This window comes from Pipistrellus kuhlii, unplaced genomic scaffold (assembly GCF_014108245.1).
Source record: "Pipistrellus kuhlii isolate mPipKuh1 unplaced genomic scaffold, mPipKuh1.p scaffold_m20_p_87, whole genome shotgun sequence".
Lineage (NCBI taxonomy): Eukaryota > Metazoa > Chordata > Mammalia > Chiroptera > Vespertilionidae > Pipistrellus > Pipistrellus kuhlii.
The window spans coordinates 789,199-921,817 of NW_023425592.1; the positions used below are offsets into that span (position 1 = coordinate 789,199).

The following is a 132,619-nucleotide window of genomic DNA, read 5'->3' on the forward strand; positions in this document are numbered from 1 at the left end:
GGCCAGTGGGGGAGGGCGGGCTCTGGCCTGTGGGGCCCCTGGGGAGCCCTTGGGCTGCCATGGGCTCGCCCTGGAGCCTCGTCACCCTTCGCGGCTGTCTGAGCCTCCTTCTTTTTCTATAATTGGGGTGACATGGCCCTGGGCAATGGCCTGCAGGGCCTGTGCTGATGGAGGTGGCCCTCAGGTCCGGCTGCACATCACAGAGGTCTCCCATGAAGACTTTCGGGGCTCCCTTCAAATGGCCAGGCGGCTGCTGAGGCTCGGCAGGCGCAGTCTGTGATGGATCGAGTGGTCACATGCCGACGAGTCCAGCGGAAAAGGGTGGTTTCCCAGGAGCAGCGGCCACACTGTTTGGAGATACACCAGGCAGTCTGCTTCCTCTCAGGCCGGAGCCTGGTGGCCAGCGGAGTCTCAGGTGCTGTTGTCCTCAGGGGCTGGTGACCACGTGGTGACAGCTGGGGAAGCTCTGGGCGCACAGCACCCCTCCCCGGCCAGCTCTGTGCCCTCGCCTGGCAGCCGCCTCCCCAGGCCCTGTCCCAGCCGGAGCTCCGTGTTCTGTCAGCCTGTCTCTCCTTCCAGACCCAGGACCCCATGTGTGGGGCTGGCTGGATGTCTTTCAGGCCTCTTGTTGGACACGCGGTTGCCTTGCTCCGTGTGTGTGTGTGTGTGTGTGGGGGGGGTCCGGCCAGGGAGGAGGGGCATGCAGGGTTCTGAGCCCCAGCAGCATACTGGCGCTCCCAATGAGCAGTGTCCCATGTCCATGCCCAATGTAGCCCCATCACCTGTACCAACCTAACCAGCAAAGTGATGTATCCGCCCCATCCATTCACTCACCCACCATCTTCCACACCCACCACTCACCCACTCACCCACCCGCCAGCCAGCCACCTTCCACACACACACTCATGGATGGCAGAGGTGGGCATGGAAAGTCAGGGCTGACAGGCTCATTGCAGTTTCATCCAGCAGGTTCAGGCCTCTGGGGTGTCTGTATGTGTGTGTGTGAATGTGAGTGTGTGTGCATGTGAGTGTGTGTGTGAATGTGAGTGTGCGAATGTGTGTGCAGGTGTGCATGTGAATGTGCAAGTGTGTGAGTGCGTGCGAGTGTATATGAATGTTTGTGTGTGTGAGTGTGTGCAAGTGTGAATGTACGTATGAATGTGCATGAGTGCAAGTGTGTGCAAGTATGTGAATGTGCATGTATAGGTGCGAATGTGTGAGTGTGTGTATGAGTGTGTGTGAGTTTATGTGAGTGTGTGTGAGTATGTGTGTGTGTGAGAATGTGTGTGAGTGTGTGAGTGTGTGTGTGTGTGAGAGTGTGTGTGAGTGATTGTGTGTATGAGTGTATGTGTGTGAGTGTGAGTGTGTGTGTGTGAGTGTGTATGTGAGTGTGTGTGAGTGTGAGTGTGTGTGTGAGTGTGTGTGTGTGAGTGTGTGAATGTGTGTGAGTGTGTGAGTGTGTGTGAGTGTGTGTGTGTGAGTGTGTGTGTGTGTTTGTGAGTGTGTGTGTGTGAGTGTGTGTGGGTGTGTGTGTGTGAGTGTGTGTGTGTGAGTGTGTGTGTGTGTGTGTGTTTGTGAGTGTGTGTGTGTATGTGTGTGTGAGTGTGTGTTTGTGAGTGTGTGTGAGTGTGTGTGTGTTTGTGAGTGTGTGTGTATGTGTGTGTGAGTGTGTGTGAGTGTGTGTGTGTGTGAGTGTGTGTGTGTATGTGTGTGTGAGTGTGTGTTTGTGAGAGTGTGTGTGTGTGAGTGTGTGTGTGTTTGTGAGTGTGTGTGTATGTGCCTGTATGAGAGAGTGTGTGTGTGAGTGTGTGTGTTTGTGTGAGGGTGGGAGGGTTGCACAGGGTTTGGAAGTTTCCCAGCTGCTCTAACCTGTGAAGGCGGTGGGTGCAGGGAAAGGTGAGGCCCGTGGCCCTGGGCAGAGCTGCTAGTCCTGGCCGGGCCCAGGCTCCTGGCCCGTGACAGCCCTCGGCTGCCCAGGCGGAGGCGTGGAGTCCCTGCCGGAGCCTTCCCCAGGGAGCCCCCGGCAGGAAGCACTGGCTGTGGTGCAGGGCCTGCTCTGTCCGGGAGCTGTGGCCGTGGCACTCTGAGCACAGGCTGGTCTGGAGCCACAGCTGGCCTTGCAGGGCGCTGCACAGTGCCAGGCATGGGTGACGCCTCTCCCTCCGCCTCAGGCCGGCCGCTGGCTCCCTGGCTCCCTCAGGAGGCTATTGTGCTTGCTGCGCCCAGGTCTGCCCCCACCAGGCGGCTCCCCGTCTTCCCTCCCTCTCCGCCGCTCCACTCCTCTGTCCATCTGTCTGTCTGAGCCTGCTTGGCTTCTTCCTCCCTCTCTGCCTTGCTCTCCTTTGTCCCCACCTGTCTCCTTCCTCTGCCCGTGTCCATCTCTGCCCCTTCCCTCTGCTGCCTGTCCTGCAGGTCTTTTTCTCTGTCTGTCCTCCCTGCGACCAGGGGGCTGCTCTGTCCCGGCACCCACCCCCTCAGAAGGTCCCACACGCACTTCGAAGTCTCAGTGGGGCTTCCCGGTCAGGTCTACTCTCTCTGGTGGGGGCAGGGCCACCTGACACGGCACTCAGCTTCCTGGCCCCCGCCCGGGGCAGCCTGCCCTCAGCTGGCAGTGAGAAGCCAGCCGCACGGAGGGCCCGCGCCTCGGTGGCGAGGGGACATGGAGCTGTGAAAGGTGATGTCCCAAGGGCTCCCTTGGTTGGTGGCCGAGCGCAGTGCTGTCCTTCTGGACCCGGGGGGAGGGGCCATCGCCACAGCCTCTGAGAGGGCTGGAGTGGCCTCTGCCCTTGACAGCTCAGCTGGAACGGAGCCCTACAGACAGGCAGCCCTCCCCGGGGCCTGTGTCCAGAGGCAAATGCTCCCGAGGCTCCAGGGCAGCGCTGGGGGTCCCCGTGTGGATTGCAGGTTCTGACTCAGTGCCGCCTCAGGAGCGGGGTGTGCGCTGGCGGAGCTGGGGCCCTGCAGCCCTCAGAGGGTAGCTGACTTTGTTTCACTTGACTCTGAACTTGTCATCTGATGGATTGGGAGGTCATTTTGTTTTATTAAAGGAAACAGCACAAGCATTTTGTAGATTCCCCATTGTTACTTTAAATAATGAATCTTAATTAACTCCATCCAAAGGAACTCATTTTCCCCAAGGTCAGGGAGTGGGGTGAGGTGGAGGGATCAAATTGCTAACTGCAGGGACCTGGTGTCTGTTCCAGGAGGGCTTCCTGGGTCCCTGAGGCTGGGCAGTCAGGGGTGTGTGATGGGGGCTGGCATCAGCCAGTCAGTGCCGCCGGCCTGGGACCCACTGGGAGGAGGAGGCAGCGAGGCCAGAGGGGCGGGGTGGCTCTCCCGGCTCCCGGGTCAGCTCTGTCCTCTTAGCAGGTGGTTGCAGATAAGAGACAATGACCGCCTGGAGGGGATCTCCACCTGCCCCTCTCCCTGGTCCTCACTAACCTCACAATCAGAGGACTCACCTTTCATTTCCAGCCTGACCTCGGCCCTGCGCCTCAGCCTGGAGCCCACGTGGATCCCCACACACCTGCTTCCTCCCCATTAGTGAGCGGCACTGCCCCACCAATGGCTCAGGCTCAGCCTGGACCCTGAGCAGCCCCCTACGGTGTGTACCCCACACCCAGACCATCAGCAGCCTGTGCCCCACTGATAGGCAGGGGCGTAGCCAGACGGAGGGGGGGAGGGAGTCTCTCAGAGGTGAGGCTTGAGTTGTCTCAGTGTGAGCAAAAGCCAGGCTTCGAGCGGGGAGTGTCAGCCGAGTCTGGGATTGGCCAAATTTTGTTTGCAGGCAGTGAGGATGGGGCCTGGGGATGGGGCAGGAGGGCCAGTCCTAGAAAGACCACCTGCCCCTCCCTACACTGGTCTGGGCTGCGCTGCCAGAGGCCAAACTCAAGTTTCTCCCTCCTAACCCTCCGTCCCTGAGAGGGGGTCTGGTCCTCCCTTTACCTCCCCTCACCCCACCAGGGCTCCCTAGCTCAGTGGTGGGGAGCCCATTGTTCCAGGGCCCCAGGGCCTGCCCCCCCAGGCAGCCAGTGATGATGCTGGGGACAGGCCAGGACTCCCCAGACCTCATCCTCCCCCCATCCCACTGGTCACCCACCTAGTTTCTGTCCTGACTTGGTGGGGGGTGAAGTAGGTAGAGAGGGAAGGTGGGGGGAATAAGGTGAGAGGGAAAGGAAGGGGAGAAGAGGAGGGGGGGAGGGGAGGAGGCGCTCAGGAAAGGAAGGGGTGGGGGGTAGGGAGAAGTGTCCTTCGGAAGCGCCTTGTGAGGGGCCGTTCCTCTTCTCCACCTGCAGGCGGGGCTCTTTGTCCGGCTGGGCCCATTGTGTGGGGAAGGGAGCCTCATTGGCAAGCGTTAATTTGTGATTGTCTGCTCTTCGCTCTGATTGGCTGGGTGAGAAGGGGCTCTCCAGGGCCCTAGGACACAGAAGTTTGTGCAGCAACTTTTCCCAGCATGCAGTGACCGCGCGTCCAGCTTCGGGCGGATGTTTACCTGCTCAGCCAGGATGACACTCTGCGGGACCTTTCTGGGTGCGTACCTCCCGGCCTGCTCACAGGTCTCTGCAGACGCCAAAGGGTCCCCGTCAGCGCCCAGCCTTCTCTCTGTGACAGACAGGCTCCTCCTGAGAGAGGCCGGCCCAGGGCTCCAGCCTGCCCCTCCCTGGGCCGCTGAGAGCCTGCAGCACCTGTCCTTGGGCTGGCCTGGCATTGAAGGTGGGGGGCAGCGAGGGAGGGTGTGGGTGCAGCTGGCGGCCAGGCTCTGAGAGGAGGCGAGGTGGGGAGCAGTGTGTGTGCAGAGAGGCTCATCGGGAACGGAGGGCTGTGTCTGGGCAGTTCCTCCATGTGCGCCGTTAACCCTGTGTTGGAGCAGGAGTTAGTGTGTGAGCCCTCCGAATCCCCCCAGCGTGTGTCTGTGTGCGTACGTGTCTCACAGTGTCAGAGGGCGGGTGTTTGATGTCTCAGCGTGAAACAGTCTCACAATCTGGCCCAGAGTGTGTGGGAGTGCGCGAGACGCAGAGTTCGCCGGTGCTGGTGAGTGGCTCTGGGTTTTGTTTGCTCCATCTGCCAGCGCCTGCCTGGGGCCGCACCCCCTCGCCCTCAGCTGTTCATATACAATATTAATGCCGACCACCTCGGCTCCACACACAAGGGCCCTAATTGTCGTCTGCAGCTTTAAGGCAGGCGCCCATCTGCAGGGACGCTTTCAGAAAACACACACAAGAGAGCCTCCCCAGCTGGCCACGGAAAAGGTGGTGCCAATCACAGATGCAGGAAGTTCAGACCAGAATTACTTGAAAGAGTTTTTATGAAGCAAAATAATGAACAGATACTTGGACTATCTGTGCAGATTTGCACAAGGAATCACACGCATTTTACACCATCGTTCGGACAAGCGATCACCACGCCTCCCGGAGGCTTCACCAGGTTTGGTTTTGCAAAGCTCCCTGTCCCAGTGGGGCTTGGAGACCCTTCAGCCAAACAGAGGCCGTTTCCCCCTCTCTGCCTCAACAGCCACAGCGACTTCCCTGGAAAGCGTGAAGGAACCAGTCTGCTCCACGCTTCACCTGTGGGAAAGGAAGGATCTCATCCCTAAAGCGTCCTGGTGTTCGTCACCCGGAAGCAAGGTGTTGGCTGCACCCTGGGCTGTCATCCACGCGGCTGGCGCCTGGGTGTGGAGGCTCCGGGATCCTCCCCAGCCCAGCCGAGGCTGAGGGGAGAACAAAGGCCGCGGGGCGACGGCGCTGTCCAAAGTGCTGATCAGACCGAGGCCCGTGGCCGCCCCACCCTTCAGGCCAAGGGAAGCCGCCAAACCTTAGAAGCTGGCCACACAGCCCTTCCCCGCGCCTCTCCTGGGACCTCCCCTGTTCTCCGGAGGAGTCTGCCCAAGAGTCTGAACCTGTGCTCATTAAACCCGCTTCTTCTGAATCAGCCCCAGGGCTTCTCTCGGTTCCGGAACTGGCAGCAAGCACATTGGAAGGCCGGTTCCTAACAGAGCTGCACAGCTGGGGACGGGGGCGGGGTGAGTCAGTGGGGACGCGTGAAATGCTGAGCCTGAGGTTTGTGTGATGGAAGTCCTGTTGCCTGAAGAAGTAACTGCCTCACCAGGTCTTTTGTTGTACAACTCCATCCCTCCCCGTCGCTACCTGTTCGTCGCTGTTCCAAATCGTGACTGTTACAGATCTGAACTAGTGCTTTCCCGAGACAGCGGACATTGTTGGGGAATCGGCTGACTCAGCCCCTCCCGCCCTCCCAGGATATCTCCCCCGCAAACAATGGCGCGCAGGGCTGCTGGAGCCTGCAGCCTGCTGATAAGAGTTTAATAGGATTGCTGAATGCCGAAGGCTCGATGCAAAGTATCCCAGCACACACAGCGTGTCCAGAGGAGACAGGAAGTGGTTTTTCAGGAGAGTGTCCTTCTAGGCTAATGGACATGAGTTTCCGGAAGAATGAAAACAGTGGTAGGTGGTCACTGTGGGAGCCTCAGACTTCCCTGGTTGGATAGTTAATGTTTCACCCTCAGCTTGACCAGGGAAAGCGCGCCTTTATTGCCTTTTGCTCAATCTGAAAGATTGCCTCTGTATAGTGTGCCTCTCATGTGATGAGGATGACGTGTGTTTAAGAACCGAACTTACCGACTTGCCTCCTTTTAGGACGATGCTTGTTGGCTTCCCTGTAGACAGGACACTGCCTGTTAAAAATAGTTGCTTGTGGGAGAGTTTCAGCTGATTGTCAACACATGCTTTCCTAAAGAATGTGAAAGTTTAGTTCTGTCTCATTCGTTCTTTTGAAGACCTGAGACCTCTGATGCTAGTTAGGTTGGGGGTCGTGTGTTCTTGGATAGCTTACCAGGAAATGCTGTTTGCTGCCGAGAAGCCTCTGCGCTCTGCGGCAGGATTCTGACATTCGCCGGACAGTTCCTAATAGTCTAACTGTGAGAACGGACAGTCGTTGGCCTGATTTATCATAAGAAAAGGGAATCTGAGTAGTTAGCAAGCATACCTTGGCTCCCGGGTACCCCGAGGAAATAAAAAAGCCCCAAGATGACAGATGAGAAAGCAGACAATCGGGCTGACTAAGGAGTGGGTGGGCGCTTCTATTGTGTGTGCTATGGATTTTCCTCCTCCTCAGATTCATTGGGTAGCTCCGCGCAGGCAGTTTTAAAAAGACTCAAAAAGATGGAGCAGAGAACTTGCAGGGATGCGATAAACTTACTGCCTTGGTGCTCCGGAGGCATGCATCCTCTCTTGGAGAGGGTTTCATTATTTTAAAATAATTATTTAAAAAAGGGAATGTGCAATAAAAGAAAAGTATCTTTTCTTGACTGATTATTTATGTGTATGAGTGTATTTTTTGGTCTGTGGCCACAGGTATTGTTTAAGCACTTTAAATATACACACACACATCCTTTTAAGTCACTGGTACTTGAATATGCAGACGAACCCCCAAGTAGCCCTCCCGGTTCATCTGAGCGATAAATCCTGCCGTCCGTTCTTTATGATGGTAGGTCATATTCTTAACCACCAATAAATATTGTAAAGTACTCTCTCTGCAGCCGTGCTAACCCAGGGCATCTGTCACTCCGGTTGCTGCTATTAGGAATTATTGGACTGAACCACTGGCGGAGAAAGCAGAGGGGGGTGAGCATGGCAGTTGTGACGCTTTCTGCCCTTTTGTGGATTTTGCATAAAACAATCCGATCGTGCCACATATTAATTATAAACCAGTGTGGGCAAATGCAGGCACCTTGTGCTAGAGGTGGCTCGGAGCAGGAGCCAGGGCGCTGCCAGCCGAGCCCCTCTCGGTTCCCAGGTCAGCAGATCCATCTTGCTGATGCTATACTGTAAATTTATTTCACCTCGGAGAGTAAACAGATATATTGAGCCCCAAGGGTTCATGGGTAGCGTATTTACAAAGAAGCCTCTCTGCCAGCCGTGCCACCGCTGCTAATGAGAGCGGTCATTAAGTAAATGAGACGCTGCCTTTCGCCGGCTGAGGAGCCCGCACACTGAGGGGGGAAGACATTTAATTGAAACCCGCACACGGGCTTCCCCACATGTGATGCGTGGCAGGCAGCTGCCCGCCCCTCCTCCCGTCCACCCTGCACCCCCCCATGTAAATTTCATGATTGCTTTCCGTGATGTCATTTTGAAAGAGGACAGACAATAGCTGTGGGGAAAGGTAAGTCAATGTTACGTTCTTTCTTGGACAAAGGCAGATCCCGGGTGCTTGGCTCCCCCTCGGAGGACGGGGGACAGGGCCGGGTGTGCGAGCCGCTAATTGCCGGACGGAGGCTTTCTCGGCAGGGGGAGCAGGTCGGGCCCAGGCGCTCTCCTCTCCGGGGTCTGCCGGGGCTGGGTTCCTCCCCTCTCGGTCCCTCCCTGCTTGCTCCCGCGCCTGGCCTCTGAGTCCAGCGGACGCTGTGCGTCTGCCGGAAAAGACACTGGGCACCTGGTAGCGAGGCGAGAAACTCTGGATGAGGAGCGGGGCTGCCTGCAGCCGGGGAGTGCTGTGGCGGAGAGGACGCTGCCCGTCAGCGGCAGATCTCCCTGGGACCGGGACTCAGAGTCTGCACTTCTTGGGCCCCCTCCCCCCCAAGACGCGGAGTGGAGACGGTCATGTGAGCGTTTGTCTTTGCGTGTCACGTATCTCTAAAGTTAGGGAGCGACGCCTAGGTGCATGTCTGTGGGGAGACGTGCAGGGCTGAGTAGCTGCTCCTCGGTCCCTTCTCGAGATGTGACAGGGTCCTGGGGGCCACGGAGCGTGTATGGGTGTAACGGGGCTCGTGTATTTAAAACGGGAAGGCTGGCCGGCCGGCAGTTGGTGTGAGCGTTGAGCGACGTGGTGCCTTGTCTGTGGTGACACGTCAGGGTCGGACTCTGTTCTGCCCCCGGATCACTTCCTTCTTTGTGAGCGGGGACAGTAGGTGAGCCCGGGCCCTGTGTGTGGGCCCTCAGCGGGAGCCTGCCTCCCCTCCCGGTGCCATGGCTGTCCTTGTCTCTGCGTCCATGGCACCAGTGGACACCACTGGCCGGTCAAGTTTGTTTAGTTCCTGAAACAAAACACCGGGAGGTGGCTCTGGAGCAGGAGGAGGGCTGGGTCTCGGCCAGCAGACTGGCCCCGTCCGGTGCTGATGACAGCAGCTATTATGGTTATTCCTCCGGGAGAGGGAGAGGGCGGTGGGAGGTGTTGCCGTAGGGGTTAAAAAAGAAGTCAGAGAACCTGTGAAGGCCTCTGTGGTTGAGTGAACAAAAGGGAGGCGGGTGTTGGGCAGATCCCGGCGAGGGGTGACAGGGGCTTACTCAGGTCCTTGCCTCTGGGCCCGCCCCCCCGCCCCCCATCGGTCCTGGGCTGAGACGATCCCCTCCCTCGTGTGACCTGTTACTTCACGGTAAACAAAAGAGTGGAGAGCAGGGATTGGAGTTTGTGGCGCAGCAGGGAGGGCGTCCCCCACCGGACAGGACCTGCCCGCTCCCCAGAGTGGATTGCTGCGCAGAGCAGGCCGTGCAGGAGCCCTGGGCCCTTGGCGCTGGAGACGGGCCCCTGCGCAGCACTGGCCCTCCCATCCGGAACCACCTGGGCCGAGTTCCCTCGGTCCGCAGGGCCCCGTGTGGGCCTCAGGAGGGCGCTTCTGGCCGGGGCCTGTGGGACCCTCAGAATCGCCCTGGTCTAGAGGCAGTACCTGAGACAGTATACTTTCTTGGGAGGTGCTGGCAGAGAGCCTGGATGGAGGTGCCCCTATGTGGGTGCAGAGCCTTTGGGGCTGAAAGTTTGCTCTGTCCCAGTTTTTTTATTTTTACTTTATTTTTTTATTATTTTTTACCGAAAAACCCTGTTGGTGCTCAGGGATGTCAGACGGGCCTGCCGAGCATGCTGGCCCCTGGCTCATAAGACGCTGGTTCTGGCTGGACCTGGGCCCAGCTGCTCTGGGCACTCTCCCTGGTGCTACCCAGAGCATGGCCCCTCCTTTTCCTACTGCCCTCTTTTGGCCTGGAGTTACCCAAGATGCTGACTAGGACCTGGTGAGTCTGAGTGTGAGGGCTGGGCGGGGGGGTGGGGGGTGAGGGGGGCGCGGGGGGCTGGAGTGTGTAGGCAGCACAGCTAAGCTGACCTCCCTCCGGATGGGGTCCATGCCTGGCGACGGCCATACCATTGGGAGTGCTGCTTTGCATGGCCCAGCCCTGGGCACCCAGCAGGACCGAGCGCCTGCAGACGGACACTGTGCAGAGTGCCAGCAAGGCCTCCTGGCCTCCTGCAGCGGCCCTCATGGCAGTGGGCACGCTGGTGGGGCTGGGCCCCTCCGGGAGGCGCTGGGCGTGCCGAGCGCGTGGAGAAAGCTGAGCACCCACCTGGGTGACTGACTGCCTCTCAGCACGTGGCCGGAGCCACGGAGTGACAGGAGGTGGGTGCCGCTGTCACCCGGTCGGGCCCGCAGGGCGCTGGGCACCCAGGGGGATGCAGTCAGTCACACAGGCTTGCTGGGAAGACCAACACTGTGCCTGCCCGGCCCCGGGGGCCCAGCCAGGTCCCCTTGTTGTCGGCTTAGCTGCGGAAAGGGCCTCGCTCGGGTCCCAGCCCCCGACAGCCTCCTGGGCTTTCCTGTGAACCCCTCAGCAACGACGGAGCAGCCGAGCGTCCACTTTAACGGGAATGCCGTGGTGAGAGTTTACAGAAAAATGGTCTTTGGGAGCTGGCATCGTTAGGAGGTTAGTCAGCCCCCAAATGCCATTTCCCAGAGGCAGCAGCCCCGGCCTTCTGCTGCTCAGCCCCCGGCCATTCTCCGGAGACCTCCGGGCAGCCAGCCGGATGCTGCTGCCGGCGTCTCACGGCCTTCAGAGGACGGCCTGGTTTTCACGAGTGCTGGGTTTCACTTTTCCAAACGCCGCTTCGCAAACTCAGAACAGAGTGAGAGGAACGTTTTCCACTGGAAATGCTCTGCTCTCGGCTCCGCCGGGCTTGTCAGAGGACGCGGAGCCGGCGCCGTCCGCCTCGCTGCTCTCCCCGCCAGGAGCACCGTGCTTTTCCTGTGCCAGGGTTGGCTTTACCCTTTGCTTCGTCCGTTTCCGTTTTTAAATTTACCCACAAAAGCGCAATGTTGTTTTAGTCACTCGGAGTGGCTGTGAGCAGGCCCTGTCAGGACCAGCAGCCGTCCGAGGGAGAGGCAGCCACAGGCGGCGTGTGTGTGTGTGTGTGTGTGTGTGTGTGTGTGTGTGTGTGTGTGGAGGGGGGTTAGAGGGGGGGTGAGGGCAACTGGTCTCAGGCCCCTCCTGTCACCCGGGCGCTGCCTCTGCAGCCCCACCTTCAGGGAGTTCTGGTAACTGCAGGGGCTGCTGGCCCGGCTGCGGGTGGGTTTGGGGCCCTGCGCTGAGGGGGCGGCAGTGACAGGGCCTGAAGGACTGGCATTCTGCGCTGCTCGGTGGTGGTGGTGGTGGCGGTGACCTAGATGTAGGCACACACGCCATATGGCCCACGCTGCTGAGGCCCCGCCGCGGCTCCCACCACACTCACGCCTGGCTTCACACCTTGATCGTGTTGGACGGCGGTCTGGAGGCTCTGGCAGAAGCCATCTGGGGCCTCTCCTTTTTTCCCATTTTGTTGCCTAAAAACTGCACATTAGCAGAGCGGCCTGAGGCGCCCCCCCTACCCCCCTCTCCCCTGGTTCTCATCAGACCCAGGGTTGCCCTCCCACATTCTCTCTGCTGTGGTGGCTCAGACGCTCCCTTTTGGGCAGATTCCTGCCTGACCAGGCCCACGGGGGCCCTTGGGCTTCCAGACCGTGAACCCACGTCGGCCGTGGCTTGGGAGGCTCGGGTCCCGGTGCGCCAGACCCGCAGGCCTGAGGTCTTACTGAGCTGACGTGTGGCAGCCCTCCGCCTCTGCACCTGCAGGATCTGCTAGCCCTGAGCGCAGCCGGCTTCAGCCCTTTCCCCGAGGACGAGGACGGCGGGGCTCCTGCGGTGCTGGCGGTGCTGGCGGCCGGCGGGCCAGGCAGCGCTCTGCCGGGTGTGCTGACTGCCTTCCCGCACAGCCCTCCTGGGAGACTGGTGCCTGTGTCCGGCTTCCTCCAGCCTTGGTCTCCGTCCCCCAGTGAAGGTTCCTACCTGCCTCCCGGTGGCGCTTCCTCCCTCTCCCTGTGGCTGAGTTTCCTTCTCCTCCGAGGCCCTGGGCTGGGGGGAGGGGGCCTCCGCAGCTTCTCTGTGCGCTCAGTGTCTCGTCCTTGACCTGCGGTCTCGGGGGCTCCGTAGGACACAGACCCTCGGACATGTCCCGCTCCCTGTGAGCTGCAGGCCCAGGCCCACCCCGGCCGCAGCGGCCCTGGGCCGGCCGCCCCGAGGCTGCTTCTCCAGGGTGGCTTCAGGCGGGGAGGAGATGGAGTCAGAAGAAAAGCTACTGACACGCCCTTCGGTTTGGAACGTTCCATCCACTCTGCTCCTTCCTGAGGTTGGTCCTACCGCGTCCCGTGAGTGTGCCATCCGCCTGCGGAACCGCCTCCGGCTGCTCCTGCGTACGGTCTGATTTCGGCGTGTTCAGCTTTCTGTGTGACCTCACTTCATTGCCGCCCTCGCTGTGGTGGTGTGCTGAGGCCTGGAGCAGGTTTGCGGTGTGGCTCCTCCCCTCTCCAGCACCCTGGGTCTCACAGCTGCTGAGAGCTGTGAGTGCCTGGCCTCTGCTCAAGCGCCTGCCTGGGAATGCCATCGAGCTGCCAGGGAAGCCAGAGGCCGCCGCCAGGCCCTGCTTCCTCAGAGCACCAGGAGCGAGGGGCGGGCTGGGTGTGGCCCTCACAGGCTGCTGGCTCTGGGCCCTGGCCTGCCGTCCAGCTGCAGGCTCGACCCTCGGTTTCTGGTTCAGAACCTGCTGCTGCAGGCCTGGCCCTTGCAGGCTGTTAGGGGAGCTGGACTCCCAACTCTTCCTGGGCTACAGGGTGCACCCTCTGGCCCTGCCCGCCCCTCCTGCAGGCCCCTCCTGCCAGGGTCCCTCCTAGGCCACCTTGGACTGACCGGACAGCGGCAGAGTTCCCTGGCATTGCTGGGAGGCTGGTCGGCAGCCGCCATGTGGGGCCACTGAGCCCTGGAGCTGGCCCTGGTCTCCCTGACAGGCCCTGGGGGTGGAGTCGACAGAGACCTGTGAGAAGGGCCCTGAGCCAGCCCTCCGGTTCCCCGCGAGGGTGAGGCTGTGCCATGCCAGGCCACCATGCTGCCTTCTCCTCTGGGTTCCCCAGATTGAGACAGGCAACCTGACCTGCTTGCTCTGGAGGTTTCTGAGGTCAGGTTAGCCTGGCCTGCCACACCCTCCTTTCCTAAGCTTGGGGTGGCCCAAGCGCCCAAGCTCTGAGCTTAAGGAGCAGCAGCCACAGACAGAGAGGATGGATGGGTGGCACTGATGGGGCCCTGAGCTCTGGGGGCGATGCAGGGTACAAGTACATGTCTTCCCACCTCCTGCCTGGCCTGCCACCTGGCTTGGCTAGTGGGGTGGGTCGAGGGAATCACGGGGAGTCCCCACCCCAATGCCTTCTGCCACTCCCCTTGGCTCCCCCAGTTCTCCTAGCCTGTTCTTCCAGCGTTCTTATTCCTGTCACACCCCCCCCCCCCTTTCTGGAGGAGCTTCCGAGAGCATGGGGGGGGGGGGGCATCAGCCCAATGTAGGTGGGATTGGGGTCATAGTGGAACTCCACATGGGGCAGGCGGTTCCCGGTGGAGCCCGTGGCAGCCGCGCGGAGCTCCTGGCTGGGACCTGGCTGGGCCGGAGCAGCTCTGCTCCTTGGCCTCTCCCAGGACGGGCGCAGGCCTCAGGGCTGACCAGCTCCGCCCACCACCTGGGACCCACCTCCCCATGGCAGGTCCGTGGCAGATGCCTGGAGAGCAGCCTGTGATTTGGTTTAGAAAGTCATTATTCCTGCAGGGCACTTCACTGCTGTTTTTACAGCCTTGGTGAGGATTAAAAGAAATAATAATAATAACGTAACAAAGACTCAGCCACAGTAACTGACAGCATCGTGCTATTTGCATTTTTAAGGAACCACTTCTTTGAGACAGCCTGGGTGAAAGGTCACTATTTGCATATAAATGGAAAAGTGTGAGGCTGGAAGTTATGTCTGTATTATTTTCTCAGCAGAGAGCTGCTGCTGCTGCGATTAAGGGACAGGCTTGCATGTGGCTTTTATTGAATCCAGAAAGTTCCAGGGAGGCTGATTTAGAAGCAAAATAATGAGAGAACCTCGCAGAGCGAAGGGATGCCTCCCCCCGCCCCTCTTTCCTCCTAAACTCAGCAAAAGCAGGTCTGCCTTTGCTCTACTCAGCAACTCTCCATTTTATTCTCGAGTCCCAGCTTAAGAAAAAAGGAAAGAAAAAGAGAAAAACTTGCCTCATTCACCTCTGGGCCCTGCTTGTGTTTCCTGCCAAAAGCTGGCGCGTGGGTGGGCTGCCGGTGCTGCCCAGGACCCCGCGCTGTGAACCCCGGTGGAGCCCCGAGGGGCCCAGAGGCCGGGAGCGGAGGGCTCCGGTCTGAGAGGCCAGGGCTGCAGGAAAAGCCAGGTTGGGGGGGTGGAGGGGTAGGGGTTGGAGTGGGAGGAGGCAAATGCGGGGTCCCTCTGCCTGGGCCCATGTGTCCAGGGCACCAATGCCACTTCCTTTTTCATGTTGTGCCGTCAGACTCCTGAGGGACAGCACCACCCAGGAGGCTGTGCAGAATAGCGTGTCCCAGATTAGGCCAAGCAGGCAGGTTGGAGCCAGCCTCCTGGGCTCCAGGGACAGTCCTGCAGCTGAGAGGCCACACACCTGCGCCTGAGGGTGCCGGCCCCTGCACCTCTCCTCACAGACCTCTACTGTCTGTCCGCCACTGAAATCTCCTCCTCATGTCCTGTTATTTTTCAAAATAACTTTGAAGCAGCCTCAGACTCACAGGAACATTCCCAATGTGTGAGAGAGCTGCTTTTCCTGACCCCATGGAGAGCATCTTTGCCCGGCGATGCCACCCCTCAGAACACCCTGTGCAGGCGGCTCACAGCGGGCTCGGCCGCAGCTCCTGGTGGCTGATCTCACCGGTCTGCATCGGTCTGGACTGTTACACATGAGCAGAGCCGGGGCGATGGCCTGGGACAGACACTTGCAGGGCAGAAAGCTGTGGTGTCTAACAAGGAGCAAAACTGGGAGAACAAGGACCTGTCCCCAGGGGTCCTCTCCTCCTGGCACGTCACTGGACACACAGTTTGGACCCTGATCTTTCATATCAGGGTTTAGGACCCTGATCTTTTCCTCTAAAGACAACACCAAGGCCTCAGCTGTATTTCAGTTCCAGGCCCATAAATCAGCAAAACCAGACCCGTGAGCTGCCCTGCATCATGGCCCCTGGCCCTGGCACCGACCGGTCAGCGGAGACCATGACCCTGAAAGCGCTCCCCTCACCTGGAAGCTGATGGACATTCTATAAGCCCTCCCCTGAGACCGCCCCTCAGATCCCCACCTGCAAGAGAGAGAAATACACTCAGGACAAGGATCCTGTGTGTCTGCTCCCTTCAAGGAGCACCCCTTCCATTTCCACCCCCACCCCTCACAGGCACAAAGCCCCAACCTCTAAGGGACCCCTGAGACTTGCCACCAGGGGAGCAGTGGGCAGTGGCAGGCAGCTTGTCCCAGCTCACCCCTGAGCCTATCTGGAAGCCAAACTAGGACAACAATTGCACTCCAAATACAAGCCGCTCTGCCATTACTTCAGGAACAGCTGACACAAACCCTGCTCAGCACAGCAGCTGGCGGCTGGAAAGCTACAAACCACATTGCCCCCATTTCCAAAGACCCAGCACGGAAGCCACACAATACCTCCAAGCTCAGTCCATCCGCAACTGTCTTTTTCTACCCAACTGCCATCTTCTCAACAAGTATAACTCCTCTAACCCTTCTCTCCTACCAGCTCCCCTAGGACTCCTTTGTCCATGCAGAACCCCAACAACTTCCTCACCCTTCATGCAGAACCCCCGAGGCTGTCGCTCACTCCCAACCCTGGGGCCATCGCACCAACAGCATCACTATCCTCAGGGCAACCCAACCAAAGCACAGCCCATGCAGGACAAAAAGGGCCTTCGGCCCAGTCCTGGCAGGGTCATTGCACAGTCTCAGCTGTAGCTCCATGGGGAGGGCTCACCTGCCATGAACACACTCTAACAGAACTCACCAGCCCAACAGGAGGAACGTCTCTGTGCCCTGCGGATCCCTTAGCCGACTTCCCAGGACCCTGGGCTCCCTAGCCGATGAGTCCTTGACAACCTGTAACCTTCAAAGAGCGGGGAGGGGTCACAGACTTGCTGTCCCTCCATCAACACTTCCGGTGTCGTTGGAACTAACAGAGTCTATGAAGAGGCAGAATGGTTACACACATATAATTGACAAAACCAAGATATTGGGCAAGCCCTAATGGGATGTGGTTCTACCTATTTTGGGTCCACTCGCCTCACTGAGTCTCCTCCTCTCAGACCTCGCATCGCCGTGTCCTCCTTCCCTTGCTCCAAAACCGTATGCAAACTATTCCAGACACACAGCCAGCCCCGACCATGGCCTACAGGACACCCTACCACTCTCCAGGTCCCCAACATGCGAGCATGGGTCAGGGACAGCTCTACACCCCCAATCAGCAGGAGGTGGTTCCAGAAGATAGAGACCTTCACCCCGATTCCATAAGAATAATTTCTAACAGAGAGAAGAGGAAAATGTTAGGACTGCGGGGCAACATGATCATTAAAGGCCATGGGTAAGCTTCCCGCCAGAGGAGACTGAGACCAGGAGGACTGTCCATGCTCCCCCCCAGGAGGACACAGGCCGGGGACTGTCCGCGCTCCCCCTCAGGGGAGGACTGTCCACCCTTTCCCTCAGGAGGGCACAGGCCGGGGACTGTCCGCGCTCCCCCTCAGGGGAGGACTGTCCACCCTTTCCCTCAGGAGGGCACAGACCGGGAGGACTGTCCGCGCTCCCCCTCAGGGGAGGACTGTCCGCGCTCCCCCTCAGGAGAGGACTGTCCGCGCTCCCCCTCAGGAGGGCACAGGCCGGGGGACTGTCCGCGCTCCCCCTCAGGGGAGGACTGTCCGCGCTCCCCCTCAGGGGAGGACTGTCCGCGCGCCCCCTCAGGAGGGCACAGGCCGGGGGACTGTCCGCGCTCCCCCTCAGGAGGGCACAGGCCGGGAGGACTGTCCGCGCTCCCCCTCAGGGGAGGACTGTCCGCGCTCCCCCTCAGGGGAGGACTGTCCGCGCTCCCCCTCAGGGGAGGACTGTCCGCGCTCCCCCTCAGGGGAGGACTGTCCGCGCTCCCCCTCAGGAGGGCACAGGCCGGGGGACTGTCCGCGCTCCCCCCCAGGAGGGCACAGGCCGGGGGACTGTCCGCGCTCCCCCTCAGGAGGGCACAGGCCGGGGGACTGTCCACCCTTTCCCTCAGGAGGGCACAGGCCGGGGGACTGTCCACCCTTTCCCTCAGGAGGGCACAGGCCGGGGGACTGTCCACGCTCCCCCTCAGGAGGGCACAGACCGGGAGGACTGTCCGCGCTCCCCCTCAGGAGAGGACTGTCCGCGCTCCCCCTCAGGGGAGGACTGTCCGCGCTCCCCCTCAGGGGAGGACTGTCCGCGCTCCCCCTCAGGGGAGGACTGTCCGCGCTCCCCCTCAGGAGGGCACAGGCCGGGGGACTGTCCGCGCTCCCCCTCAGGAGGGCACAGGCCGGGGGACTGTCCGCGCTCCCCCTCAGGAGGGCACAGGCCGGGGGACTGTCCACCCTTTCCCTCAGGAGGGCACAGGCCGGGGGACTGTCCACCCTTTCCCTCAGGAGGGCACAGGCCGGGGGACTGTCCACCCTTTCCCTCAGGAGGGCACAGGCCGGGGGACTGTCCGCGCTCCCCCTCAGGGGAGGACTGTCCGCGCTCCCCCTCAGGAGGGCACAGGCCGGGAGGGACTTGCTGGAACCGGTGCCAGAGCATAAGGAAGGCGCCTGTCCTGGGGGCACCCAGTCGCACACCTGCGCCCATCTGATCCCCAGCCGGCCGGCTCGGCCCACCCTCTGACCACAGGGCTCCTGCCAGCGGCTGCACAGGAGGCGGAGCGCCAGCTCCTGGGCGGCCAGCTTCCCCCGTGCGCCCTTGGCTCGGGGCTGTGCAGCCCTTCCCTGTGGGCATCCCAGCCCAGCCCTTTCATTGGATAAATTCCATTTTCTTTATCCACCATCCGAGGTGCTCTGTAGCTCCCACGTACCACCACGTTCACCTTTCAGTGACCTTCACCCTCCTGAAGAGTGCTAGTCAGCTTGTGGTAGAACTTCTTGGCTGTCCCCCAGACTAGGCCACAGGCATGGGGCCCTGATGCCTCTGCTCTGGTCAGATGGTGCTGTCCTACAGCTCCTGACACAGGGACAGTCTTTTTCTTTGCACCTGATAAGTATTTGGCAGTAAGGTGCTTTGAAACTATGCAGATGCCTTGTTCCTCACTTAACCGCCAATTTATTCATTTTATTGATCTCTGAGTAGACAGGACTGGTTTTACCCAGCGGGTTAGGCTCATTAAGTTGACTCGCAAATTGTCCCTGACCATGGCGGGAGCCACTGGCGTGGCCTGGGCCCTTTGCCCATCCCCCCGCAGTGAGTGCTTCATGGTCTCGGCAAACCCAGAGCCTCGCCCGCCCATCGTATTGCATCCTCTGGAAGGAAAGCCGTGCCACCGAGGTCCTCTCCACGGGCCCCGAGCCTGACACTTCTTCGGGGTCACCGTGTCTGGATGGCCGTGCTGGTGTCCCCGCTCTCAGCCTGAGGCTCACACACCCTACCACTAGCAGCACTGCATTCCTCCTCATCGCCAAGCACAGCTCAGTGGCATCTTAGAAAAATGACTGACGGATGGCTTCTAGAGATGCAGGAAGGAGAGAGACATCGATTTGCTGCTCCACTTGTTTATGTGCTCATCGCACGTGCCCTGGCAGCCACACCTCGGTGTGTTGGAACGACATGCTAACCAATGAGGTGAGGCCGTGGTATTTCATTTCATCCATTCAGCAGTTGGCGGGAGTTTGAGCTGTTGCTGCTTTTCGGCTGGTCTGAATAACGATGCAAAGAATCAATGTGTCCAAGGCTCTGTGTGGACATATGTTTGCATTTCTCTTGGGTCTTTACCTAGGGTTGGAATTGCTGGGTCATATAGTGACTCTATGCTTTATATATATATATATATATATATATATATATATATATATATATATACACACACACACACACACACACACACACACACACACATATATATATATATATATATATATATATATATATATATATATAATTAAAAAATATATTTTATTGAAATTTTTCAGAGAGGAAAGGAGAGGGATAGAGAGTTAGAAACATCAATGAGAGAGAAGCATTGATCTGCTGCCTCCTGCACACCTCACACTGGGATGTGCCCGCAACCAAGGTACAGTACATACCCTTGACTGGAAGAGAACCTGAGACCTTCCAGTCCACAGGCCAATGCTCTATCCACTGAGCCAAACTGGCTAGGGTTTGGTATATATTTTTAAAGTTGTCTTTAAAAAAACCTTTTTTTTTAAACGATACACCCTAATTTTTAAAATTTAATTTTAAAATGTTTTTATTGATTTTTTAGAGAGAGAGGGAGAGTGCTAGAGAGAAACATTGATAAGAGAGAACCATCCATCTGCCTTCTGCACGCCCCTTAGTGGGACTGAGCCTGCCACCTGAGCGTGTGCTTTGGCGGAGAATCCAACTGTGACTTCTTGGTGCGCGGGACATTGCCCCACCTCTGAGACGTGCTGGCCGGGCTGTGCCCTTTTCATTCCAGCTTTTACGGATTCTCTCCAACACTTGTTATCGCGTGAGTTTTAAGAGAATTATAGCCACTTTAGTGAGTTTGTGGTTTTAAGTGGCATTTTCCTAACGACTAGATGCTGAGCTTCTTTTCATGTGTATATTGGCATTCATATGTGGTCTTTGGACAAGTGTCTATTTAAACTGGATCGTCTAGTGATTATGGCATTGTAAGCCTTCTTTAAGTGTTCTGATTACCAGTCCCTTATCAGATATATGATTTGCAACCCAGTTTATGGGTTGTCTTTTCATCTTATTATTGGTGTTTGCTGTGCAAAAGTTTTAAATTTTCATGCAGTCTAATTTATCCACTTTTTCCTTTTACTGCTTGTCCTATTGGTGTCATATCTAAGTCAGTCAGGAAGGCATGCCCCTGTGCTTTCTAAGACTTTAGCTCTTGCATTCAGAGCTGTGATCCACCGTGAGTTACCTTTTGCGTGTGATGTGAGAATGTCCAGCTTTATTGCTGACAATCCTGTGCTCCTTGAATTTCCATGTACATTTTAGAATCAGCCAATTTTCTCAAACAAAACAGCTGGAGAAACAGAAGTGGCCAGATTGTGGGGAGACTCAGGATGTAACTGTGGCAGGATCTGGGGCCCAAGCAATGCTGGTGCCCTGGCTGAGGAGGGGGGAGAGGAAAGCTCAGTCCTGTGAAGAGCAGATGCTAAGAGCAGGGACCAGAGTCAGAAGAGGGGTCGATGGGACGGCCAGTGGCCAGAAGGACGTGCAGGCAGCGGGGGAGAGGCTCGGAGTCAGGGGTGCACCAGGGGAAGTGACGTGGCTGTGACTGGTGACCCTCAGGGATGGAGCTCTGGTGGAAGGCTGAGGGTGGAGGTTGCTGCGATGGGGAGTGAGGAGCAGTGTGGTTCCTTAAGAAATGTGGCTGTGATGCGGGGGGAGGCTGCTGGCGGTGGAGCCCACAGAGATGGTCATTTTAACCTCACGTTGGTGGAAGAATTGAAACGCCCCAGGAAGGGTCCAGTTGAAAGCTCGTGAGGTGCCCCTGGGACCCTTTGTTCGATGTTGAGAAGGCGGGGGCATCAGGCCTGCGTGGAGAGATTGGCTCGGCCAGGATGTTGGGAACACAGGGGGACCAAGGAGGGCTGGGCTGAGGCCTCCGGAGACCGGAGACCGACTCTCATGCTCGGGGCCCAGGGCTGTGCTGCTGTTTGTCGGGAACTGTCCTGGGCCTGGCGGGCTGGCCCCGGGGCTGCTGAGCGGGGCAATGGCTGCCATCAGGAGAGGGCTGCTGGGCTCGGGCAGGAAGTGCCCTGCTCACAGACCCACCACCTGGCAGCCGATCCTGGTCGCTGCTCTGAGCTTGTCTGCCTGCCAGAGTCTCGTGGTAGAAGTGAGTTTGGGGCCTCTGTGGGGACAGACCTGGGCAGTGTGAACAGACAGGGCACGTGGTGCCTGGTCCCAGAGGGGTCAAGGCCAGCGCCTCCTCCTCACCACCTGCCCCCAAGCGGCCTGATTGCTGTTTGAGTCCAGGGGCACAGATTCGAATGAGCTGATTAGACACTTACGAGCTCACAGGCCGCTCGGCCCGAGGACTGCCTGCTCTTCCCTTCAGATTCCCCGTAACAGGCTGTGCCATCCTCACGTGTCCCCTGTGCACTGACCCCGGGAGGGCATGTTCCACACGAACTGTCAATCCCCAGACCTCCCTCCCCCTCACGTGGTGGATGGGGAAGGGGACATACAGGACAGGGGGGGAAACAGCTCTGCCCCTCTGCCCCTCTGCCCCATGTGTCCAGAGCAGGTGACCCTTGCAAGGCACGTCCTGCTGGGGCCTCGCACGCCCACCCTCCAGCCTGAGGACTCCGAGTTGGGCGGGTGGGGGCTTTGTGTGCTGCCTCCGTGCGTCAGCCAGGAGGCGTCCGGTCTGTGAGGTGGCCGGGCCACGGGCAGGTTCTGGGGTCCTAGCCCAGGAGGAGTGCTGTCTGCCAGCAGTGACCATAGTTTGCTCCAAAATCTTCCCAGGAAGAGGAAGGACTCACATCAGGGGAGAACTGGTTCGCGATGAGGGTCTGGTCCCGGGGCTGTGCCCGGTTTGACGCCGAGCCCCAGGCCGTGAGCTCCAGGTTGCTGAGGTGCCACCCTGCTCCTGTGTCCAAACGCTCTCTACCCTGTGCTTTCCCTTGCAGGTGTGGGGGTGTGGGAAGACCTGTGAGCTGGCTGTCTCCCATCAAACAGAAAAACAGAGCTCCTTCCGAGATTTGCTCTGCTCACTGGCCAGGCTCCTCTGGGAAGCAGGAGGGACCTCGAAGGGTCGCACAGGGTGGGGGGCCAAGAGGGGAAACAGTCCTGCCTGCAGCACAGACCTTACTCGGGCTCTTCTGCTGCCCCTCCAGCTGCCATGACACGCCCCAGTCACCTCACACGTTTACATTGTCATGGAGACAAGAACTGCCCCTGGAGCCTGGTCTGCAGCCAGCACAGGTGGCTGTGGGTCTCCTGACCGGGAGGTGTGTGTGGAGAACGAACCCTGTGCACTCTCACCTCTGCCCTCAGGTATCAGACACGTCCTATGACCGGCTGACTCACCGCGTGGCCTTCATCTCTGCCAGGTGTGAGTCTGTCTGCACCCACTTTGCAGCCTCCGCCTGTTCATTCAGGGCCTGTGTGGCTCCCACACAGGTGCGGCGGGTTTGGAAATCTGAATGCCGGCCGGTGGGCCTGTCCCCATTTTGGGTGCGCTGGTGAGGACCTGGGAGCCAGGAGTCACAGCCCATACCTTCGGGGTCTCCTGCAGGGGACTCCTGGCTCAGTGAGGCAGGCACATGGTAGGTACCAAACCAGTCCTTTGAAAACCTTGCATTAGGCATCGCCTTGACAACTGGTCTGAGCCGCTCAGTGTCGTGCTCCTGGAGGTCACAGGAGCCTTCGAGGGTCTGGAGGCATTTCCGGACACGTGGATGCCGTGGGAAGGAGTCACAGGGTGCCGGGGCAGGAGCGTGAACTAGACAGACCACGTGGGGGTGCCGGCCCAGCGTGCGGGCAGTGGTGTCAGAGCTGTGGGCCCCACCGCTTCCGGCAGAGTCCAAGCTGCCTTCAGGGAGCAGCGGAGAGCAGAACGCAGGCATTTTCATTTCCTGTTTTTATTGTTGGTTACTGATGGCCTTTCTTTGAAATGCTGCTGCCGGTGTGGAAAGCTGTTGTCATGGAAACAGAGTGCCGCAGGGAACAGGCACACAAGGCCGTTCTTTGTCCGTCCGGCTGAGCCGAGCTGCTGTGAAGAGTTAAACCTAACGGGGCGCCTCGCAGAGGAAAGGTGCCGGAGCGGGAGCCAGGCCGCGGGAGCAGGGTCCCTCAGTGACAGAAGCCCCGCTGGAAGCCCCAGTGTGTCCTGTGACCCCGATGCGGGCAGGGTGTCCCCACCAGCAGTGACGTTCCTCCCCGAGCCTGGCGTGTCTTCCCGTGGGCCTAGGCAGGGGCTGTTGACGGCTGTGCAGACGTGACCCGCACTGCCCGGCTTCTGTCCTCGAGACGTATAGCGCATTCATTGTTTCCTTTCTCTGGCCCTCAGAAAATGAGTTCCGGGGTGAGCTGCTGAGCCAGAGGTGGACACACGGAGACAAGGCCAGCAACTACAGGGCCTCAAGGTTACTGGACGAACGCGGCAAGGTGAGGCACTCAGAGGGCCTGCCCTGTCCCGGGTCTGGGCAGACAGAGCTCCCCTCCAGGCCGGGAACAGCACAGGTGACGTGTGTCTAGTCGTCAGCAGATTAGGCGAAGGACCGGTGGGGCTAGGGACACATTAAATAAAGGGAGAAGAGTGGCCGAATAGAACAAACCCACAGGTGACAATAGCCTCCCTTGGGCCAGGTCCCTGTTCCGAGGCCCCACTGCATCGGGCTCCCTGATGTCCTCAGCCACTGCTGCCATTCTCTCCTCGTGCCCGGCAGGCTGAGAATCCCTAGGGACTCGTGAGGTGTGCGTCCTTGCTGATTTCCATCTCCCAGGTAGAAGCAGATGGGTGGCAGAGGCTCAGGTGCCTCCGCGGTACTGCTCCCTCGTCCAGGACACCCCAGGTGCTGGCAGCCACGCCACCCTCTAATTCTAGGACTTCCCATGACGTTCTCCAGGTAAAGCAGGGTCCCAGGGTCAGGTGACAGCAAGCAGGCTTGGTGGGCCTCCTTCCCAGGTCTCAGATGCTGGCCTCATTGTCTGACACAGACACTGCCGAGGCTCCAAACCATGACCCAAGGTCCGGCCACAGGGTGCGCCTGCCCAGAGTGTAGGCGGCCAGGGCTATGGCCTTTGGGTGACAGCCTCCTCCGAGGGAGCTGGTAGTTTGCTCTCAAAGCCCAACCTCTTCTTTCCAATCTGGTGGCCGGCATGGGCACTGCCATGGGTTTGTCCTCGCACCTCCATCCACACCTGCCTTTCTGTGGGTGACCGGTGCCATCTGGAGCCCGAGGCCTAAAGAAAAGACGACACCAACCCTGCCTTCATTTAAATTTTGATCATGGGTTCCTGCATTGACTTCAATGTGTTAAGTGCTGCATTAAAATACTGTTTAATCTTGACCACTGAGTTTTTGTTTCCCCCTTAAATTTGCACCCAGTGATGGCCTTACTTGCATCGTCCCATCCCAGTCCTGAGCAGCTAAACAGAGATCATGTGACCAGGAAAGTGACAGCAGTCTCAGAGCCATTGCTGGTCCATGGTCCAGGCATCCACAATAAAACAGATATCAAAGGATAGTGAGTCATACGCATTTTTCTTTCTTTGTTTTTTTTTGTCAGAATGCGCACATTTATTGATTAAGTTTGCTGTCTTATGTAGGCATAGCGCATGGCCCAAATAAGACAATTACAATAATAACATAAAAATCATTAGTCACAGATCACCATAACAAATATATCAACAGTGGAAAAGTTTGAAACGTCGTGCGAACCGCCGAAGCATGCACAGAAACACGCAGTGAGCAAACGCAGCGGGGAAATGGCGCTGACATACTTTCCCCTGCAGGGTGCCCAGGCCTCCACGTGTGGGAACACGGGGTCAGTGAGGCACCGTAGGAGGCCCGCCTGGGCTACCTGAGGCCGAGGGCCTGGGGACGTGCCCTGCGGGCGTTGTAGCGTGGAGGGCTGGCAGGAAGCTGCTGCCACTGTGGCCCTGGCCTGAGGAGCTCATGGTGTGGGATTTGCCGTGCAGTAGCCTGTGGGCCACGCTCGGTTCTCTGGCAGCATCGGCTGCTCCAAGAGAGACTTATCCCTCTGCCTCGGCAGGTAGGGCCTGAATTGCTGTTCTGATCCAAGAATGTGCCATGAAAGGGTCGGTTTCCAGCACTGTGGGCTGAGGAGGCCCCGGCACAGACGTGCTGGCCTTGGAACAGCAGAGCACCAAGTGGCAAAGCAGGACTGGCCTCAGGCAGGAAGTGGGTGAGGCAAGGAACAGCTCTGTGCCTGGAGGGCTGCGGGACCCTCTGTGGGAGGTGTGCACAGTCTGACCCAGCTTCAGCACCAGGGGTATGGACAGCTCCCAGGTGGACTGGGCAGGGGCCCTTAGACAAGATTAGGTGGTTGTGCATTAGGGGAAGTGTTGGCTAGTGTGTGTGTGTGTGTGTGTGTGTGTGTGTGTGAACTTGCTTATTTAATTTAATTTATTATTTAAAAATATATTTTTATTGATTTTAGAGAGGAAAGGCGAGAAAGAGACAGAAGCATCAATGATGAAAGAGAATTATTGATCAGCTGCCTCTTGCCCGTACCCTACTGGGGATTGTGCCCACAACCCAGGCATGTGCCCTTGACTGGAACTGAACCTGGGACACTTCAGTCTGCAGGCCAACGCTCTATCCTCTCTCTCTCTCTCTCTCTCTCTCTCTCTCTCTCTCTCTCTTTCTCTCTCTAAACCTAAGGAGAAAAGGTGCAGGCATTGATTGTAGATCCTTATACCTCTTCTTGACATTGAAAAATGAAACAGTGCTATTCAGTGGATGACTAGAGATATGCTATGGAGAAGGTGGATTGCATGACACCCAGCCAGGCTTTCTCCCTGCCACCTTGCCTGGGGCTCCTGACGAGGGAGGGAGGTACCTGATTTCTACCTCTGGGCTGGCCTCAAATGGAACAAATTCCATTTATGATGGAGTTTTAAAGAGAGAGACTCAGACGTGGCTGCTTTCTCAGGTCGTCATTATGTAGCTAATGACTCCCTGGGAAGGAGCCACAATGCTATACACTTTAACTTGGGGTTGGAGTGAGCCATGACCCCATGCTTAGAGGTGTCAGGAGAAATCTTCCCAAGACATGTGTTCACTAATACTCCATGGCTGTCTTTTTTTGCAACCCGGAGCAGAGGCGGGTGTCTTCAGCTGCCAGGAGGTTGGACAGTGGGAGGAGTGTCAGGAGAATGTCAAACATGCAGTGGGACTCTCCAAGGGAGACGTAGCTGTCACACAGGGAACCAGGGCAGCTGTGACACCAGCCATCCAGGGTGCAGGGGTGTGGGTGAGGGGACTAGGCTCAGCGATCAGAGGATGGGGAGCTGGATGTGCTCCGAGGGCTCTGGAGCCAGGGCCTGCCCATCTGTGAAGCAGAGGCTGCTCGGGGCCACCTGTCCACGCAGTGCACACTCAGAGAAAAGAGAAGCTGGGAGGAGTGCAGGCAGGGGAGCTCCAAAGGGTCCCAGGGAGAGGGACAAGGGCGTACCTGAAGGCTGTCCTTGGTCCTGAGGTGGAGCTGCCGATGGGTGTGGTGCTAGCCACAGCGCTCGCTCCCACAGCACGGCCATCACTGAGGCCAGAACCAGCCCAGACCCCACCCTCCCCTGGAGAAAGGGGATCCATAGTCAGGTGATGGGCAGTTCCTGGCCACCCCCAGTATGTCCCTCTGCCCCCTCACTCCGTGTCACCCGTCTGGGAGTCAGTGGATGCACCTGTCTCTTCCTCCAGGTCTGTTCTGAGACACTAGAATGCATATGATCGTTTGGCTTCAAAAATTGTTCTAAGCTTTGCAGCTGTTGGAGCGAATTCCAAACAAAACGAAACACTCACTTGCCTCCTGCTGCATCCCAGGGTCAGTGAACATCCCTGAGGCCCCTGGAACCTGCCGGCCGAGGCCCGCCTTCCCCAGTTGTCTGTCCGTCTGTCCACAATAGCAGAGCGAGGCCACACCACCTTGCTCTGCAGGACACAGTGACCTGGAAACAGGAATGAAGGAGCTTATCTCAGATGGAACTGAGGTCTGTGAGGACAGAGTGGGCGGGAGCAAGGGCTGACTGTTGAGAGGATCAGACACCTATGGGTGCTCTTTGCTCCCCAGCTCTGAGCACCTCCCACCCTGAGGCAGCCTACATGCCCTCAGGTTTGCATTGACTCCCTGAGCCTCCTCCCCACCAAGGTCCCAAGTCTGAGCAGCCCCTGAGCAATGTCTCCCCTGACACCCCTTCCCTAGTGGAGGACCCTCGGGCTGGCAGGCAGGTTGTCTGGGGTCCTTAGGGCTGGGCCTCAGCTGTCTGTGCAGAAGGGCAGGGAGGTGTGAAGGCTTGAGAAGATGGTGAAGAAAGGAGTGAGAGAGGGAGAGAGGAAGGACTGGGAGCTTGAGGGAAGGGGGAAGGGCACTTCCAGAGACCACTCTAGGGTCCCTGAATGTGGGGGGTGGACAGACCTGGCCTCTGGGACCAAAATGGAGATGCAAAAGCCTGTGGCTGGACCCTCCTGGGTACAGAGTGCCCTTCCCTATCCCTCTGCTACTGGCTGGGCCTGAGCGTCTTGCTCACCTCCGTGGCCCCAGAGTCCAGATGAGGATTGGAGGGTGCTGGCCACATGGGCTTGTTTGGTTCCCAGTTTGTAAATATTCAACCCAGGGAACCCAGTTTGGGCCACGGCAATGCCCAGACGGTTGGACGAGGGCTGTTCTCTGGCGTGTGCCGTGAGAGCACCCGTGCTCTGGTCACAGGCCGAGTGGACAGCGGGGAGAGCCACGTGATGCCGTGGGTCCTGAGGCGACGCAGGACGGGACCACTCTCTCTGGCTCGCAGAGGTGGCAGCGCCAGTGCGTCTGCATCTGTAAATTACCCTCCGCCCCCAGTTTTCCTTTAGAAAGCAGAACCCGTGAAATATTGATGAGCGCTTAGAGCCGTTTAAGGAGCACGGGAAGTGGGCGGCTCCGGTGGCAGAGCCAGCTGGAGTTACGGACACAGGCGGTGCTGAGGGCTCTGTGCTGGGAGGGAGGCTGAGCAGGCGCCGCTGTGCCAGGGGCCTCCCCCGCAGGGAGAGGCTGTCTAGTTATATGTGGGTAGTTCCAAAACAGAAGCTTGATGGATTTGTGCTTGGAACACTGGAGGGTTTCTAAATAATAAATGAATGAAAAACGGGGAACTTGCCTTTGCAGAGCAGGGGCCGCTGGGTGTGCTGGCTCCTCCTGGGACAGAGCAGCACCCTCAGCCGGAGGTGCTACGGGAGCCCTGGAGCTCCCCGGGTCCCTCTGCCCTGCCTGGTGCTTCTGAGGAGCCAGGGCCACTTCCAAAAGCTCAGCGAGCAGCTGCGGCTGCCGTGTCCCCGGTAAAGAGCCAACCCACCTTTCCTCCTGTCATTCAGCTTTTTCCCTTTTAAAATCAAAGCCACGCGCCCCAAGGAGAACTCACTGATGGACCATCCGATACAGAGGCCACAGCTGTTACCTCCGCAAAGGGCTTGCCGTTTGAGGCGGGGCCCACGACCCACCCTGCCACCTTCTCTGTTCTCTGCTCTTTAAATAATCTATCTGCAGAAATCCAGATGACCCAGGCTCACTTCGCCTGGCAGGGTGCTTGCCAGCTTCCCTGGAAACATCACAAAAAAGAGCGGTAGATTGCAGTTCAGCTGCAGGCAGGCCCGGCAGCCAGGAGTCAGCGTCAGTGCGTTTGAAGGCTCGTGGGGGAACGAAGCCCTGGACACCTGCTCCTCTCACCCCCACGTGAGCCGCTGGCCGCCGGGAGCCTGCCACGTGGGCAGTGCAGCCCCGGCTCCTGCTGCTGGCACTGCACGCAGCCCGGCCCACGCCCCCCGGCACAGCCACGGGCTTTGGGCTTTCCTCTTAACAAACCACGTGCGTCACCATATATCAGTGCCGCTTGGGGGAGCTTCCTTCTGCAGAATTCATCTCAGTGCTTGGGGGATCCCTCCTGTCTCCCCAGGGCTACCCGGACACCTGCTCCCACTGCCTTGGCTCCCTCTCTCTTGACACATCTTCCCCGCTGCCCACCGTCCCCCTGGCAGCATGGTGGTGGCCTGAGGCAGGCGGGCTGCTCCCTCTTTTCCTGACCACAGTGAGCCGTGAGGCCTTCTGGGGGGGCCCGGCAGAGGCTGCTCTCTCTTGGAGACACACGGCATGTCAAGGCTCCTGCCCAGCGCCCACCTCCTACCTCGTTGCCGCCTGCGGCCCAGATGTGTCACGAGTGACATAGGCCAAGTCTCTGCTGACCTGTAGCCCCGGGGCTCCCCGGGGGACAGTGGGGGCGTGCCCCCCACGAAGCGGATGAGGGCTGGGCACTGGGGGCGTCACCATGGGCTCCAGTGAGGTCCAGACCAGCGGCCGCCAACCGGTGGTCCTCGGATCACTGGGGGTCTGTGAGTCCGGAAGGCTGGCGACCGCCGGTCTAGACTGTCTCGTCCCCTCGCAGGGGCCACTCAGCCTCTCCTGGGAGAAGTGGCTCCGGGCAGGGCCTGTGGGTCTGGGGAGCTGACACTTTGGCCTTTATTCACGTCCCAGCCTGGCTCTCCCGGACACGGCCTCCGCCTCTGGGCAGGCCACACAGCCTGGGGCCACGGGCACGTGGCAGTGGCTGCTCACACAGAGGTGCTCTGAGGCCAGGAGGCACGCAGGCTTCTGAGCCCCCACAGAACCAGCGTCTCATTCACAGCCTTCCTGTCGATCATTGTTGAAGTGAAGGTGTTCGGCAGATTGGGCTAAGTTGATCACTGGCGTGAGTTGTAGCTGTTTTTTCATTGTCAGGGTGGCTGTTGGGACGCGCACAGAGATGTCTCTGGTCCCCACTGTGGTCCCCGGGGAGGGTGTGCTGAGAGGCCTCGGGGAACACATGCAGGGTGACGGGCCCCGGGGGCCGGCCCCTGAGCTCAGGCTGCCTGTCCTCAGGCCGTTCCTGGTGAGCACACCGTGAGGCTCAGAGCCGTCCACCTCTGGGCGCTTCCTGGACGGCCCGTTAGGTCCTGCTTATGATGGACGCCCTCATGTCGGCTCCCGCAGGAAGCTGGCGCGGGCACCTGCGTGGGTCTGGGCGGGTGAACTGCCCTGATTCCTGAGCCTGACCCCATGAGGGGGGGTGGAGCAGGCCCTGCCTTCCTCAGCTGTGAACCTGCTGTTGGGGTGGGGCAGGCGCAGGGGACGGGGGTGGGAGGTGGGTGGGGGGCTGCTGCTCTAGGTCCCAGGTCTTTCCCGCGGAGCCATTCCTTGGATTCTGTGTCGCAGACCCGCCTTCAGCAGCAGAGCTGGGGCGGGAAAGCGGGCGGGCGGCACCGTCTTCCCTGACCTGACAGCTGCTTCTCCTTGCAGATGAGCTTAGAGAACGAGGAGATGCGTGCTCGCACCAGATCCAAGGCCCTGCGAGGTGAGTGCCGCCTCCCCGTCTGTCCCGCCTCCACAGCTGGCTCTGTCCGAGGCCCAGGCCGAGGCTGTGGATGCCACTTCCCCGCAGGAGAGCGGCCCACGGCGATGCCCGCCCGCCTGCCGCGCCCCCACCCGCCCCCCCCGGCCGGGCCTGGGTCTAAGGCTGCTGGTGGCCTCGGGGCTCCCAGACAGAGCGCCAGGCGAGGTGCCAGGCGGACGCAGCTCCACGGGCGTTCTCGGCGCAGTTAGGGAGACGTGCCCACTGGCTCTCAGGGCCCGGAGCCTGTGTCAGGTGGGCGCCTGCCCCTCCAAAGCCACCAGCCTTCCCGGGCTGGACCTAAGGCGCACTAGCAGGTCAGGAGGAGGTGCCACAGGGTGGCTGCCACGCCCGAGTGCCGTTTAATGCTGACTCGTGCGCTTCCTGTCTCTCACCAGCACCCCTGGAGCCCACCGGTGCCGAGCTCAGGTAAGAGGACTCGCGCTGGCGACGAGCCTGTCGCGCCTGTGACCCTGCAGGTCCTAATGCCCCCACCGGGCTCCTGGGATGGGCCAGCTGCACCTCTGGCCCCGCTCCCTGACCAGGCCCCTCTCTCCTTGGCACGTGTCAGCTGTCACCCCTTGCCCTACCTCTGCCCTGGCCCTACCACCCCACGGCAGGGGCACAGCCTGAGCACCTTGGCCACCACCGGAGGGCGGTCACCGGTCTCCGCCGCCCTGAGGGCTGTCTGGGTGGGGTCACTGCGGTCCGAGGCCCATTGGGCTGGAGGTGGAACAGGCTTCCGGGCCCAAGGCTGCCACTGACTGGGACACGCAGGCAGTGTGCTGGGGTCTCCAGTGGCAGAGTCTGTGACTGCAGATCCAGGCCACACTGCCAGGGCCGAGCCCGAGGAGGAGGGACAGCCCGCTGCAGCGAGTGCGAGTGCTGGTGCCACCCAGGCCAGGCCCTCCCGGAGGCTGAGGCTTCTGTCCTGGGTGTGGCCAAGGCCTTCGGGTTGGGGTGGCCAGAAGGAAAACACCCCATGCCTATGTGCTTGCCTGCCCAGCCCCTCCCCTCCCCTCCCCTCACTGCCTGCCCAGCCCTCCCCTCCCTCGCACTGCCTCCAGCCCCTCCCTCCCCTCCCTCCGCCTGGCCAGCCCTCCCCTCCCCTCCCCTCACTGCCTGCCCCGCCCCTCCCCTCCCCTCACTGCCTGCCCAGCCCCTCCCCTCCCCTCCCCTCACTGCCTGCCCAGCCCCTCCCCTCCCCTCCCCTCACGCCTGCACGCCCTCCCCTCCCCTCCCCTCACTGCCTGCCCAGCCCCTCCCCTCCCCCCCCCTCACTGCCTGCCCAGCCCCTCCCCTCCCCTCCCCTCACTGCCTGCCCAGCCCCTCCCCTCCCCTCACTGCCTGCCCAGCCCCTCCCCTCCCCTCCCCACACTGCCTGCCCAGCCCCTCCCCTCCCCTCCCCTCACTGCCTGCCCAGCCCCTCCCCTCCCCTCACTGCCTGCCCAGCCCCTCCCCTCCCCTCCCCTCACTGCCTGCCCAGCCTCTCCCCTCCCCTCCCCTCACTGCCTGCCCAGCCCCTCCCCTCCCCTCCCCTCACTGCCTGCCCAGCCCCTCCCCTCCCCTCCCCTCACTGCCTGCCCAGCCTCTCCCTCCCCTCCCCTCCTCACTGCCTGCCCAGCCCCTCCCCTCTTCCTCCCCTCACTGCCTGCCCAGCCCCTCCCCTCCCCTCCCCTCACTGCTGCCCAGCCCCTCCCCTCCCCTCCCCTCACTGCCTGCCCAGCCCCTCCCCTCCCCTCCCCACACTGCCTGCCCAGCCCCTCCCCTCCCCTCCCCTCACTGCCTGCCCAGCCCCTCCCCTCCCCTCCCCACACTGCCTGCCCAGCCCCTCCCCTCCCCTCACTGCCTGCCCAGCCCCTCCCCTCCCCACACTGCCTGCCCAGCCCCTCCCCTCCCCTCACTGCCTGCCCAGCCCCTCCCCTCCCCTCTCCTCACTGCCTGCCCAGCCCCTACCCTCCCTCCCCACACTGCCTGCCCAGCCCCTCCCCTCCCTCCCCACACTGCCTGCCAGCCCCTCCCCTCTCCTCCCCTCACTCGCCTGCCCAGCCCCTCCCCTCCCCTCCCCTCCCTGCCTGCCCAGCCCCTCCCCTCCCCTCCCCTCCCTGCCTGCCCAGCCCCTCCCCTCTCCACACTGCCTGCCCAGCCCCTCCCCTCCCCTCCCCACACTGCCTGCCCAGCCCCTCCCCTCCCCTCCCCACACTGCCTGCCCAGCCCCTCCCCTCTCCTCCCCTCACTGCCTGCCCAGCCCTCCCCTCCCCTCCCACACTGCCTGCCCAGCCCCTCCCCTCTCCACACTGCCTGCCCAGCCCCTCCCCTCCCCACACTGCCTGCCCAGCCCCTCCCCTCCCCTCCCCTCACTGCCTGCCCAGCCCCTCCCCTCTCCTCCCCTCACTGCCTGCCCAGCCCCTCCCCTCCCCTCCCCTCACTGCCTGCCCAGCCCCTCCCCTCCCCACACTGCCTGCCCAGCCCCTCCCCCCTCCCCGCCCTGCCCTGCCCCGCCCCTCCCCTCCCCTCACTGCCTGCCCAGCCCCTCCCCTCCCCTCCCCACACTGCCTGCCCAGCCCCTCCCCTCCCCACACTGCCTGCCCAGCCCCTCCCCTCCCCACACTGCCTGCCCAGCCCCTCCCCTCTCCTCCCCTCACTGCCTGCCCAGCCCCTCCCCTCCCCTCCCCTCACTGCCTGCCCAGCCCCTCCCCTCCCCTCCCCACACTGCCTGCCCAGCCCCTCCCCTCTCCACACTGCCTGCCCAGCCCTCCCCGCTCCACACTGCCGCCCAGCCCCTCCTCCCCTCCCCACACGGCCTGCCCACCTCCCCTCCCCTCTCCTCCCACACTGCCTGCCCAGCCCCTCCCCTCTCCTCCCCCTCACTGCCTGCCCCACCCCCCCCCCCCCCCCCCCCCTCCCCACACTGCCTGCCCAGCCCCTCCCCTCTCCACACTGCCTGCCCAGCCCCCTCCCTCCCCTCACCACACTGCCTGCCCAGCCCCCTCCCCTCCACTCCCCTCACTGCCTGCCCAGCCCCTCCCCTCTCCTCCCTCACTGCCTGCCCAGCCCGTACCCTCCCCTCCCTCACTGCCTGCCCAGCCCTCCCCTCCCCCCCTCCCCACAACTGCCTGCCCAGCCCTCCCCTACCCCTCACTGCCTGCCCAGCCCCCCCCCCCCCTCTCCACACTGCCTGCCCAGCCCCCTCCCCCTCCCTCCCACACTTGCCTGCCCAGCCCTCCCCTCCCCCCCCTCCCACATTGCCTGCCCAGCCCCTCCCCTCCCCACACTGCCTGCCCAGCCCCTCCCCTCCCCACACTGCCTGCCCAGCCCCTCCCCTCCCCACACTGCCTGCCCAGCCCCTCCCCTCCACACACTGCCTGCCCCAGCCCCCCCCTCCCCTCATGCCTGCCCAGCCCCTCCCCTCCCCACACTGCCTGCCCAGCCCCCCCCCCCCCCACAGCTGCCTGCCCAGCCCCTCCCCCCCTCACTGCCTGCCCAGCCCCTCCCCTCCACACTGCCTGCCCAGCCCCTCCCCTCCCACACTGCCTGCCCAGCCCCTCCCCCCTCCCCTACACTGCCTGCCCAGCCCTCCCCTCCCACACTGCCTGCCCAGCCCCTCCCCTCCCCACACTGCCTGCCCAGCCCTCCCCTCCCTCACTGCCTGCCCAGCCCCTCCCCTCCCACACTGCCTGCCCAGCCCCTCCCCTCCCTCCACTTGCCTGCCCAGCCCCCCCCCCCCCACACTGCCTGCCCAGCCCCTCCCCTCCCACACTGCCTGCCCAGCCCCTCCCCTCCCTCACTGCCTGCCCAGCCCCTCCCCTCCCACACTGCCTGCCCAGCCCCTCCCCTCCCACACTGCCTGCCCAGCCCCTCCCCTCCCCTCACTGCCTGCCCAGCCCCTCCCCTCCCCTCACTGCCTGCCCAGCCCCTCCCCTCCCCACACTGCCTGCCCAGCCCCTCCCCTCCCCACACTGCCTGCCCAGCCCCTCTCCTCCCCTCACTGCCTGCCCAGCCCCTCCCCTCCCCACACTGCCTGCCCAGCCCCTCCGCTCCCCTCACTGCCTGCCCAGCCCCTCCCCTCCCCACACTGCCTGCCCAGCCCCTCCCCTCCCCACACTGCCTGCCCAGCCCCTCCCCTCCCCTCACTGCCTGCCCAGCCCCTCCCCTCCCCACACTGCCTGCCCAGCCCCTCCCCTCCCACACTGCCTGCCCAGCCCCTCCCCACACTGCCTGTAGAGGGCTCTTCCCAGGGTGTGGGCCTGGTCTCGGACAGCCCCGGGGGTGTGTCTAGCACCGTGCCTGGCCCCGCGGGCGCAGGTGGGTGCTACACCTCCAGATGCCATGCTGAGGAGCCAGGGCGACCGGCACACCCCATGGAAGTCTCCGTGAGCTTCCAGCCTCCCGGCTGGAGACAGACTCCCCCCTGAAGCTGTGGCCTTCCCTCAGCAGGCCGCTCCTCCTCCTGGCCCTCCGTGCGCTCAGGAGACGGAGGGACGATGGGCCAAGAGCACTGCGTTCTCTCTCGGCGGCTGCTGAGGCCCCCAGTGTCCCAGAGGCCCCGAGCTCTGGGCTCGGCCTGGGTTCGGAAGGAGCGGGGCGTGGGCGGAGGGGGCTCCGAGCGGCTTGGGGGCGGCAGGGGCCGCGGGGAAGCTGTGCTGCGCCGCCCCTGTGAGCGGGAACCGGGGGGCGAGAGGGTTCGAGCTTTCCAGCCCAAAGAGCAGCACCACATGCTCTGCAGCTCACAGCACAGTCCGGGGTCAAGGGTGAAGGGTGAGGGAGGGCGGCAGGCAGACCCGGCGCCCTGAGAGAGGCCGCGGGGCCCCGGGGCGCTGAGCACCGGCCGCGGGACCCCCGGGGCGCTGAGCACCGGCCAGAGGCTCCTGAGAGAGGCCGCGGGGCCCCGGGGCGCTGAGGAGGCCGCTTCCTGGCCGGCCGTGTGGCCTCACCTGGGACCTGCTGGCGTCCGCGGTGGTAACGGCGATCGGTTCAGCTGGTAGATGAGGCTGTGGAGAAGCTAGAAAAGCAGCCACAGAGGGCTGGGTATTCTCTGGGAGAGAAAATGACTCAGATAGATTTGCTCTGAAACAGCCTAGGAGAAGACCGGCAGGCGAGGGAGGCTCGGTGGCGCCAGGTGGGTGCCTGTGGGCTCGGTCGCAGACTCCCGTCAGTGTCCTGCGGAGACGCAGGGAGCTGGGCCCAGTGTTCCAGCAGCGGTGTCCCCGAGAACGGCATTAGCAAAGCGGCGGCCTGCCCCGCGCTCACACAGTGCCGTGGCCGGGAGCTGCACGCCGTGTGCCGCCCCACGGGCTGACTGGGAGCAGCGGGAGCTCCCCGCCCCAAGCGGACAGGGCCGTCCTGGAGGGACGCCGCTGGGTGCTGGCACAGGGGAGCTGTGTGTGAGGTTAGAGAGCTCGGGCTCACTCTGTGGGGGAGGCTGTGGGCCCATCGCCCCGGAGCTCCGCCTCCCCGGCGCCCCAGCTGTCCCTTCTCCAGCTCCAGGGTGGCCCTGGCGTCCGGGTGGTAGCACAGGGCTGTGGGGGCTGAGCGGCGGAGGCTGGGACAGGTGGGGCGCAGCCTCGGGTTTGAGTGTCGGTGAGAACATGTGGTCCGCGGGAGGTGACAGACACTCTCCTGCGGTTCAGTCCAGGCCCATCTGCTGCCACGCACACTGTTCGTGCTGAGACCTGGGGAGCGGTCTCCAGGTCCGCTCGGTGCTCCCACGCCAGGCCCTCCGGCGCGGCCCGCGCCAGCCGCACAGCCTCCTCTGAGCGCGGGCGGAGGTGTGTCTCAGGGCAGGTGACGTGGGGGCAGCGCCAGTGCCGCAGGCCTCCAGGGCAGCTGCCACCTAATTGCCCGATTAACTCAGCGATTACTCGACTAATTGGGACCTCAGCTTCCAAGCCCAGTAACAAGGAGCTTTTGTGGAGAGCCTCAGAGGGTGGGGCACAGCCTGCCACCGCCAGCCGGACAGGCCGCCGCTGTGCCTGCAAAGGAGGCCCACAGTGACAGGCATGTCTCCCCCCCCACCGCCCTCCCCCGCTCCTTCCGGTCTTTCTAAATCAATGGAAATCAGCGCTGAGAGCAGCCTCGAGGCTCCCACCAGCTGCTCCCCTAGGCCGCGGTGTGGGTGGGGTTTTGTCTCCACACTGTCCTGTGTCTCCCTGACCTGTCCCAGGTGTGGCCAGTCGGGCCCCAAGCTGTCTGCACTCAGGCCAGTTAGACATCCTTAGGGGTGCGTGGACAGAGGTGCCCCTTTCCTGGCCCAGGAGCCTGCGCATGTCGGCCCGAATGTCCTTTCCTTCGCGGAATGGGGAAGTCTGTTCAGGGTGGAGCGCAGGCCTCATGGGGCCACTCCTGTTAAAAATGAGGTCTTCTCCCCTTGGGCAGGCCACCTTGGGGTGACCCTTCTAGGGGGAGCTCGGCCCCTCCTTTAAGTGACCTCTCCATCTTGCTGGGTGCCAGTTTGCTGCTCTGTAAAATGGGGTGATAACAGCTCTTTAAAACCCTTAGTCTGTGATGTGTCCCGCAGCCCATAGGTGCTCACTGCACGCCCCCCAGGCCCGACGCAGGGCCCTGGAGAGGCTCCTGGGCAGCGGGTTCGGTGGCGTGGCCCACGCTCATGACCAGAAGTTTCAGGCACTTTCCCATGGTTTGGTTCTGTGGGGAGACAGATGATGGTGAAGGGTGAGGGACTCCTGGGGTCTCGCCTCCATTCACGTTCGTTCACCAGTCCTGAGGGAGCTGGGGGAGGCCCACCACCACCCCCTCCCAGGTCTCATGGCAGCTCCTGGGTCACCCGTCCTCCTGGCTTCACCACCCCGTGTGGCCGCCACAGCTTCGTGTTTGCCCCATCCTTCCTGCGGGCACGGGCTCAGCGCTGGTAAGGCTGCAGGCACAGCCTCAGCGCCACGGGCCCCTGTGATGGCCAGGGCGCCAGAGTCCGTGTGTGCCAGGGGCCAGCAGCAGGCCCGGTCCTGGGGGTGCCTCAGAGCCTGCCCAACCGGGGCAGCGTGGCTGCTGAAAGCCTGGTCCTCGGGGAGGGAGAGCTTCCGGGAGCTGCGCCCCGAGCCCTGCCTCCGCACGGACACACTCCCGACAGGCACTTACGTGGGGAGCGATTCCATTAGATTTTGCCAACTGGAAGCGGCCGTTCTGAGAGAACAGCTTGGAGACAGTCTTCTGCCCCCGGGGAGGTCTGGGCTGGGCCCTCCCCCAGCGACCGCTCTGCTTGCCTCCCCAGCTGCCCCACGCCAGGATGCTCCGGCTCAGGGCACACCCGTGGCAAGTACTCCAGGCACCGGAGGTAAGGAGGCCCATGGCCTCACCTTGGTTCCTGGGAAGAAGGGTGGGCTGCTGGGATGCTGTAGCACATCCACCGCTCTGAGCCTTCTGTGGATCTAGAACCTTCCATGTCTGTCCGTGGCGCTGATCCTGTGTCCTCCCGCACCACCTTACGGAGGGGCTGTCCCAGCTGAGGCGAAGCGCTGGGGCTGCTGGGAGGCCGCAGGGCTCTGTCGAGGAGCTTGGGGCGGACCGGGGCCCGGGGGCTGGCTCAGGTCACCCCGGGGCTCCATGCGACCCCGCCAGCCAATCTGGTGCCGCTAGCAGCCGGAGGAGATGTGATGGCAAGGGAAACAGGGCGAAGGGCAGGCGGCAGGGAGGCATGGTGGGTGCACAGCCTGGCCCCTTCCTCCAGTTTGCAGAGCTGCCCTCTGGCCAAGAAGAGGAAGCTGGAGGGCCCCGAGGCCCAGCACCTGGCGTCCACACGGAAGTCACCCCCCCTGAAGCTGGCTCTGGGTGAGGGCTACGGCGTGGACAGCGACGGCAGCGAGGACGCCGAGGTGAAGGACGCCTCTGTGTCAGAGGAATCGGAAGGAGCTCTGGAGGAGGCTGAGGCCGAGATGTCAGGACAGGAGGAGGCTCGGCACCCCCCGCCAGCTGAAGGTGCCTTGTTCTTTCTGCCCCGAATCAAGGCGCCCAGTGTGTGCCGGGAGCCGCGGCTGGGCCGGGAGTGCCCTGCCAAGAAAGCCCTTCCTGAGAACAAGGGCACCCTGTCCCGGGGCGGCTTCCGCGGGCCGCGCTGCGCTGTGTGAGACGGGTGTGTGTCTGTGCACGGGGAGCTGACACCCCGACAGCTGTGTGGCCTTGGGAAGGGAGGCCTGGGGCTGCTTGGCGCTTGGTGAGATGGAGGAGGATTGAGGGGACCTGCTTGCACCGGCTTCGCCTGGGACACCCCGCTGTTGGCAAAAGCTGGTGTGATGGACCAAGGTCCAAGCCCCCTCGCACCCAAGCTCCTGGGTCTGAGGTGGCTGGCTAACTTACTGCCGGCCCCGCAGGGCCCCCGCACCTGCCTCCGTCCGGAGCTGCGGCTGCGCCTGAGGGTGCTCCATCCCTTGGAGCCCGGGCGCAGGGCTGGCGCGGAGAGTACCCCACATCTTAGTCACTGCCCTGAAAGCATTTAAATTTGGGTCCTTTAAAAAGTATAAATTTGTCTATTACTTTTCAATTTTGAAACAATTTTTAAAAATCTGATGTAGTCTTTGAGCTCCGTTTTGTGAGGTGACTTAGAAAATACCACATGGTGTTCCCGTCTGCCCCTAAGAAAGCTCACTGGCCTGAGGTCCGGGCCGTGGCAGTGATGCAAATGACCTCATGCTGCCCACTGCTGGGCGGGACAGGCCTGGACGCCGCCTCCCGCGGCCCCTTCACGTGGCTTTTCTGCTCTTGTGCAGGAAGGAGCCCTGTCCAGACTCATTTCGGCTCCAATCCCATCGGCACCGCCACGGGCTCCTCCAAAGGCAGCTACAGCAGCTTCCAGGAGGTCATTGCCACTTCCCTCCTAGACCTGGGCCACGTCTCCAAGGAGCCCCTGGTCAGGGAGGGCTCCAGCCGGCAGGCTGCAGGCCCCGGGGTCCTGCGCCTGGTGCAGGAGGAAGCGGAAGGAGGGGCTGCCGGCCAAGGAGGGGAGAAGGAGGTGTTTATCCAGCCCGAGGACATCGAGGAGGTCATTGAGGTCACCAGTGAGTGCACCCAGGGGCCTGGGCCCCAGTTCCCGGAGGGCGTGGCCAGCGGGGAGCTCTGCCAGCTGACAGGCTCTGAGGGCCAAGAGGAGAAAGAGGAGGGGGAAGCTGAAGAAGAGGAGGAAGAGGAAGAAGAGGAGGAGGAGGAGGAGGAGGAGGAGGAGACCGAGGACGGGGAGGATGAAGAGGACGAGGAGGTCACTCCTGATGTGACCTGCCGGGAGAGCACCCCTCGTTCCCCCCCAGAACAGGCCCCTGAGCCCCCCTGCCGCAAGCCAGAGTACTCGGTCCTGGTGGAGCTGCGGTCTGAGGACGGCAAGGATGAGGACTCCAACTCCCAGAAGTCCGCGGTCACGGACGAGTCCGAGATGCACGACGTGATGACACGGGGGAACCTGGGCCTCCTGGAGCAGGCCATCGCCCTGAAAGCTGAGCAGGTGCGGGCGGCGTGCGAGCCCACAGAGCCGGGCCTGGGCGAGCCGGCGAAGGTGGCCAGGCCTCTGGATGTGGTGCGGAAGACCTACTGCAGCAAAGGTAGGGCTGGCGCGGGCCTACACGCCCCCCCCCCCCCCCCCCCCCCCGCCTCCAGGGACGCCAGGTGTGCAGGGGCCCATGCAGCGTAGCCAAGGGGCAAAGGTCACAGGCCACAGAGAGAGGCATGGAGCTGAGGACTGAGGACGGCTCACGCTGCGCACACGGGGCCACCAGAGGGCAGCGCTGAGCGGAGGCAGCAGCTGAGGGGAGGGGAGGAACAGTGACCCAACTCAGTGGCTCAGCCTCAGCCTGGGAGCCACGGGGTGGGAGGGACTTGTGGGAGCTGTAGGTCATGGGGCTCCTCGCTTGTGGAGACACAGGGCCATGCTTTCTGGAGACGATCGCGCCTGTGGGACGGCGCAGGGGCATAGCCGAGGGGACACAGATGGGGACGTTATTTCAACCCGAGGAGAGCTGTCAGGGGAGACCCTTTGGGGGTGGCAGTCTGGGGGACAGCAGTTTGGGGCTCCTAGTCAGGCCAGCACGGGCTCCTGCGCAGGCCTGGAGGGGACGTGGACCCGAGGAGGTCCGAGTGAAGGTGACATGGACTTCGGGGTGGTGTAGGGTGCCAGTCTGAGGGCGGCCGTGGGGTCCGCAGTGCAGTGGAGAGGGGCTATAGGCAGTGACAGCTCAGGCCCAGGTGCTCAGGGGCTTATACTGGGCGGCAGGGGACCCAGATGCAGTGCCTGCTTTCAGGGCTAAAGTTGAGGGCAGGGTCCCAGGGAACAAACCCAGAAGGCTGGTGCCAGGCTTTGCGAGGCCGCCCTGTGAGCGAGGCTATGGCCTCTTAGCTTCCCCCAGAGGGGCCGCTCTGCACAGGAGCTTCACCAGATTCTGACAGGAGTCCACTTTGGGCCTCCACACGTATGAGTGACTCTCCAGCTTTGCAGAGAGCAGATGAGGCTGGTGACTGAGACTTGAGCTTAAATTTCCGCCCCCACACTTAGTAGGCATGTCATTTGGGTGAGTTTCTTAACTTCTCTGTCCTCCTCATTTTGTCACAAACAAATGGCCAGTCCCGGCAGGGACCTTTCTCTGCAGAGGCGGACCCTGAGCGTGGGGCTCTGGGAGGTGTGCCCTCACTCTGAAGCCGGGGGCAGAGGGACCGGGCTGGCTGCCCCCGTGTCCCTCAGCTCCAGTGCAGCTGCTCTTGGGTGCCCGGTCAGTCTCTGGGCTTCTCCGGCCTGTGGGCAGATACACGTGTGCCTCTGGAGTTGCCTCACTGTGCAGCCCTGGTCCCTCTAGGGCTGTGGGCAGACTGGCCATCTCCTCCCTGCACGCCAGAGAGAAGGATCAGCTGTCCTCGCCACCCAGCTCGCAGCTTCCTGGGCACCTTCTGACCGGTGTGTTGTGTGTTTAGATTCCTCCAGAGCAGAGAAACGTGAGATCAAGTGCCCAACCCCGGGCTGTGACGGCACCGGGCACGTGACGGGCCTGTACCCGCACCACCGCAGCCTGTCCGGATGCCCCCACAAGGACAGGATCCCTCCAGAGAGTGAGTCCTCCTCAGAACTCGGGACACAGCTGGTGTTGGATGCTGTCTAAGTGGCCACTTGGGCCCTGTCGCTTGGATTGGCTCAGTCCAGATGCCCGTACGAGAGCCCTATGAGGCTGGGGACATGGAGCGTGCCCCGTCGTGCATCTTGAGAAGGCAGCTTGGGTCAGGGCTCCCTGAAGATGGGCATGGGAGGCACAGCTGAGGGAAACGAAGCACCCCCCTACTGGGGCAGGGGCTGCGTCTGTACCCTGAGGGCTCAGGAGCCTGTCCCGGCCCAGGCTGAAGGCGGTAACTGAAACGAAGGCTGACAGGACCCAGTCGCACTGCACGGCTGGGAGTTTCCAAGCTGAGTTGTTTCTGCCCCAGGAGCAGGGGGCGGGGGCGGGGAGGTGGGGGCATGCCCTGACTGGGCTGAGACTTGGGGACTGGAACTGCCCTGGACCATGGCTCAAGGTGCAGTGTGCCTGCGCTGTGAGCTGCAGCCTCCGGTGGACTCCGGCCTCAGGGCTGTGCTCACAAGCCTTCTCTTGCAGTCTTGGCCATGCACGAGAACGTGCTCAAGTGCCCCACCCCCGGCTGCACGGGCCAGGGCCACGTGAACAGCAACCGGAACACACACAGAAGGTACTTGCCCAGCTGGGCGTGGTGGGGCGGGTGGGGCACAGGGCTGTGGTGGCCCCTGAGGGCAGCCATAAGGCCAGGGCAGCCCTTAGTGTCACTGGGTTAGAATCTCCCCAAACAAACCACCTGAGCAGCGGGTGCTCTGACGCCCGAGCCCAGAGCAGAAGAGGCCAACTCTGGCAGAGCGACAGCCCCAGGCCCCACAGGCTTCTGCCGCGCCCCTGGCCAGCGGACAGGGTCCAGAGGAGAGCCTCAGCTGTCCCCCTGTCCTTCTCTAGTTTGTCTGGGTGTCCCATTGCTGCAGCAGAAAAGTTAGCCAAATCTCATGAGAAGCAACAGCCGCAGACAGGAGATCCTTCCAAGTTGGACTCCAACTCAGAGCGGATTCTCAGGCGAGTGCAAGCACTGAAGGGGCTGCCTGCGGGCGGCACGGCCTGTGGGTGTGGGTGTGGGTGTGGGTGTGGGTGTGTGCCTCTAGTAGCCACGGGCCTTCCAGCATGGAGCTGGAGAGCAGTTTCAGGGTGCACGGACTCTCTGGCCTGCTGCAGAGGCGGGGAGGGTGGGGGGCAGGCTCTTTCGTCCTGAGTGGTTGACAGTCCCCTCCTGGTGGTCTTCCTGCCGGGCTCCTGAGCTCTCTGGGCTGGTCTTCATACCGCCTCTCATGCATTCAAACACCTGCATTCTCACAAGAGCTTCAATAACAAAGACACGGCCCGCCCGTCGTGGCCTTCCCACCCTGCCCAGTCCCTGCCCAGTCCTTCAAGGGCCATCTCAGTCGTCCTTGCCGTGAAGAGCTGCGTCGGGCCAGTTGTGAGGGTCCTCCTTGAGGTTCTCAGACATCTGCTGCAGACTTGCTCCCTGGGCCCATACCCCCGCCGGAGGCTGCCCTGGGCGGCCCGCAGCCAAGGGCTCCCTCGCATGTTGCTGAGCTGTTTGAAACCTACTCTCCTGAGGTCGCAGGCCCTGCCTCCTCTGGCTAATGCTGTCTGCAAGGGGTCAGGCCATCTTCCTCACCCAGACCAGGCCCCGGGCAACTGTTAGTGGTGGGACATGGGGGAGGGTCTCTGAGGGTCCCTGACAGGCTGGGGGATGAGTAGCACTGGGTTCCTGGGTCCTGCCCTCACGGTCTGCATCTGTCCCGCACCCCAGACCCATGTGCTTCGTGAAGCAGCTCGAGGTCCCTCCGTATGGAAGCTACCGGCCCAGTGTGGTCCCTTCCACGCCCAGGGCCAACCTGGCCAAGGAGCTGGAGAAGTTCTCCAAGGTCACCTTTGACTACGCAAGTTTTGATGCTCAGGTTTTTGGCAAACGCATGCTTGCCCCAAAGATTCAGACCAGCGAAACCTCACCTAAAGCCTTTAAATGTAAGTTGGGGAGCATTGCTCCTGGGAGGTGTAGAGTGAGGAGCAGTGGAGGGACTCGGCCAGGAGGGCGTCTGCCCTGGGGCTGATGGGGCACACCCAGGGCTCAGTGTCCCAGGGTCCACCTCCTTTTCACCGTCAGACTCCCCGCTCTGAAACTAAACCAAGCCCTTTGGGGGGCGTGTGTGTCGAAAGGTGTGAGAAGGACGTCGCTGCTGTGGCCACCCTGAGAGGACCCCTCTTCTGGCCACCGCTCCCAGCCTGTTCGTTCCAGAGCGAGGCAGGGTGTGTGCGAGTGCGTGCACATGTGTGTGCATTGGTGTGCATGCATGTGTGTGTATGTCCAGGGCGGGTCAGACAACTGCTGTGTTGAGCCTGGTACCTGACAGGAGCCATTTCCCTTCCTGCTGGGGCAGCCTGGTGGATGCAAGGTGCTCTTTGTGACAGTAAGCAACGCAGTCTCTGGTGTTTGTACAATAAACACGGACCTTTGGGAGCACCCTGCCTGCCCTTGGACTCACCACACTGCTTGCCAGCCCTGAGCCGGGAGGGGCATTGGAAGTGGAGAAGCGCCTGCGGCCGGCATGGAACTGGCCTCTGCGGGAGGAACTGGCCCCGGGTGCAGCAGTGACGGTTTCCTACCTGTTAACAACGAAGATGCCGATCGAGACGCGTCCTGGAGCTCAGGGCAGCCCGCCTCACACAACACCAGCGCCACGCGCTCCGCCTGTGTGGCCCTCAGTCTGATCGCTCACACACCTCAGGCCCGAGAGCACCATTACCAGGAAAGACGCCATTTGTGCCTGATGTTTGTGCGGACGTTCACGCTGCTTTACCAAAGCGGGGACGATTATGGACACACCCCACCAGCCTTTGGGATGATTGACATCAGAGACCTGCCTGGTGGCATCCAGACAGCCGTCCTGTTGGCAGAACTCTTTCACCAACAGACAACTTGTCTTTTTTTTTTAAAATATCAGGGCTGCTGGAATGTCTTTGAGGGTTTTATTCTTTCTGCACACATTTTGGTCAAGCCAGATTCAGCCTCCTCAGCCCCAAAGGGAGGGCAACGGGAGCTGGTGTGGGCACCTGTGCGCAGTCTGAACGGCCCTGCCCGACCCCTTCCCCACAGCTCTGCCCTGCGCCCCCGCGCTCCCGTCCGTGTGCACCTGTGCGCCACCTGCTGCCCAGGCTGTACGGCAGCGTGGTGGTGTTCCCTCTGTGCCGCCAAACCTTCCCCAAGGCCTCCTCCCACAGCTCCTGCTCTCCGCCCTCTCTGCAGGCTTCGACTACGCGCACGACGCGGAGGCTGCGCACATGGCGGCCACCGCCATCCTGAACCTCTCCACACGCTGCTGGGAAAGGCCCGAGAACCTCAGCACGAAGCCACAGGAAGCGCCTGGCAAGGTCGGTGTGTCCCCTGCGTGCCCTTTCGGAGGCAGACGTCGCGCGGAGGAATCTGCACTCAGGGCTACCTGTCCATCTGGGGCGGGGGCTGCTTTCTCCCTCTCCCTCCGCTGTGGCTCCTGGTGAGCAGAGCTCGGAGGTGCCCTCTGAGAGCTCTGTGTGCCGAGCCCACAGAGGGACCACACGGGCGCTCCAGCGAGCCTCCTTGAGACTGAGGGCCACACACACATGTGTTCTCTCACATCTCTGGAGTCTATCGTGCACACGTATGTTCCCTCGTGTCTCCCTGAGACTGAGGGTCATGCACATGTTCTCAGCTGACCATGCTCATGCCCTCAGGGCCCGGTCTGGGGCCCAGGGGGACTGAAGGAGGGAGGTCACTGTCTGGCTATTTCCTTCCGAGGGAAGTGGGTCTGGGCGCTCTGCAGCGCCGCCTTGGGGAGGGTGTGGGTCAGGACGCAGACGCCCCTTTGCGTTGTAGGCGGTGGCCATCGAGGTGGATGAGCACGGGACGCTGGACCTGAGCATGCGCAGGCACCGCAGGCGGGAGGGCCCGGCCCCCGGCAGCGGCCCCGGGGCGAAGGCTGCCGAGGCCTCCCAGCACCAGAGCGGCACCAGCGCCCCCCGCAGCTCCGTGGCGCCCCAGTCCAGCCAGGCCTCCCACCAGGATGAATGGGACCGGCCTCTGGACTACACCAAGCCCAGCCGCCAGCGAGAGGAGGAGCCTGAGGAGGTGGGTGCGCGGCCTGAGGGGTCCCGTCCCTTTGCACCGGTTCTGCTCTCTCGGCAGCGAGGACTCGGCCGGGGTTCTGCCAGTGCGAGCGCGAGGTCTCCTTGCCTCTAAGCCACGGTGGGGCCTGAGAGAGTCCGGAGAGAGGGGCTTCTTTCAGAGCTCCTTGGTTTTGGGGCTTCCCACCAACCTGCTTCCCAAAAAACACACCTGAACCCTAGCCGCAGCCCTGGGCTCTGCAGGCCACGGGCCCGTGGACAGAGGCGGGAGAGAACTGGCCCCATAGCCTCCGCGCTGGGCGGTGGCCTGGGCCCAGACAAGCACCGCCTGGTGAGCAGCAAAGAGCTGGCGCCTGTGCCGGACGCGTCTGGCTGGGCGGGCAGTCCCTGCCCAGCCGCTCCCCCGAGCTGAGATCTGGCTGGTGGAGGGCTTTCCCCGAGAGCTGTGCGTCCCGGACAACAGAGCCCAGCTCTGCGGGCCGCACCGCCCTGGCAGCTCTGCCGTGTGGGCAGGTCCCCTGGCCCCTTCCTCCCCGCCGGCCCCTCACCGCGGAGGGCAGGGCAGGTCACTGTGAGGAGGAGGGGGCAGGGAGACCGCTCGTCCGAGCACTGTCTTGCTGGGAGCCAGGCTCCCTCTACATGCGTCACACGCACCCCCACTTTACAGAGCGCAGACGCGGCCCAGGCTGAGGCCACACGCCTGTCATTTGGTGTCTGGCACCGAGGAGGGTGGCCTCTGAGACAGCCCCCGTGGGGGGAGGCTGCCCAGACCCGCCCACGTGGGCTGTGCTCCCACCTCCTCCCTGCTCGGCAGGCCCGTCTTTACTTGGGACCTCCTTGTGGGGGCTGCAGTGCAGGTGGGGCCTCTGCCTCTGTGTCGTCCTTGTTCCTGTCTCGTCCCCAGGACTTAGCTGGCCTCTGCCCCTCCCGTCCCCCCGCGACTTTGTCCCTAGTGGCCCCTTTGTCTCCTCCCCTGACCCTTCCTCAGCCCTCCTCAGGCTGACCCCCATCCCTGGCCGGTGCCCTTCTCTCCGAGCATCCTCGTCCCCTCCCAGGACTGACCGTCATCGATGGGGTGGCCCAGAGGCCCCACCCCAAGTTCCCGCCACTGAAGCCTGCTCCCACTCTCTGCCCTGTGGCCAGCAGCCCCTCCAGGCAGAAGCCTCAGCTCAGCCCTGTCCCTTCCTCTCCCCAGCTGTCTCTCCCAGGCATGCAGCACCCCCTGAGCCAGGCCTTCCCTGTCCCTGCCCCACCACCTGCCTCCCAGCGCAGACACTCCTTCCAGCGGCACTGTCCCACACCCACGGCCCCGCATTCCCTTCTCGGCGCTTCTGGGAGCCCGTCCACGCCGAAGAGCAGCTTTTCTAAAATCAAGTTTATTGGGGAGACATTGGTCAATAGCTTGCAACTCAGCCAGGCGAGTGAGTCAGTGACAGGACAAGACCTCGAGCAGCCTCCCACGGCTGGTGCTCCAGGCCGGTCCTCCTTTGCCCCCCGAAGGCCTGTGCGGGGCTCCCCTGAGCTCCACATCCAAAGGGGCAGCTCAGCCCCAAGAGGCTGAACATTGCAGGGACACAGCAGGGACCAGTGCGAGGGGTGCGCCGTGACGCCTGTGTGGGCCGCCTTAGGGAGCGCCGGCTGTGGTGCAGGCATTGCTGGGGCGCCAAGGCCAGCTGGCCGCATCAGGGTGATCGATCTGTTACGCGCTGGTGTGGTTACTCCTGTGCCACCTCATCGTCACAGCCTCTCCACCAAGACGGTTTGGCGCCCGCTGTGCTGAACGCCCCCTCCGAAGGGTGGCGAGGTGTGTGTTCAGGAGGTGGTACGCGGAGGATGTCAGGTCTCCTGCCAGGCAGCTCTGGCTGAGGTCGCAGGGCACCAGCCCCTCGGGGTGCTGTCTTCTGTGTCTGTTGGGGGTGCTCTTCTCCCTTATCTGGAGGATGGGAGACTCCAGGACTCGCCTCGGTGGCCACTGCTCTGAAGGGTCCTCTCCCTCAGCCCTGGGCGGGCGCCTGGCCCGCCAGCGGTTAAAACCTCTCCCTGCTGGTCTTTTGCAGTCAGAGCCAGCAGCCCATTCTTTTGCTTCTTCTGAAGCAGATGACCAGGAAGTGTCTGAAGAGAATTTTGAGGAGCGGAAGTACCCTGGGGATGTCACCCTGACCAACTTTAAGCTGAAGTTTCTCTCCAAGGACATAAAGAAGGAGCTGCTCACGTAAGTCTCACCTGGGGAACCTCAGTGTGGACTGGAGTTTAGCTGGGCTGGGCTGGGAGGACGGACTGCTCTGTCTGGCCTTCCGCTGCCCTCTACGCAGAGGGGCCTTGACCAGGCACTGCGCTGGCTCTCACGTGGTCCTCGAACGCGACAGAATGAGAAAGAGGCCCTGATCTCCCCATGCACCAGGCCGGGGCCGAGGGAAGCCGCGGCCAGGCCTGACCACTGCCCTCAGCTCCGGAAGTGGACTGGCCCTCTGAGCTGGTCCTCAGGAACCAGGTGTCATCGGAGAGCGGGAAAGCTGCTGGGAGCTATTCATAGACAAATGAATCCACACCCTCCTGTGGGCCCGTGAGAGCCGGCTCTCAGAGCAGGGCGAGGCCGCGCCTGTGCTGCCCGTGCCAGCTCCTCTTCTGGTCCTGAGCCCCCTGCTCCGCAGCTGCTCCCAACACGGCCAGCGTGGGCTCTGGCTGGCCCCTGTCCTCAGGGAAGGCCGTGCTCTTTGGAAAGAACCTCCTGTGTGTTCATGAGCACCCACACGTGTGCGGAGCTTTGCCTTGGTTCCCTTTCCCTCTGAGTCGAGTTCTCTGGCAGCTGCCGTCCGAGGCTGAGGCCTGAGGGAGGTGTTGCCGGCGGTGACGCAGGCGGTGACCCAGATGGTGGCCCAGCAGGCTCCGGCGGGCCCCGCTCTCCTCTGACGCTCTCTTTCTTTGTCCAGCTGTCCCACCCCGGGCTGTGACGGCAGCGGCCACATCACCGGGAACTATGCCTCCCACCGCAGGTTCGTCCCCTCTCGGGCTGCCTGGCCGGGTGCTGCGTGGCGGGCCTTCCTCCTCTCCTGCTCTGCTCCCCTCTGGCTTACCCCCTCTCTTGTCTTTCAGCCTCTCTGGTTGCCCTCTTGCTGACAAGAGCCTCAGAAACCTCATGGCTGCCCATTCTGCTGACCTCAAGTATGTCTGCCCTCCTGGCCGCCCTCTCTCGGGTGGCTCCCTAGCTTTGCTGTCCCCTTCCATGAGGCTCCAGCCCAAACTGTAGGCTTCAGTCCCTGGCCTGCCCGCCTGCAGGAAGGGGCAGAGAGGCAAGGCCGTGGAGGAGCCGATTCCGTGGTTGGGGCCGCTGTGCTTGTGTCTGCTGCTCTGAGGCTGCTGTCTGTCTGTCCCCACCCGCTGGGCCGCTGCAGGCTCCTGTGCTGGCCTGACCTCTCCTGTGCTGAGGGCCCTGACGAGGGCCTGCTCCCCTGCATGTGGGTGGACCAGCCCAGAACAGCGCTGCAGGCTGCTAAATGGAGTGCTGCTGCTGGTGCAAGAGAAAGCTCCTTCCCTCCCTCTCTGCAGCCCTCCAGCTGCTGGTCTTGGCCATGGTGTCCCAGATGTGCCTCTCCTCCTCCTCCTCCCTCTGTCTGCCGAGCTCATCCTCTTTCTGCTTCTGCTCCTCCCTTCCCCTAACGCACGGCCTGGCAGACTCGGTGGCACCGGCACCTGCCCAGCAGCCTGCTCGATGCACCCAGAGGTTCCCAGGTCTCCGTGTCCACTTGGCGTGGCCTGGGACTGGCCTTGCCTTTGTGTTCACGCCTTCAGTTGACCTGTGACCGGCTGGTCCTGGCTGAGCCAAGACGGGGAACGAGGTGTTCCTCTGGCCCCTGGGGTCACCCTTTGCGGCTGCTCCTCCCTCCAGGCCTCTGTGTTGGGAGGCCCTGGGTCCAGACAAGTTTCCCTGGCTGCTCCACGCGGGGCCAGACGGAGCGGGCCTGGTGCCGAGCTGCGAAGCTGCTGTGCCAAAGCTCCCAGGCCCTGAGCTGCTTAGACACGGCAGGAAGCTCCAGGCACCCGAGCGCTCTGCCACCGCGGGGAGCGCCTCCTGCCCCTTGCTGCAAGGAGCTCGTTCCCAGGGGCGCTGGCCTGTTTACCGCCCAGGGTCTTTCTGGGAGTGCCCGCTGGGACAGCGTTTCCTAAGGCGTGGCTCATCCCCACTCCCGCCTGGGTCCAGCCCGGAAGCCCAGCGGAGCATGCAGCCCCACTGGGACCCTCCTCGCCCCCAGCCGCTCTCTCCCCTCGCCCACGCTCCTTCCTCCTGTTTTCCAATTCAACTGCCTTTCTGGCCTGGGATTGGTTTTCATGGATTTCTGGTTTGAGGGTGTGAGCGATTTCAGAGCCATGACAACGTGTGCTCAGGGCCACTGGATGGACAACACCAGAAACGTGGCTTTGAGAGTGTTGCACCCTTTTCAGACTAAAAGCCTGTGAAGAACTGCAACTGAGCCCGGCTGGTGCTCAGTGGTTAGAACATTGGCCTGCAGACTGAAGGGTCCCAGGTTCTATTCCCGGTCAAGGGCAATATCTTGGTTGCAAGTTCCAGGGCTGGAGGCAACCAATTAATGTGTCTCTCTCTCCCTCTCCCCATCCTCCCCCCTCCCCCACTTCCACTCTCTCTAGAAATCAATGGAAAAAATACCCTTGGGTGAGGATTGAAAAAATGACTCTAACCCAGAACATATTTAGAAGCAGCACCAGCAGCTTCCTGTGTGCAACAAGCTCCCCAGCCTCAGGCGTGCCGCTGTCCGGAGCCTCCCCTCAGGGGCTCCGGGGCGGGCGGGCTCTTTCCCTGGATCCTTCTCCCTCGCCCTGTCCAGTCCAGACACTCTGCCAACCCCTCGCAAGGGAGGCTCTTTCGGTGCCTTCCTAGCGACGCCTGGGTGCAGTGAGTCTCGTACGATGTCATCTGTATTTTAATTAAATCCGTTTGCTCTTCCCCTTCACGTGCCCCGGTGCGGTCAGAGTGGGACTTGGCTGCCCAGCACCCTCTGTGTGGGGAATTGGGGTGCAAAGGTGTGATGGGGGCTCTGCACAGGGTGGAGACAGGGGTGGGGCTCAGGGGAGAGCCCGTGCGTCGCCATGCCCCTCGGGCACAGGCTTCCTGCTGCCCAGGCAGCCCGCTCACAAGCAAGTGGTGGGAGGTCCCTGCAGCTGGCCCTGTGGGTCCTCAGGGCCCCGAGAGGGGCTGGTGCCAGCTGATCCAGCCACACGACAGCACCCTCTCTGGGACACGACTCTGGGAAAAGCTGTGGAATTGGGTCTCAGTAAGGAGTGAGGACAGTCTCAGCGGCTGGGTCAGGTGTGCCTCAACGGGACCCTGGGGTTGCTGGTCCCACCTGTGTTGGGCCTGGCAGGCATCGCCCGTGTGTGCTCCTGCCCTAAATCAGATCCCATGGGGCTGCACCTTGCAGGGCCCTTCCCCACCATCAGGAGCCGTTAAGGCTGAGATCACCACCCGCCTTGGGCCTCTGAGTCTCACTCGGGGGTGGAGGCAGAGGCCTGAGCAGCGCCTCCACCCTCCGCGCTGCACTTGCCTCGGGAGCACTCCCAGGCCCCTCGTTTGAGGAGAGGCCGCAGGGCTGGGCCTCAGCACGGAGTCAGGTGAGGACCGTGTGCCTGAAGGACCCGAACAGCTGGCGCTGGGCCTCAGGCAGTGCAGAGACATGGGGCAGAGCAGGCGTGGAGGGCAAGGCTGCCTGGATGGCTGTGGCGGCTCCTGTTAAAATGCCCTTGTCCCAGACATGGTGGGTTGCCATGTGACCACATGTGACTGGACAGAAACCATCATAACCTCAATGGGGTTGGAGTTACCCCACAGCCTGGTCAGGGGGTGATTGACTGGTTGGTTGACTGCCATGTAGGGAGGTGTCTGATGTGTGACCCTAATGTGGACAGCGATGAGGAGGGGCCCCAGGAAGTCCTGAGGGCAAGGAGAGGCCAGAGGAGGCTGGGCATGGAGCCCCCCGTCGCGTGCCCACCTCGAGGGTTCCCATGGGGACAGGCAGTGCCGCCTGCTGGGTTCTGGAAGGTGCTACTGTGTCCGAGGAGCATCCGTGGGCAGCACCAGCTTCCTGTCCCGCCCCCAGTCCAGGCGCTGTGTGTGCTGAGGGGCACCGAAGAAGGGGTCGGCAGGCAAAGGCCTGTGTCCTGCTGCAGCGTAGTCACAGCCCCTCAGGCCACGTGGACGCTGGGTTCTGTGTGGGAGGGCGAGGGGGGGCAGTGGGAGTCCTGGGAGTATCGGTTCCCCCATGCACCCCACAGGCCTGCCGGTCCCCCGCCCGGCCGGGGGCACCCGCACGGGCACCTGCAGAGCCAGGCCCGCACCCACAGGCGCGCACGGTGCTCAGAGGTCATTTGGGAAAAGTCATTTAAGGGAGCCACGCTACAGTGGGATTTCTACCGTCTCTGCAATGCGTCTGCAACGCCCTGTGCGGGCAGAGCTGGTCCTGTGCCTGCTCCCCACCCCGCCCCGGGTGAGAACATGCCGCACAGCTGCCCTGGGCCCGGGCGGTGGCGCTCACACCGCAGTGCCTCCTTCTGGAAGCCCTCTCCTCCCAGTGACACCACGAGACAAGGTGCTAGGTGCTAGGCTTGCCTTCCTGGCCGCGTGTAGCGTGAAGGCCGGTGTGTGTTCTGGAGCCTTCTATTGCAGCCCCAAACCCCGCACGAGCTCAGGTTCGGAGCCAGCATCCCTGCTGAGGGGCTGTGCTCTCCTCTTGGCCTTCCTGGGACTCCGTGGGGGACTCACTGGCAAAGCAGTGAAGGCTGGAGGCCCGGTGGAAGGCTGGCCAAGATGGGCACCCCCGACGGCGAGGCCCCCCGGGCGGGCGTCTTCACCGGCTCCATCCCAGCTCCCTGTCCCTTTGCTTTGCAGGTGCCCCACCCCCGGCTGCGACGGCTCTGGCCACATCACAGGGAACTACGCTTCGCACCGCAGGTGAGCCTGCCACGCCAGGGGTGCCGGGCGGGCCTCTCTCAGGTGAAGGGGTGAAGGTCCAAGTAAGACGATAGTGGTGCCGGCAGCCAGGCTGGGCTGCCTCTGCCTCAGAGCTGGGCTCTTGGGGGCGATCCTGTGGGGCCTTCCGGGCTGCTGACCCCGGGGCGAGGCGCTTCTGCTCTGGGACCACGGTTGTGTGTTTCCGAAACCAGCTTATCAGGCTGCCCTCGTGCCAAGAAGAGCGGAGCCAAGGTGACGCCGACGAAGGACGACAAGGAAGACCCCGAGCTGATGAAGTAAGTCAGGGCCTTGTCTGCAGAGCGGGGCTTTCTGGGATCCTCTCGATCCGCTTCCCACTAACACGCCAGGCAGTGGCAGCACCTGCTTGTACAGATGTTCTCGCCCCACGTATGTGGACGCCTGCGAAGGCGTGAGCCCTGTTCATGGTATCGGGACACACAGAGCCCAGCCATGGCTGAGAGGCGCATGCAGCGGAGGCCTCTGCCGTCTGTGGGGAAGGGTGGTGCAGGGCTGGGGAGGAGGCGATGGTTAGAAAGATGGAGGATCTTGAGGCCGGTCACGAGTGTGGGACTCACAGCCATGCGCGCTCACACATCTTCGTGGGGGCCAAGTGAGATCCTTGGAGTTCACCCGGGACTGGGGCCTGGCACGGCTGTGGGAGGAAGGCAGCCTGTGCCTTGCGTGATCCAAGTCCCTGAAGCCCTTTCCGACCTTCTCACTGGGGTGCTCGGCCCTCTCCTGGGTGCCTGTGCCCTGGTCCTGTGTCCCCCTCAGCGGGCTGGTGTCATTGCGCGGGGTCCCTCCCAGAAGGCCACTTGCCCACCTGAACCTCTACCAGCAGGTGGGGGCAAGGCCACAGGGACAAACAGGGTCCCCCGCCATGCAGCGCGCCCAGGACTTTGAGAGGTCATGTGGCAAAGCAAGAGTGGGCCCTCCTGGCAGCTGGGGAGTGGGAGGGAGTGGCCGTGGCCCCGTGCGGCCGCACCTGGGCAGCGGGGCGGGCTGGGCCTCAGATCGCCAGGCTGATCCAAGCGGGGAGCAGGTCTGACTTGACCGTGTTGCCTGGTGGTCAAGAACAGCCATTCCCGTCTCCGCTGAGGGGAGCCACCCTGGTCAGCATCACGGCTTCCCAGGGGCCCACAGCCCGCTGTGTAATAGGCTGAGACCTTTTTCTCCACTTACATTTCGAGATAACAATGTAATGGAAGCTAAATCAAAGATGCAAAGCAGGCTTTTGTTGGAATGCTGCCCGCGGACTGCGAGGGCCTGGGGCTTGCCTGGTGCTGCTGGGGCGTGGGCGCACTTGCTGTCCTGGCCCATGGTTCACACCAGCACCAGGCCGAGCAGGCTCCCGGGAACCGGCTCCTCTCCCCGTGTGCTGTGAACTTTGTTTAAAAAAATAAAACAAACAGCAAGCTTTCTGCAGCCGGCTGAGAAGGTGACTTTCAGAAACGCTCAACCTTCGGGGGGCGGGGGGGGGGGGGGTTGGGGGGGCGGTGTGTTCCCATGCGGGCGCCCTGCTTTGGCACGGGGCGTCCTGGCATGCCCTCGCTGAGCCTCTGGACGGGCTGGCGAGGAGTCTCCCGCATGGCAGGAGACTCCATGGTGTCGGTGTCTGCTCCGCTTGCGGTTAAGTCCCGTCAGCGCTTTGTGGGAATCCCTTTGGCCACAGCTGAGTAACTGGCCATCCGGGTCTGGGAGGCTCATGGGTCAGGGCGGGATGCCTCTGGCCTCGGCTTCAGCGGCATCTGGGGTCCCCGCGGCCGTCACGCCTGCTCCAGCACGGCTCTCGGCAGCGCGGAGCACCGCGCCGGCACTGCACACGCTCACGGTCACCGGCAGCCGCGGCGGCGTGGCCTGGTGGGTGGGAAGAGGGCCCCGCGTGCGTGCAGTCGCTGCGGCAGGCTGCTCGGAGAGCCACCGAGACTCTGGGTCCCACCGCCCATGGGCCTTTGGGTCTTGTCATGTCCGGGCTTCATGGCACCGGGCCAGGCCCCCTGCAGACGCCCTCAGCTGGGAGGTGTCCGGGTTTGGGGATGGGTGTAAAACGGAACCTCCCAACCCCCTGTGAGCCCTGGCAGCGTGTCCGCTCTGAATTATGGGCTGAGGTGACCTTGGATGGGGTCAGCGGACACTGCAGGCCAAGGTCCATGGGGGTGGGATGACTAAGGAGAGGGAGCTGGCAGAGGGGGACAATCAAGGCCGGGAAACTGTGGCGGCTGCTCCGACCGAGGCCGGAGCCAGGAGCCCAGATGGCCTTTTCACTGGGCAGTGCACACACACACCCCACCCCCACCCGGTGCTGCAGGAGTCCTGGGACAGCCTGGCCCTGTAGGGTTTCCTGCCCTGATTTCTCTGAGCCCAGGGACCTCTCTGTAACCTGGGCCTGTGCGGGCGGCTCTGCAGCACCAAGGGGTGGGACAGCACCGCATTAGAGGAGGCTCGCTCGTTGGAGGGAGAAGATAGGACTGGGGGAAGGAGCTTGTCCTCTGTCCCCGTTGGCCCCACAGCCCGGAACGGTGCTCGGAAGAAACGGCCCCTGAGGCCCCAGAACTCGCCGCCTCGCCCTGCTGTTTGTGACCGCAGGGGCAGGCAGGCACTCTGAGCCCCCCTCAGGTCATGTCTCCCGTCCTGGGGCACTATGATTTCTGTAGGGACCCCCTCCTCTCCTTGAACAACCTGAGCAAAGGGAAGGCCAGCACCAGGCTGGGTTCCTGTGGGGTCTGAGCCCGTTTCCCACAGAGCTGTGGCCTCCATCTGTCCTTCCAGGCACACATTTCAGATGTGCCGAAGCTGGGACACCCATGGGCATCATGCCTCATTATGGGTGGTGTGGGGTGGCAGGCTCCTGCTGTCCCCAAGCTGCTGGGCTCAGGGTGCCCTCTGACCTCTGTGACTCCTCAGCCACTCGGGCCTGTGCGTGGTGCAGGCTCCCAGCTAGTGGTCTCTGGAAGGACCCAGCGGGCACCTCCCTGCTGGCGAGTTACAAGGCGGCATTGGCAGCCGGTCTAACCGTAGGTGTGGATCCAGGACGCTGCGAGCCACCTTGGGGCCAGGGGGTCATGCTGGAGCCTGCCGGGGACCCTCTGGCTGGCAAGGGGCTGTGACCCCTGCTGCTGTCACCTCCCTGGGGCTGCGGCCATGGCGGGGCCCTGTGGGAGGGTCTCCGGGCCTTCCTCCAGCTCCCCTTGCTCACCTCGGAAACGTCTGTGCCAGGTGCCCAGTTCCAGGCTGCGTGGGGCTTGGCCACGTCAGCGGCAAGTACGCCTCGCACCGAAGCGCGTCGGGCTGCCCGCTGGCCGCCCGCAGGCAGAAGGAGGGCTCCCTCAACGGCCCCTCCTTCTGGAAGTCCCCGAGGAACGAGGGGCCCACCTGCCCCACCCCGGGCTGCGACGGCTCGGGCCACGCCAACGGGGGCTTCCTCACGCACCGGAGGTAACCGCCCTGCCCTGGGAGCCTCGGGGTCTGGGGCTGGCTGGGCTCAGGGGTGACGGGCGCTGTCTTGGGGGAAGATCGAGGTCAGGACTGGCAGCCCCTGGCAGGGCGAGAGGAAGCGTGTGGTCCAGGTGATGCGCCTGCGGCCTGTCCTGAGGTGGCTGTCACCGCCTCCCTCCACCTGCCCGGGTCCCTCTCGCCCCAGCTGCCAGCGTCTCAGGCGCAGCGTTGGTTGCTACAGGCACTGCCTTCCTGCTGGGGCCTCTTTGAAGTTTGGGGCCTCGTCCTGTCAGCAGTCCTGGGGGCTCCCCCACCCCGCCCCAGGGCGAGTGAACCTTTCTCTCCAGCCCACTCCTCTGTGCCCGGTGGTGGCTGGGTGCCACTACAGGGTCCTGTCTTCCTTCTCGTATTTCCCTCGTCGGTCCACCATGTGGTCGATTAACTCACTGTCTCACAGCTCTCCGGGAGTCCACGGAGTGCTAGGCTCTGGAGAGACAGCAGAGATGAGATTGCCGGCTGGCCCTCCTGGAGGCGCTGAGGGCAGGGCGGGAGGGAAGATGGCTGCAAACAAACACGTGAAACGCCCGGAGCGGTCAGCTGTGTCCCCGCTGGGGAGGCGTAGCGGGGAGGGTGCTGAGGGAGGTGCCAGCTTCCCAGGACATCTGGGAGACAAGTCTTCAGGGCAGTGACTGGGGTCCTAGATGAGGAGGGAGGGGGCTGGGGGACTGACTGTCCTGGGTGAGGGGGTAATAGGTCATGAGCTAGAAAGTTCCACCAGGACCCTCCCAAGCCACCACTGGGATGTGTGACCTTGGGCTGGTTTTTGAGGTGTGACTTTTGCTTCCAGTCTGTCCGGCTGTCCCAGAGCAAGCTTTGCTGGAAAGAAGGGAAAACTCTCAGGGGATGATGTTCTTGGCACGAAGTTTAAGACTAGTGATGGTAAGGATGCCCTTCGGGCAGCGTGGGACCTTGGCACCGGGGTGAGGGAGCCTTGGCGTAGGGAGGGAGTTAGGCATGCAGAACCCATCATGGTGGAGACAGACCCCTTGACCTGAGCCAGTGGGAGCGAGGCCTGTGCCTGGGCCCCCAGCACTCCAGCTCTGACCTGGGCATCCATGAGTCCTGGCATCAGAGCAGCCTGCTGGCCGCCCTGCGGGCTTATGGAGCAGAGAGCTCAGTCTCCGTGGAGAAGGCAGCTGAGGAAACTCAGTATCATCTGAAAACACTTCCATGTTGTTCTTGGCAATTAGTGCCTGTGGCCCAGGGCCAGGAGGCAGAGCACAGCCACAGCCAGTGCCCCAGACCAGCCTTCCCAGCACGGAATGTGGAGGTGAGCCCCTTACCAAAGAGCTCAGAAAGCAGGCCAGGCGCCTCTGCGTGGAAAGGGGCCCCAGTTCCATCCAGTGAGCAGACCTCTGCCACGCCCCCACTCGCTGGCCTGGGTGTGAGGCCGAGAGCCGCTACCAGGCTTTCTCTCCGGGCAGTGCTGGAGAACGACGAGGAGATCAAGCAGCTGAACCAGGAGATTCGAGACCTGAACGAGTCCAACTCAGAGATGGAGGCCGCCATGGTGCAGCTGCAGTCCCAGGTGGGTGGCTCCGCCCACCTGCCTCTGGCTCCCAATTCAACAAAGTCCTGTTGTCCTTGGTCCTTGGCCTCCTCTCTGAAGGGAGGAGAGCCGAGCCCCACATCAGGGTCACTGCTGGGCTGGGCAGATGAGCATGGTGCTCATGGCTGCCTCGGCCCGCTCTGCCGGTCAGCGTTGGTCCTTGGCGCTGGTGGGTGGTGGCCCCGGTAGAGTCAGTGCCGGGAGGCGCACACCAAAGTGTGGGCTGGAAGAGCCTGGACAGAGCTGGTCTCACGCCGTGTGGCCACACAGGCTGGGCGCAGCTTCCTGTCCTTGTGGGCGGATATAGCCGTCAGCTCCACGGGTTGTCAGAGGAGCGTGTTTCTGCGAGAAAGCAGTGCTGCCTCCGAGCGGTGGCATTGCCAAGGACTCCACGAGTGCCACATCCCTCGGACTTCCCCCCAGTGAATGCTTGCGATCAGAAAAATAGCAGTAAGATCTCATCTTGAAAAGGAGACCATGGCCTGCCCTCGGATGTTGAGTGGGCTGGAGCAGAGCTGGGCCTACGGAGGTGGGCCACACAGAGTCGTGTGCCTGTGGCTGACGGGCCAGAGGGACGAGGAGGGGAGTGAGGGCAGTGAGGACGGCACAGAGATGGGGCTCCTGACCCGAAGCTGGCCCGTGACGTGTCTAACTCCCCTCCTTCCTCCCAGGCAAGGGCTCTGTGGGCCGCCAGTCACTCAGAGGCCATGCACACACAGCGCTGGCCGGAGGGCAGGGAGGGTTCGCTATGCCAGCGGCATCTTCCCCAGGTTCGTGGGCAGTGGAAGGAGAGAGGGCCTCAGGCCGTCTCTGGGCTCCAAGACACATCTTTGTGCCGTGTCTGTCCCGCCCTGGCCCTTGGCTTCTCAAAGACCGTGGGCCCTCTGGCACCAGTAACCAGCAGGTAGCACCTCTAATTTCTCTTCATTTGCCAACACCCATCTTTTTTGTTGTTTATCCTCACCTGAGGATATTTTTCCGTTGAGCTCACCTGGGCTCCTTTCTCTCTTTTTTTAGAGAGAGTGGGAGAGCGGGAAGGAGGGAGGGAGAGAAACATTGATGTGAGAGAGACGCATTGATTGGCTGCTTCTCAGCATGTCCTGACCAGGCCAGGGACCTTGCCTGCAACCGAGGGGCGTGCCCTTGACTGGGTCAAACCTGGGAGCCTTCAGTCCGAGGACCAATGCTCCACCACTGAGTCAAAGGCCAGGGCGCCACGCCCACCCATAGGAGCATGCTCAGCGTCCTGTAGGGAGGACTCCCTGCCCCCTCCAGGGCGTTTCCGCTAGTGCTGGGCAGAGGCAGATGCCCAGCTCATCCTCAGTCCAAGCTGCCACCAGGTGCTGCTCAGGATGCTCCCAGCCACTGGTCACAGAGCCACCTGACTGGAGGAAAACACCCCCTGACCCCTTCCCCCACAACGGTGTGTCACCACCAACACTGAACTTGCCGGACCCAGGCTCCTGCGAAATCCAGTCAGGCAGGGGGTGCCCCCAAGCGTGTCTTCTCCAGGCCAGGCCTCAGGCAGGCTCCCCACCTTCCTGTGCTGGCCACACGCCTCTGCACGGCTGTGCAGGTGGCCTGAGCCACCCAGAGCAGACAGCAGGGCCTGTGGCCGCCAGCCCAGGCACCGCTGTCTCTGGCATTCCACTGCAGAGCCAGGAGCCCCTTGGGCTCTGCCTGGGAGTCTCCTCTGGTTCCTGCTGGAAACCCCGGGCCCTTTCAGGGTGCCCGGAGAAGCCATCAGCCGCTCCCCTTGGCGATGGGCTGCCGGGACAGTGGGTATCTCGCGCCCCCCCCCCCCCCCAGCAGTGTTAGACACATGGCTGGTCTTTGCGGGTGGAAACCAAAGGCAGCAGACACCGCTGGGTGCAGATTGCCCATCACCGGCGAGGACCATGAAGCTGCCCAGGACTGAGCTCGCCTGGGCTCCTTCCTTTACCCTGAGGAGTAGCCCCCCACAAGCCATGGCCCACATTGCCCTGCTAGTCTCTGTGTGCCCTGACCCAGGGACCAGGGCGCTGCCAGCCCCTCCCTGGGGCAGGGCCCTCCCTCGAGGCAGGAGATGGGCCAGGAGGACGTGAGGGCGCGGCTCCCGTCTCTGTCTGTGCAGATCTCCTCCATGGAGAAGAGCCTTCGGACCATCGAGCAGGAGAACAAGCTCATCGAGGAGCAGAACGAAGCCCTGTTCCTGGAGCTGTCGGGCCTGAGCCAGGCCCTCATCCAAAGTCTCGCCAACATCCGCCTTCCGCACATGGTGAGCAGCAGGCAGTGCTGAGGGCGCCGGGCGGGCTGCTGCCACATGCTCCTGGTCCCCGAGTTGCTGGAGATCCACAGCCAGCCTCCGGGTGACGGAGCGGAGGGGCAGTGGGTGCTGGGTGGTGTGGCCTCGGCCCTGTGGCTCCACAGCCTCTGAACCCCCGGGCTGCCACGGGCAGGGGCGCCACGGGCAGCACTTGCTAGCCTGGTTCTGTCCTCCAGGAGCCAATATGTGAACAGAATTTCGACGCCTACGTGAGCACCCTCACCAACATGTGCTCCAGCCGGGAGAGCTACCAGAACCCCGAGCACAGGGCCCTCCTGGAGAGCATCAAGCAGGCCGTGCGGGGCATCCAGGTCTAGGCCCCACCTGGATGGGGTGCCAGGACCCCAGCCGGGCTCCCTGTTTACCTCCCCGCATTGCCCTCCCAGAGGTCCCCGAGTCACAGTGACTTCTGGGGGGCAGCCGCCTCGCGGTGGATCAGAGGGGTGCCTGAGGTTGGGCTCCCTCCGATGCTGGTCAGGCCGAGGCCACAGCCTCCCTGAGCAAGGGCAGAGTGTGAAGTATTACAAAGGGGTTTATTTTTGTTTTCTGAAAATAATCTCAAGTTCAGCTCGAGGTCTCCAGTGGTTCTCAGGGAAGTTTTGGAGTTTGTGACCACGGTGCCCCGTGTCTGTGGTGCTGGGTGGCCCGTGAGCCTGGGCCCAGCCGGCGCCTGCTCTGCGAGGCGTGTGGGAGTGTGTTTCTGTTTTCAGTTCATTCAGTTTTGTGTTGAGACGGAACAAAGCACCGCTCCGGAGGGTAAGTCAGGAGCAGCCTGCAGCCCCCCGTCAGCTCGGCACAGGCCTGGCTCAGGGCTGGGCCTGGACTCGGTGCCTGACCCCGGCCTAGCCTGTCACCGCAGGGTCCGCTCAGCTCGACTGAGGGGCAGTGTCTGTGAGGTCAGGGGACAAATTCTAATTGGACACACCAAGGTCTCACTCCTTGTTAGATCGAAAGATTTGGAAAAAGGTAAATTTTAATTTAATGTGTTAAAAACACAATGTTCCTACATGTAAATAGAGCCCAAATCAGTTGTAACTGCAATTCCAAGTTAGTATTTACAAGTAGAGAAATTGCTCTTTCTGGAAGAAATAAAAAAAGTAGTTAGTTTAATTATTCTGTAAATTATTTAAATTTGTCAAGATGTAAGTATTTATATTCACAGCCTCTTTTATGTTAATGTTCGCTATTTATTTGACATTTTTATTTATTAATTTTATACTGTTTGAAGTAGCCCCCCACATGCCAGGATACCATGAGAGAGAAATGAATGAAATCAAAGCAAAATTAACGATTTGACTATGAGGTAGGCCACACATACAGGAAATCTTGCTCTAACTTCTAGTTATAATTTTGATGCAATCAAATTATTTTTAATATATTTGTTATTTATTCTTTTAATGATGGAGTTAAAGGTGTTTGTAGCGGAGGAGCTGGTCCCGCGGGAAGACGTGGCTCTCCCTCCCTCTCGGTCCCTCTGCTGCAGGCCGGCCGCTCTGTGTTTGTGTTGGTGTGTGTAGCGCAGCTGTGTGTCGTGCGATGTCCGTGTGCAGATCGTGATGGCGAGTCCTGTCTCCGGGGTGCTGGCCATGGCGCCGAGCAGTCACCCGCCCACTGGCCTCGCTCCCTGAGCTCATACTGTGACCCTCCTTCCTCAGGAAACGCGTGGAGCCCGCAGCACAGCCCTTCCCGGTGTGCTGGCGGGGATTTCCTAATAAAAGCCCACTCTGACTGTGACGGGAGTGTGTTGTGTGCACGCTGCCCCCGTGCTATGCCGTCACCTCCGTGGCAGCCCTGGCTCACCTTGCGGGGGAGTGGGAGCGGGGCGGGCTTTCATCTCAGGCCTCTTCCTGCTGCCACCCAGGGAACCTGCAACTTCCCGAGCTGTGGTTCTAGAGGGCCTGCCTTCCCGCCGGCCCGCACGCCGGGCCTGTGCAGACTGTGTTCTCGTGGCCCAGGGAGCCTCCCGCCGCGCGTGTAAGTGGTAGGGTGGCTGCGTCAGCCGTCTCTCTTCCCGGCCCCAAGGAGAGAGCCTGCAGGAGGAGAGAGCCTGGGCCTCGGGGAGGCGGGCTGAGAAGGGGGGAGAGAGCTCTGTAAGGACCTTTTCAGAGCTCCTGGATCCAGCCAGACCTGAAGGCCATACCCTTGCAATTCCCAGTTACAGGAGGCCACAGAGCAACAGAGTCCCTCTTGTTGGCTTCAGCCCTGGCCTTGCAGCAGCACCTCACTGTCTCCTGCTCCTGCGCGGGGCTCTAGCTCCCCAGGGTCAGGCTAGGCTAGGGGCACACTTTGACCTCCCTGGGAATGTGGCCCTGCAGGGTGACCATGTGAACAAAGGAGCGACTGTAGAAACCCCGGGTTTCATTTTCAAGCCCAGGCCGGGCACGTGGGGTGAGAGGTGCCAGTGCCCCTGTAGGACAGAGGGCACACCACAAGCCTGTGTCCTGGGGTCCCGTTGCTGAAGCTCCACTGGTACAGGGGTGCCTGAGGCCTGGACTGTGCCCACTGAGCCCCGCTCATCAGCACTCAGGTGCTTGGATGTCAGCAAGGCTGATTCTGAAGTGTCTGCTCTGCAGGCCGAGAGTTCGCTGGGGAGTGGAGGGGGCAGGGAGTGGAGGAACAGGGTTGCCCCCTCTTGGAACAGTTGGTCCAGGTAGATGCCATGGCCTGCTAGGATGCTCCGACCCTCCCAGGTGGGTGGCCCTGCTCAGAGGCCCTCAGGACTCCTTGAGGCAGAGGCACACCCCCTGGAGCTCCTCTGGTCCCCCGCCGATGGAGCTGAGCAGGGGCCCCCATAGTCAGGCCAGAGTGGGGGGAGGGCCAGGACTCACGAGGCAGCTGTATGGCTGTGTGGGTGCGCATGTGAAGAGGCCTGGCACGTGGCCCCAATGAGTGGGGCCCCAGCAGATCTGAACAGGGGAGCCCGTGGATGTGTTGGTAAGCTGGGAATGTGGGTGTTTGCCAAAGGCACCCAGTTTGGTTGGGCATTTGAATGGCTCCTGGGAGCAGGGGGCATGGGCAGGGTGAAGCATGCAGCCCAGTACCCTCCCCACAAGCTGCTGCCACCCTGCGAGTGGGAGACGAGCCAGGACTGTGACCTTTGAATATTGTTCAAGCCCCTAAACCCTTTAAGTGGGAGGCTGCACAGACCCTGACCCGGCCGAGATGGAGGGTCAGAGCTCAGCACCATGGAGCTGCCCAGACAGACCCTTCCCAGAGGGTCTCTGGCTGCCACTCCTCGGTCCGGCACAGAGCTTTGGCGGGGCCACAGCCGCGCAGGGACGTACGCTCTGCAGGCGGGCGGGGGGCAGTGTGCCCGCAGGGGCAGCCACAGGCCTGAGGCATGTGCAGCGGCCGTCAGGAGTGCTGGGCGAGGCTCGTCCTGGGGGCTCTGGCTTCCGATGCACAAGCACAGGTGACGGCTCTATGCCCCCCCTCCCCCCACCTTCTGCAGGTCATGTCCAGCCTCTCAGTGAGGGGCCCCCACTACATGTGCTGAAGGAGGGGGAGCCTAGACCCCAGCTCACTCACCCTGAGGACACCCTCGAACCCACCCCCCTTCCCATCTGTACCAGCTGCCACTCCTGGTTCCAAGCTGCCCTGGCGGGTGGCAGCCACTGGATGTCTGCACATAGCTGCCACGCAGGCCACCCGTAAGCACCCACAGTCTCACCTGGCACCTTCCGAGCACCCGCATCTGCTCCCACCACCTTCAGTGACACCTGCCACCAACAGCTTCGGTCTACCGGAGCCCACTCTTCCCAAACTGGCCCCTCACTGAGGCGGTTACCCCAACCCCCCACTCCTCCTCTCAGCCACAGAGAGAGTGGTGAGTGGTGGGGAGCTGGCAGAGGAGAGGGGACCCTAACCTTGGGACTACATCCTAGTAAGTGTGGTGTCCTGTGGACGGACCTTTGGACCGGGGTCTGGTGCGTTTTCTTTGTAAGGACCCTGCATCAGTCAGGTTTCTCCAGGAAGACAGAACCAATGGGAGATAGATTAGGTATATCATAGATTTAGTCTAACAAATCGCTCATGTGATTGTTGGGGCTCAGGCTGAACTCTGCAGGCCCCAGGCCAGAGGCTGGAGACCCAGGAAGTGCTAACGCCGGAGCTTCGCACCGGAAGGCTGGCTGGGCTGAATGCAGTCTTCCCTGGGGTCTCGGTCTGCTTCAGGGCCTCAGCTGTGTGGACGGTGGAGAAGAATTTGTAGTACTCAAAGTTTACCGATTTACATGTCAGTCACTTTAAAACACACACAAAAACATTAAAAAACAACAACAACCTTCACAGCAACATCTAGACTAGGGGTGTCGAACTCAATCAGAGAAGGGGCCAAAATCTAAAATCCAGCCTAAATCGCGGGCCGAATGGTTTACTGAACAGTCATAAACTGTCATTGTGATGGAAACGCAGCGGAGTGCAGTGATGACAGCGCGGTGCGGGCCACATTGCAAGGCCTGGTGGGACGGATTTGGCCCTCGGGCCTTGTGTTTGACACATGTGATCTAGACTGATGTTTGACCAACCACCTGGGCCCACGGCCTAGCCAATGGGCCCTTCCCCTTTCCCTGGGCCCATGCATGGGAATTTTTATTAAGGTGGTTTGTCTTAAGATAAGTTATTTTTATCTTACGAGTCATTTACATGCACAAATAAAAAGATTAGAGTTCACCAGTATTTTCAGGTCAACATCACGCCCCTGTTGCCTGCACAGCAAGAGCAGAGAGGCTGGGACAGGACTGAGCTGCGCGAAGACTCCGCTCTGGCTGCAAATGCCTTGAAAAGAGGAAGAAATACCTTTCCCTGTTCAGAGACTCGTGTGGCTGTTCCCATCACAAAAGCTGTGCTGTGGCGACCCCTTGTGGTGAAGCTGGAGTCTTGTTATGACTGTGGCCTCAAGCTGCTGAGGCACACACCCTCCAGCTCCCTTCCCGCAGCACAGTCAGAGGCAGGAGAAGAGGCTCAGAGCCCAGGCCACACCGGGAGGCCCCCGCCCCCTCCCGCTTCCCGCCTAATGGTGTTTCTCACTCAGAGGCCCAGGACACCAAGAGCATGAGATGTCAGAAAGGGGGCGGGGCGGCGCCACCACCTCCCACGTCCTCTGCAAAGGCAGTGAGGGTGGCCTTCCTCAGCAGTGCTTCCCGGCTGACAGGGGAGCAGGGGAAGACCCCCTCCCGCCCTGTGTCTAACTCCACTCCACCAGCCAAAGGAGCCTCCATCGGCAGCCCCGGCTCAGCTTCCCCCTCACTGTCTGAGGCTTGGGAACAGCGGCTACTCCTCAGAACAGGAGGCTCCGAGCTCACAAACATCGCGCGACGGTCACTGCCAAGGCAGTCTGCCCACAGTAAGACGGCAGCTCTGTGGCAAATAAAACAAGTGGTGTCCTCAGCCAGGACAGGCGCACGAAGGAAAACATTTACTGTGCAGACATATAGCTTATATGTTCATTCCCCACGTGGCCATCCTTGCCAATGCTCGTCAGACTTTTGTGTAGGCCTCCATTTCCATCTGGTATCATTTGCTTCCTGCCTGGAAACTCCCTTTGCCATGTCACGTTGTGTGCGTCTGCTGCTTCTTCTAGCTTTTATTTGATCATTTCAGAGAAGTCAGTCTGGCCTGGCTGGGTTCATCAACGGCAGAGTGCTGGTGCACATGGAAGGGTCTCCATTTCTGCCAGGGCACAGTCAGTTGGTATCTCTCTCGTCAATGCTTCTCTCTCTGTCCCCCTCCCAGCCTCCCTTCCACTTCCTGAAAAAGCAATGAGAAAGATGCCCTTAGGTGAGCTCAGACGGAATCGTCTGAGGTTGGAGGTGGCAGAAAAGCTGCAGTGATCGCGCAGCCCTGTTATCAGCGATGTGCATCAGTGTGGCCCGCTGTTATCATTCCTGTCCTGACTGATGCATTACTAACTAAAGCCCATCCTTTTTCTTTCTTTTTTCATGGATCATGTTTGGTGTTGTATGTAAAATATCATTGCCATGCCCAAGGTCAGTTACATTCTCTTCTATGTTGTTTTCTAGAACTTTCATGTGACTACTGGGAGGTTTTTGCATGTGTGGATGTCCACTTGTGTAAGCGCCGACTGTTCTTTCTCCATTGTGTTGCCTTTGCTTCTTTGTCACTGAGCAGTTAACTGTTTTGTTGGGTCTATTTCTGGGCTCTGTTCTGTCCTATTGGTCTTTTTTTTTATTTAAAAAATCTTTATTGTTCAGATTGTTACCCTTGTTTCTCCTTTTCCTCCCCATAGCTCCCCTCCACCCGTTCCCCCTCTCTCTGTCCTTACCTCCCCCCTCCTATCGTCCTCATCCATAGGTATACAATTTTTGTCCAGTCTCTTCCTGCACTTCCATGCCCCTTTCCCCCTGAGAATTATCAGTCTACCCCTTTTCTATGCCCCTGATTCTATAATATTATATGCACCAGTTTATTCTGTTCCTCAGATTTTTAATTCACTTGATTTTTGGGTTCATTTGTTGATAGATATGTATTTATTGTACATAATTTTTATCTTTACTTTCTTCTTCTTCCTCTTCTTAAAGAATACCTTTCAGCATTTCATATAATATTGGTTTGGTGTTGATGAACTCCTTTAGCTTCTTCTTGTCAATGAAGCTCTTTATCTGATCTTCAATTCTGAATGATAGAGTACTCTTGGTTGTAGGTTCTTGCTATTCATCACTTTGAATATTTCTTGCCTTCTGGCCTTCTGGCCTGCATAGTTTCTGTTGAGAAATCAGCTGATAATTGTATGGTTGCTCCCTTGTAGGTAACTAACTGTTTTTCTCTTGCTGCTTGTAAGATTCTCTCTTTGTCTTTTGTTCTTGGAATTTTAATTATGATGTGTCTTGGTGTGGACCTCTTTGGATTCCTTTTGTTTGGGGTTGTGTGTACTTCCTGGATTTGTAATTCTATTTCTTTCACCAGGTGAGGGAAGTTTTCTGTTATTATTTCTTCAAATAGGTTTTCAGTATCTTGCTCTTCTTCTGGCACCCCCATAATTCAGATGTTGGTACACTTAAAGTTGTCCCAGAGGCTCCTTACGCTATCTTCATATTTTTGGATTCTTTTTTCTTTTTTCTTTTCTGGAGAAGTGTTTTTTGCTTCTTTGTATTTCAAATCTTTGACTTAATTATTGGGATCCTCTAGTCTTCTGTTGGATCTCTGTATAATATTTTTTATTTCAGTCAGTGTATATTTAATTTTTAGTTGGTCCTTTTTCATATCCTCGAGGCACTCCCCTGTGTGGACTATGTGTACAGCCTTATTGTAGTTAAGTCTTGATTGTTGTTGGTATCACTGGGAGGAATTGACTGCCAGGCCAATTGGCTGTGAGGATCAGCTGTGTCTACACCGGGAGAACTTCTGTGCTGGAGACAGCCTTATGGGAACAGACTTGCAAAATTGCAAAAGCCTCTGTGCTCAGCTTGGATGGGGCGGAGACTCAAGGCTAAGCAGACAGTCTTGTCTTTCCATCAGCCCTGCCATATAAGGCCCCTGGGTCTCAGTGTCCCTCAGTAATTGCTGCAAGCACCTCTGAGAGAAAGCTGCCCTTGAGTTTTGTCTGCGGCCAGACAGCCCAGTTTCTCCCCCAATGAATCTGAATTCCCAGATTCTTGCCCAGAACTGGAGTTCAGCGCAGCTAGGAGTTTTTGGTTTCCTCCAGCTAGAGAAAGCCAGCGGCACATTCAGCAGTTAGTCCTCTCAGCATGCACTTGCACGCGTGCCTCCAGACCTCTGCCTTCTGTGGCTCCCCTGCGTTTCTGCCTGATAGTCCAGGTTCCCCCTGTAAGAGCATGGGTCCCCAAGGCTAAACCAGAACTGGGGTTCAGTGCAGTTGGAACTAGGGTTCAGTGCAGTTGGGAGCTTCTAACTCCTTCCCACTAGGGAAAGCCAGCGGCAACCTCAGCAGTCATACTCCCCGCTATGAGCCTAGGTCCACAGGGTTTCTCCCGGAACTGGGGTTCAGTGCAGTCGGGAGCCTCCTCCTCCCTCCTACCAGACAAAGCCAGCCAGGCACTCAGCTGCCCTTGCTCTCCGCATGTGTGTCTCCATAAACTCAGCCTTTTGCAGCTCCTCTGATTCTCCGTGAGCTTTTCTCTTTCCTTCTACTTGTAGAATTTCCACTCAGCCAGCTTTCCTGTGGTTCTGGATGATGCCTGTTCTGTCTTTTAGTTGTAGTTTTGAAACTGTTGTGCGAGGCAGCAGTTTAGGTACTTACCTATGTCACAATCTTGGTTTCTCCCTATCGGTCTTTTGTCTGTTGTTGTCACCAATACAACACTGTCTTGATCACCATAATTTTATGGGTTGTATCAGTCTTCCAACTTTGTTCTTCTTCAATGTTGTGTTGGCCACTGTTTTTTCTTCTTCATGTTACTTTAGAATCATTTTGCTGATATCCATAAAATAACTCGCTGGAATTTTAATGGACTGCATTGAGTCTATAGATCAAATTGGGAAGAATTGACATTTTAATTATGTTGACTGTTCCTATTTGTGGACATGGAATATTTGGGCATTTAATTAGATCTTTGATTTCTTTCATCAGGATTTTGTAGTTTTTCTTATATAGATCTAGTACTTCATTAGACTTATGCCGAAATATTTCCTTTTTGGTGCTAATGTAAATGCTATAATGTAAAATGTGTTTTTTTTTTAATGTCAAATTCGAATTGTTCATTGCTGGCTTATGATCACATACCATATAGTTATGTTTTGGACAATGATGGCCACATGTACAATGTGGTCTCACGAGACTAAAATTGAACTGAAAATCTCTATCACTTAGTGACGTTGTAGCCTGACTTCAAATGATTTGCCAAGGATGAGGAGGTCGCAAAAACCAACAGCCCTGGTGCAGACGCCAGCACCTCCAAGCTGGTGGCAGACGGTGCACTACTGAGGAGCCGCTGGGCCTGAGACAGCAGGGCAAAGCAGCAGAAGCGAGAGAAAAGGATGCCACATGGGAAGAAAAAGAACCACCAAGAAACTCAGTGAAGGTTTCACAGCAGCTTTTAGACCTCAGCCAGCTCCTTAACACACGAGCTACAACACGGAAAGGTTTCGTTCCTAAGGAGGCGTACTCCTGTGCTTATCATATAAGCAAGTCTCTGCTGGAAAAAAAGAAACTAAGCTGACCACCATGAACAGACTTCTGAAGAGGGACGCTCAGGAAGTGCTCCAGCAGAAGGCGTGTTACTGCCCCGAAGACCCCAGAGGGATAGGAAGTGGTGTGGGTGGCGGTGATGGTGTTGATCCTGACCCTGTGCAGGTCTCGGCTAATGTGTGTGTTTGTATCTTAGTTTTTACCAAAAAAGTTTAAAACGAAGAGATAAATTAAAAATTTTAAAGTAGTAATTAAAGTATCTTTTTGTACAGCTACACAATGTTTTAAGCTAAGTGTTATTATAAAAGAGTTAAGGTTCTGAAGTAAAAAAGTTAAAGGTAAGATTACTTTGACTTAAGAATTTTTTAAAATATAATTTATTGATTTTTTTACAGAGAGGGAGAGGAACAGAGTTAGAAACATCGATGAGAAACATTGGTCAGCTGCCTCCTGCACACCCCCTACTGGGCAACCAAGGTACATGCTCTAGATAGGAATTGAACCTGAGACCTTTCGGTACGCAGGCTGACATTCTCTCCATTGAGCCAAATCAGCTAGGGCACAACTTAAGAATTAAAAAAAATAAGTAGCCTAAGTGCACGGCATTTATAAAGTGCCCTGAGGTGTGACGCCTCACATCACCCCATCCACCTCTGGCTCATCCAGAGCAATGTCTAGCCTGCAAACTCCATCCTGCCACGCCCCATGCAGGTGCACCACTTTTACCTTTTAGGCCATGTTTTTACTGCCTCTCTTCTATGTTTAGGCACATAAATATTTACCATTGTGTTATGGTTGCCTAAAGCATTCAGTATGGTAACATGCTGTACAGGTTTAATGTCTGTGTCTACTGATGTTAAGATCTATGTCAGCTCTGGGTCACTTTCTTTTAAAAAAATATTTTTATTGATTTCAGAGAGGAAAAGAGAGGGAGACAAAAAAAGTCAATGATGAGAATTATTGATTGGCTGCCTCCTATACTTACTGGGATCAAGCCCACAGCCCAGGCATGTGCCCTTGACCAGAATTGAAGTTGGGACCATTTAATCTGCAGGCCAATGCTCTACTCACTGAGCCACACCAGTGAGGGCTCTGGGTCACTTTCAATGACTTGTCTTTCTCATTGTGAGCTGTATTTTCCTCCTTCTTTGTATGCCTGACAATTTTAGATCGGATGGCAGACACTGAATTTTACCTTGAGTGCTGAAAACTCTGTATTCTTATATTAAATATTGTTAAGCTTTATTCTAGGACACAGTTATTAGGAACAGTTTGATCTCTCCAAAGCTTTCTTTGATCTGTTAGCTGGGGTCAGAAGCTAGTTACTCCTTAAGGATGAAGCAAGATCTATGTACTGGACACAAGGCTCTCAGTGTGCTGCTGGGAGGTACTGCTCCCTGCCTGGTGCGACTATGGGAGCTACAGCCAGGCCGGCGCCACCCTCCCAAGCCGCCACGGTCCTGTCCAACCGCCTCGCCTGCGTTGGGCAGAACCTCCCCCCTTTCCCCGCCCGCAGAGAAGCTCCGCAGTTGGAACAGGCCGTGCTTTGGGATGCTAGCTGCCTTGTCTCCCTTCATTCTGTTTTTTCCTCAACTGCAGGACCTGCTTGGCCTTCCTTCTGCACTGTGGCCTGGAGACTGACGACAGGAGGGAGAGGTGATTGTAAGGCTTGGCCCACTGGCTTCTGACCTCTCGGGAGTCACAACACCCCAAATACTGCCGCTCACACACGGCGTCCACCTCCTGGTTGTCTCAGGCATCTTGGGCAGAGTTTTACAATAGTTGCAGATGATAAAAGAAGTTCCAGAGATGATGGTGATGATGGTTACACAACAATGTGAATGTTCCTAATGCCACTGAACCGGACACTTAGTAATGGTTAAAATGGTAAATTTACGTTTTCTATATATTTTCACAAAAACAACTAAAAAATGGGGTTACCTGAAGCAAAGGAAGCCTTAGTGCGCTTATCAGACAGCCTGTGCAGGGCTCATCTGCCGGCCACCGCCGTGGGTTGTCAGCTTCACCAGGAGTCCCACTACCTTGAGAGGAACAAAGTGACCACACCCTTCCGTGTGGGGGGCACACCCTCCCGCACACTGGCAGCTCACGCCCACCCCCAACGCTGTCCCAGAGGCTGCTGCCTCCCCCAGGGCAGCTTTTCAGTTCACACCTGCCTATTACTCCCTCTCATAATTATTCAGACCCCTCCTCTTTGCCTGGTAGGACCCAATAGGCCCCACCTCCACCCTCCCCCACATCACCTGAGACAGGAATCCCGCAAGGAGGCGCTGTCAGCCCCGTGGATGGAAAAGCCCCGCTTACCCGCAGGCCTCTTCCCGCCCTGCACAGCGCTCTGTCCTCTCCCCCACCTTCCCCCACGGCACACTTGCAGCCCTCACCTCCCAATCCTTTTTGTTTGCTGTCAATACCCAGGACCCGAAGCGTTGTGACATTAACGCGCATTTGGACCAGGTGTCATTGGGACGTCCTCAACGGTCCCTGATGGACAAAGCAGCGGGCTTTGCTGGAGCTGGGCGGCCTGTTCCAACTGCGGGGCTTCTCTGCGCGGCCGGGAGGGGCAGGTTCTGCCCCACGCAGGCGAGGCGGCTGCCGGGGACCGCGGCGGGGCGCGGCGGGTGGCGCCCGGCCTGGCTGTAGGCCGCCGGCCCGCTCTGGGCTGGGTCCTCGGGGCCCCCGGGCCCAGGCCGCCGCCGCCGCCGCCGCCGCCCCGGCTGTCCATCCCCTGCGCCGGCCTGTCGTGCTCCCCGGGGCCCCGGGCCCAGGCCGCCGCCGCCGCCCCGGCTGTCCATCCCCTGCGCCGGCCTGTCGTGCTCCCCGGGGCCCCGGCTCGCGGGGGGCGCGAAGGGGACACTCTTCCCCGCCCCGGGCCGCTGCCCTTGGAACTCCCGTCCCGCACGGTGCGAGGCCGGCCTCGCGTCACCCCGCCGCCACGACCTCGTGGCGCGCCGGAGGGGGCGGGGCAAGGACGCCGCCCGCCCTTTCCGGCGCCGGCGGGACGCACGCGCGGTGGGGCCGTTGGCCGCGCAGGCGCCCTGGGCCGGCGGTGTTTACGGCGGCGGCGGAGGTCGGTGGCCGCGGACGGACGGGCGAGCGGCGCCCGAGGAGCCGCAGGTCGCGGGCCGGCCGGCCCTGGAGGTAGAGCCTCTGCCGTCGCTGCCCCGGGCCCTGCCCTGAGGCCCACCTCCTCCCTCCCTGGCCCGCCGCCGCGCCGGGTCTCCCCGCCCCCACGCCCCGCGTCCGGCCCCAAGTTACGGGGCAGCGTTCGCAGCTGGCGGTCGGGCAGGTCCGGCGTCTCCGCGGGTTAGAGCCGAGGGTCTTCGCCCGAGGGCGCAGGGCCGGCGGTGGGCGGCCCTGGTCGCCGGTGGACCTTCTCGCCGAGGGAGTGGCCGGTGGCCGCGGTCGTCCGCGCAGCCTGCCCTTCGGGCACTAGCGCAGCCCGGTCCCCACGAGCCGCCGGGCACCGGCCGAGCCCGGAGCCACTCGGTGACGCCCGAGAGCGCCCGGTGCCTCGGACTCGGTCTGCGCTCCGTGCCGGGCCCGGTCCGCTCGCCTCGGCCCGGGAGTGCGCTCGACAGCCTGGGTGCTGGGAAGAGGCGTCTCTGTTGCTTCCATTTGGGTCCCTTCCAGCTCATTTCCACCTGACAGACTCTGTCCACATTTCTCTTAAGTGATATTCACGATGGAACATGCCCCCCGTATAGTGACAACCACCTAGGACGGACCGTGACCCCACACTCACGGCTTCATGCCTGCGCCCCACGGGTTTTCGGGGGAGCAGCCCCAGAGGGGGCTTGCCCGCCGGGCTGTGGCCGGTTAGGCCAGAGGCTGCGAAGTACCACCCAGCGTTCCTTTGACAGGTTGGGTATGAATGGATGGTAGATCCAGGTTTGGAGGCTTGGGGACTGATCACATCTGGGGTCAGAAATAAGGGAGAGTTAGATTACTGCAAAGTTAATAAATATGCAGACCCCGCATCTCACCAGTGGCAGGGGGTAGGGTTACCCCAGAGTTACTTAGTCTGTCATTTTGTACAAAGACCACCCACTTGCTCTGCCTTAAAGGATGTTGCCCCCTTGAGAATTGTTAAAAGTGGCATTTGTTTTGGGGCAAAGAACATAGGCTTTTGACCAGTCTTGGGTTTGAATGCCAAGCCTCTTATAAGGTGTGAAGCCAAAATGAGGTCGTGACTGGCAGGTGGTGCCTGTGAAAAGGTTGTAGCTGTATTTACTAAAAAACTAGCTTTTGCGCCCTGGCCAGTGGCTCAGTGGTTAGAGTGTCAGCTGGAGCACTTAGGGTGTCTCGGGCTCTATGCCTGGTTCCTGGCCCTGGTCCAGGTTCATGCGACATTGATGTTTCTCCCCCCCACTCCCCCCAACTCTAAAAAGCAATGGGGAAAATTTCCTTGGGTTGAGGATTAATCAAACAAACCAAAAAAGTAGCCTTTGGGTATGGAATAAATTTTCAAAGTGAGGCAAAGTTGGAGACAGTGATAGTACTTAGTACAAAATAAAACCTACCGACATACAGTCTGTTTGCCTTGTGGGATGGAATGATGTCGACATCCTGGGTAGGCTCAGACTAGGGGTGTCGAACTCAATCAGAGAAGGGGCCAAAATCTAAAATCCAGCCTAAATCTCGGGCCGAATGGTTTACTGAACAGTCATAAACTGTCATTGTGATGGAAACGCAGTGGAGTGCAGTGATGACAGCGCGGTGCGGGCCACATTGCAAGGCCTGGCGGGACGGATTTGGCCCGCGGGCCTTGTGTTTGACACGTGGCTCAGACCATGGCGGGGTGTGCATGGTTCCATGCTTTTAACTAAACTCTGAAGCGGCCACACACAGCTCCACTTTTAACCAGTGACCCACATTTTAAGATGATTGTCCTAGACTCGGGGTATGGACTTTAGCTTCAAAACTAAGTGGCTTATCTAAGATTAAATTCGACCTCGTAGCCCAGGATCCCAACCAGCTAAACTGGCCATGGACCCAAACTTCACAAGGCTCTGAAGCAAAGCGGGGTGGAGGTCGAGTCATCGGCCTCGGACTCAGCTCGGAAACCCCAGTGAAGAAGAGGAGCTGTCCCGGCTGTGACGTGGAAGCCCAGGCTCTCACATGTTTGTGTCCTTGAAAGAAGATGGAGTTCATCCATGTGCTCATGTATTTTCTTTCTTGGGTAAACCTCTCCCAACCAGCTTCCAGCTGTGTGGGCGGGAAGTGTGTGTGGAATCTCTCTGCCCAGTATTTCCTTAGGATTCTCTTTCTGTTAGAAAGCCAGAGAATTGTGAGGGTTACATGGGTGAAGAATGATTTTTTTTTTTTTTTTTTTTTAGTTTTTGAAAGAGTAAGACATCTAACAGAGCATTTCCCCTATTAATTAGATGAAGGTACATTAGGCTGTTAGTTGAGCCAGAGGGGAACACAGGGTGTTACTTTGTATTCTTGTTGCTATTAATACTCACCCAAGAATTTCTTTGATTTTTAGAGAGGGGGCGGGAGGGGGAAAAGGGGGGGAAGGCACCTCAATGTGAGACACATTGATTGGTTGCCTCACACACACACATCCCAACCAGGGTGAGGGATCAAGCCTGCAAGTGAAGGTACGTGCTCTTGACCAGAATCGAACCCAAACCCATTCATTCCTCAGACTAATGCTCTAATTACTGAGCAGCTGGCCATAATTTCTTTGTATTCTTTTAAAAAAAAATAAACTTTATTGTTTATATTATTACAAATGTTCATTTTTTCCCCTCCATTGCTCCCCTCTACCAGGTTCCTACTCCATCCTCTGCCCTTTCCTCAGCCCCCATTGTCCTCATCCATAGATACAGTTTATGTTCAGTCTCTTCCCGCACCCCGCACTCCCCTTTTCCCCAAGAATCGTCAGTCCACTCCCCTTCCATACTTCTGATTCTATTATATTCACCAGTTAATATTCTTCATCAGGTTTTTTAATTCCCTTGGTTTTTAGATTCACTTGTTGATAGTTACGTATTTATTCATAATTTTGTCTTTATTTCTTCCTCTTCCTAAACAATTCATATAATTGTTTAGCAATTCATATAATTCTGGTTTGGTGGTGATTTTTTTATTTGTAAAGCTCTTCAACTGGCCTTCGATTCTGAGTGATAGCTTTGCTGGGTAGAGTAATTTGGGCTGTAGGTTCTTGTTATTCATCACCTTGAATATTTCTTGCCATTCCCGTCTGGCCTGCATGGTTTCTGTTAAGAAATCAGCTAACAGTCGTATGGGTGCTTCTTTATAGGTAACTACCTGCTTTTCTCTTGCTGCTTTTAATATTCTCTGTCTTTTGCTCTTGGAATTTTAATTATGGTGTGTCTTGGTGTGTTCCTCTTTGGATTCCTTTTGTTTGGGGTTCTGTGTGCTTCCTGGACTTGTAAGTCTATTTCTTTCACCAGGTGGGGGAAGTTTTCTGTCACTATTTCTTTCAGTATGTTTTCGATATCTTGCTCTCTCTCATCTTCTGGGTCCCCCATAATTCTGATGTTGGTTTGCTTGAAGTTGTCCCAGAGGTTTCTTACACTATCTTCAACTTTCTGGATTCTCTTGTCTTCTTGCTTCTGCGGAGGAGTGTCCTCTGGCTTTTTGTGTTCCAAATCTTTGACTTGATTCTTGCGATCTTCCATTCTGTTTTTAGGACTCTGTATAATATTTTTTATTTCAGACAATGTATTCTTTATTTCTAGTTGATCCCTTTTCATATCCTCATAGGTCTCATTTATTTTATTGGCCTTTTCTAGGAAATTCTTGAAAAATCTTATAAGCGTGGTTTTGAATTCTATATCCAGTCGCTTTTTGTCCTCCATTTCTTTCGCTTGTGATCATTTTCGCTGCTTCCCTGAGTTGGTAGGGTGGCTTTGTGTGTTGAGGTGTCCTATATTGTTCAGTGGGTCAGCTTATCTGAAGTGGACACTCTTTGTGCACCCCTTTGTGGACTGTGTGTACAGCCTTATTGTAGTTAAGTCTTAATTATTGTTGGTATCACTGGGAGGAACTGACCTCCAGGCCAGTTGGCTGTGAGGATCAGCTGTGTCTATGCCAGGAGACAGGCTTATTCAAAAGCCTCTGTGCTTAGCTTGGATGGGGCGGAGTTTCAGGAGCCTACAACCTTCTCTTCCTGTCAGCCCTGCCCTGTGAGGTTCCTGAGTCTCAGTGTTCCTCAGTGTCCTTTGGTACTGGCTGCAAGCACCTCTGAGAGAAAGGTGCCCTCGAGTTTCGCTTGCTACCAGACAGTCTAGTCTCTCCCCCAATGAGCCCGGAACTGGGGTTCAGTGGAGTTGGAAGTGGGGTTCAGTGCAGTCCGGAGCTTTTGTCTCCTTCCTGCTAGGGCAGTCCAGCAGCACAGTCAACAGTCCGTCCTCTGCGCGCAGCGTGCACAACTCTGCGGCTCTGTCTTTTGCATCTTCCCTGAGTTTCCGCCTCACAGCCCAGACTCCCTCCGAATGAGCCTGGGTCCCCAGGGTCTGGTCTAGAACTGGGGTTCAGTGCAGTAGGAACTGGGGCTCAGCACACTTTGGAGCTTTTGTCTCCTTCCCGCTAGGGCAATCCAGCAGCACAGTCAACAGTCAGTCCTCGCGAAATGTGCGCGACTCCAGGGCTCTGCTTTTTGCCGCTCCCCTGAGTTTCCGCCTTACAGCTTAGAATCCCTCTGTATGAGCCTGGTTCCCCAGGGTCTCGCCCAGAACTGGGGTTCAGTGCAGTCGGAACTGGGGCTCAGCACAGTCCGGAGCTTTTATCTCCTTCCCGCTAGGGAACGCCAACCAGGCACTCGGCCACCTCTCCTCTCCAGCTCCATCCTCTCCCCATGTGTCTCCGTACCTTAGGCTTTTACAGCTCCTCTGATTTTCCTTCTGGTTTTCTCTTTCCTTCTAGTTGTAGAATTTCTAGTCAGTCAACTTTCCTGTAGCTCTGAATAATGTCCACTTTATATTTTAGTTGTATTTTTTGAAATTGTTGTGTAAGGCTACAGTTAGGCGTTTACCTATGCCACCATCTTGGTTTCTCTTTCTTTGTATTCTTGAAGGCAGGTGGGAAGGTGTAGTTTATACTATAAAAGAGCTGGAAGGGCATAGCTAGACTCCAGGGGGGGCAGGGGTTGGAGTTGCAGCTCTGCCTACCTCTAAACTGGATTTTGTGTTTGTTACAATATGTTCTGTTGTGGAAGAGAGTTTTGTGGATGTTTTCAACTGAACTGTGTACGTTAGAACATCCAAATGAGATGAATGCATGGGTTGCTGGGAGTGGCATCTATGTGTATGAAGGGTGCAGAGTTGCCAGATAGCATGTAGGACACCCATGTATAGTAGAATTTCAAGTGGCCAATATATTTTAGTACTTGTAGTTTGGAGCCATTTTTGGTGTGTGTTACAGGTTTACAAAAAAAGATCTGTAGCACTTGAAAATATTCAAAGAACAGTTGCTGTTAGAATGAGTTTTTAGACTGCCCTCCTGTTGTATTACATCCAGTGATTTTGCCATGGGTGGGTATGTACCTTTGAGGCAGATCTGTATTCAAGATAGATTTAATCCTAAAATCTTGACTTTGTGGATTGTTGATGGAAGTAAAGCATGGGATTCACAGTTTAATTAAGGTTTAAAATTAAATATGTTTAGGTATCTCAAGTTCAAATTAAGATTTAATTCAGTTGATACTATAAGTGATAGACTTCCTTCTAGATGGGTACCACCGAGTTTATTTCCTTCTGAAGCTGGCATTCTTGCTATGATGCAGGCAGGGGTTGACAAAATGTATTCCATCTGTATTTCAGAATTCAGAATTTGAAATTGGTATGCGTTTAGTACTTTCATTGTCCCGCTCTTACCTTTAATGCAAATGGCTCTTTAAAATTTAATCTTTCATTGCAGTGTTGCCCGAGTGTGATCTCAAAGATGGGAGGTGCTGTGAGTGCCGGTGAGGACAACGATGAACTGATAGACAATTTGAAGGAAGCACAGTACATCCGGACCGAACTGGTGGAGCAGGCTTTCCGAGCGATTGACCGCGCAGATTATTATCTTGAAGAGTTTAAAGAAAATGCGTACAAAGATTTGGCATGGAAGCATGGGAACATCCACCTGTCGGCTCCGTGCATCTACTCAGAGGTGATGGAAGCCCTGGACCTGCAGCCTGGGCTCTCGTTCCTGAATCTGGGCAGTGGCACCGGCTACCTCAGCTCCATGGTGGGGCTCATTTTAGGTAATGGGGGGAGTTTGCAGTACCAAAGAGACTGCTGGCAGTGTCCTTTGGAGGGGTCTGTCTAATTGCCCTTGGCCTTCCCTGCATTATCTGGTATCATTTACCAATAGTCCCTGGGTGGGCTGGTGAGGGGAGGGCCCTGGGGCACCGCTCCCGATCCCTGTGCCCTGCCACTTGTGCCTCCAGCAGGTGTAACACGTCCTCCTCCCGACAGTGGAGCACCTGGACAGCGGCGTCACTCTGGTCTTCCCTGGCTCTTGACTGGACCTCGGCCAGCTTGCCCTGCCATTTGCTCTAAACCAGTGGTTCTCACCCTTCCTGGTGCCGCGGCCCTCTAATACAGCTCCTCATGCTGTGGTGACCCCCAACCATAAAGTTATTTCGTTGCTACTTCATAACCGTAATTTTGCTTCTGTTATGAATAGCAATGTAAATATGTGTGTTTTCCGATGGTCTTAGGCGACCCTGCTAGCTGTATTAAAGGGTCGCGGCGATAGAAAGGTTGAGAACCACTGCTCTAAACAGAACAATTAACGTCCAAGTGCCTGGGATTCAAAGTTCTCTCAAACAGTTTTTTGTTTGTCTTGTGATTTGAACACTGGGAGAATTAATGCCTGTAATGTTATTTTTAGATAATTTCCAGGTGAGAGAGATTTCACAAGTTAACTTTCTTAAAGCCATTTAGTAACGGTATCTGATAACTGAGGATTCATTTAATTCCTATCTTATGTAAAATGTGATTGGTGGAGGGTAGAGACATCTTAACAACTCTCATGGCCAGAGCTTTTCTGGGAAAAAAATGCATCAAGGCAGAAAAGGGAGCAGGTCCTGGCATCCAGGCTGAACACTGGCGGCCTCACAGGATGGAAAAGACACCTCCGTCCTGCCCGAGGGGCCTTTTTAAGACGGTGACTCCGGAGAAGAAAGGGGTCAGTTATGAGAGAATTCGAGTTGGGTCTGGTAGGAGGACGTGAGAGGGAGTGTGGAGCCTGGAGAACTGGCACACGTGCATCCACTTCCTTGCAGGCACACCCAGAGGACCCCAGGACCCACACCCTCCAGAGGAGCGCTGGGCCCTTCATCAGCACAGATGGTGCTGCCTGCTTCTGACCTGCATGCAAACAGATTCCCACAGACTCACCTCAGCTGTTTGTGTCCATAGTTGTCCCCCAGATTTCACCCGGAGGAAGGTCCCACGCAGGCAACACTGACAGCAGTAACAGGACGTAATGTCTGTTGCGGTTCCCTTTGATTTAAATGCTTCACAGTGACTTGGAATTGTAGTTTTTTCAATGATGATTAAAACCTGTTTTGTGAGGATTACTAATGCCCACGTCTGAGTGTCTGGTGGAACCTTCTGTGGAACAGTCCTTTGTCAGCTTTCATTTGCAAATACGCTTCTTCAGTTATCGGCAAGACCTTGAACCCTTGGTTTCAGACCTTGGCTTTTTTACATTTTCAAATAATTCTTTGGAAGTTGGAGGGCAGGGAAGCTCAGGCTTTGGAAAGCTATGGAGTCAGTAACCACAAGTGAGTGAGTGTGATGTGAGCAGAGCCTGCCTTGCATATAAAGATAAGCTTGAGGTGATGTAAGATAAGAAAACCTTGTGCATTACAGTAATTGCTCACACAAAGTCAGGCCTGTTGCTGCCGATACAGGAGAAATGCAGAGTAAGAGCTGTCGCTCTGGTTCTGAAAGTTTTCTGGCTCTGAACCCTTGCAGGTCCTTTTGGGGTAAACCATGGTGTGGAGCTCCATCCAGATGTGATTGAGTACGCAAAGCAGAAACTAGACTTCTTCATCAGGACCAGCGACAGCTTCGACAAGTAAGGCCAAGCCCTGTCCCTCTGTCAGGGTCTGGGTTGTAAGGTAACTTGATGAGACGGGGGGAATCCATCTGCAGTGTTCTTGGGCCAGCAGGCATGGTTGTGGCGTGCCAGGGGACCAGGATGTGTGGTCTAATTGTTTAAAGTGGAGTGGCTCAGTTGATTGGGCCACTGCAGGATTGCTGGTTCGATTCCTAGTCAGGGCACAGGTGCCGGGGTTCTGGGCTCCATTCCTGTTGGAGGGCATGTAGGAAGAAGCCGATGGATGTTCCACTCTCACATTGATGTTTCTTTCTCTAAAAAAAATTTTAAAAAATCTTAACACATCCCCCTCCCCCTCTCTCTCTTCCCCCGCATCACCCTTGTCATCCTGTCACCATGACCAGGTAGCTTAGTTGGTAGTTGGTTAGAGCATCTTCCTGATACTCCAGGGTTACAGGTGGCAGGCTCGATCCCCGGTGAAGGCACAGACAAAGTCAAGCAATTAATGCATCAATAAGTGGAACAACAAATATGTGTTTATCTCTGAAAATCAATAAAAAAAGTTTTAAAACATATATTGGGGTTTTTAGGGCTTTATATTTGTTCACTGTGATACCTAGGTAAAGGTAGTTTTTCACCAATAAGAGAGAGAAATAGAATGTTCATTTTGCTTCGTTTTCATGTTTCTTATAGAGATGTTTTATCATTGATGGTTTCTAAAACAGTAAACAGTTTTTGTAACTAGTTCTTGCCATTTTTAAACAAGGCATGGATAGTCTTATTTTAGGGATTAAAATTTTTAGAAAAACCAAATGTATTTTACTTACCCTCATTTCACTGTTGTGTAATGACTTTGAATAAGATAATTATTATAAATGTAGGGCAAAGATAGTGATGATTGGAGGTTGAATGCTTTAAGCTTGGATCATGCTTATGATGTTCACTTTAATGATACTTTATTTGGAATTTCTAGGGTTTAATTATTAATAGCACAATCCTTTTTGAAGTCTGGATTCCAGTGCCAGCTCAGTAAGCTGTATTACATAGTGTAGGGTTCTTTTTTTTTTCTTTCTTTTTTTTTTTTTTTTTTTTTTTTTGCATATTACTCTTTTATTAGATGGGATTACTGACAATCTATAAGCATCTTTTTTTTTTTTTTTTTTAGAGCAGGACTACCCAGGCCCCATAGTGTAGGGTTCTGAAGTGAAAATCTCTCACCTGTGGTTGGCGTAAATTTATTTGTAGCCCTGTTATTTGGAGCCGTGGGATGAACACATTTCTTCCTTTCAGGTTTGACTTCTGTGAACCTTCCTTTGTTCCTGGCAATTGCCTGGAGCTTTCTCCTGATTGCTCTCAGTATGACCGGGTGTATTGCGGTGCAGGTGTGCAGAAGGAGCACGAGGACTACATGAAGAGTCTTCTCAAGGTGGGGGGCATCCTGGTCATGCCGCTGGAAGAGAAGGTCAGACCCCTTCCTAACTGACATCTTTGCACACGTAACGGTTTGGCAAGGTCTGTTCCAGGTAGTTGACACATACTCTTCCTTGTAACAAGTCCCTGTGTTCACAAATGAGGTAGAAGGCAAGGACAGGTCTTGGGTCGAATAAGCATCTCAGAGCCTCCTTTTATACTCTCCACCCACAGCTGTGCTGTGGTGCTTATTTTGTTACTAGAATCCTATCCTATATAATAAAAGTCTAAGTGGCCTAACACCCTTGCATGATGCCATCACAAGATGGCTGCCACGAGATGGCCAGCAGGGGAGGGCAGTTGGGGGTGACTAGGTCTGCAAGGGAGGGCAGTTGGGAGCAGTTGGGCCAGCGGGGGTTGGGGGGCAGTTAGGTATCAATCAGGCCCGCAGGGGAGTGGTTATGGGGTGATCCACAGGGATCAGGCCTAAACTGGCAGTCTGACAATACCCCAAAGGGGTCTCAGATTGGAGAGAGTGCAGGCTGGGCTGAGGGACACCCCCCCACTTCACGAATTTTCATACACTAGGACTATCCTATCTAATAAAAGGGTAACATGCAAATTGACAACACCACCACACTCACAATCCACGGCCACTAGCCAATCAGGAGTAAGTATGCAAATTAACCCAACCAAGGTGGCTACGGCCACAGAGCGAGCAGGAGGCTTGGGTTTCCCCGGCAATGGAGGAAGCCAAGCTTCCCTCACATGCAGGCCACCTGTGGACGCCACTCAAGGCCACGAAGTTTCAATTATAGGAGATAAATAAATCCCAACAAAGATGGTGGCAGTCACGGAGCTGGAGAGAGCAGGAGGCTTGAGTTGCCCCCAGCAATGGAGGAATTCAAGCTTCTGCAGCCCTAGCCTGCCTTGGCCTCTACTCAAGGCTATAAAATTTCAATTATAGAAGATAAATAAATCCCAGATCCCAGGGCCTCTGCTTGGGTCGCCAGGGAGCGTGGCCACCCTGCAAACCACCACAGCCCCTCCCTCATGTACCAGGCCTCTATCCTAGCTAATAAAAGAGAAATATACAAATTGACCATCAGTCCTAACACACAAGATAGCTGCCCCCATGTGGATACAAGGTGTCCACCACAAGATGGCCAGCATGGGAGGGCCGTTGGGAGGGACCAGGCCTGCAAGGGAGAGCAGTTGGGGTTGATCAAGCCTGCAGGGGAGGGCAGTTAGGGGTGACCAGGCCGGCAGAGGAGGGAAGTTGGGGGCGACCAGGCCTGCAAGAAAGTATAGTTGGGGGGGAATCCAGGCCTACCAGGATTGGGCCTAAATGGGCAGGTGGACATCCCTTGAGGGAGAGCTTTTGGGGGAGAATAGGCCTGAAGGGGAGGGCAGTTAGGGGCAAATAAGGTGGCAGGGGAGCAGTTAGGCATTAATCAAGCTGGCAGCAGAGTGGTTAGGAGGTGATCAGACTGGCAAGTAGAAGTGATTAGGGCAATCAGGAAGGCAGGCAGGCGAGCAGTTGGAGCCAGCAGTCTTGGATTGTGAGAGGGATGTTCTGATTGCCTGTTTAGGCCTGATCCTACTGGATGTTGGCGGACACTAGGCCTTCAGGGAAGGGCAGTTGGGGGGAGCGGGACCCAGGCCTACTAGGATTGGGCCTAAACAGGCAGGTGGGTCATGCATGTTTTAGTATGTTTTCAGTACTGTGCTTCAGTGGGAAAGACAGACATGCATTGGTCATTGGGAAGGATGACTCACTATCACAAAGAACTAGGAAAAATAAAATTATAAACATTATGAGATTGTGCATTTTTTTAAAAAAAATTCTGTAATTGTTAAATGTTTGCATTTGTAACTTATTTTGCTTGAAAAATAGTCATTCATTTTAGGAAATGAAGGAACACCAGGCACAACTGCTCACAGTTGCCTTCCTGGTGGCTGAGTGTGGTCCTTGTACATGTTTGTAGTTTGATGTTGTTTTTAAAAAGGTGACAGCACATGTTTTAGAAGTTACACTGGTTCCTTAGAAGAGTTTGTGAATATAGTTTCAAGCCAGTCAGTGTTCACATAATTATTTTTAGTTCTTGCCTGGCAGCCACTGGCATGTGGGGCCTAGTTGATGATCGGGTTAGTGATTGGACATGAGGCTGTGTGTTGTGACTCACTGTTATTTTACTGTTACATAAAGACTCAGTGAATTACTACCCAAATTAAAAAACAATTACTCATAAATATTTCAGTATGTATTTGGATAAGATAAGGATTCTGTTTTTAAAACAGTCATAAAACCATCATCAACCTAAAAAATTAGTAGTAATTTTTTTCTTTTTTAAAATGTGTTTTTGTTAATTTCAGAGACAGGCAGGGAGAGGGTGAGAGGGATAGAAATTAGTATTGTTGATCAGCTGCTTCCTGCACACCCCCCCTGCCTCCGGGGTCAAGCCCACAACGTGGACATGTGGCCTGACGGAATTGAACTGTGACCTCCTGGTTCATGGGTCATCGCTCAGCCACTGAGCACACCAGCTGGGCAATAGTAATTTCTGAATATCTTCAACTGTCTACTAGCATTCCATTTTTCCTGATTGTCTTAATGTGATTTTGATTTGTTTATGTGAATGCAGGTCCATTTAAGATTTATGTGTTGAATCTGATTGGAGTATCTCCTAAGTGCATTAATCAGTAGATTCTTTCTTTTTCATTGCAATTTGTTTTTGAAGAAATTAGGCCATTTGTCTTACCAAGTTCCCTGCAGCATATCTCTGTGGGGCTCTCTCCCATGTTCTTTTGGTCCTTTCCTCCGAGAGGGGAGTGGGTGTCAGCCCTCAGCCAGTGGTGTCAGCGCCCGCCACCTGTCTCTCAGGCGGAACGCTGTCCCCATCTGCCCAGTGTGATGTCTGTCTACAATATGTGGCATCACTATTTGATGTCTATAACTAGTTCAGGATTTTTGGGGTGTGTGGTTTTTGCCTTTTTATTCCACTGGAGAGGTGCCAAGTAGGTCGTCCTGCCGGGTTGGTCCTGCTGTTTTCACAGGGACAGGACCAGGCCTCGTCTCTGCTCTTCAGTCTCAGAATGCGAGGTGGGTCCTTCCTTACAGATGACTGTAGGAATCTTCATGGTTTTGCAGAAATACAATTTTATTAGAATTGTGCTACAGCTGGTTAATTTGAGGATTAGAGACATATTTTCAGTATTCTGCTCATACAGAACATGAAATAGGCATTTATAGTTTTAAGGGCTCACCCATTTTTTATTATTACTTTTAACTATTTGATGTTTATTATAACTAGAAATTCTCCTTTTAAGAAATGTTTTCCTTTGGGTGGTGGCACACGGTACGATATAGATCTTATAACATAGAAACCCACACCTGAAACCTATATGTTCATGTTGACCAGTGTCACCCCAATCAATTTAATAAATAATTTTTTTTAAAGGAATGTCTCTGCTAGTATACAAGAATGCAAGTAACTTGTTGATGTTCATCAAATACATGGCTACTGAATTCTTTTATTTCTAAGATTCATGGCATAGAACCTTAGTTTTTAGACGGTTTGCTGGTTTAGATATTTTTAGGTTAGGGAGCATACAATCTTAGCAGGACAGAGCTGATCAGAAATAGTCCTGTGACTCCGGTGTTGTGGTGGCAGAGCAGGCCCACAGAGCACAGGATGGCCGTGCTTTAATCGGCCCTGCGCCCCTGGATTGTGATTCACAGGAGCTGTGGTGAGACGGCACGCAGGGAGCCATGCCAGTGTCACTGGGGCCCTGGGCAGTGTCACTGGGAGGCTCCTTGGACATTTCAGTGTGTGCATCTCCCAAGGGGACGGGAAGCTAGACTCCCAGCAAGGAGCTGTGCTTTGTGGTTGCAGCTGTTGTGCTTGAGTCCCCACTTGCTGTAGGAGTTTTGGCTGGCCAGCGTGTGGTGTAGATTGTGTGTGTCTGATGACTGTCACTTCAGAGTCCTCCACATCCCCTAGCATTGAAAGTGGTCTCATCAGATCCCTACACTGCTTGGATTGTGTCCTTCTGTTGTCCTTTAATTTCTTCCTCTGACATAGACATTTCCTGTAACAGGAGTTAGGGTGAGATGCTTGGCTGTGTTCAGACCCTCTTGTGTTTTTAATGATTTGTGTATCTGTGTAGTTTTAGATGGTGTGTAGGCATTAAAACTATATTTAATCTAACATACCAGTAATTAAGTCTTGTCTTGTCCCTGGGATAGTTGACTAAGATAACGCGCACGGGACCTTCTGCTTGGGAAACCAAAAAGATCCTGGCTGTTTCCTTCGCTCCTCTGGTCCAGCCGCGCCGCTCAGAGTCGGGGAAATCAAGACTCGTCCAGCTACGTGAGTACAGAGTCCCTAGCCCATCATTTGGATGTTTTGAATTTCATTAAAAGGAACCTTTAATATTAAAGAGCATTTCCCACTCACTATAACCTTAAACTTTTTATTTATTTATTTATTTTAAATATATTTTATTGATTTTACACAGAGAGGAATTGAGAGGGATAGAGAGTTAGAAACGTCGATGAGAGAGAAACATTGACCAGCTGCCTCCTGCGAACCCCCTACTGGGGATGTGCCCGCAACTAAGGCACATGCCCTTGACCAGAATCGAACCCAGGACCTTTCAGTCCCTAGGCTGACGCTCTATCCACTGAGCCAAACCGGTCTTGGCTAAACTTTTTTTTTAAAAATGCCTAAAAACCACAACTCTATTTCCAGCTTATTGTACGTGATTTTAGCTGTGTTTTACCTCCTCAGAGAACTGCTGAGGGTGGTGCCCTGGGAAGCAGAAGAGCCCCTAGAAGGGAATTAAACCCGCCCTGTGGAGAGTGTGTCCTGGCACCTCTGCCATGGGGCTCCTGCAGACCCCGGACCTCTGCCTGGGGCGGCTGCAGGGCCACGTGTCCGCCACTCGGCTCAGGTGGGCAGGGCCAGGTTTGCAGTGGAGCCTTCCTCGGCCAGGCCTGTGCCTCTCACTCCGTCAGGGTGCAGACCCATCAAAGAGTTAAGCATTCAGTCAAATGTTTTATAATTTCAACAAGAGACTTACACTGTTTAGCATGCACTCTGCCTTCTGATGATTTAGGAAATTTGGAAAATGAAAAAAAATATAGGAGGAAAAAAATCACCCTTAATTTCAGCACCCAAAGATAACTAATACATGTGGGTGAGTTCCTTCTAGAATCATCCTTTAATATATGTGAGGAGTCACTTACCAATGTGATGTTATGTTCTTCCTGGTCTCTGCTAAGTGCAGGTCACATGACATTGACATGGTCGTTGAAGTGTGAGGAACTGGGGTAAGGAGCAACCATAGACTGTGCAGAGGGACTGAGAGGTTGTGTTGGTCCTTGAGGCCGAGAGGAGCGAAGAGAGGGAGGAAAGGAGCCAAGGCCGTGACTGAAGTGTACGCTCCCAGGGGCTCTGAGGAGGCAGCTGGGCGCCCTAATGGGATGCCGGTTGGCCTGCAGTTTATCCCCTGGGCTGGGCAGAGCTCCTCGGGGGTGACGCCTCTCACTCAGGATCACCCTCCTGAGTGATGCAGTGTGTCCATGTTCCGTGTCCCAGAGGGTGACAGCTGACGCTGCCCACGGTAGCATGTTGGAGGTGAGGGGACAGTCGGGGCTCGAGGAGGCCTGGTGGGGCCTGGCTGATGGTCATGACCAAGTGGAAGGCACCCTGATATGTGGGTTTTGAGCCCGTGGTTCAGAGTGAATATTGGATGATAAGTAATCATGGGATGCTGTTCAGGGATCCTGAAGGGAACAGCAGTCCACTTGTTTGTAATGTGATCTTTGTAAACCAGAAATCACACTGAGGGAGTCAGTGCCGAGTGAAGTCCTGTAGGTGCTGGCAGGGTCAGTCATCAGAGTGGACAGGCCAACGGCAGCACAGGCAGGAACCATTAGGAGGCGATTGGGATTTCCCAGGCTAGAGATAAAGATGGATGGTAAACACTGGCCCAAGAGGGAAGGACCAGGACAGGCCCAGGGACCTCTCTGAAGAGGATGCCAGAGACTGTTGTGGATGTGGGCTTGTGGTCAGGACGGGTGATAGCCCTGGGAGTTGCTGGCCGGTTTCTGTTCATTGAAGCCACAGACTAGATGTCAGATGAAGGAGAGAGGAGAAAGGGTAAAGTCAGAACCTTGGGAAGCAGCACTGGGGCTGAGAGGAGGGAGAGCCGACACCGGCCCCACGTGGCCCACGTGCCAGTGCTGTCCGTGGGAGGTCCGGTGGCCGGTGAAGGACTCCTTCCAGCTGTCTGAGGAGCAGCAGCGAGTGGCAGGGTGGCCCGCGTCCTCTGGAGGAAGAGGACAGTGAGCAGAGAGAGTTGGTGCTGACAGAGGGGTCATGGGAACTCCCAGGTCCCTGGGTCCACGGGGCACTTGCTGAGGCTCTGCGAGGCCTCCGGAGGGCGGTGTGAGTTTTTGGAGTGCTCGGGTCTTGGAGGGGAGAGTAGTGCTGGTTTTGAGTTTACTGTATTGAAACACTTGACCCCCTCATTCCTTTCCCTCTGAGAAAAGCCCTCACAGCCTCATCGAAGAGCCTGCATAAAACTCAGTGACCAAGCTTTACTTTTTCTGTAAGCTGTAGAGTTTTTGTTCTTAAAACTGTTGTGATTCTCCTTTTCTCTACTTTAACAACAGCAAGAAGTATTCAGTTTATAAATCACAATGAAAACAGAGTAGGTGGGCGAGTGCTGGATGGCGGTGGGTGAGAGCCCTTGGCAGACACAGGGACCAGGGGCCGGCCAGGCTGGGGAGACGCAGAGCAGCTGGGCTCTTTCCTGCTGGTCTCTGCCAGCGGCGGGGCCCTCCTTCGTCTCCGTGCAAGCTACATGTGTCAGCTATTTCCTGAAAAGAGCTCCTGCTCTGTGCTTTGTTCACATGCAGTTTCCAGTTGGTTAGGCCTGATTGTCAGCACAAACACTGACTCATGTCCTTTGCGCTGCAGCCCCCCTGGCGGTCCGGAGCCTCCAGGACTTGGCTCGCATTGCCATCCGGGGCGCCATTAAGAAGGTCATTCACCAGGAAGCAGTGAGCAGAAATGGGGACGGACTGAAAGCCACTCCCAGGTTCAAGCGAAGGAGAGTGCGCCGCCGTCGAATGGAAACCATTGTCTTCTTAGACAAAGAGGTCTTTGCCAGTCGGATTTCCAACCCTTCTGAGGACAACAGCTGTGAGGGCTTGGGAGAGGAGCAGCGGGAAGAAGAGGAGCAGAGCCCAGCTGAGACAAAGCCAGAGCCCCCCGTGAACTTCCTGCGGGAGAAGGTCCTGAGCCTGCCCCTGCCTGACCCCCTGAAGTACTACCTGCTCTACTACAGGGACAAGTGAGCGCATGCAGGTGGCGCCAAGCCTGTGGCCAGCGGAGTGTGCCCTGTCTGCACGGTTCTTCCAGTTTGATCTTGATTATCTTGTAGAATTTTCATTAAATGGTAGATTTCTTTAAATATAATCTGACAAACAGTAAGTGCATGGGAGAATGTTTTCTTGAAAGGGACAGAGTCTCCTGGAGAAAGGCTCCCCTCAGCTCATGGGAGGCACAGGGAGGCACGTCTGCACAAGCAGGGAGGCCGGGGGGCTGTGCCGTGCGTGGAGCGTGCAAGCGCACCTTTGTGAGCGTGGGGGCTTCTGGGTGAGACACACCTCTGTCCAAATTTGAATTTGACGTTATCAACCTCTTAATTCATGGCCCTGACCTTCACTAAACCTAGCTCTCTTTTCTTGACAAGCCCTCCCTTATTGTAAAATTGTAAAAATTCTTATGGGAGTTGTCAGTTTGTGTGTGTGCTTATTTTTAATTGTGTTGGGGGAGGGGGAATAAAAGTATCAAACTGCCAGATACCTTTTAGGAGTTCCAAGAATTCCGAGGAGTTTTCCCTGATACCTTCCCTTACCTTTAGAAGAGCTAATGTCACGCTGGCTGGTAGCTCGGTTGGTTGGAGCGTCCAGATACACCAAAGTTTCGGTTTTGATCCCTTGTCAGAGCACACACAAGAATCAGCCACCGAATGTTTAAAGAAGTGGAGCAACAATAAATCAGTGGTTCTCTCCCTTCTCTTCTCTACAATCGATCGATCGATCTATCGATCAGTCGATCAAAAAAAAAACACCAATGTCTAGTAATCCCTGCGAGAATACCTTGAAGAATGAAGCGCATGCAGTGTAGGTAATAAACGACAACGTTTACCCCAGTGCGGACTGATGACGACGACGACGAGAGGATTGCGGTGATCCTTGCTAGGGTTGGCCTCAGGAGGGACCCAGGCCGTGGCCCTCGGAGCCAGTGGAGGCCCTCGGGCTGCGGGAAGGGTGGGGACTCTGGCTGCTTGCGCTTTTCGCTTTCCTTCAGAGCTTCCATTGGTATTCCTCTATAATCACATTAGAGAACTGACTCATAGATTTTATCTTTTGTAATTCTGGAGAAAAAAGATTTGTTAGTTTTGTAATTTTTCTTAAGAACAAATATATGTATTTTGCTAGCTCCATTGCACAGACTGGGGCCTCGTGTGGCAGGAGCTTTTGTCTCATTAGGTTCTGGGTCCGGAGGAAGGGTCCTGTTGGTCTGGTGGCAGAATGTTTGACGTTACAGTGCTTATTCCAAAACACTGGTTCTTTCTCATTTTTTTGTTTGTTTGTTTGTTTACCCAAACAGAAGAAACGGTATTAAATGTTAACAAATAGCCCAGTAAACAGTGCTGATGTTGGTCAGTCACCCAGAGTTGAGGTTTAATTTTATCGCTTCAAGTCTTGGGTGTTGCTGAGGTTTAGTGTCTCTGGTTTCAACCAGTTAACTGAGTCCTGGTTATTTTTCACCTTTTTGCTGTGTTTAGTAGCTGAATCCTTTCTGTCACAGGATGCTGTGTGCATGCCTCACTGGGAAACTGTGTTGTGTCCTCCTGGGCTTGTGTCCTGAAGCTGTTGGGAAGAAGCACTTCACGGCTTGGTGACCTGCCTGTGACTCGGCCACTCTCCGAGCAGGGTGGAGCACTCCCAGGGACCCTGCAGAGCGACAGGGTCTTGTGGATACACAGAGGCCTCCAATTTGTGGACATTCTTGGACTTAAGTGTATCTGTGAAATCTGTTCTATTATGCTTTTCCCCTGTGATTGTATATGGATTTCATTTCTTTTAAACCACATTTGCCTTATAAAAGGCAATGCAGGGGCGTGTGCCTCGGTTGTGGGTTCCCCAGCCCTGGTCGTGGTGCGTGCAGGAGGGTGGTGCGTGCGGGAGTCGCCAATCAACGTCTCTTGTGTTAATGTTTCTCCCTCTGTCCCTCCTCCCTCCCTCTCACTTTCTCTAAAACCAGTGGAAGAAATGTCATCAGGTGAGGATTCAAAAAAAGGCCATGCATAACACGTTTTCCCATGTGTTAAACATGCCTAGCAGTTTTAATTTACATGTTCTCAGTTGTGATTTTTAAAGCAGAATTTGGTTAAAAAATCTGATGCTGTAATCTATATGAACTAGCTGGTAAACATGGCGGAGGGTGTGAGCGGCCGCCTGTGGCCGGGCCTCTGGTGCAGCGTGAGCGGCCTGCGGCTCCTCGGTATGTGCTCCCGCCAGCCGCGCAGACACCGCTCTTCGACTGTGGGCTTCTGTGTAGTCAGTCATCCTGTGTTTTTATATGTGACTTTTGTCTTAGAAGTAGGAGAGCCATTGAGATGTACAAAACAAAGATCAAGTTTATAACATTAAGTGTGTAATGTAAAAATCACTGTGTGAACGTGCTTTAGCCAGGCTGGAACTTCCAGGGGATTAATGTAAGAAATCTGAAACTGGTTTTAAAAGCTGACATACCTGGATAAATACAAGCTATCAATAAAGGCAGTTAAGACATTTTAGCCTTCTTAGCACTGCTTCTGTTTCTTGTCTGGGATAGATATGCTTGTCCCCCGATCTTAAAAAAAAAAAAAAAAAAAAAAAAAAAAATATATATATATATATATATATATATATATATATATATATATATATATTTTTTTTTTTTGTTTGTTTGTTTGTTTGTTTGTTTTGTTTTTGTTTAATGTATTTTCTTTCACACTTTATTACTAATTCTGGTATATGAAGAGTGTCTGTGGTTAGATTTTTGGCACAACTTTTCCATAACCTGAAATATGGAAATAAAATTGGGTACTACTGGTAGCTATAGATTTTACCAGCAGCAAAGGGTTTAAGGTTGGTTTGGGTCAGGGCCTAGGACCAGAGCTGAAGTTTAGGATTGGGGTTTATGGTCAGGGTCAGAGCAGGGTTGGAGGTTAGGATCAGGACTTCAATTTTTGAGGTGGTATTGCAAAAAAATTTTTTTCATTTCAAATTCCAGTTTTTCCTGTACATTTTAGTCCATCTGGGCTGCTATAATAAAACACCATTTTGGTATTTTGGGTGGCTTCTAAACAAGTTATTTTTCACATTCTGGAGGCTAAAAGTCTGAGCTGGTAGGAGAGGGCCTCTCTCCGGTCCCTGGGGTCCAGCTTACCCTCTCAGGGAGGAAGGGGCTGGGTCTCGGACAACACAGACGCTTCATGCAGACTTCATCTTCATGGCTTGAGGCCCCACCTCCTAACACCATCACACAGCGCTTTAAGGTGAGGTGTGTCTGGCCATGCTGTTGGCCCAGCTGTGCACTCACCTGAGGCTTGCCTGCAGGCGTGTCCGGTAGCATGGGCAGCTGCAGCCGCCAGAGACTTGGCTGATCAGCAACAGGGATGTGTTTCTCCCCAGCTAGAGGTGGGAAGGCTCCAGGCGAGTCTGTCTGATTGCAGCTTGACTCTTCCCCTCCACCCCACACAACAGAAGGGCAGTGGAGTTGTTATCCTATAGGGTTAGGGGAGACTTGGAGAAAATAAAAGTTGTTTGGGAAACAGCTGTTGTTGCTGTGTGTGGTGATGGGTGGGAGGGATGAAGGGTCAGGGCCACGCATACCCCGACCTCAGGTTCTGTCCTGGAACCTGGGGCAGAGCAAGCGCCTTCTGCTCCTGGGATTGCCGAGGGTTGTACTGTGACGGAATGACCCGCCTGTTGGCGGAGATGCAGCTGCCTGTCTGATCTGCACCAGCTGGCTGGCTCACACCGTCTGTGCACGCACTCAGGTCCACGATGGAGCTTTCTCAGGTCTCCCTGGGCACTGAGTTCACTTTGTGAACGAATGCCCTCCCAATAGCATCACTTCCTAACACTACACATGGCATTAGGTTTCCACATATGAATGTGGGAGGACAGGCATTCAATCCATAGCAGGGAGAGTGCTTCAAGCTCCTTCCTGTGGTTGCTGAGAGGATTATCCCTCAGGTGATGACAGCTTGAGGACCTCAGTTCTTCCATAGCTGTTGGCAAGAGGCCTCGAGTTTCCTTTCTCTAGGGCAGTGGTCGGCAAACGGTGTGGCTCGTGAGCCACATGCGGCTCTTTGGCCCCTTGAGTGTGGCTCTTCCACAATATACCACGTGTGGGCGCGCACATACAGTATGATTGAAACTTCGTGGCCCATGTGCAGAAGTCGGGTTTTCGGCTCTCAAAAGAAATTTCAATCGTTGTACTGCTGATATTTGGCCCTGTTGACTAAGGAGTTTGCCGACCACTGCGCTGGGGCAACTCACAGCAGGGGCAGTGCCTGAGGGCAGAGTTGGAGAGCGACCAGGTGAGGCAGTGAGAACCTGCACCTGCCCAGTCCAAAACACTCTTAAACTTGCAAGGATGGATTTTTGCTGTTAAAAATGAAATTATTTAGTCCTGGCTGGTTTGGCTCAGTTGGTGCATGAAGTTCATTCACTCTGATCCTAGCCTCTGGTAGACTGAAGGGTCCTGGGTTCAATTCCAGTCAAGGCATGTGCCCAGTTTGCCCAGGTTGTGGGTTCCATCCCGAGTGGGGGATGTACAAGAAGCAGCTGGTCAATGATTCTCTCTCATTCTAATATATAAAAACCCAGGGTCCCTAATGTCCAAAATAACCGAAGGCTCAACTGACAGAAGTCCTGCAGTCAGTGCTGGGTTACCGTGGTGACCCAGCACTGACTGCCGAGGGGGCTGTGGATCAGGCCTGGAGAGAGGCCTGGAGAGAGAAGCAGGGTCTGATACTATCCTCCCTGGCAGCTGTTGATCAGCCCTTGCCTCTCTCTTTCTCTCCAGGCCTGGCCAGCAGCTACACCTCTTTTTCTCTCCGGGCCTCCGTGGGGGCTGCTGATCAGCCCTGGCTCTCTGATCAGGCCCAGAGATAGGCCTGGAGACACTGACTGGCATAGAAATCGGCCAATCAGAACCAAATTTGGGTGAACTGGGAAGGCAGAGCCTAAGGTGGGGGCTGAGTTGGGGTTTCAAGGGCAACAGCTATTTGGTGTAAGGTGTAAGAAAGCGGTTCAATGTTTTGTTCAGTTTGGCAGTATAGTGCATATGGCTCATTATCAGTCCAGATATAGAGAATATGTATTTTTGTATACTAAGAGCATCTCCTCCTGCTGAAAAAGTCTTTCCCCCCCATTTAAGCAATCATATCCTATATAATCTATATTAATAAAAGGGTAATATGCTAATTAGACTGGATCAATTGGCCATCTTCCGGAATTCTGACTTCCTTCTGGACAAAGCCATGGTGGTGGGGGCCAAGGCAGAGACAATCAGGCTGGCAAGGGAAGGCAGTTTAGAGCAAGATCAGGCCATCAGGGGAGGGCCATAGGGGAGAGATCAGGCAGGCAGGGGAGGGCAGTTGGGGGCAACCAGGCTGGCAGGGGAGGGCAGTTGGGGGTGAAATCAGGCTGGTGGGGGAAGGCAGTTGAAGGCAAGATCAGGATGGCAGGGGAGGGTCATTGGGGGTGAGATCAGGATGGCAGGGGAGGGTCATTGGGTGCGAGATCAGGATGGCAGGGGAGGGTAGTTGGGGGCGAGATCAGGCCATCAGGGGAGGGCAGTTAGGGGTGACCAGGCAGGCAGAGGTAGTTAGGGGCGATCAGGGAGGCAGGCAGGTGAGCAGTTAGGAGCCAGCGGTCCCAGATTGTGAGAGCGATGTCTGACTGCCGTTTTAGGGATCGGGCCTAAACTGGCAGTCGGACATCTCCCAAGGGATTCCCAATTGGAGAGAGTGCAGGCTGGGCTGAGGGAAATGACTTTGTGCACCGGGCCACTAGTCATTGATAATTCTCCCATCTCTCTTCCTCTCTGAAATCAATAAAAATATATTTTTAAAAGTCAACTTATTGTACTTTAGTAAGCATGTCCAGAACATTGCAATCAAGTGGGTTTGGCTACACATCAGAAGCCAGCAGTCCCTGAGACTCCACGGGGACTCCCTGGGCAGCACCATGGCAGCGGGAAGGGGAGGAAGACTCTGGGTGGGCTTGTGGATGAAAGGCGCCACATGCTGACCAGGTGGGAAGCAGCATGGAAAGACAATAAAGCCTTAGTTTCATGGATAGAACAGACCGGACAGACTACAAAAACGCATGCACAAACCCAACAATGGGAATGTGCCTGTGCCCTAACTCAACTGGGCCTGTTGTCTATGCTAATGCAAATGGAATCTGAAGTGGCTATGAAACAATGGCCAACTATAATGGCTGCAGGAGCCCAGGCCAGACACTTATGGGACTCATATGGTTTCCTAGGAATTTGAAAAATTGTTTTAAAAGCCCAGGTGCCTCAGTTAAATCCTAAACTTAAATTTCTAGTAGTTCAACTGACCAGCATAGGCACCATCCTCAATAATACAAGAATACTTCTAATGGTGAGTTGATGGGCCATATTTAAAAATAATAAACAATTTGAACCCATCTCACTGTCTGATTGTGAAAGTCAGAGAGGTGAATGGTTATGCCCCCAATCCATTGAATTCACCCAGTTCTAGCCTATTGTATCTGCCCCAAGGAATAACAATATATGGTATATGGGAAAGGGGTGTTTTTGCTGGGAAGGGTTAAAAATTCTTCTGTTATACTAAGAAATTTTTTACTGTAATATCACCAAGTTTACATTAAATAATACTATTGGGTCGGCAACTAAGTAATTGCGTATTTTTAAAAGAAAATCAAAGACAATTTTTTTATGGAACTAAATAACTTTATTCTGTAATGTATTGCCCATTTTGATCAATGACCTTTTGCCATCTTTCAGGCAGCATCATAATCCCACGTTCAAAAAACTTCTGGTTTTTATTAGCAAAAAACTGAATCAGGTACGATTTGACATCATCATCATTATTGAAATTTTTACCATTCAAGGAGTTTTGTAAAGATCGAAACAAAAAGTAATGAGATGGTGCAAGGTCAGGACTATATGGTGGATGTGGCAAAACATCCCAACCAAGCTCCATTAATTTTTGCCGAGTGACCAAAGATGTGTGTGGCCTTGCATTGTCATGATGGAATACACCACCTTTTCGATTTGTCAATTCGGGCCACTTTTCTTTAACTGCATTGTTTAATTTCGTTAGTTGTTCAATGTAGACATCAGAATTGATCGTTCGGTTGGGTGGTAAGAGTTCAAAGTAGACAATTCCTTTGTAATCCCACCAAACTGATAACAAAACCTTCTTTTGATGAATATCAGCTTTTGATGTTGTTTGAGTTGGTTCACCTGGCCTGCTCCACGATCTTTTCCGCTTGATATTGTTGTAAACAACCCATTTTTCATCGCCAGTCGTTTTAAAAATGGATCATTTTCATTATGTTTCTTTAGCAAATCGCAGCTGCTAATGCGTTGCGTTAACTGTGATTCTTTCAGTTCGTGAGGAACCCATGTATCGAGTTTTTGAACATAGCCAAGTTGTTTTAAGTGATTTTCAATGCATGTATGTGATACATGAAGCTTCTCTGCAATCTCACGTGTTGTACTGTGACAGTCCGAATTGATTATTGCTTTGATTAGGGCGTCATCAACTTCAACTGGACGACCAGAGCGTTTTTCATCTTTGAGTGAAAAATCACCAGAACGAAATTTGGCAAACCAATTTTGACACTGCCGTTCTTTTAAGGCTTCGTCACCATAAACAGCACATAACTTTTTATGAGCTTGCGATGCGTTTTTCCCTTTGCGGAAATAAAAAAGCAAAATATGACGAAAATGTTCCTTTTGATTTTCCATTTTTCAACGAACGCCAAACAAAAACTACAAAACAGATCAAAAAACTTTTTTTACTGATTAACAGCTGAATAGCCAACTATCAAATAACAAAATGTGTTTTACATTTGTACTACGTCTGCAAACCTAAAAATTCAACTGAAGCCATATATGTGTGAAACCCGCAATTACTTAGCTGCCGACCCAATAGAATATGGTGTAATACTGAAATTATAGGCAGAATGACTTTGCCTGATGATCATAAAATCTGTGGTAATATTGATATTGAAAAACCAATGTATTGGGAAACTGGACTCTTCCCCATGAAGTCAATTCTGTGGAAACTAACCTGCCAGAAGAAAATTAGAGCTTCTAGGTAATTAAATAATAGAGAGCCTTAATTCATCTGGCCAAACATATCATAAGGTACAACTGACAGTGGATGAAGGAGGAAAACATGTAATTAGCTTAGTAAAAAAACTATAATAATGCATGTAAAGTGTTTTTCAGTTGGCCTGGATGCTTGTTCCCCTCATACTTTTCCTTATCTAGTATTAGACATTTTCTGTTCCTAATCAGTGTTATTGGTTTAGTATTGTTACTTTTGTTCCCGATATGTAAATGTTATATTAGATGCAGAAAAAGAAAACTTCATAAACAGCAAAAAGATTCGGATCTTGGTGGCTCAACAATTAGAAATGATTCAGAGTACTTTTTTTAACAAGGACATATAGGATCTGACTGCCTCCCATTTACTTGCCTTTTTAAATAATAATAATTTGACCTTAAATGCCATCTAAGGTGATGGACTTGCCCCATCCCCAGTGGTCCACCGGTTCAGCAAGACATGCTGACGTTGAGACATCCTAGGAATGAGCCTTCCTAGCACCGTGGGACTCCATTATCCAACCAAAAGGTTAGTCATCAATGCATCCTTTGGATTGATTTATGACTAAAAGAGGGATGTGTGGACGAATGGGGCCATATGCTGACCTGACAAACTCAGGGGAGGTCTGCATAGCGGTCTTGCAAACTCATAGACCTAAAGTAACCACAAAGGATGGTCTGAAATTAAACTTTAACTAAACGCAGTTATGGTGGGCCAGTATCTTCACTGATAAGGTCAACCTTTACCTTAACAAAAAGCCCATGTGTCTTTTTGCCTCTGTGATAACACACCTTTAGAAATGTCAGGGTAACTTGTAACTTCCTTTTTTCTGGAGCCCCTGGGGCACAACCAAATGTGGTGGATGCCAGGACAGAGACCATAAATTCCTTCAGTGTCATGTTAATTGTTCCTGCACCCACCTAGATATGTGTCCATCATTTCACTTTTTGTCCAATCCCAGGGTTTTTCCCAGCTTTGCTTTCTCCCACCTCCTTACTCCATCACCAACGAATTTCGTGTAACCCACCTATGTCCCTCTGATGGCAATGTATAAATACAAATGTAACCATTCTCCGCAGCATTATCTCAATTTGTGGAGGTTCTGCTTTCCGGCATATATCAACAGTTTGGCTCAAATAAACTCACAAAAATTCTTTACAGGTTTCAGTGTTTTTGTTTTTGTTTTTTGTTTTTTTATCAGGCCTTGGGTGGAGCCAGTCTTAGGGTGTGTCTGGCTCCTTCTGTGACCTGGAGAGGGAAACCCCAGAACAATGAGAGAGCAGCCACAGGGAGTAGAGATGCATCGATGGGTAATTTATCCACTTGTACTTTCCTTATTTTAGGGTCCATTTTATTAATGTCTATTTTTACTAGGAAGTCGCCCATTTTTCTAGTTTGCCAGGTTTCTCTTAATTGACTTTTGATTTCTCCTCCCTAATGTCTATTTTAAGTTGTCCCAGATTCAAAAGCCAGTTACAGTCCTCCTCGACCTTCCAGCCAGAAAGATCAGTGCAGATCCTGGGGCTCCTGGCACTGTGCCAACGATGGAGACTTCACTCTAGCCTGGGGGGAAGCCCTGGCAGTGTTTATACATGACACGGGACAAGATTAGATCCCTAATTTGGAAAGATGCAGCTGCTGAGTGTGGAAGTTGGGTAGGACGAGAGGGAACAGGAAGCTGGGCAGTGGGATGGCTGTTGAGCCTGGTGCTGGCCACGCTGAGGCAGGACGGATTGGCGGAGGAGCAGGGTGTGAGGACCAGCGAGGTGTGGGAGCTGGTGCCTAGGAGGACTGGCCATTCGGACCTCAATAGGAGAGCTCATTCTGCTGAAAGGAGACTCTTTGCTGACCTCTAGGTTTATTGGCCATGGAAGGAAGGAAGGAGTAAGAAGGGAGGAGGAGTGCTGGTCGCACGCTGGGCAGCAGCCAAGGGCACCACTGCACGGCATCGCCCCCGCCACCCAGAGGGAGCGGTGTCCCGTCTGACAGGGCCGGCCGAGGCTCCATGCCTCTGGCTGAAGCTGCACAGCGGCAGGCGGAGGGGCCAAAGCGGGCTCTGCGCTGTCCTCAGGCCCTGCCCGGAAGGGCTTGGGCTCTACTTGGAGCCACCAGGAAGCTCCGGGCAGGTGAGACCTCAGGAAGCATTAGCCTCAAGGGACCTAAAAACTTGCTGCGCTTCTGCCCTGACAAAGGCCTGGAGTGATTGTTCCTGGGGAAGCGGCCGGGAGCATGTAGATAGCAGGTTCTGCAAGACCAGTTTCTGGGAAAGAGGCAGTGACTTAATGATAGGTTATCAGGAATGTACACTGGGCTTGGCACAAATTCAGATTGCTGGCCCCCCCAAATATCAGGGTCACGTTGGAATATAGCCTTTTTAGCCTTCTCAACTATAGCACAGTGTTTGAAACCACTTGGAATTCACTGGAAAAAAGAGCAGTAAACTACACAATCATTAGCAAACACCTGGAAATAACATCTAACATCAGGAAAGAGGGTAGAAATGTGTTTGACAACTGGGGGGAAGCCCTAACTAAAGAGCAGTAAGCTCACTATAGCAAAGTGTTTGCAACCACTAGGAATTCACTGAAAAGCAGATATAAACTATAGCAACTAGACGGAAAACACCTGGCAGTCACTTCTAAACATCAGGAAAGAGGGATTAAAACAACATTGTCCAGGATTGGAGGTGTGTGGCTCCAGAATATCAAAGCACACTACATCTCTTACTGCCTCAATGCTTCCCATGCTGGGCTGAGCAGAGAGAGAGGATTGTGGAAAAGCAACTCATTAGATGGGGGTGGGGGTGCTACAGGAGAGCAGACTGGCCTTCATTCCTACAGAAGGAATCCTCTCACTCTAGGCTTCCCTCCCGTCATCTCACAGCTGTATTTTGGCAGGAGCCTGTTTGCATGCATGCATATGCTTGTGCTTGTGCATATGTGTGTGCATGTGTTTACTGGACAAAGGGGAAGAGCTCATCGTGTGGAGGTATTGCTGCAGGGAGGTCTGTCAGGACGCAAGCCTAACTAGTCCATCGACCAGAAAAATCCAAATGACGTGTGGGCGGAAGGGGACCACATGCTATTGTTGCAGAAGACTGGAGAAAAACCAAGTCACACTTAGAGAAAGGGAATTAGTTACATTTTATTATTAAACTAGAGGCCTGGTGCACGAAATTTGTGCACAGGGGTGGCGGGAGGGGTGGGGAGGTAGGTGTCCAGCCTGCACCCTCCAATCTGGGATCCCTCTCACAATCCAGGACTGCTGGCTCCCAACTGCTCGCCTGCCTGCCTGCCTGACTGCCCCTAACCGCTTCTGCCAGCCAGCCTGATCACCCCTTAACCACTCCCATGCCAGCCTGATTGATATCTAACTGCTCCCCTGCCAGCCTGTTTGCCCCCAACTTCCCTCCTCTGCCTGCCTGGCCACCCCTAACTGCCCTCCCTACAGGGTTGATCACCTCCAACTGCCCTCCCTTGCAGGCCTGGTGCTTCCCAACTGCCCTCCCCTGCTGGCCATCTTGTGTCCATATGGGGGCAGGATCTTTGACCACATGGGGGCAGCCATCTTGTGAGTTGGAGTGATGGTCAATCTACATATTACTCTTTTATTACTGTAGATAGGATAGAGGCCTGGTGCAAGGGTGGGGGCTGGCTGGTTTGCCCTGAAGGGTGTCCTGGATCAGGGTGGGGGTTCCTTTGGGGTATGGGGTGGCCAGGGCAAGGGGCCTGTGGTGGTTTGTAGGCCAGCCACGCCCCTTGGTGACCCAAGCAGAGGCCCGGGTATCTGGAATTTATTTACCTTCTACAATTGAAACTTTGTAGCCTAGAGTGGAACCAAGCCTCTTGCTCGCTCTGTGGCTGCAGCCATTTCTGTTTGGATTTGTTTACCTTCTATAATTGAAACTTTGTAGCCTTAAGTGGAGGCCTAGGTTGGCAAGGACAGGCTTGGATTTCTCCATTGCCGGGGAAACCCAAGCCTCCCTCCTGCTCTCTGTGGCTGTAGCCATCTTGGTTGGGATTATCTGCATTCTTGCTCTGATTGGCTGGTGGACGTGGCTGGTGGGTGTAATGGAGGTATGGTCAATTTGCATGTTACTTTTAGATAGGATTCTGAGCAGGCCCAGAGAAAAATGTGTCTTTCAAATTCTGGGCCCACCAACATGGAGGAAACTTTTTCTATTTATACTTTTTCTAGCTCTTTTGTCTCCAAAATTTGGAATGAGTCTTCTGGGCCTTCTGGAAAAGAAGGCCTGTTGCTGGGAAGGGGCCTTGAGACCGTATCTCCAGGCCGGGCCTGGTGTCAGTACTGACAGCTCTGTCTGGGGCATAGTTTGTGGCCTCTCTGGAATAGGAAGTAGTCTGATTTTCCTTATTATTTAAGCCAGCACTCATTTACAGAAGCCAAAATAGCAGGGTTAAAACTTCAAACAGCAATTTTTATATAGGTGGATGCTTCATTATCTAACCCTGTGAGCTCAGGGAAGGCCTATGTGGCCTGGTGGCCTTGCAAACTCAGAGACCCAAAGTAACCGCCAAAGATGGTCTGAAATGAAAACTCTGTCACTAAAAGCAGTGGATGGCAGGCAGGTAGCCATTTCCTAGGCTAGAATCTTCCCCGCCTTGACAAAAGTCAACCTTTATCTTCACTGAGCCTGTCTATTGTCTTTTGCCCAATAGGATAACTATAGTCACACCCCTCTCCCACACCCCTCTGGGCACGACCAGTCTCCTTTATCATTATCATTATCATTATCATTGTTGATCATATTTGGCTCAAATACACTGTGATTCCCCCTCCTGTCCCCCTTTCCCCCCATTCCCCAATCCCAGTGGCCGCCCAGAGGCCCAGAGGCTCAGTTCAGCATTAGAATGAAACCCCTAACCTGAGGGATGAGCGGAAGGGAGCTGGGGTGGGGGATGGGGAGTAGGAGATGGGGTAGGGAGCAAGGGGGAGGAGAGGTGGTCAGGGCGATTCATTCCATGGATCTCACTCAGTGGCTTCTTTCAAATGCAGAAAGCTCTCCAGTGACTCCTTAGGCCCCAGCTAGCCAACTTCCAGGAGTGAGGATGTTTGAGAAACCAGCCTGTCCCGGTGGAAAAGAGTGCCCTCCATCTGCCATTCCAGGAACCAGCCCTCTCCCGTTTGGGAATCATGTGTGGGGTGGGGAGCAGAGTGAGATGTTTGAGGGTCCTGAGTCCAGGGTCCAAGGCAAAGGTAAACAGTAAATCTCAGGGTATTAGAGACATCTTCTTGGAGGAGAGACATGGGTAGGAGTGGAGTGATGAGGGCCCCTGGAGGCCTGGTGAGGGACGATTTGACTCAATAAGCTCAGGTCACCGGACCAGCCAGCACACTCTGCTCCAGTTGCTGGTTTTTATCATCATCCATTCCCACCCCTCCCCTTCCCCCTCCTCCCCCCCACTTCCAGACTGCTCCAACTGTGCCACTCACGACAGATAGCCTTTTATCATTCATCTTTAACTTCCCTGTGGATGGATGGATGCATGAACATTAGAAAAATTCAAATCTGTGGAGAATTTCTGAGTTCAATTTTTTTTTTAATTCAGTAAATCTTTATTGTTCAGATTATTACAGTTGTTCTTTCCCCCCATCCCCCCTATGGCTCCCTTCCACCTGGTTCCCATCCCACCCTCTTCCCTTAACCGCCCCCCCCCCATTGTCTTCATCCATAGGTGTACAATTTTTGTCCAGTCTCTTCCCGCACCCCGCACACCCTTTTTCCCAGAGAGTTGTTAGTCCACTCCCTTTCTATGCCCCTGATTCTATTATGTTCACCAGTTTATTCTGTTCCTCAGATTTTTAATTCACTTGATTTTTAGATTCACTTGTTGATAGATATGTATTTGTTGTTCATATTTTTATCTTTACCTTTTTCTTCTTCCTCCTTTTCTTAGAGAATACCTTTTAGCATTTCATATAATACTGGTTTGGTGATGATTAACTCCTTTAGGTTTTTCTTATCTGTGAAGGTCTTTAGCTGACCTTCAATTCTGAATGTCAGCTTGGTTGGGTAGAGTACTCTTGGTTGTAGGTTCTTGCTATTCATCACTTTGACTATTTCTTGCTACTCCTGTCTGGCCTGCAATAGTTTCTGTTGAGAAATCAGCTGACAATTGTATGGTTGCTCCCTTGTAGGTAATTAACTGTTTTTCTCTTGCTGCTTTTAATATTCTCTCCTTGTCTTTTGCTCTTGGAATTTTAATTATATGTCTTGGTGTGGTCCTCTTTGGATTCCTTTCGTTTGGGGTTGTGTATGCTTCCTGGATTTGTAAGTCTATTTCTTTCACCAGGTGAGGGAAGTTTTCAGTCATTATTTCTTCAAATAAGTTTTCATTATCTTGCTCTCTCTCTTCTTCTGGGACCTCCATAATTCTGATGTTGGTATGCTTGAAGTTGTCCCAGAGGCTTCTTACACTATCTTCAAATTTTTGGATTCTTTTTTCTTTTAGCTTTTCCAGTTGAGTGATTTTTGATTCTTTGCATTTAAAATCTTTGACTTGATTCTTGCATTCCTCTAGTTTGCTGTTGGGTGTCTGGATAATATTTTTTATTTCAGTCAGTGTATGTTTAATTTCTAGTTGGTCCTTTTCTATATCCTCGAGGGTCTCGCTAAATTTATCGGCCTTTTCTAGGAAATTCTTGAAAAACCTAATAATTGTGGTTTTGAACTCTATATCCAGTTGCTTGTTTTCCTCCATTTCTTTCGTTTGTGATCTGTTTCCTGTCTCAGCATTTTCACTGCTTCTCTGAGTTGGTAGGGTGGCTTTGTGTGATAAAGGTGTCCTATATGGTTCAGTAGGTCAGCCTCCCAGTTACCTGAGGTAGACACTCTTGGTGCCCCCTTTGTGGACTGTGTGTACAGCCTTGTTGTAGTTAAGTCTTGATTGTTGTTGGTATCACTGGGAAGAACTGACCTCCAGGCCAATGGCTGTGAGGATCAGCTGTGTCTATGTCAGGAGACAGCCTTATTGGACTATACTTGTAAAATTGCAAAAGCCTCTGTGCTTAGCTTGGATGGGGTGGAGTTTCAGGATGGAGCCTACAGCTTTGGCTTTCTGTCAGCTCCACCCTATGAGGTTCCTGAGTCTCAGTGTCCCTCAGTGTCCTTCGGTACTTGCTGCAAGCACCTCTGAGAGAAAGGCGCCCTTGAGTTTCACCCACTACCAGACAGTCTAGTCTCTCCCCCAATGAGCCCGGAACTGGGGTTCAGCACAGACTGGAGCTTTTATCTCTTTCCTGCTAGGCAATCCAGTGGCACAGTCAACAGTCAGTCCTCTGTGTGGATTCACATGCTTGTCTCCGGGGCTCTGCCTTTCACCGCTTCTCTGAGTTTCTGCCTTATAGCCCAGATTCCCTCTGTATGAGCCTGGGTCCCCAGGGTCTCGCCCAGAACTGGGGTTCAGTGCAGTCTGAACTAGAGTTCAGCGCAGTCCGGAGCTTTTATTTCCTTCCCGATAGAGAACACCAGCCAGGCACTCAGCCACCCCCTTCTCTCCAGCTCCGTCCTCTCCACACACGCGCACCATAGCTCCATACCTCAGGCTTTTATAGCCCCTCTGAGTTTCCTTCTAGTTTTCTCTTTCCTTCTAATTGTATAATTTCCAGTCAGTCAGCTTTTTAGTGGTCTGGATAATGTCCGTTTTGTATTTTAGTTGTATTTTTGAAATTGTTGTGTGAAGCTGCAGTTAGATGTTTACTTACGCCACCATCTTGGTTTCTCCTCTGTGAGTTCATTTTGAGGCAATTGTCAGGAAGCAGGTTCTCAACAGATTGGGAAACACTCCATAGAATGGAGTGTGTGTGCGTGTGTGTGTGTGTGTGTGTGTGTGTGTGTGGTGTCTTAACCTTGTTGTATACATTACAATCAAAAGAGGAGTTTTAAGTGGGTTACATGAATTCTCTTGGTGATAGATGAGGGAGGTGAGAGAAAGCAAAGCATGGTTGGGAGTGGGGGCACAAAACCTCTGGGATTGGGTAAAAATTAAAATAAAATGATAGACACATACTTCTTCATAGTTCTTTTACTTAGGTTGATGTAAGACAGTTAGCATTCAGCAATTTACTCAATAACAGTGAGAGGATTTAGCCGAAGCCGGTGTGGCTCAGTGGATAGAGCGTCGGCCTGGGGACTGAAAGGTCCCGGGCTCGATTCTGGTCAAGGGCATGTACCTTGGTTGCGGGCATATCCCCAGTAGGGGGTGTGCAAGATGACTCTCTCTCATCGATGTTTCTAGCTCTCTATCTCTCTCCCTTCCTCTCTGTACAAAATCAATAAAATATATATTAAAAAAAAATAACAAAACAATGAGAGGATTTAAAAAGGAAAATTATGCCCTAGCCAGTTTGGCTCAGTGGATAGGGCATTGGCCTAGGAACTAAAGGGTCCCAGGATAGATTCAGGTCAAGGGCACACGCCTGGGTGGCAGCCTTGATCTCCAGACCCCTACCCTCCAGTAGGGGGCGTGCAGAAGGCAGCCGATCAATGATTCTCTCTCATCATTGATGTTTCTGTCTCTCTTTCTCTCCCCCTTCCTCTGAAATCAATAAAAATATTTTTTAAAAATTGACCTTTGTTAGGGAAGACCGCGGCCTAGGACGTGACTACCTGCCATCACTGGGTTTTTTTCTTTTCTGAAGTTTTCATTTCAGACCATCCTTTGTGGCCCCTTTTCTGCCCACATATGGACGATGTGTCCTTCCTCTCTCCCTCCCTCCCCCTACTGGCCCACCTGCTTCCCATGGGAAGTCCTTAGGCTCAAATCACACCCTCCCTGGCGATCCCACTCCTGCCTCCTCCCACGAAACAGGAAGAAAATGGACAAACCTGAGGGCACTCATGGTGGCAGCTGGAGGGAAGTGCGGGCACAGCTGTGAGAAATACTCCAGCCTGTGAAGAAGTCTGTGCCTTTGACCCGAACACTGCACAGATGTCGCATGCACGCACGCACGCCGGGAAGCACAATCCCAACGGTTGTAGGTAATGTTCCAAAGAATGGCAATGTCGACCCCCCTTTACTTTATACACTGCAATCCAAAGTGGAGACCATGTGGGTGGCATGAAATCCACTGGTGTTATTTTAGGGGGGTGGGAGAAAGCAAAGCAGGGAAACCCCCTGGGAGTGGATGCAAAGTCAAAAATGCTGGACAAAGACTTCTTGTACAATAGCTAGGTGGGTGCAGGCTAGTTCATAGTCAATCATCAACTCAGTAGTCATGATGGGATCTGTGACATTCACACAGCCGTGCCTGCCTGGGAAAGATGGAAAATTCCTTTGACATTTCAAATATGTGTGATCATGGATTCCAGAAAGAAGGAGAGCGATAGACAGGCAGGCAGGCAGGCAGGCTCGCTCTGTCAGGGAAGATGCCGGCCTAGGCACAGGGATCACTCACCCTGAACTGATTTTAGTCTGTAAAGCCACTACACATGGCCTCCCCTGAGCTTGTCCTCCCCCCCACCCCCCCCAACACACACACGAGTCCTCTCGTTGGGCGAACCATAACTCTAAAGTCGTAATCCCAACCCCGGGAGGTAGTTGTATTAAAAAATCAAGCTAAAGGAGTGTGAATGTAAAATGTTCAAAGGAGGTCTGTGTTTACCAACCACCATTTAAAGAAAACAAACCAAGAAAGAGATGAAAGGTCAAAAACTCCCTCTCTTAGACTGGGGGTGAGAGAGTTCCTGAATCTGTCCAAGAGGGTCATCTGCAGTGTGAAAAGCCAGGGTTTGGCAACAGGTAACATTTTCTTCCTCTCAGGGATCATGAAAAGCATCCATGACAGTAAGGGGGTGGGTGGGTGCTGTCATTGAAAAGGCTAGGCGAGCAGGGAGAGCTGTGCCATTTAAAGGCATATCCTATCCACTGTTCCTTTCGCAGCATGTACACATGAATTCATGTTGAGTTTGGAACTGCATTACTTCTTGAGTCTTCTCCTCCCTGTCCCCGCTCTCCCCCCCCTCCCTTCCCCCTTCCCTTCCCCCTCCTCCCCCACCTCCTCCTCCTCTCTCTCCTCCTCTTCCTCATCCTCTCTCCTCCTCCTCCTTCTCCTCGTCCGCCTCTTCATCTTCCTCCTCCTATCTTTCCTTCTCCCTCTCCTCCTCTTCCTCATCTCTCCTCCTCCTCTCTCTCCTCCTCCCCCTCCTCCTCCTCCTCTTCTTCTTCCTCTCCCTCCTCCCCCTCTTCTTCCTCCTCCTCCTCTCTCTCCTCCTCCTCCTCTTCCTGCTCCTCCCCCTCCTCCTCATCTTCCTTCCCCTCCTCCTCTTCCTCCTCTTTCCCCTCTTCTTCCTCCTCCTCCTCTCTCTCCTCCTCCTCCTTTTCCTGCTCCTCCCCCCTCCTCCTCTTCTTCCTCCCCCCCTCCTCCTCTTCTTCCTCTCTCTCCTCAACCTCCTCCTCCTCTTCCTCCCCCTCCTCTCCTTCCCCTCCTTTTATCTCTCCTCCCCTCCTCCCCTCCTCCTCTTCCTCCTCCTCCCCCTCCTCCTCCTCTTCTTCTTCCTCCTCCTCCTCTCTCTCCTCCTTCTCTTCCTCCTCCTCTCTCTCCTCCCCCTCCTCTTCCTCCTCCTCCCCTCTTCCCCCCTATTCCTCCTCCTCCCTTCTTCCCCCTCCTCTCCTTCCCCTCCTTTTATCTCTCCTCCCCCTCCTCCTCCTCCCCTCTTCCTTTTCCTCCTCCTCCCCCTCCTCCTCTCTCTCCTCCTTCTCTTCCTCCTCCTCCCCTCTTCCCCCTCCTCTTCATCCCCCTCCTCTCCTTCCCCCTCCTTTTATCTCTCCTCCTCCTCCTCCTCCCTCCTCCTCTTCCTCCTCTGCCCCTTCCTCCTCCTCCTCTTCTTTTTTAAAAAAAAATATATTTTATTGATTTTGTACAAAGAGGAAGGGAGATGATAGTTAGAAACACTGATGAGAGAGAATCATTGATCAGCTGCCTCTTGAACACCCCCTACTGGGGATGTGCCCGCAACCAAGGTTCATGCCCTTGACCGGAATCGAACCCGGGACCCTTCAGTCTCCAAACCGACGCCTCCTCCTCTTCTTCCTCCTCCTCTTCTCTCTCCTCCTCCTTCTCTTCCTCCTCCTCTCTCTCCTCCCCCTCCTCTTCCTCCTCCTCCCCTCTTCCCCCTCCTCTTCCTCCCCTTCCTCTTCTTTCCCCTCCTTTTCTCTCTCCTCCCCCTCCTCCTCTTCCCCTTTCTTCCCCCCTACTTTTCCTCCTCCTCCTCCTTCTCTTCTTCCTCCTCTTCCTCTTCCTCCTCCTTCCCCTTCTCTTCCTCCTCCTCTCTCTCCTCCTTCTCTTCCTCCTCCTCCCCTCTTCCCCCTCCTCTTCATCCCCCTCCTCCTCCCCCCCTCCTCCTCTTCCTTCTCTCTCCCCTTCTCCTCCTCCTCCTCCCCCTCTGCCTCTTCCACCTCCTCCTTTTCCTCCTCCTTCCCCTTCTCCTCTTCTCCTCCTCCCCGCCCCTCCTCCTCCTCCTCTTCCCCTTCCTCCTTCCCCTCCTCTTCTTCCTCCTTCTCCTCCTCCCCCCTCCTCTTCCTCCTCTCTCCCCTTCTCTTCCTCCTCCTCCCCCTCTGCCTCCTCCCTCTCTGCCTCCTCCTCCTCCTCCTCCTCCTCCTCCTCTTTCTCCTCCCCCTCCTCCCCCTCTGCCTCCTCCCCCTCTGCCTCCTCCTCCTCCTCCTCCTCCTCCTCCTCCTCTTTCTCCTCCTCCTCCTCCCCCTCTGCCTCCTCCCCCTCTGCCTCCTCCTCCTCCTCCTCCTCCTCCTCCTCCTCCTCCTCCTCCTTCTCAGGCAGCAGCAGAGGGCTGTTGTTTTCAAGTCTTTGGTTGACACTCAGGACTGATGTATGTATGTGTATGTGTGTGTGTATGTATGTATGCTGTGTATGAGCACAAGGATGGACAGAATCTCTGGTGGGGAGGGGGTTAGAGTGGACTGGACTGGAGTGGAATGGAAGAGATGGGGAGAGAGAAAGGGAGGGAGGGAATCAGGGAATCAGGGGAAGAGAGAATGCCAAAATGTCAAAGGACCTAATTAGTTAATGACACCCGGCATGGGCATCATTCTGATTTTTTTGGGCCTGTTTTCCTGGAATGCCACCTACTCAGAAAGCAACCTGTGTGAGGTTAAACTCAGGTCACCCGCATGGTAAGGATTGACTGCGAGGCTCTGTAGTAGGTCACCTACTGCTTGCACTTGGCAGAGACTCAAATCTGAGGCAAGAGGAGGAGCGGGGAAGCTGGAGTAGAAGAGGGAGGGTGTGTGGCCTGTTCCATGAGTGGAGCATATTTGCTTCCCTCCCCAACCAAGTTTAGGGGGTCTGTCAGGGGCAGGGTGCTTGCCTGTGTGGAAGGCCCCCCTCCCAAAAAAGGGGGGGGGAATTAGAAAAAGAAGAAGGCCCTCAGTTCAGTCCTGACTATGACTGTCTGGGGTCGGTCGCCACCAGTGGTGTGGTTTGTGGTTTCCAGCCAGGAACCCCTCCGTGGTCCACTTCAGTCCACCTCATGGCTTTCTTGGCCGGGGAGAGTTACTGTGGATCACAAGGAGAAAGCCAAAGGAGGGCAAGGTTCAGAATGCCTAATTCACGTCTGTCCATTTCTATGGGCCACTGCCGTCTGTAGTGTCCATGTCTGAGAAAGAAGTTTCCGTTTCAGGTACTGTTCTGTGTTATGTATAAATGAGGTGCCTCCATCCAAAGAATGGTTAGTGCTAATAGGCAGGCTCTGCTGCTCCTCTACATTGCCTTCCACTCCCTCCCCTCTGCTGCTGCACATGGGCTATCCCTGAGGCTCCCAGTTACTCCGCCCTGTGACCACAATGACAACAGACCAAATTGGCCATCTGGTTGACATCACTTTGTGGTCACCAGGGAGATGCTGCGTGACTAGTGAGCCGGACAAAGACAGGGCACATCATCACCAGGGTGGCGGGGACACAGGGATGGCAACTGGGGGGCTGGGGAGGGAGGGCTTTGAAAGTTTTATTCATTTTCTCTCTCTCTCTCTCTCTCTCTCTCTCTCTCTCTCTCTCTCTCTCTCTCCCTCCCTCCCTCCCTCCCTCCCTCCCTCCCTCCCTCCCTCCCTCCCTCCCTCCTTCCCTCCCTCCCCTCCCTGATGTTTCCACCTAGCAGTCAAGGACGGACTGCCCCATGATGTGGATGAAGGGTGGATGAAGGGCTGTCTGTTAGACTTTGAAATTTCCTCCATGAACGATTCCTTGAAGTGAAGCATGCCCCTCAGTGACTGCTGCTGCTGCCAGTGCCACTGAGGCCTGGAAATATCCCTAAAGGGTAGATATAATAGAAACAGGAACAGTAAGTATTGAAAAGTGTTTTCTGGGGTTTTGTTTGTTTTAGAGACCTATTCTATATAATAAAGAGGAAATATGCAAATTGACTGTCACTCCAACATACAAGATGGCTGCCTCCATGTGGTCAAAGATGGCCACCCCCATGTGGACACAAGATGGGCACCACAAGATAGCTGCCACATGATGGCCAGTAGGGGAGGGCAGTTGGAGGTGACCAGGCCTGCAGCGGAGGGCAGTTAGGGGTGACCAGGCCTGCAGGGGAGCAGATAGGCATTGATCAGGCTGGCAGGGGAGTGGTTAGGGAGTTATCAGGCTGGCAGGCAGAAGTAGTTAGGGGCAATTAGGCAGGCAGGCAGGGAAGTGGTTGGGAGCCAGCAGTCCTGGATTGTGAGAGGGATATCTGATGGGATAGGACCTAAACGGGCAGTCAGACATCTCTTGAGGGTCCCAGATTAGAGAGGGTGCAGGTTGGGCTGAGGGAGACCCCTCCATGCATGAATTTCATGCACCAAGCCTCTAGTAAATTTATAATGCTGTGATAAGCTTGCAACTTCACCAGTGCATTGTAAGCTATGTAAATGTGGAATCAGGACAAGAATGTACTATTATATGCAGGCTGAACATTAAAATGAATGAATGGGTGAATGAATGAACAAATGAATAAATAAATAAACATCTTGTCAACATTTATTTGCTGTTGGGCCCTGCCCCTGTCCCTGGGACGGCCCTGCCCCTGGCCCGCCCCTGCTCAACAGCCAGTCCCTTGTCTTCAATCTCTCATCTCCAGTCAACTGGTCAACCCAACCACTCAGACCCACTGGAGACAAAATCCTGGCCTGGGCTCTGGTCAATCCCATCTCTCTGGCGGTCCACACTGCGGCCCTAGACTAAGTCCGGGACTGCCCATTTTTTGAGAGTGCTGGTTCACCGGGGTGCTGAGGGGGGAATAGGGAGGGGGGAGCTGGTCCTTGGTCACCCTTGAAAAGGGGCCATGTCTGCCACCACCACCCACCTCCACTTGCCTGCCCCAGCTGAAGACCCTGGTGGGTTGATTTTCGGGGTGGGGCGGGCGTTGGAAGGACAGCCTTGGGCTCCACACGCGGCTCCTCCCTTCACTTCCTTGCCTGTCCACTTTGGTGGGCGGCCATCCGGGGAAGGAAGAGAGGCGGGAGCGAGGCGAACCCTTGTGTCCAGGGCTGACTTTCAGGAGGTCACAGCGAGGGAGCCGCTCTGCTACATGCGGACCCCCTACCCAGAAGCAGGTCATCTGCACCGACTGAAGGGCAGCTCCCTTTCCAGCCGCACCCTGTTCCCCGCCCGCCCTGCCCCTCTGGGTGGGGCAGAAAGGCCCCGGGAACCTGCTCTCCGAGGCCCAGCGAGGCTCCGTGGCTGCCATGTGGTTCCGCCTGGCGGGGTTCTGACTTAGAGGTGTTCAGTCATATTCCCACAGGTGGCAGCTTCGCCCCAGGGCCCTCTGGGAGCCTGCGGCTCCTCTCTGGGGAGCAGGGTTACTGTGGCAACAACACATCCTCTAAGCTGACTGTCCACCGAGGCCCCAAGCCCGTCGCTGTGAACGCCTGGCCGCCAAAGCCTGCGGTCCTGGTGACTCTCCGGACCCTCCCGCCACAGCCCTGAGGCAGAGGAGCGAGTGGCCCTGTGCACGGTCTGCACTCGGACTGAAAACTAAGGTCCAGTGAGCATTCCCTTCGGCTCCACGGGGGTTTCTGTCCACCCTGGGCTTGCCTTGGGACACCTGCTACAGTGTGACAGGTGTACCGCCCCAGTTAAACCCCCCTGACATTGTCCCCCCAGCAAGTCCCCCCCCCCGGCACAATACCCCCCCAGCACAGTCCCCCCCGACACTGTCCCCCCCCCCCCCCGACACCGTCCCCCCGGCACTGTCCCCCCAACACAGTCCCCCCCAGCACAATACCCCCCCAGCACAGTCCCCCCCGACACTGTCCGTCCCCCCCCCGACACCGTCCCCCCGGCACTGTCCCCCCAACACAGTCCCCCCCAGCACAATACCCCCCCAGCACAGTCCCCCCAGACACTGTCCCCCCAGACACTGTCCCCCCCGACACTGTACCGGGACCCTCAGAGGTACTTACTGGTCTGGTTGCCGGGCCCGAGGGCCGGTTTTCTGCCCCTTCCGCAGGGAACGCCCCGCCCAGAGGACAGGGGAACCTCTCCCTGGCTTCCAGTCTGGAGCTAAGGAAGGCGGGGCTTTTGTGGCCACTTGGGACCCTAGTCCCCATTCACAGGGCCCCAGGGCCTTACCCACTGGTTAGGGTTAGGATTAGGCTTAGGGTTAGGTTGAGGGGTAGGGTTGGGCTTTGACATCTGGGAGAGAGCTGTGTCAAGTCGGAGAAAATCACCTTCCACTCTGGGGGCACTGCCCGGGCCCCTCCAGAGGTACTTACTGGTCTGGTTGCCGGGCCCCGAGGGCTGGCTTTCTGCCCCATTCGCGGGGAACGCCCTGAGGGAACCTCTCTGGCTTTCAGTCTGGAGCTAAGGAAGGTGGGGCTTTTGCGTCCGCTTGCGACCCAGCTCCACATTCACAGGGCCCCAGGGCCCTACCCACTGGGACACTTCCATTTGTTGCCCCTCGCCCCAACCCACTCTTCTCTTGACCACTACCCACAGACCTCCTGGCCTCCCCGCCGAGCCCCCAACCCCTCCCTAGGTCCCCGCTGTCCAGCAGGCCCGCCTGCGGGTCACCGTGTCCCTGCCCACCAGCCTTTCTCCTGCTTACCTCACCACTTCTTGCTGTTCACCTGGCCCCGCCCCCTTGTTCTCGGGACCGCCTCCAGCTGCTCACCTGGCCCCGCCCCCTCGTTGACTTGACCTGGTTCAGGTGTGGGCCTGGGCCCGCCTCCTTGTTCTGAAAGCCCGCCCCCTTGTTCATTGGACCAATGAGCGAGCAGCACCTGCCAGGCTGCCCTGCTCCTCAGACACAGAATAGCCCCCACCTCTGGGAGGCCTGTCAGGTGCCTAAATCCACCAACTGCACATGGCCCTCTGCTCACAGGGTGCCTCCCTGGTCCCCAGGCATGGGCAGACCAGCCAGCACCCCCCTTCAGGACAGCCATGGGCCTCCGGAGCCTCAGGGGCGGCCCAACCCCCGTAGCTCCCTCCAAGGGGCCGCTCACAACAGAGTGCCCTGGGACGCCCACAGCCCTGTCTGTGGCCTTTGACATCCGGGGAGAAAATCACTTGACACTCTGGGGGCACTGCCCGGGCCCCTCCAGAGGTACTTACTGGTCTGGTTGCCGGCCCCATGGGCCGGCTTTCTGCCCCATTGGCAGGGAACGCCCTGCCCTGAGGACAAGGGAACCTCTCGCTGGCTTTCAGTCTGGAGCTCAGGACAGTGAGCTCAGGAATGTGTGGCTTTTGCGGCCACTTGGGACCCTGGTCCACATTCACAGGGCCCCAGGGCCCTACCCCCTGGAACACTTCCAGTTCCTTTTCAGATGCAGAAAGGCAAAAACTTAAGACAAACAGCAAAATAACCTGGATCACGGTGGTTCAAAAATCAGAAATGATCCAGAATACTTTTAATAAGGACATATAGGATCTGAGTTGCCTCCCATTTACCTGCCTTTTTAAAAATATATATTGTAATTCGACCTCAAATGCCATCTAAGGTTATGGTCTTGCTCACATCCCCAGTGGTCCACCGGTTCAGCAAGACATGCTGACATTGAGACATCCTTGGATTGAGCCTTCCTAGCACCGTGGGACTCCATTAAGCAACCAAAAGTTTGGTCATCAATGCATCCTTTGGATTGATTAATGATCAGAAGGGGAAATGCGAAAGAAAAAGCCACATGCTAACTTGACAAGCTCAGAAAAGGCCTGCATGGCAATCTTGCAAACCCAGAGACCTAAGATAACCACAAAAGATGGTTTGAAAATTAAATATCTAACAGGTTATAGTAGGTAGTCATGTCCCAGATATTTTCACAGAGAAAGATCAACTTTGATCTTTTTACTGAGCCCATGTCCTTTTTGCCTCTAAGATAACATATCTGTGAGATGGAGGATCAAAGATGGCTGCACAGGTAAACACCTAACCACAGCCACACACAACAATATCAATGGAATACAACTAAAATATAAAATGGACATTGCCCAGAGCTACAGGTAGTCGACTGACTGAAAATTCTACAACAAGAAGGAAAGAGAAAACCAGAAGGAAAATCAGCGGAGCTGAAAAAGCCTAAGGTACCGAGACATGCTGTGCGTGTGAGCGCACGCACCCAGAGAGGACGGAGTCAGAGAGGAGGAGAGGGCTGGGTGCTGCCTGGCGTTCCCTAGCAGGAAGGAAATAAAAGCCTCAGACTGGGCTGAACCCCAGATCCTGCAGTGCTGAGCCCCAGTTCTAGGCCAATCCCTGGGGACCCAGGCTCAAGCAGAGGGAGACGGGGCTGTGAGGCTGAATCCCGGGGGAGTGCCAAAAGGCGGAGCCCCCGGAGTCACACACATTGCGCACAAAGGAAGGAATGTTGACTCTGATGCTAGAATGCCCTGGCGGGAAGGAAACAAGAGCTCTGGCCAGGCCCCAGTTCCGACTGCTCTGAACCCCAGTTCTAGGCCAGACCCAGGGGACCCAGGCTAAAACAGAGGGAGACAGGGCTGTGAGGCGGAGTCCCAGGGGAACGGAGAAGAGCAGAGCCCCTGGAGTCGCGCACATTGCGCGCAGAGGACAGTCTGTTGACTCTGATGCTAGACTCCCCAAGTGGGAAGGAGAAAAAAGCTCCAGACTGGGAGGAACGCAATGAGGAGCAGGAGCCGCTGCTGGACACCGGCCAGCCGGGTGCCGGCAAGAAGCCAGGCGACGGGGCCCCCGGGGGCGAGGTGCCACTGGGCCCTCAACCACTGATCTCGGGCCACGCAGCTGAGGCGGGGGGCTGCTTCCTCGGTGGCACTGACGGGGCAACAGGCTGAAGCTGGGGAGAACAAAGGGGTGCCGCAGGCCAGCCTGCTGAGCTTCCAGGACGAGGAGGAAGAAACCGAAGAAGGTTACAATGTGAAGAAATCAAGTTATAGCAAAAGATAGTAAAATTGCTTAAGAAATAATACAAAGAAGATCTTAAAAAATCCAAGAGTAAGACAGAACTCATCTCAGCAGCCAATATTGCAACATAAATGCGTTAAAAAAAAAAAAAAGGACAGAATGTTGGAGAGGTGGCCAGAGTGGCCAGGGCCAAGGCAGTGGCAGCTGGGCCAGGAGCAGCAGAAGCCAGAACCAGAGCAGCAGCAGTCAGGCTCGGAGCAGCCAGACCTGGGACAGTGGCAGCCAGGCCTGGGGCAGAGGCGGGCAAGCCCAGGGTGTCCAGGCCCAGAGCACCCAGGCCTGGAGTGGCCGCGCCAGGAGAATCCGGGCCCAGAGCAGCCGGGTCGGGAGCAGCCAGGCCTGAAGCGGGAGCGGCCAGGCATGGAGCAGCTGGGCCTGGAGCGGCCAGGCCCAGAGCAGCCAGGTTGGGAGCAACCAGGCTTGGAGCAGCAGCAGCCAGGCATGGAGCAGCTGGGCCCGGAGCAGCCAGGCCTGGAGCAGCCAGGCCCGGAGCAGCTGGGTCGGGAGCAGCCAGGCCCAGAGCACCAGCAGCCAGGCCAGGAGTGATAGTGGCCAGACTCGGAGCAGCAGGTTGTGGAGCATAACAGAGCAACAGCGGCCAAGCCCAAAGCAGCCAGGCCTGGAACAGCTCGCTTCTCCCCTGTCCACACCCCAGGGCTGCCTCTCGGACATGGCTGGAAACTTTTGGGGGAACTTGAGGGTCTGCTTAATCAAGTGATGAAGGCTTAGATCTGGATGTGTTGAGTTATTATGGTGCTGGGGTGTTGATCTGTGAGTGCCTTGTGTGGGGTCTGGATGAGGTTGGTTGATCTATTTGGAAATGTCTTTTGTGTGAAGTGTATCCTTGGGCATGTGGAGGTATTATTGATTTGAGAAAATGTTAAGTAACTGATTTACTATCTGAAAAATTTAAAGTTCTGAAAGTTTAAGGTCTCTTGCCAAAAAGAGGTTTTAAAACTAACACCTTAATTTTAATGGAGAAAGGGGAGGACAAGCCCTTCCCACCCAGAACAGGTAATCCAATTCCAACCAGCAGCTATCTTTAAACAATGTGTTCATTTACATTTGAATGGCTACACCTTTTGATAGCCTAAGGGCAAGTTTACATGTAAACAAGTTTGCTTCTCAATTCCCAGGGCAGAAAAAACAAGGTTTAAAATTATTAGATTTTAAAATTTATTCTTAGAAGTGTAAAAGTTTATTAATTAAAAAACAGCAGCAACAACAACAACAACAACAAAAGGAGATTGAAAAACCTGATGAACAATATTAGCTGTTGATTGTAGTAGTGTCAGAGATACGGGAGGGGAGTGGACTGACAGTTCTAGGTGAAAGGGGGAGTGGTGGATGAGGGAAGAGACTGAACATAAAGTGTGCACCTATGGATGAGGACAATGGGGGTTGGGGAAGGGGCGGAGGGTGGAGTGGGAACCTGGTGGAGGGGGGAAGAAATGAGGAACCTTTGTAATAACATGAACAGTAAAGATTGATTTAAATAAAATAAAAAATAAATTAAAAAAAACAAAAACACATATCTGTGAGATGTCTGGGTAACTTGTAACTTCCTTTTTTCCGGAGCCCCTGGGGAACAACCAAATGTGATGGGTGCCAGGACAGATGCCTCAAATTCCTTCTTTATCATGTTAATTGTTCCTGTACTCACCTGAGTACACCTCCATCATTTTACTTTTTATCCAATTCCAGGAGTTTCCCACCGCTTTGCTTTCTCCTGCCTCCTTACTCCATCACCAATGAATTTCATGTCACCCACCGATGTCCCTCCTTTGATTTCAGTGTATAAATAGAGAAATGTAACCCGCCATTCTTCAGAGCATTATCTTAATCCGTTGAGGTTCTGCTTCGAGGCATATATCGACAGTTTTGGCTCAAATAAACTCATTAAAATTCTTTACAAATTTCAATGTTTTTTTTTTTCGTTAACAGTAGTTATGTCCCAGATATTTTCCCAGACAAAGATCAATTTTGATCTACTTTGCTGAGCCAATCTGCCTTCCTGCCTCTAAGATATGTATTTTCCAGCATATAAGAGGACCCCCTATTTTTACAGATAAAACATAGGTTTAGGCCTATATTTGCTGTATAAGACTACCCCCCACTTCAAAGAAAAAACTTACTTTACCGTCAATTTGTGCAATTTTGGTCTTTTGCCCCCGAATTTCGGTTGACTTCCTCCCCCGGCCCCTGTTTCAAAAGTGGTCTTATATGCTTGAAAATAAGGTAACCCATCTGTGAGATGTCTGAGTAATTTGTAACTTCCCTTTTCCCAGAGCCCCTGGGGCACAACCAAATTTGATGCCTCAAATTCCTTCTTTATCATGTTAATTGTTTCTGCTCAGCACTCACCTGAATACATGTCCATCATTTTACTTTTTATCCAATCCCAGGAGTTTCCCACCGCTTTGCTTTCTCCTGCCTCCTTACTCCATCACCAATGAATTTCATGTAACCCACCTATGTCCCTCCTTTGATTTCAGTGTATAGAGAAATGTAACCCACCATTTTTTGGATCATTATCTCAATCCTTTGAGGTTCTGCTTCCCAGCATCTGTGGACAGTAAGGCTCAAATAAACTCACAAAAAAAATTCTTTACAGGTTTCAATTTTTTTTTTTTTTTTTTTGTTAACAGAGGGTTAGGGCTTGTTTTAGACTTACGGTTAGTGAATGGGCCTTTAGCTTTAGATATAGGTTAGGGTTAGGGTTAGGGATAGCATGAGGGTCCTTGGCTGCACATTGTAATCACCTGGAGAGTTAGCATTAGGATTAAGGTTGTGTTAGGGTTAGGGTTATGGTTTAGGTTATAGTTAGGGTTATTGGAAGGGTTAGGGTTAGGATTATGATTAAGATTAGAGCCTGGGTTAGAGTTAGGGTTAAAATTAGGGCTAAGACTGAAGTTATGATTAGGGTTAGGGATAGGGTTAAGGCTAAGGCTAAGTCTAGGGTTAGTTTTAGTGTCTGGGTCCTTGGATGCACATTGGAATCACCTGGAGCGTTAGGGTAAGGGTTAGGGCTAGGGTTAGCCTAGGGCTACAGAGGGGGCTAGAGTTAAGGGTAGGGCTAGTATTAGTTTTAGGGTTAGAGTCTGGGTCCTTGATTGAAATCACCTGGAGGTTTTTGTTAGGGTTATGGTTAGGGCTAGTACTAGGGTTAGGATTGTGTTCATGGTTAGGGTTAGTGTTAGGTATAGAGCTAGGGTTAGAGTTAGTGTTAGGGTTAAGTTTAGTGCTGGGGTATGGTTAGGGTTAGGATTAAGGCTAAGTTTAGGGTTAGGGTTAGGGCTCAGGTTAGAATTAGGTTTAAGGTTAAGATTAGGGCCGAGGCTAGGATTAGATTTAGGGTTAGTGTTATAGTTTGGTCTAGGGATTCCTCTAGCCCTAGCATTAGGGCTATGGTTAGTTTATAAGGGTAGGGTTAAAATCAGGGCTAGCCTTGTTTTTGGGTTAGCGTTAGTTTTAGGGCTAATTCTTGTGTTAGGGTTAGAGTTATTATTAGGACAATGGCTAGAGTTAGGGTCAAGGTCAGGTTTAGGTTTAAGGCTATAGCTTGTATTATGGTTAGGATTACAGCTAATGTTATGCTTAGGTTTAGGGTCAGTGTTATTGGTACGGTTAGGTCCAGGACTAGGATTATAGTAAAGGTTAAGGTTATGTTTAGGTTTAGGGTTAGTATTATGGTTAGGACTAGGGCTTTGGTTATGGTTATGGTTAGTGACTGGTTCTCTGGGTGTACAGTGTAAACATCTGGAGATTTAGAGTGGAGTAGAATTAGGGCTAGAGTTAGGTTTTTTGGATTGGAATCACCTGGAGAGTTAGGATTAGGTTTAGGGGTAGGACAAGGGCTAAGATTAGGGTTAGAGTTAGGGTTAAGTTTAGTGTAATGAGCAGTGCCAGAGCTAGGGTTAGGTTTAAGATTACTGTTATAGATAGACTAGGGCTAGTGTTAGGTTTCAGGTTAGAGTTAGAGCTAGGGGTAGGGATAGAGTTAGTGTTATGGTTCGGGGTAGGGCTATGGTTAGAGTTGGGGTTAGTATTAGAGCTAGATTAAGATTTGGGCTAGGGTTTGGATTGGAGTTAGGTTTAGGGGTAGAATTGGGACCAAAGCTAGAGTTAGTGTTAGGTTTATTGTCTGAGTACTGGGATTCACATGGGAATCGCCTGGAGTGTAATGATAAGATTTAGGGGTAGGGGTAGGGTTAGGATTAGGGTTAGGTTTCAGTTTAGTGCAAGGTTTGGTTTAGGCTAGTGTTAGTGTATCTATTAGTGGTAGGGTTACGGTTAGGGTTCCGTGTGTGCACAATGGAATCACCTGAAGAGTTAGTGTAAGAGTTAGGGTTCAGGCTAGGTTTCGGGTTAGGATTAGTTCAGGTTTAGTGTTAGGGTTAGGGTTAGGGTTAGGGTTAGGGTTAGGTTTTAGAGTTGTTTAGGGTTTAGAGTGTTAGGGTTAGATCTTTCATTAGGAGTAGAGTTACCATTATGGTTAGGATAGAATTAGGGTTAGTGTTAAATTAAATCTATGCTTAGGGATAGGTTTAGGGTTAAGATTAGTTCTATGTCTATGGTTAGGATTAGGATTAGGGTTGAGGCTATGACTAGTTTTAGGTTTAAGGTTAGGTTAGTGTTAAAGATAGGTCTCCAGGTTAGAGTTACATTTAGTATAGGGTTAGTATTAGGGTTACAGCTGGGTTTAGGGTTAGGTTTAGTGTTATGCTTATGGCTAGGGTTAGGGCTAAGATTAGGAATAAAACTAGAGTTAGGGTTAAGTTTAGTCTTATGCTTATGGCTAGGGTTAGGATTATAGTTAGGGCTAGGATTAGTGTTAAGACTAGTGCTAGGGCTAAGGTTAGTGTTAGGGTTTGTGTCTGGGTCATTAAATGCACACTGGAATTACCTGGAGAGTTAGTGTAAGAGGTAAGGTTAGGGCTAGATTTAGAGTAGGTTTAGTGTTAGTTTAATGTTACTATGAGGGCTAGGTCTAGGGTTAGCATTGCATTTTTTGATTGGATTGAGTTTTTGGTTTGAACTGGGGTTAGTGTTAGTGTTATGGTTAGGTCCAAGGTTAGGGTTAAGGTTAGTGTTAGGGCAAGGATTAGGGTTAGCGTTATGGTTAAGGCTGGAGTTAGGTTTATGGTTAAGGTAAGGATTAGGGTTAAGTCTAGATCTAGGATTAGGGTTAGGGCCAAGGTTTGTGTTAAGGTTAGGTTTCAAAGTTGGGTTAGATTTATTGTTAGAGCTGTAGTGTTAGTGTTAATATTCTGGTTAGGGCTAAGATTACATTTAGGTTTAAGATTAGTGCTATACTTAGATTTAGGTTTAGGGTCAGAGTTAGGAATAGTATAGGGTTAGGGTTAGGTTTAGGGTTAGGGTTAGTGCCAGGGTTTGGTTAGTTTTAGGTTTAAGTTTAGGAGTGGGGCAAGATTATTGTTATGATTAGATTTAGGGCTAGAGCTAGGATTATTGGTAGGGGTAGTTTTAGGGCTAGAACTAGTGTTAGGGTAAGGCTGGGTTTAGGGTTTTGGTTAGGGTTACTTTTAGGGTTAATGTTACGGTAAGGATTAGGTTTAGTTTTAGGATTAGACTTCGGTTTAGGGTTAGCATCTGGGTCCTTGGATGCACAGTGTAATTACCTGGTGATTTAGGGTAAGAGTCAGGGTTAGGGCTAGGGTTAGGGTAAATTTGGGGTTCAGGTTAGGGTTAGGGCTAAGGTTAGGTTTAATTTGGGGTTCAGGTTAGGGTTAGGGCTAGTGTTAGGATTAGGGTTAGATTAACTTTAGGGTTAGGGTTAAGGTTAGGTTTAGGTGTTAGGATTACAGTTATGGTTAGGTTTAGGGTTAGGGCATATTTTAGGGAAATATGCAGGAAAGTGTTGAAACACATAATTCATGTTTAAAGAGCTGTGGAATGTATAGGATCATTTTTAAAATACTTAGAATTCTTATTGAAAGTGCTTGGAAATATGTAAGAAAATTTTGGAAAACCCTTATAATTCATGCTGAAAGAGTTGGGATATATGAAAGAAATTGTTCAAAGCACTTAGAATTCAAGCTTATAGAGCTGTGCAATCTGTAGGGAAGTATTGAAACACTATCAATAAACATTAAAAAGCTGTGAAATGTGTAGGCTAGTGTTTTAAAAACTTAGAATTCACATTGAAAGCACTGGGAAATATATGGGAAAATGACTGGAACACTAGGAGTTCCCATTTATAGAGCTGCGATATCTGTAGGGAAATGTTAAAACACAGGGTCACATTTAAAGGGCTGTGATGCCCTAACCCAGGTGTCGGCAACCTGCGGCTCCAGAGCCGCATGAGGCTCTTTTGAAGCATTGCTGCGGCTCCCAACAGCAGGGCTGATAGCAGGGGCGGGGCGGGGCGGGCGGGAGCTGTATTACTTACCTCCGCAGCCTAGGTGCTCCCAGCGCTCTTGGTGCTCTGTGTGACAGGTTGCCAGCGACTTAGCATCTCTAGGCAACCACAGCGTCCCTGTCCTGGCCCAGCCTCCTCCCTCACATCACAGCGTGAGGGGAAAAAGAGGTACTGACAGAGGGGACACTGAAAAATAATAATTAAAAAAAAGCAATAAAGAGAAAAAAGGGAGAAGGAAAAAGAAGAAGACAGAGAGGACAGAGAGGACTGGAGAAAGAGTAAGAGAGGGCTTGCAGTGTGACTGTCATTGGGAGTCGGGCCTGTACAGTGAGTGGAAAGCATATATTCTGACCTCCTGCTCCACAACAAGGTCCGGTGGCTGTTCAGAGGCGAGGTGCTAAACGCTTTGTCGTATGTTTGGAAGAAGTAAAAACTTTCCTGGCCAGCAAAGAGCTCACCTTTGCTGAGCTGGAACAACCAGAGTGGCTGGAAAAATTACATTTTATGGTAGACATGACAGCACATCTAAACACACTAAATGCAACCCTTCAGGGGAAAGGAGGCACAGCCCTGCACATGCTGAAGGAGGATTTGGAATTCGAGCACAAGTTGACAGTGTTTGTCAAAGATTTACAGAGAGGTACACTGTCTCACTTTCCCTCTTTGAGAGAGTTCAAAGTCATGATACGATAAATTTGGAATATTTGAAGTCTGCAATCACCACAATGCAAAGTTCATTTGGGAAATGATTCTGTGAGTTCAGAGAGGAAAAAAACACATTATCCTTTCCTGTCACTCCCCTGGCGATCGATCCATTCCTATTGAATATGACTGCATTTGCAGGTGTAAGTCAACCTGATCTTGAGATGGAACTGTCCGATATAGCCGACAAAGATATATGGGTGTCCAAGTTCAAATGCTTGACCGCTACTCTCGAGGATGATGCCCGTCAGAAGGCCATTCTGGCTCAGAATCATAAATGGAGTGATATTGAAAACCTTTCCAAACAGGACAAACTTGTATTCAAAACATGGAATGCCATCCCCAACACTTATATAAACATGAAAAAGTATGCATTTGGAGTCCTGTCGATCTTCGGCTCCACATATGTATGTGATCAGGTCTTCTCCAACATGAACTATATTAAAAACAAGCATCGGTCATGCCTCACAGATGACAACTTGCAAGCCTGTGTGAAAATGAAGGTAACGTCTTACAGCCCTGATGTGCAGACACTGTGCACTGAGGTTCAGGAGCAAAAATCCCACTAACCAGGTAAATTAAATATTTTAATTAGCTATTAATTTGCAAAAATATATTTTACATTGTTAAGTGAAAAAGTCTTTTTTTTCTTCAGATTGACAGCTAACTGCACGATCTGGTATATATTGGTAGCATTAAAGTAAGAAACAATATATGCAGTGTTATATTTGTTTTAAATGTCGCAATGGTTTTGCGGCTCCCAGGTTTTTTTTTTCCTTCAGAAACTGGTCCAAGTGGCTCTTTATGTCTTAAAGGTTGCAGACCCCTGCTCTAATCCATTTGGCTCAGTGGATATAGCATTGGTCTGTGGACTGAAGGGTCCCAGGTTCAATTCCGGTCAAGGGCATGGAACTTGGTTGTAGGCACATCCTCAGTGAGGGATGTGCAGGAGGCAGCTGATCAACGTTTCTCTCTCATCGATGTTTCTAACTTTCCATCCTTCTCCCTTCCTCTCTGTAAAAAATCAATAAAATATATTTAAAAAACAAACAAACAAAGGGCTGTGAAATGTGTAGGATACTGTTAGGTTTACAGTTAGAATTAGCATTATGAGTTAAGGGTTAGGGTGAGAGTTAAGGTTTCAGGGTTATGGGTTAGGCTAGAGTTAGGACTTACTGTTAGGGTTAGCTATTGGTTTTAGGGTTGGGGTGAGAGTTAAGGTTTCAGGGTTATGGGTTAGGCTAGAGTTAGGACTTACTGTTAGGGTTAGCTATTGGTTTTAGGGTTGAGGAAATGTGTACAATAGTGTTTTAAAAAACAGAGTTCATGTTGAAAGTGCTGGGAAATATGTAAAAATGTGGTTGAAATGTTTATTATTCACATGTATAAAGCTGGGAAATCTGTAGGAAATTTGAAATACTGAGATTTCACTTTTAAGGAGCTGTGTGATGTATAGGAAAATGCTTAAAACTCAGAACTCACATTGATAGAGCTCAAAATGCTTAGGAAGGTGTTAGAAACACTGAGAATTCAAGTTTAAAGGCCTGTGAAACATGTAGGGTTAAGGTTAAGTTGGGAGTTAGGATTGGGGTTATGAGTTAAGGTCAGGGTTAGGGGTTAGGGTTTAGGCTAGATAGGGCTTACTGTTAGGGTTAGCATTTACTAGTAGTGTTAGGATTATGAAATGTGTAGGATCGTGTTAGACAGATCTAGAATTCATGCTAAAAGAACTGGAAAATGTTTAGGAAAGTCTTTAAAAAACTTAGAATTCACATTTAAAAAGCTATGAGATAGAGGATAGTGTTTTAAAAACTTAGAATTCACACTGAAAGCCTGTGGAAATATCTAGGAAGGTTTTGAAAACACTTATAATTCATGCTGAAAGAGCTGTGATATATGTAAGAAAGTTGTTGAAACACTTAGAATTCATGTTTAATGAGCTTGGAAGTGTACAAAAGTGTTTAAAACACTTATAATTCATGTTTATAGACCTGGAAAATATGCAGGAAAGTGTTGAAACACAGAGACTTCATGTTAAAATAGCTGTGAAGTGTGGATATTGCTAGGGTTAGGAGTTAGGTTTAGGGTTAGGAATTAAGATAGGGGTTAAGGATAGGAATTAGGGATTAGGAGTTAGGGTTAGTGTTAGAGTTTAGGTTTAGGCTAGAGATAGGGTTTATTGTTAGTGTTAGCACTTAGTGTTAGGATTAGGAAAATGTGTAGAACAGTGCTTGAAACATGTAGAATTCACATTGATAGAGCTGGGAAAATGTTTAGGGAACTGTTTGAAAAATAATTAACATTTATAGAATTGGAAATGTGTAGGGAAGTCTTGAAACACTGAGACCACATTTAAATAGCTGTAAAATGTGTGGGATATTGTCTGAAACACTTAGAAATCAGGTTGGAAGGGGTGGGATATATCTAAGACAGTGTTTGAAAACACTTGTAATTAACTACTGGGGTATATGTAAGAAAGTTGTTGTAAACTTAGAATTTATGTTTCAAGAGCTAGAAAATGAAGCAAAATAAGCCAGTCAGGGAAAGATAAATATTACATGATTTCACTCATTTGTGGAATATAATGAACAACATAAACTGATGAACAAAACTAGAACCAGTGAAGGGAAAATATTTTAAAATCTAATAGAAGTAATCCTGGTATTTGCAGATTTTAAATATTTCCTACAACTTTTGTGATATCATACTATGTTAGTTTTGATAATATTATTATACCTAAAATACAGTTTTTAAAATATTAATGTTTATTGCCTATAATATTACTATATTTAAGATACTTTTTCTTGAATAATTGGTATCTACTGCTGGTAACATTATTATATTTAAGACTAAAGGTCCGGTGCATGAAATTCATGCATGAGGGGGTGTGTCCCTCAGCCCAGTCTGTACCCTCTCCAACCTGGGACCCCTCGAGGGATGTCTGATTGCCCTTTTAGGCCCAATATCAATAGGATCACAATCCAGGACTTCTGGCTCCCAACTGCTCACCTGCCTGCCTTCCTGATCACCCCCAAACCATTCACTTCCCAGCCTGATGGATGCCTAACTGCTCCCCTGCCAGCCTGTTTGCCCCTAATTGCCCTCCCTTCAGGCCTGGTCCCCTCAACTGCTCTCCCCTATAGGCCTGGGATCCACCACCCCGCAACTGCCCTTCCCTGCAGGCCCAGTCGCCCCCAACTTTCTTCCTCTGCTGGCCTGGTCACCCCTTATTGCCCTCCCCTGCAGGCTTTATTGTCCCCAACTGCTCTCCCTTGCAGGCTTGATCCCTCCCAACTACCCTCTCCTGCTGGCCATCTTGTAGCAGCCATCTTGTGTCCACATGGGGGCAGCCATCTTGTGTGTTGGAGTGATGGTCAATTTGCACATTACTCTTTTATTAGATAGCATTATTTTTCTCGAAATGTTAATGTTTATTGCATATAACATTTTTATATTTAAAGTAATTTTTTATTGGAAAAATTGAATAAATTTCCCTTCAAAAAAAAATAAAGAGCTAGGAAATGTGTATAAAAGTGTTTAAAACACTTAGAATTCACATTGAGAGAGCTGGGTAATGTTTAGGAAAGTGTTTGAAACACTTAAAATTCACATTGATAGAGATGGGAAGTCTGTTGGGAAGTATTGAAACACTGAGAATTCACGTTTAAAGAGCTGTGAAATGTGTAAGATAGTGTTAGGGTTAGAATTGGCGTTAGGAGTTAGGGCTAGGGTTAGGATTAGGGATAAGGTTAGGGTTAAGGACAGAAGGTAGAGAGTTAGAGTTAGGAGTTAGGCTAGAGATAAGGATTACTGATAGGGTTAGCTCTCAGTGTTAGGGATAGGGAATACTTGTGATTAGTATTAAAAGTTCTGCGAAATATGTAGGAAAGTGTCTGAAAACAATTCTTGCTGAAACAGCTGGGATTATATGTAGGAAAGTGGTTGAAACACTTAGAATTCACATTTATAGAGCTGGGAAATCAGTAGGGAAGTGTTGAAACACTGAGAATTCATGTTTAAAGAGCTGTGAAATGTGTAGCTCAGTGTTAGACTCTTGTTCTTCCCTGACATGTTACTGCACTGTACCCTGATTGGCTTAAGGTCCTGGTTTAGCAATCTGGCTGGAATGTCTAATCTGAGGAGGGTGGCACAACAGGAGTGGGAATGCAGACTGGTGAAGCCATTATGGAAAACAGTATGGAGTTTCCTCAAAAAATTAAATATAGAACTCGTATTTGACCCAGTGGCCCCACTTCTAGGAACATATCCTAAGAAACCCAAAACACCAATCAGAAAGAATGTATACACCCCTATGTTCATAGCAGCACAATTTACAATAGCTAAGATCTCAAAACAGCCTAAGTGCCCATCAGTAGATGAGTGGATAAATTTATACTATGGAATACTATACAGCAATTAAAAAGAAGGATTTCTTACCCTTTGGGACAGTATGGAGGGACCTGGAGAGTATCATGCTGAGTAAAATAAGTCAGTCAGGGAAAGACAATTATCACATGATCTCACTCATATGTATCTAGAATCTAAGTAACAAAATAAACTGAAGAATGAAGTGTGTCCAGAGACATGGAAACATGGAACAGAGTGAGGACTCTCAGAGGAGAGGCAGGGTATAGTGATTGTGTGGAAAGTTATCAACCAAAGATGGGTTATATGCATAACCCATGGGCACAGACAATAGGGTGGTGAAGGTCTGAGAAATTGGTAGGAGAGTGTTGAAACACTGAGAATTCTGTGATATGTGTAGCTCAGTGTTACACTCCTGTTCATCCCTGACATGTTACTGCACTGTACCCTGATTGGCTACATCAGGGGGGTGGGGACAGGCTGGTGGAGTATAATGGGAAGGAAAAATACTTCCAACAGTAAAGAATTATTTTTAAAAATGGGCAGAAGACCTGAGTAGACATTTCTCCAAAGAGGACATAAAATGACCAAGAGACACATGAAAAAATGCTCAAAGTCACTAATCACCAGAGAAATGAATGTTAAAAACACAAATATTACATGGACTCACTTATTTGTGGAATCTAATGAACAAAATGAATTGACCAACAAAATAAGACCTGAAGCAGGAGGCATGGAACAGACTGACATACCTTGATGTGGGTTTGGGGGAACAAGAAGTTATATACTTACCAGAGGCCCGGTGCACAGATTTGTGCACACTGAAAGGGAATTAATTAGAAAAAATATTTTTAATATCTCTATTCACCCTTTCTATATAATAGAGTCAACCAAATTCACAATAAACAACAGATTGAAACACACACATGTGATTAGTGCCTGTGAGAGGTTTATATGTATCACACATACATGAGCCAACTTGGCCCTTTATAGATATAGAATAAACCTGCTTAATTAGACCTGCTTTCTGATTTAGCTAAACTTTTTCCAGCCCAGTGAAGCACCCCAACTTCTCTTTCAGGTATTTGTCAGCAACACTGCAATACATATCAACATGACACAGATTATTATTGTAGATCATGCAGGGAGAACAAAGGTAAAATATTTAACTGCAGCAATGTTTGACTATCCTGCACAGTGAGAAAACCTGAGATCATTTTCAAAGTCTACCATTTCTTACTTCTTTGCAGTTGGGCCAAGTTTCTAAGCTTTCTAAATATCCATTTTCCAGCTAATGTAAAGAAAATAGAATTCCACTGAGTCTCCTATGTAGCCACTCCAGGACTTCTGTGAGGATCAAATGAGATGTGGTAACTGAAAATGCTTCACAAACATTTGGTTAAAGAGTTTGCACAAGCCATGTTCCTGGGCTGAAGAAATGTAAGGCAAGCCATGTTCCTCGGCGGAAGAAACTGCAAGGAGGCTAGTTGCTAGGGAGAGGGCATTGCTATGTGGCATCATTACCCAGCACCCACAGCAACCGTTTCCAGGCTGGGCTGGGCTGTGGGCTGCATTTTGGGCCATGGGGTCTTGGCAGTGTTGGCTGCGATTTGGTGGGGTTTTGTTCTGGGGTGGTGGCCGGGCCTGTGTTACACTTGGAGGAAGCAAAGTGTTGGTTTGTCAGAGCCAGGTCTGCAGTGCTGGCCAGTGTGCATCATGGAAGCTTCTGCTTTGAGCGTGTGCCCCCTTGTGTTCAGTGCCTATAATAGGTGCAAGTCAGATGGTCGGATGGACACTTAGGCTCTTTTATATATAGACTAGAGACCCGGTGCACAAAATTCATGCATTGGGGAGGGGTGTCCCTCAGCCTAGCCTGAACCCTCTCCAATCTGGGACCCCTTGAGGGATGTCCAACTGCCTGTTTAGGCCCGATCCCTAGAACAACCCTTTCACAATCCAGGACTGATGGCTCCCAACTGCTCACCTGCCTGCCTGCCTGATTGCCCCTAACTGCTTCTGCCTGCCAGCCTGATCACCCCCTAACCACTCCTCTGCCAGCCTTATTGATGCCTAACTGCTCCCCTGCTGGCCCAATTGTCCCCAACTGTCCTCCCCTCACAGCCCGGTCACCCCCAAATGCACTTCCCTGCATAGTCCCTCTTTATTAAATAAGGTTTTTTTTTTTTATTGTTGTTGTTGTTGTTGTTGTTTGTTTGTTTGTTTTTAATATATTGGACAGCCCAAACTGGCTTGGCTCAGTGGATGGAGCATTGGTCTGCAGACTCAAGAGTCCCAGGTTCGATTACGGTCAAGGGCATGTACCTTAGTTGGGGGCACATTCCCAGTGGGGAGTGTGCAGGAGGCAGCTGGTCGATGTTTCTCTCTCATAGATGTTTCTAGCACTCTATCCTTTTCCCTTCTTCTCTGTAAAAAAATCAATAGATATAGAATAAACCTGCTTAATTAGACCTGCTTTCTGATTTTTGAAAAACATATTGGACAGTGTACCTGCCGTGGTCTTGACAAAGCAGTAAAAATGTAAACCCAAACTAAAAGTGTCATAAAATAAACTTCTTAAACAGGAGTTTTATGAGACCTTGGAAAGGTGACATCATGAGGTTGTATCCTCCTTTTTTCCTTCTCTTTCTTTTTCTTGATGTTTCATCTTTTGTCCTTTCTTTCTTCTTTCCTTTTATTCCTTTTCTATTTTCTCTTTCTCTTAACTTTTCCATTGATAGAATCGTCAGTACTTGAATCTGTCTTGCTTCCAGAAGACAAAAAAGAGGGAAACACACGGTCTTCTGAAGAAAAAGATGATTTCTGTTGGGATTGGTGGTGTTTTTGGTTTTGCTCTTTTCCTGGTTTGTTTTTCACTTCTGCCAGCCCCAGCATCTTCAGGACTTGTGTGTGGGCTCTTCTTATTCACGTCTACAAAACCTCGTGCCTTGGTGAAAACTGTAGGGGAAAAGGCGTTCCTGGGTGGGCTCAAACCCTGCCCGAGGTGCTGAGGAGCCAGGGTGGGGAGCACCCAGCATCGCCCTTGCAAAGCCAACCTCCGGGACAGGGGTGCTCTCCAGCAATGTAACTGTGTAACTGCAATGTCCCCGTTTGCCTTCAGAAATTAGTTGTAAGTTACTTCCGATGTGAAACCCTACCTCAGACATTTCCATTTTGGTTTCTAAAGATTTTAAACAAAACACATTTACCTTCCTAACCTGATCAGAAATTTCTACCCAATGGGAGAGCCCACATGGCTCCCCCATCTCCAATCACTCAGCTGGGGCAAGGGAAGTTCCAAGGCAGACTCCCCTAGGCTGTGACTGAGAGCGGATCGTCCTGGGAGAGGGGGTGTAAGGGGGTGGGTTCTGGCTGTGAGGGGGATGGTGAGGGGGTGTACGAGAGGGGGGGTCTGTGGCTGTGAAGGGTGGGTGAGAGGGAGGCACTGGCTGCGGCTGGGAGGGGATCGCTCTGTGGGGGTTTGGGGGCTTCCAAGGAAGACCTGAGGCTGCAGGTGTGTGTGTGAGGGGTCACTCCAAGGGGAGTGATTTGGTTTTGTTTTTTATAAAGGGTCGGGAGGGCCTCTGGGCAGCATTCCGCCAGGCTGCTTATGCCTCTGGCTCTTAGCAGCAGACCTCCCTGGAACTGGGGACTCTGGCCAGCCTGAGAGGACTGGGTGCCACCATCTTGTGGCTATGGGCTCTGCCATTTTGTTGCAGAGTGATGGTTAATTTGCATATTACTCTTTTATTATATAGGATTGCGTGGCCCATGGACATGGGCAATGGGCTGGTGAAGACCTGTGGGGAGGCATGAGGGCTGGGAAGGGGGAGGGGGAGGGAAGGGAAATTGGAGATATCTGTAATACTGTCAACAATAAAAATATGCTTAAAAAAGAAAAAAATGACAATCCTATGTGGTTCCTGTAGACTCAGCTGAAATGGATCTCCTTGGCATTTGGGTGTCCTTAAAGGCTGCCTGGCTCACTGGAAAGAGCATCCAAGGCAGGGAATTAGCCAAATAGCAGAACAGAAGAGGGAAATAAAGGTGATGTCAACAATTAAAATATAAACTGCAATTATTTTGCTCCAAGGCAGGAATTTTGCTCTGGCTCACAATTATCAGTCCTAGAAAGTGATCACATTGCCCTCTGGTGGCTGCTACAGAGATTGCAGTCTCACTTTCCAGCTTCTTGGGTCTGTCACCTGAGGCTCTAGGTGCCCATGGAGGTTGGGCCTCTGTGATGAAAGGTTTTGGTGCACTGCCTGCACCTCTTAAATTTATTTTGCTTCATCTCTCAAAATTAATGGAAGCTTCATGTTTCAGCTTCCACAATCTAGACATTTTTAATTTTGTTATTATCCTATATAAAAGACAGATAATATGCAAATTGACCATCACTCCAATACCCAAGATGGTCAGCCTCATGTGGTCAAAGATGGCCACCCCCTTGTGGACACAAGATGGTTGCCACAAGATGGCCAGTAAGGGAGGACAGTTGTGGGTGATCAGGCCAGCAGGGCGGGCAGTTGAGAGGGACCAGGTCTGCAAGGGAGGGGAGTTGGGGGTAACAGAGTCAGCATAAGAGGGCAGTTGGAGGTGACCAGGCCTGCAGGGGAGGGCAGTTGGGGGTGACCAGGCCTGTAGGAGAGGACAGTTGGGAGGGGGGACCAGGCTGGCAAAGGAGGACAGTTAGGGGTGACTGGTCCTGTAGGGGAAGATAGTTGGGGGGGGGGGTGGGCAGGATGGCAAGGGAGGGCAGTGGATGACTGAGTCAAGTCAATGGCAGGCCTCGGATGTCAGCTGCCCAGCTTCCCGGGGCAGGCCGAGGTAAACAGGGCTGGCCGAGGCAGATGCTGCTAGCAGTGGCAGAAGCAAAGGTGTGATGGAGGCATCACCTATACTTGATCACCAGGTTGCCTCCCATCCCTGAGGCTTCTTGGGACTGTGAGAGAAGGCAGGCCAGACTGAGGTACCCCTGTTCCAATGCATGAATTTTAATGCATCCGGCCTCTAGTAAGATACATCTTGTGTATTGGTGTGTGTCCTTTGACCCCACACCATTACAGCACGTGGACAAGGACTCATGAGGGGGTGTGGCCATAGCCTGAGAGGCCTGGGCTCTGAACCAGCTTACAGCCCTCCTGCCAAGGCCCTGTGCCAGCCCCGGGGTGCGCTACAGGCTCACCCCACCTTCCTGTCCTACTCCGGAACCCTCTGAAACCCTCCAGACACAGAAGGGCATCTGAGAGAGTGGGTTATAGGCACCTGCTGCCACATGGGCTCCCATGTGTCTTGTGGTTCAAGTGGACTTGCCACTCTCTCCCACCATCCCTCAAAGTCAGCACTTTCAGTCATTCCACAGTGGACACAGTGCCAGTCCTATCCGATGGACTTCCCCAGGGCACAGCCCCTCTTCGGCCCACTTCCCATGGACACATGCTCAGCTCCTGGGCATCAGCTCCTTCCCCTCCTGCTCCAAACGAGCTCCTGGTGGTGCTGTCCTCTGGGGTTCGGCACTTGGGCTGGGCTGGGCTGGATGCAGGGGGCCGGCGTTCCTCACCTGAGAGCTTGGTCCCGTCTCCATCAGGAGGTACCAGCCGTTCTTCTGTTGTCTGGCAGGGAGAGGAGCATGGATCAGTGTGGCTTGCTGGAGGACTGACAAAAGGACATGCTTTTGTGGTTGTATCGACAGGCGAGCACTGTTAGCTGGCCAGGACCTATTTTTAAAGCCTGTTTCGTACCTGCAGCAGTTCAGGTGGCTATCAATGAATGACGCCAATGCACACATATTAATCTCAAACTGGGTGAGGGGCTG

The 132,619-nt window shown here is 54.7% G+C and overlaps 1 protein-coding gene across 7 annotated transcripts; it reads left to right on the forward strand.

Moving 5' to 3' along the window:
- The first annotated feature begins 7,800 nt into the window (after window positions 1–7,800).
- Window positions 7,801–91,376, forward strand: LOC118712274 (protein-L-isoaspartate O-methyltransferase domain-containing protein 2). 7 transcript variants are annotated; one of them, XM_036425837.2, is made up of 23 exons: window positions 7,801–8,178; window positions 23,374–23,471; window positions 30,350–30,404; window positions 30,839–30,869; window positions 37,669–37,731; window positions 38,125–38,372; window positions 39,161–39,982; window positions 41,343–41,477; window positions 42,014–42,104; window positions 42,380–42,493; window positions 43,251–43,465; window positions 44,745–44,869; window positions 45,351–45,602; window positions 47,656–47,810; window positions 48,529–48,591; window positions 48,692–48,760; window positions 52,497–52,559; window positions 52,772–52,855; window positions 55,797–56,015; window positions 56,863–56,954; window positions 57,500–57,603; window positions 59,738–59,881; window positions 60,106–61,663. In XM_036425837.2, exons 3-23 carry the CDS (start codon window positions 30,350–30,352, stop codon window positions 60,244–60,246), a joined length of 3,285 nt encoding a protein of 1,094 aa, XP_036281730.1. In that variant the 5' UTR covers window positions 7,801–8,178; window positions 23,374–23,471; the 3' UTR covers window positions 60,247–61,663. The 7 variants fall into 7 exon arrangements, with proteins under 7 accessions (XP_036281730.1, XP_045433256.1, XP_045433255.1 ...); XM_045577300.1 differs by lacking the exons at window positions 7,801–8,178; window positions 23,374–23,471; window positions 30,350–30,404; ... (6 more) ...; window positions 42,380–42,493; window positions 60,106–61,663 and adding exons at window positions 77,946–78,276; window positions 80,000–80,102; window positions 81,375–81,546; window positions 85,744–85,867; window positions 86,288–86,744 and having other exon boundaries at window positions 43,208–43,465; XM_045577299.1 differs by lacking the exons at window positions 7,801–8,178; window positions 23,374–23,471; window positions 30,350–30,404; ... (6 more) ...; window positions 42,380–42,493; window positions 60,106–61,663 and adding exons at window positions 77,946–78,276; window positions 80,000–80,102; window positions 81,375–81,546; window positions 85,744–85,867; window positions 88,423–88,685 and having other exon boundaries at window positions 43,209–43,465.
- Window positions 91,377–132,619: the final 41,243 nt, after the last annotated feature.

Excerpts from the sequence above, each read along its gene's own strand:
- LOC118712274 (XM_036425837.2), top strand. The coding sequence starts at position 30,350 with ATGAGCTTAGAGAACGAGGAGATGCGTGCTCGCACCAGATCCAAGGCC. Across the intron at positions 39,983-41,342 it reads GAAGACCTACTGCAGCAAAG|ATTCCTCCAGAGCAGAGAAA; the intron begins GTAGGGCTGGCG and ends TTGTGTGTTTAG. Across the intron at positions 42,105-42,379 it reads AACCGGAACACACACAGAAG|TTTGTCTGGGTGTCCCATTG; the intron begins GTACTTGCCCAG and ends GTCCTTCTCTAG.